We start from the raw sequence: 141,767 nt of genomic DNA, 5'->3' as shown, positions 1-141,767 counted from the left end.
GAATTAAGACAATGAAGAAAATGGTGTTTCAAATCAGTGAGGGAAACTCAGTACATGGTGTTGGAAAAATTGACTAGCCACTTGAACTATAAATCTGGATCCTCTACCTCACTCCTGACATCAAGATAAATTCAGATGATTCAAAACTTATCATAGAAAAAAGAACCCGTAAAAGCACTATCAGAAAACAAGGGTGGGGGCGCCTGGGTGGCACAGCGGTTAAGCGTCTGCCTTCGGCTCAGGGCGTGATCCCGGTGTTCCGGGATCGAGCCCCACATCGGGCTCTTCCGCTATGAGCCTGCTTCTTCCTCTCCCACTCCCCCTGCTTGTGTTCCCTCTCTCGCTGGCTGTCTCTATCTCTGTCGAATAAATAAATAAAATCTTTAAAAAAAAAAAAAAGGAAAACAAGGGTGGATATTTTTACACTATAGAGTAGATCAAGCTTCTCCAATCATGACATGAAACCCAGCATCCATGAAGGAAAAGACTGATGAAATTGCCCATATAAAATATAGCAACTTGCATACAGGAAAACACACCATGAAAGTCAAAAGATAAATGACAAATTTTTTAAAAACTTTGGAACACATGACAGACAAAGGCTGATATACCTAATACCAATAAAGGTAGCACATTGTCTACAAAGAGAAAAGTACCAGAATTTCACAGCACCTACCAATAGGAGAATGGATAAATAAAGCGGTCTGTTAGTTCAAAGCAGAACTACACATCTGCATAAAGTCAGAGTCCTCAGCAATAAAGAGGAATGAACTACTGATAACAAGCTACGACGTGGATAAATTTCAAATGCGTTATGCTGAGAGAAAGAAGCCAGACACAGAGCATATGCACTGAATGATTCCATCTGTATAAAGCACTGAAGTTGGAGCACCTGGGTGGCTCAGTCAGTTAAGCGTCTGACTCCTAATCTCAGGGTCTTGAGATCGAGCCCCACGTCGGACTCTGAGCTGGGTGTGGAGTCTGCTTGAGATTCTCTCTCTCCCACTGCCCCTCCCCACCAAATAAGTAAATAAAAATTTCAAAAATAAAGTGCTAAAATGGACAAAAGTGATCTATGGTGAGAAAAAAATCAGAGCCAGGGGATCCTTGGGACAGCTATGGGGCTTGACTGAAAAAGGGCACAAGGGAACTTTCTGGGGTGATGGTAAATTCTTTTTTTTTTCCTTTGAGAGAGAGAGGGAGAGCTGGGGGAGGGGCAGAGAGAGAGGGAGAGAGAGAATCTTAAGCAGGTTCCACACTCAGCATGGGGCCCAGGCAGATGCACGGCTCAATCTCACAACCCTGAGATCATGACCTGAGCCGAAATCAGGAGTCAGATGCTTAACCCACTGGGCCACCCCGGCACCCTTGGTAAATTCTCTATCTTGGTAGTGATGTGGGTGACATGGGTGTACGCATTGCCAAAACTCAGAAAATGTTCCGTTTGAGATCTGGGCATGTCACTCTAAGTAAATTTTACCTAAAATAGAAAAATCTTACACAAATATTGAACTCTAATTAATGATCTGCTGGAGTGCTCAGGGCGAAGTGTACTCATGTCTGAAACTTACTTGGAAGCACAAAAAAAGATGATTGATGGGTGGATACAGGAGATGGGTAGAGAGATAGATATGGTAAAGCAAATAGAGTAACGTGTTAATTATAGAATCTAGGAGGCGGTCTATGAAGATTCAATGTACATCTCTTCAAACTTTTCTGATTACTTGAAAATTTCCATAATAGAACATCAGGAAAAATAGTTTCTTAAAGTACAGAGGTGCTTTTTAAGTATAAGTGTAGCAATTTGAGGTGGAAGAAAAAGGCCACAGAGACCCAAGTTTATGCCTGGGAGGGGGAAGGGGAATGGTGCCTGATTTTCCTACAGCCTCTTTTCCGGAAGCCAGTATAGCTTAATACAAAACCACAGGGAGCTCATAGCCACTCGCTACATGAAATGACTAGACAGATGGGTCTTATCTCACCCTATCCTGACAACATGTTGCAGAAACTGCTCCCTCAAACCATTGTTCGCCTGTTTTACTCACCTCAATTGTCTGTGTTCTCAGCGTTTTTGAAATTGTTCTTTGTAAGATTTTCCATTTTCATCTTTCTTAGTTATTTACCTTAATAAACACTTATTCCATTGTAGGTACTACATAAAACATAAAAACCGAGCTCTTTCAAATCAGTAAGGCAATGATTAAGTACCCAATGAAGAGGAAATGAGCGAAGGACGCGCAAATTGCCAGTCAGCACGGAGAGGGTGCTAGGGTTCTCTCGCAGTGACAGGAACAACGGGAACGTGGGCGGCGCTCTAGTCACGTCGTTCCGATCACCTGGGCCCCAGATGTAATGACTGGCAACAGCGGGTGTAGATGGAGCATGGCCACACAGGCCCTCTCTCTCCCTCACGGGTTGGAGGGCAATGCACACAACTGCAGTTTGGCGATTCTCGGGAGAGTTTCAACTTGGGCTGTAAGTCAGGACCACCTGGAGGTTTGGAATAAGAACATCTGCGTGGGCCCTGGCCTCAAAGAATAGCATTTAGAGGGGCTAGAGGAAAGCCCAGGAATCTGTATTTAAAGCTCCATGAGTGAGGATAACTGACTAGGCTTTCAACATGACGGGAATCTGTTACAGAGAACACTTGCACGAGCGTTCAAAGATGTGTGTGCAGAATCGCTGACGGCAGCATTGTTTGACCTAACAGAAATTAGAAATGACCCAAGTGTCCAAAATAGAGACTGGTTAAAGCCATTCAATGATGAGCTGTTGAAAAGCACGCAGGCAGGCTTCCTATTTATTGCAAGTCTGGATTCCACTGCCCAGACTAGGCTGGAATCCTTTCCAGGCCAACTTACACCAATTCGAGAGCCTCGAGCATCGCTTTCCCATTCAGACCCAATGATCCAACAGGCCCTTCAAGCTGTGACCGGACCTCGATGGAGACACCACAGAAGTTCAGCCCGATCTTGGATCTTGAGTTTTCCCAGATGCCTTCAAAAGAAAATTTCAATTTCTAGAAGATACAGCAGCTTCTTATCATTCCTCCTCAGAAATGCTGATAGAGAGCTCCAGTAACTTGCCCCTCAGCCCTGGTACCAACTACCCAGCCCCCACCCAAGGCTGGCTGCCCCAAGGGCAGGACAGTAAAGAAGAGATGCAACAGAAGAGGCCATCAGAACAGACATGGTTGCCTTGGATGTTGAAAAACGAATGAAATAGAGAGCTCTTGCTTAGCACTTAACCCTCACTCACCGTTTACTTTACCAGAGTCAATTGAGATTTGAATTTGAATTTCATGAATTAATTCTTCAAATATTACAGTAAGGAAAGCACCCTCTTATCTGTCCTCACGAATGCCAGGGAAGGGCCTCAGTAACTTGACCATCAGTCCCACTGCCACCTACCAGAAGAGCTGCTCCAGCAGTGGGACGGAGAAGAAAAGAGCCAACCAAACAGGCAGCAGAAATGGGACTTGGTGTTTCTCCACGATAGAGAAACTCCGAGGCATCTGAAATTCGCATTATTTTTTTCTTTCTTAAAAAATTTTTTATTTAAATTGAACTTAGTTAGCATACAGTGTATTATTAGTTTGAGGGGTAGAATTCAGTGATTCATCTGTTGCATATAACACCCAGTGCTCATTCCATCAAGTGCCCTCCTTAATGCTCATCCCCCAGTTACCCCATCCCCCCGCCCCCTCCTCTCCAGCAACCTTCAGTTTGTTCCCTGGAGTTAACATTCTCTCGTGGTTTGCCTCCCTCTCATTTTATCTAATTTTATTTTTCCTTCCCTTCCCCTATGTTCACCTGTTTTGTTTCTTAAATTCCACATATGAGCAAAAACATATGGTATTTATCTTTCTCTGACTGACTTATTTCATTTCGCATAATACCCTCTAGTTCCACCCACATCTTTGCAAATGGCAAGATTTCATTCTTTTTGGTGGCTGAGTAATATTCCAGGGTGTGTGTGTGTGTGTGTGTGTGTGTGTGTGTGTATGTGTGTGTACACATACTCCACATCTTCTTTATCCATTCATCTGTCGACGGACATCTGGGCTCTTTCCATAGTTTGGCTATTGTTGATAAAGCTGCTATAAACATTGGGGTGCATGTGTCCCTTCAAATCACTATGTTTGTATCCTTTGGATGAATACCTAGTAGTGTAATTGCTAGGTCATGGGGTAGCTCTACTTTTAACTTTTTGAGGAACCTCCATACCATTTTCCAGAGTGGCTGCACCAGTTTGCATTCCCACCAACAGTGTAGGAAGCTTCCTCTTTCTCCGCACCCTCACCAACATGGGTTGTTTCCTGACTTGTTGATTTTAGCCATTCTGACCAGTGTGAGGTAGTATCTCATTTTTTGGTCTTGATTTGTATTTCCCTGATGCCAAGTGATGTGGAGCATATTTTCATGTGTCTGTTGGCCATTTGTATGTCTTTTTTTGGAGAAATGTCTGTTCATGTCTTCTGCCCATTTCTTGACTGGATTTTTTGGTTTTGGGGTGTTTCATAAGTTCTTTATAGGTTTTGGATACTAGCCCTTTATCTGATATGTCATTTGCAAATATCTTCTCCCATTCTGTAGGTTGCCTTTCAGTTTCATTGATTGTTTCCTTTGCTATGCAAAAGCTTTTTATCCTGATGAAGCTTGTCTTTGCCTCTGTTTCCCTCACCTCTGGAGACGTGTCTAACCAGAAGTTGCTGTGGCCGAGGTCAAAGAGGTTGCTGCCTGTGTTCTCCTCTAGGATTTTGGTGGATTCCTGTCTCACATTTAGGTCTTTCATCCATTTTAAGTCTATTTTTGTGTATGGTGTAGGGAAATGGTCCATTTTCATTCTTCTGCATGTGTCTGTCCAGTGTTCCTAACACCATTTGTTGAAAAGACTGTCTTTTTTCCATTGGATATTCTTTTCTGCTTTGTCAAATATTAGTTGGCCATAGAGTTGTGGGTACATTTCTGGGCTCTCTATTCTGTTCCTTTGATCTATGTGTCTGTATTTGTGCCAGTACCATACTGTCTTGATGATCATGGCTTTGCAATACAACGAAGTCTGGAAGTCTCCAGCTCTGGTTTTCTTTTTCAACATTCCTTTGTCTATCCAGGGTCTTTTCTGGTTCCATACATATTTTAGGATTATTTGTTCCAGCTCTGTGAAAAAGGTTGATGGTATTTTGATAGGGATTGCATGGAATGTATAGATTGCTTTGGGTAGCACAGACATTTTAACAATATTTGTTCTTCCAATCCATCAGCATGGAATGTTTTTTCCATTTCTTTGTGTCTTCCTCAATTTCTTTCATAAGTGTTCTATAGCTTTTAGAGTACAGATCTTTTACCTCTTTGGTTAAGTTTATTCACATTTAAAGGCTTCTCTTGGTGCACCTGGGTGGCTTAGTTGGTTAAGTGTCTGACTCTTGGTTTCAGGTCATGAACTCAGGGTGGTGAGATTGAGCCCCTCATCAGTCTCCACACTGGGTATGGAGCCTGCTTAAGATTCTCTGTCTCCCTCTCCCTCAGTCCCTCCCCACCCTACCTACACACTCTTCTCTCCCACTCTCTCACTCTAAAAATAATAATAATAATAAAAATAGTAAAAAAAAATAAAAGCTTGTCTTGCACTTGGGATGGAGATCTGGTTGGATACAGGTGTGAATGTCCATGTTGCCTTGCAAAGAGGCTTTCTGGGAGTTGAAAACAAGGGGATATGGACAGGTAGCAACAAGATGCAGAATTATGCTAAAGACTCGTGATCATTAGCATAATCCAACATTTCTTTGGCACTTTGCATGTGCCTGTGTGTCTTTGGCTTCTAAGGTCGATGACAAGACGCAACCCAGTATTAAGGGTATGAAAGCAAAAGGTTCTTGGGGCAAAGAGATGTGGAAATAAACACTGGTGGTTTTACATTGTGTTTTTTTGGCAAAACACAATTGCAATAGGTAAGTATTTCTCTGTTCCATACCAATTTTCTCAATTTTCAGTGCCAAATAAATGTGTTTAAAAGACACTACCATTAAGGAGCGCCTGGGTGGCTCAGTCGTTAAGCATCTGCCTTTGGCTCAGGGCGTGATCCCAGCATTCTGGGATCGAGCCCCGCTTCAGGCTCCTCTGCTGGGAGCCTACTTCTTCCTCCCCCCCGCCCCCGCTTGTGTTCCCTCTCTCGCTGGCTGTCTCTCTCTCTGTCAAATAAATAAATAAAATCTTTAAATAAAAAAAAAAAGACACTACCATTAAAATTCGGGTTTTGCTTTAAAAAGGTGTGCAGGAGACCCCCCCCTCCCATGCCCGATGCCCAGGGCAGTACAAGATCTCTCCCCTGCACCTCTGCCCATTCTGCCCGCCCCCCACCTTGCACAGGCTCCTCAATTTGCTTTTCTCTTTCTCTCTCTTTTTTTTTTTAAGTAAACTCTACGCCCATCATGGGGCTCAATTTCATGACCCTAAGACCAAGACTCATGTGCTCCATGAAATGAGCCATCCAGGGCTCCATTGCTTTTCAAATGATGGGAAGGAAAGTGGGCTTCACAGGACCTGGCCTCTAGCCTCCCTGAAATGGGGGGTGCCTGAAAAAGCCAGGCCAGGATCCCTGCTTGAAATTGGGGGAAGGAGGATTGTAAGGAGAACACACACACACACACACACACACACACACACACACGCACATGCACTGTGATATTTTCAAGGGAGTTCTTGCCACCTGCCACAATCTGGTCTACCCATCAGGAGGAAGACACCCAAAGGTGTTACCAGAGGTTGTCCCCGGGGCAGGGAGAACAGAGAATCCTGCTTTTTGCTGCTGTGGCTTCTGATATGAGGGAGCTCTGCCCCTAGCAGGTTAAGTTTGTCCCTGAGTCACCTAGCCCACACTTGAAAGGGGTTCAGCCTGAGACAGCACCGGGGCTGGAGATCCAGGCGCAGGTCTTTCCAAATCCCAGATTGCAGAAGGCTTTTCCTCCGGTCTCTCTGCCTATTTGGGCTCTAGCCCCCAGACCACCTCCATGTGCACAGGCCAGCTCCGTTTCTTTCCTTCCAACTGGATTTTCCTCCTTCTCTTTCCAGCCCCCTCCCCCAGTGTGGCCACAGGTGGAGGCTACTCCTTTGGAAGATCTGGAGCCTCATCATGGCCACCAAAGCATCTGCTGGTTGTCCATAAACGGAATTCTTCTGGTCATTAAATATGCAAGGTGTGGGGCATGGAGCCTTCATGAAAACGCAGCATCCTCATTCCTGTTCTCTGGATCGCTTTGCCTTTGGATTTGATAAATCAATCTCCTTGCAGTCAATAACATGGCCCACAGTAGCAAAAATGAGGAAATGTGTGGGCCTTTCACAGCGCCGCCCAGAACCTGGCCTCCTTCTGAGTGGCCGTGGCTGCAAAGCTCCTCTGGGGACAAAGGGAACAGGCTCGGCCTGCGAGCTGAAGTGGGAGGACTTGGCAAGAGTGCACGCCGGCCACAGTCAGAGACCTGGCTGCCCCAGGGCCTCATGGGACTTGGACATGGTCTGTGAGCCAAGGGGCAGCAAAGGGCAGCCATCAGCACTGGAACTCTGGCACCAGGGCCCCTGGGCTCAAATCACGGCTCTACCACTTGTTAGTTGTGTGGCCTTGGGCAGTTCAGCAGACCACTTAGCCACTCTGTGCCTCAGTTTTCCCATCTGCCACATGAAGATAATAAAAGTACCTATACCCCCATAGGGCTGTTGTGCAGAGTAAAAGAACCAATAAGTCTCTCAAAGATTAAACATAGAGTTACCACGTGAGTGGTTGCCAGGGGCTGGTGTACATGGGGGATGATAGCTAAAGGTATGGGGTTTCTCTTCATGGTGATGAGAATACCCTGGAACTAACCGTGGAGATGGTGTGTGGATCTGTGACGAGACTAAAAGACTTTAAGTGAGTGAAATGTATGTTATATGAATTGTACCTCAACAAAACGTATTTTTAAGATTTTATTTATTTACTTGAGAGAGAGAGTATGAGCAGGGGGAGGGGCAGAGGGAGAGGGAGAGGGAGAAGCAGGCTCCCCGCTGAGCAGGGAGCCCAACACAGGGCTCTATCGCAGGACCCTGAGATCATGACCTGAGACGAAGGCAGACGCTTCACCGACTGAGCCACCCAGGCGTCCCTCAACAAAACTGTTTTTTAAAACACCAAAAATGTTACTTAAACTATTAATCAAAATAAAATAAACTGTCCTTTCCCACTGAATTATATTGAAAGATGTAGCATCAGCATCTGTGAAGCCTGGAGAACGGTGGTCAGGACCCCAGCTGCCCACCTCCCCACTGTCCTCGCTGCCTCCCAGGAGGGGCTTTGCATGCAGCCCAAGCACCTCACCACCCCCCACCCCCACCACTCCCAGGCACGGCCTGGCACTGGCTGGGCTGGGAGGATCAAGAGAGGAGAAGGTAGTGTGGGTCCAGGGTTGGGAAAACCTTTGGTACCTTTTCCAGAATCAAAAGCAAATTTACTGGGCACAGATCTACCTTGAACTCATTGCCTCTAGCAGCTAATAATATGAGCCCTGCTCCTAAGGCAATAGGCCCATCCTTTCTGGGTTCACCAAGTACCAAGCACTGCTGAAAATACCCCCTGCCTCCCATCTCCTCAGCTTCGGCCTTCCTGGTGCTTTTCCAACAGTCTGTGCCCACCATGCCCTGGGACAAGCCCCACCACCTGCCCTGTTCATGCTTTTTTCAAATGGAAGCTTGCTGGTTTCATTAGTTGCTTCTTTTTCTTCTCCAATGAGATGATCTGTGGCTGTAAAGACAAAATGTCCTTCCTTGGGCAAAATGTCACATAAAAAATTTATTCATGTGTTTTTCTCATTCACATTTCCTGTGGCTGATATTCTACCCACAATATTCCAATCACAGAAAGAACATGACAAGAAATATAACAAGAAAGATAGTTAGCTTTTGATATCCAAAATAGGATTTTTGTGCCCACGACTAGACAACGGTCTTGAAAGCCAGACTTTATCTACAAAGAAAAGATGTTTCTTCTAAATTCCTTTAGTTCCTCTGATGGTTGGTTTCCTCTGTCACCTTGGCTAAGCTGTAGTCCCCAGTTATTTCATCAAATGCTTATTTGGGTGTTGCTGTGAAGGTATTTGTTGCTGTAGTTAATACCTGCCATCAGTTGACTTGAAGTCAACGGGATTAGCCTCCATAACCAGGGTGGGCTTCAGCTGAAAGGCCTGAAGAGCCATGGCTAAGGGCTCCCTGAGGAAGCAGGAAGTCTGCCTCAAGGCTGCAGCAACAGCTATGGTTGACTTTCCAGCCTGCCAGCTTACCCTGCAAAGTTTGCACTTGCCTAGCCAGCCCCCCATCACATAAACCCATGCTTTATAATACACACACACAAACACACACACATCTTATATCCTATTGATTGTTTCTCTGGTTGGAGCCCCGACTAACGAGAGTGCCCATTATCATCATATCAAGAACCAAGCCCATATTATTACATGCTAGAGGGAGCAGAAACTCAGGCTGAGATGAAAAAGAGGTGAGAAGGGGCTTTGGGGGGCTCAGTCGGTTGGGCATCTGACTCTTGGTTTCTGCTCAGGTCATGATCTTGGGGTTGTGGGATCGAGCCCCGCGTTAAGCTCTGTGCTCAGCAAGGAGTCTGCTTGGGATTCTCTCTCTCCCTCTCCCTTTGCCTTTCCCCCCACCCCTGCTCTCTGCCTAAAATAAAAAAATAAATCTTGAAAAAAAGAAAGAAAGAAAGAAAAAAGAAGTGGAAAGTGCTCCCCTTACCCAGTCACTGCAGGCCAAAGGGATGGCAGGGAAACGAAAGCCAAGGGAGATGTAGGCATGCGGGTCTCATCTCTCTCCTCGGGACTAGCATACTACGAGGGTTTTATGTGCACTAGGAGCACGCTGGAAGGCGGCTCCTGGAAGCTGAAAGCAAAAGCCCAGCCCCACTCACTCTCTCTGAGAGCTTGGGAGGAGCCCACAGTAGTAAAGGTGCAAAAACCCAGAGGTAGTGAAGGTGGAGGGGGTGATACCTGGGCCTGCCTGAGATGCCATCTTGGAAAGCAGTGCAGAGAAGGGATACAGGATGCAGTTCCTGGGAAGGGCCCCCTCCCTGACCTGCAGATGGCCACCATCTTGCTGTGTCTTCATATGATGGAGAGAACTCTGGTGTCTCTTCCTCTCCTTATTAAGGCACCAGCCCTATCATATTAGGGTCCCACCCTTAAAACCTCATTTAACCTCTATCTATCTCTATCTCCATATACAGTCACATTGGGGGTTAGGGCTTCAACATATGAATTTGGGGGAACACAAACATTCAGTTCATAACAGCTCTTCCGTAATATCTGCCTACCATTGGGATAGTCCCAGCTTGTCAGCGTTCCTGTGGGAGGCTGCCCAGGTAGGACACAAAAACATGGTGTGGGGCCAGGGGGTGGGGGTGCCAAGTCCCAGCAGCCCAACTTGACCCGTTCTGTCAGATGCCTTTGCTCAAGGACACTGTTGTTGCACGGAAACAAAGCCTGTGTGCATGGCCAGGTTGATGTCTATTGGACTCGTGTTCTAACCCTAGCAGACAAATCCGACAGTGCCCCACACGCACGTACACGGTCACAATGCAGTGCGGGGAACACGCTCAGGAATGTCCGCCGAACACAAATGTCATCACCTCCCAAATCGTTCCTCAATGAAGCAAATCCTTCTTTCACCCGTGAAGTCAACCAGACCCCTCTGTGACACTTTCGGTGGCCAAATACTCCCATCCACCAAAAAGACTCATGTGCTAAGAAGCTATGACGAGGACAAGGGTCTGGGGCACTTGATGATGTGTTTCTGATTTGATTTCAAGGCCAACATTTTTTTTTTAAATGGAAGATCTCACCCAAAAATTCTGGGAGAGATTTTGTCTTTGGCCCAGAATACTTTTGCCTCTCAAGTTCCTTTTAATACCAAGCCTACTGGCTTGTTATGTTTTCTCGGTGAGTGTCTGGCAGCAGGCCGAGCATTTTTAATGGGTGCCTGGTGGGGCGGGACTAGAAAGCCTTGCCCCTCTGCCAGTGTCTTCAAGATCCTCAGAGCAGTTTGTTGTTGTTGTTGCTGCGGCGGCTGCTGTTCAATCATGGGAGGGTCCCAGTCCTGGCTCCTCTTAGTTCTGGGAAAGTGAGGGAAGGATCCCACAGAGCCTGACAAAGGCTGCCTCTCTTCAAACCTCTTGATGCACAGAGCTGAGCTGGAGTGAGCTAGGCTCCAGGTCCCAAGAGAGGGGCTCGTAGGTGCCAGGGACAAGCTGCCATGGGTTGGGGAGAGGAGAGAGGTAAAGCCTGGGAACCTGTCAGGGGCAGCTCACGGAACATTCCATAGTCTCTCAAACCCAGGCTGGAATAACCAGAAATGAGCAGGCGGCAAACTTCAGGGCCCCCCACCCCAATCATATGTTCCCAAACAATATCTTAACAGCAAAAGCGTTTTGGCTATTTCTTGATGTTTTGCATTTTTGTCAGGTGAACAGAGGCCACATCACACAGGAAGAAGGCTGGAGGCTCTGGGTTCGAACCACAGCTCCATCAGTTTTTGGCTGTGTGATCCTGGGCAACTTTAGTGACTCAAAGTTTCCCGGCTAAGAAGGGCCAATCCAAGAAACAAATGTTCAGAGTCAGTGCTCTTACCCATAACACTGCTTGTCAAGCAGTGATGTCTAGACATGCAATTATCTAAGTAGGCTTCACTGTAATAGTAACACTACATACCAGGCGAGCACACGGCACTGTCCAGTAACGTACTACATTCCCCGAGTACAGGTGTTTTTCTACTTCCCTAAACAACAATTTCACACTTTTTCCTCCCTCCCATCCGAAAGCAGAAACAATACCATACCTACCGAGGCCTCACATCTGTACCCACTCCCTGCCTCCCCTGATGTCAACACAGAAGGCATGGATGTCCCTGTGTCCTTCTGCATCTGTCCTGGCTCCCACAGCAGTCCCCTTTCACCGCCCTGGCATCCATGACTCCCTTCTCTGGAGCAACCTTTTTTTTTTTTTTTTTAAGATTTTTAAATGTATTTTAGGGAGAGAGAGAGCACAAGTGGGCGGAGGGGCAGAGGGAGAGAGAGAAAGAATCTTCAGCAGATGCCCCACTGAGCATGGAGCCTGACGTGAGGCTTGATCTCATGAACCCTGAAATTGTGACCTGAGCCAAAACCAAGAGTCAGACGCTTAACCGATTGGACCACTCAGGTACCCCATTCTCTGGATCATTCTTGAGGTATCCCCCAACCCCAACTCGTTATCTCCCTGGAGCTATCCACCTCACTTCTTCACTTCCTTTCACAGCAAAACTCTTGAAAGAGTTATCTACACAGGCTATTACCATGTTTTATTCCCATCGCTTCCCCAGTTCGTGCCGGTGGGGTTTTCATCCTCATCGTGCCTCTATAACAGTTCTCATAAAAGTCACCAATGACCTACATCCAGTCCTCATCTTCTTTGATCTGTCAACAGCATTTGACCCTTTGCTGACTCCTCACCAACTCACTCTTTAATCATTTGATGCACCGGGGCTCAGCCCTCAGACTTCTCTTTCCTGTCCGCATCCCCCCACTAGATAGCATCAGCCAGTCGCACGACTATCCAAACATATCAACTCCAAACTCTCAAAATTCAGCAACCAAAAAAGCAAACAGCCCTATTCAAAAATGGGCAAAGTACTTAAACAGACATTCCTCCAAAGATATTCAAATGACCACTAAACACATGAAAACATGTTCAACAGAACTGATCATCAGGGAAACACAAATCAAAACTGCAATGAGGGGCGCCTGGGTGGCACAGTCGTTAAGCGTCTGCCTTCGGCTCAGGGCGTGATCCCAGAGTCCTGGAATCGAGCCCCACATCAGGCTCCTCCGCTTGGGAGCCTGCTTCTTCCTCTCCCACTCCTCCTGCTTGTGTTCCCTCTCTCGCTGGCTGTCTGTCAAATAAATAAATAAAATCTTTAAAAAAAAACTGCAATGAAATACCACCTCACACCCATTCGAATGGCTACTATTTTTTTAATTTTTTTAAAAGATTTTATTTATTTATTCGACAGAGATAGAGACAGCCAGCGAGAGAGGGAACACAAGCAGGGGGAGTGGGAGAGGAAGAAGCAGGCTCCCAGTGGAGGAGCCTGATGTGGGGCTCGATCCCATAACGCCGGGATCACGCCCTGAGCCGAAGGCAGACGCTTAACCGCTGTGCCACCCAGGCGCTCCTACTATTTTTTTTTAAAAGACAGAAAATAACAAGTGTTGGTGAGGATGTGGAGAAATCAGGATCTTGGGCGCTGTTGAGAAGGTAAATTGGTGCAGCTGCTGTGGAAAACGGAGTGGAGGGACCTCAAATAATTAAAAATAGAATTATGATGACTCAGCAATTCAACTTCCATATATATATATATATCCCAAAGAATTGAAAGCGAAGTTCAAAAGACATTTGTATACACATGTTCAAAGCAGTATTCCTCACATTCGCTAAGACATGAAGGCAACCCAAGCGTCCATCCATGGCTGAAAGGACGAGCAACGGTCTTTCCAGATGATGCAATATGATGCAGCCTCAACAAGGAAGGAGATGCTGACACACGCCACCACACAGGTGGACCCTGAGGGCTTTCAGTGAAACAAGTCAATCATACAAAGACATGGTAGTGACGGTCGCACCACATTTTGAATGTATTTATGCCGCAGGACTCTACACTTACAAGTGGAGACGACGGTTCATTTTTTATCATATGTATTTTACCACAATAAAAAAAATTTTGGAAAAAATACCCATATCATCTCTACACTGACAACTCCTTAAATCTATGCATCCTCATCAAGGTCCCCTCCTGACTTTCATACCCGAATATCTGGCCATCACCTCAACCTCGCCTGCACGTCGAACAGGCACTTCAAAGCGAATCTGGCCAAACACATTGCCGATGGGCTGCTCCCAAGGCTTCGCCCCACCCCCAGTCTTCCTCAAGTCAATACCTGGCACTGCTCTTCTTCCCGTTACTCAAGGAGAAAATCCAGAGTCACCTAGGACGGCCCGGTAGTGTGGGGTGCCCACTAGAGATCTGTAGCGAGGAATCTCCTTCCTTTCCCTCATGCCCCACAATCCATTCATCAGCAAGTCCCTTATCAGTTCAATCTTTAAATCTCTCCCAAGCCTGTCCACCCCTGTCCGGCTCTGTGACTACCACCCTGGTCCAAACCACCATCACCTCCCCGGATTCTTGCAATAACCTTTGTAGGAGTTTCCTAGGGCTGCTATAAGAAATTACCACGAACTGGGCTTCCTGGGTGGCTCAGTCTGTTAAGTGTCTGCCTTGGGCTCAGGTCATGATCCCAGGGTCCTGGGATCGAGCCCTGTGTCGGGCTCCCTGCTCAGTGGAGAGCCTGCTTCCCCCTTTCCTCCAGTCTCACATATCTCTCGATATCTCTGTCTCTGTCTCTCTCAAATAAATAAATAAAATATTTTTTAAAAAAAGAAAAAAAGAAATTACCATAAACTGGGTAACTTGAAACAACGCAAATTTCTTCTCTCACAGTTTGAAGACCAAAAGTTCGAAATCAAGGTGTCTGCAGGGCTGCACTCCCTCTGAAGTCTCTAGGAGAGAATCCTTCTTTGCCTCTTCATACTTCTGGTGTCTCCAAAGTGTTCTTTGGCTTGTGGCCCCATGACTCCAGTCCCTGCCTCCCCCCACCCCATCTGCATGTGTCTTCTCAGCTTCTCTTGGCTCGTCAAGACACTTGTCTTCGGATTTAGGTCCACCAGGTAATCCAGGGTGGTCTTCATTTTAAGGGCCTCGGCTTAGTTACATCTGCAAGGATTCTTTTTTCCAATAAGGTCACATTCACAGGGACCGGGTGGACATATTGGGGGGGGGAATCACTACTTAACCCAGTACAACATCCAGACTGGTCTCCCTGCTTCGACTGCTGCCCACTTTCAGCCCCTTCTCCACAGTAATCGACGTGACCCTTCCTCGCCGCCGCACTGCCCCGTGTTCATCATGCTGCAGCCGTGTGGCCTTCCTGTCTGTTCCTCAACTCACCAAGCTCCTCTCCACACGGGGTCTTGCAGCTGCTGGTCCCTCTGCCTAGAACGCTTCTCTATAGCCTCCCGTGGCTAGAATGTTCTCAGCATTCGGAACTCAGTTCACGTGTCCCCTTGTCGAAGCCATTCCTGTCGCGATTTGCTTCTCTGCCGCATCACAGCAAGCCGGTTCTCCATTCGGGATCCTATTTCCCCCCCCAGTTTATCCTTGTCCCCCTACTAGCATGTAAACTCCATGAGGGTGGAGGTTTGTGTCTGTGTCGCTCACTGGTGCCTCCCTTGGCACATAGAACAGTGTCTGGCACATACTAGGCGTGTAACCAATATTTGAAGGGGTGAATATATGCGCAAGACCTTCATTCCTGAGTACGCCCAGCATTGACTTTCTGAGGTTGTCTCACTTTCGAAGAAACCGGGACACTTGAGGGCTGATTCACAAGATTTGGGACGGCTTAGAGTGCAGGCAGCTATGAGGGCAGTGGCCTCTCCTTTCCATCTCTGAGGGGCTCGCCTCATCCCCCCACTGTGGTGACTGGTGAAATCACACTAGCCTGTGTCTCCAACGTGCTCTGTGAACTTGGGCAGGTTCCTTTCCATCCCTGGGCATCAGTTTCCCCCCTACAGATGAAGAGGTTGAATCAAATCCTCGAATGCTTTCAAGGCCAACAGTCAGCTCAGCAGAGCGAATCTACTCTGGAGCCAGACCACATGGCTTCGAATCTAGCCACCGCCACTTACTAACTACGTTCTCTCAAAGCTGCTTCCTCTTCTGAGCCCTAGTGTACTTATCAGGAAAATGGACGTAATGAGAAGACCTGCCCTGGAGGGTGGCCGTGAGAAGTAGCTGGCCCGGTGCCTGACACGTGGTCGCTGCTCCCTGAGTATTCGCTACTAGCATCTTAGTATCACGAACCCCGGATTGTCCTTAAGTGCACAACGGGATCACTAAGAACACGGACAAACTTAAAACCTGCAGCCGCTGTGCTGGAGCGGCCGCCTCCCTCACCAAATCCTTCGAGAAGGGCCCGATCAGAATTGATTTCCTTTCTCCCCGCCAGGCCCGGGGACTGGCGAGCCCACCATGCACACCTGTCCTGAGGTCCAGGGGAATGTGGCTGCGAAGACAGGACTCTCCTTCTCAGCATCTGGGCACCTGGCAGGAGCCTGCATTCCCGGGGACGCTGTGCCTTGATACAGAATTGATTATTCTAATCATGGCACTTGGGTGTTCACACTGTGAGATGGAAACAGGTTTGAGCAGTGTGAAAGTGTGGCTGAAGGGCATTAAATAGGAGCGTGCTTTCCTGAGATGAGCGTAAACTTAATGTACGGCCAGCATGCAGAAATGGCAATCAGAGAAGCCCCGGGCTCCGGCTGACAGCCCGCGGCAAGCGAGGAGCCACTTTCCAGGGAAGGGCTCCACCTGGTCCCCCAAGTAATTGCTCTTCAAGATGCAATCTGGAGGCCTCCAGCAACCCCAGAAGCCTGGGCCGGAGCAACATCTCTCCCAGCCTAGAGAATGCTGGAAATTTCACGTAGGACGGGGAAAAGCGGTGAAGGTGCCGGTGGAAGACTAACTGGGAGCCACTAGGGACGGCCTGGGGCTCTGGGCCGTGGACCAATGGGAATCCTCCCTGCATGGGAACTCCCAGGCCTCCTGTCTGGAAGGAAGGCTGGAATACCAAGATTAGGAGTCCACAACAAATTGGGGGTTTAAATCGACCCTGGACTTGCTTGTGGTGGCAGTGGGCATGAGAAGCTTCCAGGCATCGGGAGACCAAGGCAGGCCCTGAGCCAAGATATCCTGGGAGGGCAGCACAAGGGTGATCACTCAAATCCCTCTCCTCATTTCCTCCGGAGGATGCCGAGAGAGACACTGCATCTCGTTCTCCTCAGCTGTTAGGGAGAATCGGGGGCAAAACGTGAGAAGCACCAGCATGTTGAGATAAAAGTTGGCCTTTGGCACCAGATGAACCTGAATTTCCATTTCACTTTTGTTACAGGTTGAATTCTGTCCCCCCCCCGAAATTTATATGTTGAAGTCCTGATCCCCAATTCCTCAGAATGTGACCTTACTTGGAAATGGGGCCGTCGTAAATGGAATTAGGTAAGCGAGGCTGAGGTCATCCTGGAGTGGGGTGGGCCCCTAATCCAATACGACCAGGTCCTTATAAGAAGGGGGCATTTGGACACAGACATGCACACGGGGAGAAAACCACGTGAAGACAAAGGTGCAGACGGAGGGATGCTTCTCTATAAGCCGAGGAATGCTGAAGATTGCCAGTGAAACACCAGACGTGGGGGCACCTGGAGGGCTCAGTCGGTGAAGCATCTGCCTTCAGCTCAGGTCATGATCCCAGGGTCCTGGGATGGGGCCCCACGTCAGGTTCCTTGCTCAGCGGGGAGCCTGCTTCTCCCTCTCCCTCTGCTGCTCCCCCTGCGCCTGCACTCTCACACTCTCTGTGTGAAATAAATAAATAAAATCATAAAAAACAAACAAACACCAGATGTTAGGGCAGAGCCATTGAACTGCCGTACTGACCCCTCGATTTCCGACTTCTAGTCTGCAGAACTATGAGACAGTACATTCCTGTTCTTTACATTTGTGATATTTTGTCACCTCCTTCCCTAGCCAGACATCATCAACGAGGAGACCACTGGGACCTTGAGCAGGTGATGCGAATACTTGGGGACTAGGAACCCAGGCCCTGCTCAGACCCCTGTGTGGCCCAGGAACTGATGATCTCCCCAGACGGAGACCCGGCAGTGGGCCAAGGGAGCAGAGTGAGCTGTCAGGCTGAGTCAGTCTACCCCTTGGGGTCAAGGAGAGGCCAGAGAAGCTGAGGTAGGTGCTTCTCCAAGGGCGGGGGCAGTGAATCAGCACTCGGTGTGCAAGCTAGAGCCTTCCCTGGCCCTCAAGCGCCTGTCTCCTCTCCTCCCCAAAGCCACAGAGGCCCCTGTCTTCTCATGTAGCTGGCAGGAAGATGGCAGAAATTGTGGGGCTGAGTTGCCCAGCCCAGTGCCTGACCGAACAGACCCAACAGAGGCTCAGGAACACCCATGCCCCCACCCACCAGCAAGAGCAGCCGGCACCTCCAATCCACCCCCATCTCAGCAGTCGTCGGGTTCATGGCCCTGGGGAAGGGGTCTGAGCAGGGCCTGCTTCCCCACCTTAGTCTCTGGTCCTCATGCCAATCTCTAAGGCAGGCGTCACCATCCCCAAATATTAGAATTGCCTGCTCAAGGTCCCAGCAATCTTATCAACAGGGAAGTTCAGCTATGGAGGGAAGTGGGATGGGAATTCAAGTCCATCTAATGCCAAAGACCACTGCTTCCCCACTCCCCAATATGTTGGGTTTCTTGAGTTTTCCCACTGGGTCTTCCTAACCACTAAAAGAAATGATATGCAGCCCCTGAGGGTGGTCTGGGGGCACAGCCCAGGTACCTTAATGTTATAGGTATCAAAAATCCATAGGAAGGTTGCATTCAAGGGCATACTACACCCATGTTTGTTTAAATATGATAAAATGATATTTACATTGCTTACCAGTTAAAGGCATTATTAGCCCCCAATTTGAGGGTAAAATGGACTGGAGGGATCCCAGCCCTCCTGGAGCTGGTACCTATTCCTCCAGCCAGTCCCCTGCTGCCCCTGACCAGCCCTGTGTATGCTCTCTGCCCCTGGGAGGGCTCAAGGCCTTGCATACCTCGGCCGGCAACAGCCCAGGTTCCTACGTGCCCCCAGTGCCTGGTGACAAGCTCTGCCTGCCACCACTTGAGATGCCGGGGTTGAGCCTAGGGGATCAGAGGCATTTGGTGGGATTTATATGGCTCATCTCTCCTGTCCTTGAAGATATTCTTGATAGAAGATTGCTAACTCACTCATCCTCGGGAGCATTCACTGTATGTCGGCTACTTGGCCAGGAGCTGGGGTGTAAGTGACAACAGGATATGGTCACAGGGCCTTGGGGGGAAAGGGCATGAGAGTACTGGATGGTAAGGATTTGGCCAAAGAAAGTTCAGGGGGCCAGTGAAACCGCAAGGGAGGAGGCCAAGCCTGGCCGGGGCAGGGGTGCAGGGGGAGACGTGACTCTTGGAGGAAGTGAGGCCTACGCCGAGGCATGAAAGACCCTGCCAGGAATCTGGGGAAGGAAGAGCATGCCAGGTGAAGCCGATGGCAGGTGCTCCCGCCGGGGCGCTGACCTTCTGACAATCAGAGAACCCACTGCCCTTTTCAGCCAAGGATCTCCAGTACCTCCGTGAGTGTTCTGGTGCTCCCAAGGCTGTCAGGCCTGGCGTCCTGGGATTAGCACCTGTGAGCACGTCAGCCCAGCTCTGCACCCATCCAGCTGCCCAGCTCGTCACAGCAGGGCCCCACTGGTCCGGGGGGGGGGATTCTGTGCGAAGAAGAGAGGGTGTGGCTGTCTCACTGGAGAGCAGTGTTCCCCCTAACTCCCCGCACCCATGCCCCTGGCAGGGGTAGGTGGCCATTATGGACCGACTGTTCCTGTCCTCCCCTGAAGGGTATGAGGAAGCAAGGCCTTTGGGAAGTGATTAGGATTAGGGGAGGTCATGAGGATGGAGCCTCATGAGTGGGATTAGTGCCCTTACAAGAGTCAGGAGAGAGCCCGCTTCCCCTCTGTCCTCCTCTGCGTAAGGATACCGTCTCCAGGCTGAAGAGGGTCCTCCCCAGAACTTGACCATGCTGCCACCCGGATCCTGGACTTACAGCTTCCAGAACTAAAAGAAATAAGTTTCTGGGGTTTATAAGCCACCCAGCCTGGGGTATTTGTTACAGCAGCCCAGAAAGTCACTTGAGGCTAGAGGACATACATACGTGGGATTTTGCAGATCACATGCTCTCTTCCCCTCAGCCACCGTGACTGTGATTCCAAAGGATTTTAGGTTCATACTGGAGGGAGGGCTTCTGTGGCTGCCTGAACCAAGCCCCAAAGGGTTTACCCAGAGTGGCCCCAAGAGGGCCTCCCGGGCTTAGGACTGTCCAGCACAAGTGCCCACTCCGTGACCACTTTGCTGAACGCACCAGCCTGGCAAAGGGGGGGCGGTGACAGGAGACAGGCCCCATTTGCCCTCTCCCAGCAGTATCAGAGGTACCCCTGCAGAAAGCCTGGGAGTCGTGGGGCTGGGCCCCAGTCCTCTGTTGCACAGGAGTCTGGGGAGATGGGAATGCATGTGTCCCATGGCCCTCGGGCGGGGCGCTTCCCTAATCCAGCTCTCCTGACTTTGAATGATTGCAACTGCTCCGTGAGGGCGGCCTTCAGAGCCCAGCTCGGTGCTCAGTACACAGTAGGCGCCCGACAGATATTTGTCACATGACTAAACGGATTGCTGGCTGCATGGGTGGGGGCAATCTGAGTGATAAAGAGTAGGTTGCACTCTGCCGCGCTCCTTGGGTGTAGGGAAGAGTACCTGGGCAGAGCACGGAGTGATCACCAGCTGCCAGACCGGGGCTGAGTACTTCCAGTGTGTGGGCTCATTCACTTTGCAGCAAATCGTGCAATGCTCGAAACAATCCTTTGAGACGAGGACTCTCCCTGCTCTCCCCCTCCTCGCTACAGACAAGACACTGGAGGCTTAGAGAGGCGACTCGCTCGGGGCACCAAGCTTCTGAGTGGCAGAGCTGAGATTTGAACCCAGGCTGGGTCTTGGAGTCTGCTGAGCAGGAGATGGGGAGCTGAGGAGGCAGGGCTCCTGCCCCCAATGCCCAGCCAGAGCGGTTCCATGATGATCCATCTTTCTACAGGGACCCTCCTGGGGTTTCCCTTGAGAGAGGCAGCCGCTGCGTTCGCCCCATACTGCACACCGACGCAGGCCTGGGCTAGCGAGCCTTCAGGCAGCACCCCAGGCCTGGAGCCATCTGGGGATCAGCGTGGTGATTCCTAGGTCACCGCGTGGCGGGTTGGAGATCAGTGCCTGGCGCTGAGAAACTGCAGGAATGGGCACAGTTAGTATGACCCTTGAATATTATTAATAAGCAGACAGAGGGCACCAGTGTGTGTGTCACATCCAGAGGGTGAGACAAGGACAGGCAGGAGAAAGAGGGGTGAAGTCAGTGGCTAGGAAAGGCCAGGGTGGGGGAGGCAGGATGGGCCAGACCTGGTGTTGGCCCAGCTACTTCAAGGAGCCGCAGACGGCCAGGCTCTGGTCAGCCAGGGCTCCCTGTGGCTGCAGCTCCTGGCTCCTGGGGGGAGGAGGGCGCTCAGCCTCGGGCACACCCTGCTTTGACTTCGGCCCACACGGTGGCACGTGCCCGTGGACAGCCTTCCCTCTCCTCTGCTCCAAGACTCCGAGTCCCACGCACGCCCCGCTCGGACACGGCCCACGTTCACTCACTCTTTCTCGTCTTCATTCAACAGATGGTGCAAAGCAGCGCCTGGGGCCACGGAGCACCCAAGACAAGCCTCTGCACCCCATCCTCCCAGAGCTGACGGTAAAAACACCTCAGTGACCACACAGTGACAGCAGTGCCGTGACAAAGGAGGCACAGGGCTGGGGTATCCCTGGATGGGGGGGGCGGCTGGTGACATGTGCCGCTCCACGGCTCAGGGTGACAGCGAAGAGAGGCAGAAAAAATTGGCATGCTTGATGATATCACGAGGCCTGTCCCACCTTTGCACTTCCTGTTATGAGTTAATAACTTTCCTTATTGTTTCAAAATTTTTAAGTGGGTGTAAGGACATTGTAAGCTGAGGGGATGGACGAAGGCCAGGAAGCTGTGGTTGGAAGGCTCCACAGGGCTGAGTTGTTAGCAGTGTGACAGGGCCTGGGTGGCAAAAGCCAGGAGGCATCTTGCAGTCCACCGGGGGCAGCTCAAGGCAGACCGGGAACACACCCGCTCTGGCTTCGGTGATCCAGCCCGTTGTCCTGGGCTCCAGGCTATGTTTCCGTGTGACCAGCAAGCTCTCCCAGAGGCCAAGTCCCTCCCCGGCTCCTCTGGACTCCAGCACCCCCGGCTCACTGGAGGCCCCTCCGGGTGCCCTCCACTCCAGGCGCGTCGGCTCTGTCTGGAGCACTATCAAGCTTGAGTCTGGAAAAGAGGAGTGGGGGAAGAGTGTCTGGCCAGTGGTAGGGGAAGGGGCTAGAGCCCAGATGAACCTGGGAATGACAGATGTTCCAAAATGCAGGCTAGGAAGCTTGCATTTGATCCAGAAGGCAATGGGGAGGCCCAGGAGAGTTTTAAGCAAGAGCTAAACTGTTCAGATCTGTACTTTACAAAGATCTCTCTGGCATCAGGAGGTATGATTGAAGGCTACGTTAATCAGTGTCTAAACTAGTCCCTTTGTGCTTCCAAACTAGATTCGCAGCAGTGTTCTAGATTCAGAGCAGACCTGGGCTGAGAGGGGCCGAACAGGTGGGCAGCTGCAACCCAGCCTTGGGACATCCCCGCTCGCGGCTGACCTGAAGACTGCGCTGGACTCTGGCTTCTAATGAAGGCGACCTTGTGAGGTCTGCAGCGGCCTGTATACCCTGGGACCTGCCCTGGGAAGGGAAGGCAGCTCCTGAAAGCCTTATTGTTCTTCCTGAGGCTTTCTACAGGCTCCCTGCGCTTTGGGAAGCATTAGGGAGAAGCAGGGCCTGGCACAGCAGCGGCGCTCCTCTGAATACTTGCCCACTAGTCAAGACCATGCTTCTAGATAATTCCGCATGCTGTGGGCCCGGAGCAGAGATTGTTCTCGAAGTGACTTTGTTCACCCCGTAGCAGAGGCTGCCTTTTGCTATTCTCTTCTGTCAAATTGAGCATGGGCCTTCCTACACCTTGTGTGCCACTCCCAGCAGTCCCTGGGGGTTACCCAGGTGTGAAAAGCCATAGGAGTCCCTAATCTCATATTTTCGGGACCCTGGCCCACAAGGGGTGCAAACAATACGAATTGATTTAGTTACCCTTCTCAAGAGTGAGAATATCAAGGGGAAGTTGGGGGAGCAGAACAGTGGGCTCACATGTGAAACTAAACCCTGAGGAGGACGTGCAGTCCTGAGACCTAAAGGGACATTAGGCAGAGAAGGCAGCTTTTTGTTTTTAAAAGAGAGGCGAAGTTTGCATGACACCAAATTAACCATTTAAGTGAACGATTCAGTGACATGGGGTACATTCAACAGTGCTGTACAACTAACATCTCTACCTATTTCCAGAACATTTCCACCACTCCAAAAGGAAACCCTCTACCCGTCAAGCCATTAGTGCCCCAACCCCTGGCAGCCTGTAATCTGCTTTCTGTCTCTGTGGGTTTGCCTATTCTTAATATTTCATATAAATGGAATCGTACAATACGTGGCTTTTGTATCTCATTCCTTTCACGTAGCATAATGCTTTCAAGGTTCATCGGCATTGGAGTACATATTAGTACTTCATTTTCTTTTTTATTTAGATACAACTGGCATATGGTGTCGTATTAGTTTTGGTCTACAATACAATGATTTGATACTTCATTCCTTTTTATAGTCGAATAATATCCCATTTTACAACAATGCCACATTCTATGCATCCATGCATTGATGGACATTTGGGTCGTTTCCCTCTTCTGGCTACTGTGAGAAATGGTGCTGTGAGCATTCAAACATCTGTTTTTAATTCTTTGGGGTAAAGACCCAGGAGTGGAATTGCTGGGTCACATGGTAACTCTGTGTGCTTAACGTTTGGAGAAACAGCTAGTGTTTTGCAAGGACTGCCTTTGGAAAAGCCCACTGAATGCCTATGCTTGTTGCTGTGCCCGGGAAGCAGAGCCTCCGCATCTGTGGGCAGTGTGGGACCAAGTGACCCAGGATCAGCTGCCTCTAGGCTCCAACTGTGCCCCCTCCTGGAGCATGGGAGAGTTGGGCCGGGCAAGTTAGAAGAAGCCCCAGCACCACCAGCCCCTCCTTTCTATGCCATCTCCCTCCCCCAGCAGGTAGTACGAGGAGCGCCCGCCCACCCCCGTGGTGGCTCCTGGAGGAGAGTTACCAGGAGCTGCATCTGAAGAGGTTCGGTCCCCAGGCCTTTAACCCAGAGCCTGGTCTCCAAATCCCAAAGGGACAGCATGAAATGGGGAAGCCAGACTGGAAGGAGCTTCCCAAGGGGCTGCGGTGGGAGGAACTACAAAGGGGAGTGGCAGAGGGGCTGTCGGTCTGTGAGCCAGCGCTCCTGGCGCATGCCTTGGCCTTGCTTGCTCACCTCCCTCTAAGTTCCCACCTGAAGCAAGCGTCCTTGTCGTAAGCTGAGACCCTGTTTTGTTAGTCTAGATCCTATGGGGGCAGGACTACTGCTCTGAGCCCCAACCATGTAGCTGGGGTCCTTCCCTTTGCATGGTCCTGAGAGCCTCTTGCCCTCAGGGGCCAGGCCACATCCCAGGGCCATTGGGTCAGGACATATAACACACAGCTACTCCAGATCTTCTCCGTGCCAGGCCCTGGGCTATGAGCCAAGGATGCAGCAAGGACAAATTCACTCATGCATTGACTCGACCTCCAAGTATTGAGAACCTACCATGTGCCAAGGGTAAGTGCTCGATATAGCTAAGAACAGGCCAGACATGATCCCCTGGCCTCCTGGAGCCCACATTCAGGAAGGAAGGACAAGAAGAAATAAAAACAAATACCACAATGAGATACCACTCCACACCCACCAGGATGGCTATAATCACGATGACAAATGATGACGATCATTGGGAAGGATGTGGAAAATAGCCCTTGCGCACTGCTGGTGGGAGCGTGAAAGGGTGTGGCCGCTATAGAAAATGGTCTGGCTATTTTTCAAAAAGGTAAACATAAGTCATTGTTTGATCCAGCAGTTGCCCTCCTAGGTATATAACCAAGAGAAATGAAAACATATGTTCACACAAAAACTTGAACATGCGTGTTTACAGCAGCATTATTCATAATAAAAAAAAAAGGAAAACAACCCCAAAGTCCATCACCCAACGAATGAACAAATAAAATGTGGTCTGGCCACACAATGGAATCTCGTTCAGCCACAGAAAATGTTGAAACACGGACACCGTGCCACCGCACTGAGGAACGTCGACAACACGATGTGGAGTACAAGAAGCCACACACAGAAGGCCACGGATTGTAGGATTCCATTTGTCATGTCCGAAAGAGGCAAATCCAGAGAGATGGAAAGCTGACTAGTGGGTGCCAGGGGTTCAGGGGGTAACTGCTAATGGCTATGGGGTTTCCTCTTGGGCTGACGATAATATTTAGGAACCAGACAGAGATGATGGTCGTACAGCATTGTGAATGTACTAAATGCCACTGCACTGTACACTTTGAATTTCATCTCAATGAAAAACAAAGACATGATATGATTTCTGCAGTGATTAGTGCTGTGTAGACATCAAAAGAGAATAACCCGGTGGGGGTGGGTGTTAGCCAGGGAGGTCAATAAAGGCCTCTCTGAGGAGGTGACATTTAAGCTGAGACTTGAAAGTAATGAGCCTGTCGCACAAGAGCTGGGAGAAGACCACTCCAGGTGACAAGATGAAAAGGACTCGGACTCCTTCTTCACAGCCCAGTGGGGAAGACAGAGGCCGAGAGAGTACCAGGCGCCGGGTGTCGTGGAACGCACAGGAGGGCACTGACCCTCTGTGTGAGCAGCCAAGGACGGGAGGAAAAGGTGGAAGCTATAAACACGGGAGCTATGATGCCACCCCACTTGGAAAGAGCATCACCTCCAGGTCCTCAATCACTGAGTGGCTGCTCGGCAGGTTGTCGATGGCGTCCATGGGGGGTCTTGGCCACTTGCTGGATCGCCGCAGGTCTGGGAGGGGAGAGCAGAGCAAGCCTTTTCAGGCCTGCCTTTTCCTCTGTTCTCCTGATGGCTGTGGGAGTGTCAGGTCCCGATGCAGAGGCCGGGCCTGAGTTTCATAACTTACAAGTATGGCACATGTATTTTTGTCAAGTAGCTAATCCGAACGCCCCATTCCTGCTCAGGCCTGGAGACGAAGAGCTCCATGCAGTAGTCCTTGGCCTGCACAGAAAGCGCTGTAAGCCCCTGACCTTCAGTGCATCCATACAGCCACCAGGCCCATGCCACGGAGAACAGGGAGCCCACATGTTGCCGGCCAAGCTTCGTAATTTGAATGTTGGTCAGCCTTTTGCTTTGAGGCAAAGAATATCCTCAGAAGTCTCTTTGCTTGCAACAAGCACACACATGAAAACAGTGAGTCAATTCATCCTTTTGGTGATCTCTATCAAAAGAGACTCACCGAGGAGCACCTGGCTGGCTCAGTCAGTAGAGCATGCCACTCTGGATCTCGGGTTCATGAGTTTGAGCCCGAAGTTGGGAGTAGAATTTATTTAATTAAAAAAAATATATATATAATATATTATGTTATTATATATATTATATTATATATTATTATATTAATGTATATTATATTATATTATTATATATATTATATATATATTTTTTAAAGAGAATCACTGGGAAAGATCTCAAGGATCACCTCATCTATCGCCTTCCCCCCTAATTTAATGAATGAGGAAACTAAGGCCTGGAGCAGGGATTGAGCAAGCTGGTGGGCACAAGGGTCACACAGCAGGACGAAAGGGATGCGTTTAGGCAAGGGATTCAGAGAGAAGAGAGGCTGAACCATGGCCTCACCGCTCACCTGCTGTATGACCCCACACAAATCGTTTTCTCTGTCTGGGCCTCAGTTTAGCCTTCTGTAAAGTGGGAATAACATGGCCTCGCAGAGTTGTAAGGATTCAAGGTTGTGTCATGTAAAGGGCCCAAGGCTTCAGAGGTGTTCGGGAAATTGAACAACCCTTCCTTTTTTATATGTGTTCCTTAGTCTACAGCTCAGACCACTCGATTAAGTGGCCTTTGTGCTTGGAGCTTCAGAAAAGCCCAGCAGAATAGGGACCTCTGGAGAGGCAAATGGCCACTGCACATCCCATCCCGAGTGTATGCCAAACGGGCCACAGGGGAGTGGGCACCAACCCCTGGAAGGAGCATTGCAGAGATAAATGAAAGGACCACTTGTCTACCAGTCAATATCCCTTTCAGAGTCCAGGCATGTTCCGGGTCAACATCAATAGAGCAAGGCAGAGAGCTGAAATTCACCGTTCTGTTTTCTTTTGAGTGACATGGAATGCTCTTTTTCTATGCAAAGAAAAACAGAACAACCCGTGCCATTGTTCTGACATCAATTCAAAGTGCCTTCGGTGGGAGCTGTCCCCTCCCACTCCAACCCCCCCCCCCCCCCAAGGCTGAGTCCCTTCTAAGCCCCAGCGGCTGGACAAACTCCAGCTAGGTTTGCCAGGGAAAATGCAGGGAGTCCAGTTACATGGGATTTTCAGATAAACAACAAATAATTTCCTAGTGTAAGTATGTCCTAAAGATTGTGCAGAACATACTTATACTACTACAAAACTATTTGTTGTTTATCTGACATTTAAGTTTAACTGGGCATCCTGTATTTTTATTTGCTAAAACTGGAAACCCTAGCGCCAGCCAAACCAGGCAAGAGTTTAGACCGGCGCCTGGCCACAAATCTAGGTCACTAGGCAAATTGCAGCAGGGGATGAAGCCTGCCTGAGCTCCAGCCCTGGCTGCCCAGACCTCCAGAAGCAGCCATCTTGTGGACGGCACTGAACTAGGGACACAGCCACACATGCTGGTTCCTGTCTGTGCCGGCTATGGAGGCCGCGGAAGGGAGTTCAGCTCCCAGGAAGGGAGTTCTCCGCACCCAGTTCAAAAAGCACTTGGTCTTAGAGGTGGGTACTTTTGGGGCCACTATGCCAGACTGGCCAGCCTCCCTCTCCCAGCCCCGGCAGCAGGATGCAAACTTGGCCCTGCCGGGTTTCGGAACCAGTCCTGGTCAGGCAAGGCATTGCGACAACAGATTTTCCTGGAGTGCCTACTCACACGAGGCTGTCTAGGAGGCTTCAGAGCTAGAGAGAGTGGGGAGCAAAGAGAATACAGTCCCTACCTCCAGGAGCCTGAAGACTGCCATATTCGGAGGACCACTTCGGCACTAGACACTTTATAGGAGACATTGCGTTCGGGCCCTGGAATAATCCTAGTGTTATTATGGTCATCCTATTTTATGGATACAGGTAAAGAGGCTCAAAGAAAAGCTAGGAAGTGGGGTGCCAGGATTTCGGCCCAGGTTTCTCAGACTCCAGGATACAGGACTGTGCCCAGAGGGTGGAACCACAATACAGTGTTCAGGGGACATCCTGGGGAGGGAGGGGTCCGTGGCCCCCCGTAGTAGAAGGCAGGGGGCTTCTAAATGAGGAGGCCCTTGATGCTGGCCTTGCAGAACTAGAGGACCTTGATGATGTGGCGGTCCATGGAAGTAGGGACCCAAGGCACACTCCCAGAGCAGAGAGTGTGAGGGCTCTGTGGGAAGACAGTGATGCTGGAAGGAGTGGACATTGAGATATGTTTTATCACGTTGCTCAGGCTTATGACGTCCTCCTAAAGTGATTATTTGGCTCAAGCTCACCCTCCCTTGGCAGGAGAGAACACAGCTTCCTCTTCCACCGCCCTGTTTTAAAAAGCCACACCGCACTGGAGAAAGGTCACAGGCCCTCAGATGGGGACCCCCAGGTGGGGAGGCATCCCCTGAGCGGCCAGTCCTCAGCCTCAGCAACCATGGCCAAGCTGCCTTCCCTCCTTCATCCTTCATTTGTTTCCTCAGCAACAAACACTGCCAAAGCACCCAGGAGGCGTGAGGTGTTCCGTGTGCGGTGAGAGGCGCAGCCCTCGCTGCGTTGGCAATGAACCACGGCGGGGCGCCCTCACTAACCGTCCTGTAGGGTTTGGGTACCTCTCCCTTGGGCCGTGCTTTCAGGGCCCCGCTAGGGGAGGCAGGTGAGGGGCCTGCAGCGGCTGCCCCCTGGCGCTCCCCCGATGGGCGGGGGCAGCAGGAGAGCAGGCCTGCTCCGCAGAGTCCCCCAGGCAGGCCGGCGTCTGAGGGGCCGCCTCCCGCCCCCGCCGCCCGGGGAGTGTCCTGTTCCCTCCGGCCTTGGCTCAAGGGGGAGTCCCCGCCGGCTTCCTGGCAGTCGCTACCGTGCCCGACCCACCCACGCAGCGGCGTCCCGGGCTGGGGCTCGTGCCAGGCGGGCAGGCCCGGGCGCTCGGCTGCGGCCCCCCACGCCCCTTCCCCGGCTCTGAGGGCTGGCAGCCGCCCCCGAGGCCCCGGGTCCCCGGGCCCCGCCGCCTCGCGATTGGCCCGGCGGGTCACGTGTTCGGCCGCCCCAGGGTCCCACCGCAGGCGCGGGGGCGCGAAGCCGCTTTTCACGCCCCGGCCCTCTCGGGGACGGGGACGGGTCGGTGCCCAGGGACGGGGCAGCTTCCCCAGCGCCGGGCCTTTCCCGCGGCACACGGCCCGGAACCCTCCCCCGAGCTCAGCCACTGCTCACTTCCCTCCTTTCCCCCAGCCGGCGCCCACAACCCTGCCGGGCTTCCTGCCGTGTGCACTCCTCTCCCTCTGAGCCCTTAGAAGCGGTCACTGGCACCCCAGCTCACTCCGTCCGTGGGAGACCAGGCCAGGCATCTGGGAAATGGTTGGGGAGGTGGGGCTCAGTCGCCGGGAACACAACTGCTGATTCAGGCAACAAGGGTTTAATGAGCACCTGCTGGGTGTTGGGCACCCATGCCAAGCCCTGAAGACAGAGTGGGGAGTGAAACAGGTAAGCTCTTGCCCTTAGGGACCAGCCGTTCTAGCGGATAAATCGAGACACACCAGGCCGTTTCTTGTCGAAAGTCTCCCGACGGTGATCAGAGGCATTTATCCAGGCGGGTGTTCCACCCTTAAGCCATTACTGACCTCACGCTGCCCTGAGGCCGGAATTCTGCTGGGCACCATAAGGAAGGGGAGAGAGTGGAGGAGCAAGAGCAAGATTAACCAGTCCTCAAGAAGCTCCAAGCCCAGGCGAGAATAACACGTGAAAACCCATAATTATACTGAAAGCCAGTAAGTGCTGTGCGGGAGGCCTGACTCTGTGCGCACAGAGGTCAAGGCAGTGGGAGCGGGCCAGCTTTCTGCAGAGAGCGAGAGCAGAGCCACTTACTGAGAAGGGTGGGAAAGCTCATACTTGCTCACTAATACCTGGGTCATCTCATTGCCCAGAGCAGGCCAGAGCCCGATTGGTGGCCCTGTGCTACCCCCATGGGGTGAGGGTCAGTGGGCTGCAGGGTGAGGGTAGGGGGATGGTAGGTTCAATAGGACGTCAGGTCACAGTTGAATTATGAGTAAGCAAACAAAATTATCATCTTTGGTATAAGTATGTTCCAAGGATTGCATGGGATATGCTTATTATACTCAAAATAATCATCGTGTACATGAAATTCAAATGTAACTAGGTGACCTGTATTTTTATTTTCTAAATCTGGGAACTTTGGGGAATGAGGTGTGGGATAGGCCCAAAGGGACCTTGTCTGGGAATGGGGGAGTTGATTAGAGTCCCCAGTCTGGTGCTCCCCTCAGTTGAATGTCTCCCCAGGGCCTTGGGGCACCGGAGCAAGTGTTGATGGGTGTCCAGCCTGTGGTTTGCTCCACCCTGCGTGATAAAGGAGAGGCAGCCTCCAGCAGGGGAAGGAAGGAATAGAGGAAGTAAGATGAGTACCACCCAAGGAATAAAGGCCTGAGGGTTAGATGCTTTCAGGACGAGTTCCAAAAGGGGCTCCAGACTCCCACGCCGGGCACCGTGCCCTGAGAACTCCAAGTGTGGAATTCATGATTCTCCCTGCGTGGGAAGGCACTGGCTGCCTGTCTGCTTCCCCCTGGGGGTGAATGATGAAGAAGGGAGGAAGCTGAAGGGTAGCGCTAGAGGGGGTAGGCTCTGGGTCCAGGGGGGAAGGAGACTGTGAACTGGTTTGAACTGGTTCTGCCCTGACAAGGAGCCGCAGCAGCATCTGAGGAAGCTGTCCCTCTTGACATCCTAAGCCCCTGCCCTTGGCTCATACTCTTGATTCCTGTGCCTCTTCTGGTCCCCTCTCCAAGGTTACCTTCGGAAGACCTGGCATGCTTCTCCTGGGAGCTCTCCCCTGGCCGGTTGCAGGGCAAACTAAACCCCTAAAAGACAGGTGCCAGGGCTTTTTCCCATATTGGGGCTCCTTGACTGAGGATCTACCAACTACATCTGATGAAGCATAGCTGTGACCACCACATACCCAGCCCGGCAGCTATCTAAGCCCAGAGAATCGCGGGAAATGGAGAAAGGGGATACGGGGTTAGTGGACACCGATGTTCTCTGGACACAGGTTATACAAGGCCCGACACACAAATATACATAGTCCACGTAATTTGGCCTAAAATAAAAATGCTAACCACAGTGCACAGGAAGAAATGGCAGACTAGCAGGGATTTTGTTTGCTTTTTCACAAATTCGAGGCATTCGGGGGGAAATTATTGGAAAGGTCCAGATCTCTCCTGAAGCAGGCACACCCCCAAGAATGGTTGAAGCAATCAGTGCCTTCTTTCTAGGTCCCATAAATTCACTACCGAAATTGGAGGCCTTGAGAAGCAGCCCATCAGTCTTAAAGGTGAACGTTAAAAAGACCAGGACCAGGGGCACCTGGGTGGCTCAGTCGGTTAAGCTCTGACTCTTGATTTCGGATCAGGTCATGATTTCAGGGCTCTGTGATCGACCCCAGGTAGGGCTCCCTGTTCGGTAGAGAGTCTACTTGTCTCCCTCTGCCCTTCCCTCTTCTCTCTCTCTCTCTTAAGTATTATTTATTTATTATCTTTTTTATAAAAGATTCTATTTATCTACCTGAGAGAGAGAGAGACAGAGAGGCAGGGAGAGAGAGAAAACACAAGCAGGGAGGAGGGGCAGAGGAGAGGGAGCAGACCCCCGCCCCAGCCGCTGAACAGGGAGCCTGACACACCCTGGGATCATGACCCAAGCTGAAGGCAGTCGCCCAACCGACCGAGCCACCCAGGTACCCCTTAAATAAATAAATCTTTTTTAAAAACCGTCAAGACCAAACAAGGCAGCCACTGAGTGCAGGTCGGTGGTGTGGCGGCTGCTGGAGCTTGTCCTCTGCAAAGCACATCTAGAAGTAAGATTGCAGCAGGGCAAAAGGTGGGTGCATGGGCGCCAGAGGTGATCAGCCCTGGGTTCAAATTGCTGTGTGCCCCTCATAGAGCCATGTGACCTTAGGAAGGTCCCCCAAACCTCTGTGAACTTCTGTTTCCTCATCTTTAAAATGGTTATAGTAATCATCCTAACCTTGCAGGGCAGTGGTGAAAATTTAGTATGATGACAGATGGGGAGATCGGTTCAGGGCTCAAGAAATGGACACTCTTGTCAGAATCAGAGCGAATAAATGACCCTCAGAGGGGAAGCAGTGGGAGTCGGGCTAGAGGCATTTTGCTCACACGGTTACCGCTCTTCACTCCTCGCACGTTGCTGAGGCAGATTTCTCAAAAGGAGTTTCCCAACAGTGGCTCCCCAGTTAGAACCACCCAGACCCATTTCCCATTGGCCTGTCGGCCGCCTTGAGGTAGAGGGTGCAGAAGGGATGGCGGGAATGGGGCTGCTTTGGCTCGTGTTCATCCACCAAGGTCGTGCTGGGCTGCTGGGCTGCTGGGCCGGGGTGTACAGAAGGCCGGAGATGCTGCTGAAATCACTGCGTGTGAGACATGTTTGCCTTGAGAGAGGAGGGGAGGGGGCAGAAACCATCCAGACTTGTCCCTCTACTCTTGTGGACACTTCTCCCCGTGGTGTTCTAGAGCTGCGGGACTCCAGCACTCGCGGCCAGCCCTTGCTGAGAAACCCAGGAAAAAGGACGAGGAAGTGAGAAAGCAGCCAGTTTCTCTGCTCAGGCAGGGCTGGTGCTAGAGTTTGTCCTGAGGTGTGTGGAAACTGCTGTGGTCTGTCCCTACTGTTCAGAGAGAAGGCTAAATAAAGGGTCTAGAAAGCCTTGATAGAAAGCCTTTCTAGAGCTGCCAGAAACTTCATGTCTCAATTCTAGAGGCTAGAAGTCCAAAATCAAAGTGATAGCAGGGTCATAGTGGCCCTGAGGGTTCCAGAGGAGGGTCCTCCCTCACCTCTTCTAGCTTCCAGTGGCCTCAGGCGCTCCCTGGCTTGTGGCCCCATCGCTCCGATCTCCGCCTCCATCTTCACATGGTCTTCCCTGTGTGTCTCTGGGTCCTCTCTGTTTCTTCTACAAATACCAGTCATTGTATGTAGGGCCCACCCTAAACCCAGGGGGATTGCATCTCAAGATCCTCAACTAATCACATCGGCCAAAACTCCATTTCCAAATAAGGTGACATTCTAAGCTTCTGGGTGGACGTGAATTTTGGGGAGACGTTATTCAACCCACTACACACTCCTAACTGAATTCTGCACCAATGTAGACATTTCAGAAATGATCTTTATTAGATATTATTTAGGAGGATGTTGTTCATTGAGCAAAATGTGCTTCAAAGTAGCTTCCAGGGGCGCCTGGGTGGCTCAGTCGGTTGAGCGTCTGCCTTCGGCTCAGGTCACGATCTTGGGGGTCCTGGGATCAAGCCCCACCTTGGGCTCCCTGCTCAGCGGGGAGTCTGCTTCTCCCTCTGCCTCTCCCTCTGCTCGTGCTCTCTTTCTCTCTCTCTCAAATGAGTAAATAAAATATATTTTTTTAAAGTAGCTTCCATTGTCACCAAATTCCCCTCTGAAGGGATCACCACAGAAACACACCCTGTTCGCTGCTCTTGCCAGTCTCCAGAAAAGTCCCAGGTACAGAGTAGGTGCTGAATAAATATTTGCTGGATGAATGAATAGAATGAAAGTCATTTAGTGGCCGAATGGACTTACCCTTTGGCTGAGAGAAGCTCGCTGTGGGCACAAAGTCGTAGGCTTTCCCAATTTCTTACAAAAAGAGTACGAAGCATTTTTCAGACAAATCTGACAAGTATAGAAACAGTCGGAGCTAAGACCCTCTGATCTGCCCTGCCCACCCTCCGCCAGTCCCCAGGGTACATCCTGGAGCAACAGGAGCCATGTGGAAACCCATATCGTAGGTCATAATCAGAGGCAAATGAAATTTTTCAGGGCCGGTGATACATCACACATAGCACCGAGGCATTGACAACCACCCCTAAAGTTCACTCCGGAAAATTAAACAGCTTTTTATTCCACCCCACAAGCATTTACTGAGAGTCAGCCTACACTGTGTGTTCTAATAGAGAGTGCAATTGTTGTCTTGCAAGCCGGGTGGTGAAAATGGTTTGAGAGTGAGGAAATACCCTTTCTATTAAAGGGACCCCATTGTTTTCGGGATGCATATTTTGTTTTCTTTGATTTCCAAAAGGGAAGTGCAATACTAAAAAAGGTATTTTTGTAACTGCAAGGAGGAAAAAAAAGAGCCCAAAAAGCATTGTCCATGTCTAATTGGACTAAATTGAAGGGCTGGGCTGCCAGGGTTACTGTTTTGAAACAGATCATGCTGCGTGCCAGCTTACCAACTGGTAGTAATTCCCCATGACCTTCAGGATAGTCTAGACCCTCTAACGTGGCATTCTTTGGCAGCTGTCACCATCTTCTGCCTCACTGTGTAGGGCTGAATTGTGGCCTTCCAAAAGATGCTGAGGTCCTAAACCCCTGTGAATGTAACCTTATTGGAAATAGGGTCTTTTGAGATGATCGAGTTAAGACGAGGTCATTAGGGTGGACCCTAATCCCATATGACTGGTGTCCTCATTAAAAAAGGGACATTTAAACGCAGAGACAGGAACATAGGGAGAACAGCATGTGAAGATCCCAGTTCTGCTGTCACAAGCGACGGAACTATCAGAAGCTAGTAGGGGGGCCCAGAACAGTTCACTCCCTAGGACCTTGAGAGGGAGCATGGGACTGCCAACAACCTGATCTCAGACTTCTGGTCTCCCAAACTGTGAGAGGAGAAATTTCTGTTGCTTAAGCAATTCAGCGTGTTGTACTTTGTAACGAGGAGCCCGGCAGCCAGAGGGAAGGAATGCACTCACCTTCCATCCTGATCCCTCCTGCCACCCCCATCCCACACTCCAATGGCTCTGTTCCCTAAATGCTCCCTGCACGCTGGGCGTCCTGTGCTTTGGCTAGGGGGAGTCCTGCGTCTGGCTTTACCAGGCACAGTCCAGCTTCTGCTTGCTGTCCCAGCGTAACAATGAATAGCGCCCCCTTTCACAGGTATCCTGGTGTGGACCGTGCATTCCGTGGTCACCCTAGCATCTGTCTGTGCTAACTCCAGCCTCGAGTGATCCTCCTCACCTTTTCTACCCGGTAAACTTCTACTTCTTGATCAAAGCCCAGCCCAAACATCCCTGCCTCTGTGAAACATACCCCACCTCCGCCAAGATTTCATCACTTCGTCCCCTGGGTTCCCAAGGGAGTTTATACATTTCCGGACCACAGTACTCGTTACTACATCATGGCAGCTCAGATGTGATCTTCTCAGGGATGCCTCCCCGACACCCTGACTGACCCAGTGCCCCAGTCACTGCTGTCGGTGTCCTGGACGCTCCTGCCTTCATGGCCTGTAGTCTGGATTGTGATGAGCTATTTGGGGGAGTTCATACCCATTACAGTAACCTATTACTTGCTCCTAACCTGTGACGCAGGAACCATGTCTGTGTCCTGGCACACAATTTGAATGAAAACACACGTTCCTTTAAGTGCTTGTCGTCTTGTAAAGCTATCAATTCTTGCCTCTCTCGACTGTATGCTCATCTTCTCTGTCGCCCCTTAGCACCTCACATTGTGTTTAGAACATCAGAGGTGCTCAATGCCTGTTTATTGAGAGAGTGTTTAATTTAATTTAGGAACATAACTCAGTGGCTGCACAATACTATGAGTCAAAAAAGTATTCTTGAATACTATTTGCTTCCCTCCTTGAAGGGATACCACATGATACTAGGGTCTTTCTGGACAACAAACGCAACTGGGATGACGACCCGTCTTAGAGTGACTGTTCCACTGGGAAAGAGAAATGATATTGCTACAGCATACTGTTCAGCATAGCTGCAATGTGACAGAAGATGTGGGAAATGGCCCATTTCAATCTCTGATCCAGATGATTTCAGGGGAGAGCTGTTGTAGAAATGCACAACAAATAAGTACTCACGTGTATTCAGTCATTGAGAATTTAGAAAAAGTTTTTCTTTATATGAGCTATACCAACACCTTTATGAACTAGCTAGGGCAGGGAAAGAAGCTCTGGAAGCTGCCTTTATTTAAAAGGGTCAAATAGCATGTCTTCAAAGTCACACCAGTGACTGTCCAGGAGGGAGCTCTGTAGTTGGAAACTGAGATTGTGTGTTCATCTCTGCCACCTACCAGTGCAGTGACCTTGAGCTCCCCACAGCCTCCCTGAGCCTCGGTTTTCTCATCTGTAAATGAGGGAGGATCACTTTATTCATTTGTCTTCAAAGGTCGTTATGTAGACCAGGTAACAACAGGAATGGTTGGAGAACTTGAAAGCACTGGATATACTAGGGGCCTTCCAAGATGGTCTTCCCAATAAACCCAGAGAAAAGAGAAAGAAAGAAGGATGGTACTAGCATTAAGATAGACATGTGAATCAATGGAATAGAATTGAAAGCCCAGAAATAAACACACACATATGGTCATTGGTTTTCAACAAGTGGGTGGGAAAAGAACAGTCCTTTCAACAAATAGTACTGCAACAACTGGATACCCGCAAGCAAAAGTATGAAGTTGAACCCCTATCTCACACCATACACAAAAATTACCTCAAAGTGGACTACAGACCTCCATGCAAGAGCTAAAACTATAAAACTCTTGGAAGAAAACAGTGGTAAATCTTCATGGCCTTGGATTTGACAACTGTTTCTTCAATATGGCACCAAGAGCACAAGTAACAAAAGAAAAAAATAGATAAATTAGATTTCATTAAAGTGAAAAACATTTGTGTTTCAACAGAAACCATCTGAAAAGTGAAAATACAATCCACAGAACGGGAGAAAATTTTTGCAAATCATATCTCTATAGTGGGCTCAAATCCAAAATACATAAAGAATTCTTACAACTCGTCAATAGAAAGACACATAACTCAGTTTTCAAAAATGAGCAAAAGATCCAAATAGACATTTCTCCAAAGACAATATGCAAATGGCCAGTGAGCTAATGAAAATATGGTCACTGGCATTAGTCATCAGGAAGTACAAATCAAAGCGATCAAATGAGGTACCACTTCGTAACCACTAGGATGGAGAGAATAAAAAGGACGATTAACAACTGTTGGTGAAGGTGTGGAGCCATTGGAAGCCTCACACACTGCTGGTGGGAACGTAAAATGGTGTGGCCACTTTGGGAAACGGTCTGGCAGTTCTTCCAAATGCCAAACATAGGGTTACCATATGATCCAGCAACTCTACTGGTATATAGCCAAGAAAAATGAAAACATGAGTCCACACAAAAACTTGTACATGAGTGGGGCACCTGGGTGGCACAGTGGTTAAGCATCTGCCTTCGGCTCAGGGCATGATCCTGGCGTTATGGGATCGAGCCCCACATCAGGCTCCTCCCCAGGAGCCTGCTTCTTCCTCTCCCACTCCTCCTGCTTGTGTTCCCTCTCTCGCTGGCTGTCTCTATCTCTGTCGAATAAATGAATAAAATCTTTAAAAAAAAAAAAACTTGTACACGAGTGTTCATAGAAACATTTTTCATTCATAAGAGCTCTCTTATGAGAAGGTCCAGGATTGGGGAGGAGGAGCTTAGCCTAAGCGGGCTTCCCCATGCAGCGCTGAGACCAGGGCTTTCCTGGAGCTCCATTAGCAGTCTGAAAAGCTGCCAACCCTGTCGCTCCCAGGCACTTCGGCTTTGTTCCCATGAGCCCCACGGAGGAGGAACGGCAGGTGAGGGGTCTGCAGCTGTCACTAGAAACACTGCCCCTAGAAACATCAAGTATTTTACTCCCTCGGGGCCTGACAGAGGCAGGGGTTAGGGGTTGGAGAAGTGGCTGAGGCTCCATCCGGAAGACTCAGAAGATGAACAGGCCTCTTTGGGTGGGTGTACACGCCTTCTATCGGAGGATGACTTCTTTGAAGTGATCCCTGGAAGCTATAACTGGAAAGGGAGCACCTTCCTTCGACTCTTCCTGGGGCACATTTGGAAAGAGCTCCCCCCAACTCCCCACCTCGGATGGATGTGATCCTTAGGAGGTGGTTCCTTTTTTTTTTTTAAAAGCTTTTTTATTTATTTATTTGAGAGAGAGCATGAGCAGGGGGGAGGAGCAGAAGGACAAGGAGAAGCAGACTCCCCACTGAGCAGGGAGCCTGACACGGGGCTCACTCCCAGGACCCCAAGATCATGACCTGAGCCAAAGGCAGATGCATTACCGACTGAACCCCCCACGTACCCCTAGGAGGCAGTTTCTGGGGCAATTCCATTGCATCCTGCTCCCCTGCACACCCCAGCCCTTTCCCTGATGTTTTCTTCTGAGTGGAGAGGAGGGGTTTGGGAAGGCACTCTGGGAAAGGGCCCTCCGCAACAACTCCCATGAGTTTTTGGCAGTGGTACAAAGAAGAGGTGGTAGTGGTTACCGTGGAAAGGACCCATGTTGCTTCCCTCATTTTTCTGGGACTTGGGCGATTGCTTACTTCTGGCTCCCTGGGGGAGGCTTTGTTTCCAGAGTGGGACACAAGACCTTCTGTCCTAGGTGGAGGCTGACTCCTTGCAGGGTACAATCACATCTGAGATGAAATATGGAGTCTAGGTTTTTGGTCCTCTTAATTTAGACTGTTGTAGAGGCTTAATTAATCTTTTTAAACAATTGTGATAAAATACACATAACCAAATTTACCATCTTAACCAGTTTTGAGTTCACTAGTGTTAAGTACATTGACATTGTTGTATGACTAATCTCCAAAATTCTTTTCATCTTGAAAAACTGAAACTCTGTCCCCATTAAACAAGTTCCCATCCCATTCCCTCCAGCCTGTGGCAACCACCATTCTTCTGTCTCCATGAATTTGACTAGTCTAGGTGCCTCGTATAAGTGGAATCATACAATACTTGTCCTTTTGTGGCTGGTTTCTTTCACTGAGCATAATGTCCTCCAGATTCACCCATGTGGTAGCATGTGTCAAAATTTCCTTCCTTTATAAGGCTGAATAACATTCCATTGTATGGATAGACCACACTTGGTTTAGCCATTCACCCATTGATCGACACTGGAGTAGCTTCCATCTTTTGGCTACTGTGAACGATGCTGCTATGAACACGTGTGTGCAAATACCTCTTTGCAACTCTGTTTTCAATTCCTTTGGGTACATACCCAGAAGTGGACTTGCTGGATCATATAGTCATTCTATGTTTATTTTTTGAGGAACCACCATACTGTTTTCCACAGTGGCTGTCTACTGTATTTATTTATTTATTTTAGAGAGAGAGTGAGCGGGAGGGGCAGAGGGAGAGGGAGAGAATCTCCAGCAGACTCCATGCTGAGCAAGGAGCCGGACGCAGGGCTCAATGCGGAGCTCAATCTTAGAGCCCTGAGATCACGACCCTTAGATCACAACCTGAGCAGAAACCGGGAGTGGAGCACTTAAACGAACTGTGCCACTGAGACGCCCCCTTTGGTAGTTTTTTAAATTGGGTTATTTGATTTTTTGTTACTGAGTTGTGGGAGTTCTTTATACATTCTGGATATTAATCCCTCATCAGATATGTGATTTGCAAATATTCTCTCCCATTCCACAGGTTGCCTTTTCACTTTGTTGGTTGTGTCCCTTGGTGCACGGAAGTTTTTAATTTGGATGTAGTCTAATTATCTCTTTTTACATTTGTTACCTGAGCTTTTGGTGTCATAACCAGTAAATCATTGCTAAATCTGATGTCAAGAAGCTTTTCCCCAGTGTTTTCCTAAGAGTTTCACAGTTTTGGGGCGCCTGGGTGGCACAGTGGTTAAGCATCTGCCTTCAGCTCAGGGCGTGATCCCGGCGATCTGGGATCGAGTCCCACATCAGGCTCCTCCGCTGGCTGGGAGCCTGCTTCTTCCTCTCCCGCTCCCCCTGCTTGTGTTCCCTCTCTCGCTGGCTGTCTCTGTCAAATAAATAAATAAAATCTTTAAAAAAAAAAAAAAGAGTTTCACAGTTTTAGCACTTACATTTAGGTCTTTACTCCATTTTGAGTTAATTGTTTGTATATGATGTCAGGTAAGCATCCACCTTTACCCCTTTGCATGCGGATATCCAGTTTTCCCAATACCATTTATTGAAAAGACTGTCCTATCTCTTTCTCTATTGAATGGTCTTGGTGTCCTTATCAAAAGTCATTTGACCATATATGTAAGGGTTTATTCCTGGGGTCTCTATTTTGAACCATTGACCTATATGTTCTCTTTATACCAGTACCACACAGTTTTGCTTACTATGGCTATGTAATATGTTTTGAAATCAGGAACTGTGACACCTCCAGCGTTTTTCTTCTTTTCAAGATTGTTTTAGCTATTTGAGGTCCCTAGAGATGCCATATACCTTTTAGGATGGATTTTTCTATTTCTGCAATACAAACACCATTGGGGTTTTGATAGAGATTGTAACAAATCTTTGGATCTCTTTGGGTAGTATTGATATTTTAACAATATTACATCTTTGAGTCAATGAACATGGGATGTCTTTCGATCTATTTGTGTCTTCAGTTGTTTTCAGCAATGTTTTGTAGTTTTCAGTGTACAAATCTTTCATCTCCTTGGTTAAGTTTAATCCTAAGTACTTTATTCTTTTTGATTAATTAATCTAAATAACAAAATGTCATTCATGCTCAACAAATATTTGCTGACATTCCGGTTTTTTCCTCTTTCATTTCACCCTTTCTCATATATTCTCTTTCAATTTTAATGTTGGGCCTTCAAATCGTTCAGAGTTTGCATAGTAGCATACTACTCACCTCAACATGAATCAGGCAGCCCCCTCAAAGTCAAAGATAAAGCTCTTTTTAAAAATCTATTTTGAGTAAAACACACTCGAACGTATCATGAAACAGTTCCTCATAGGGCTTCCTTCCTCAAAAATTTTTTTAGTGTAAGAAACTGAGATTTAAAAAAACCCCTCATAATTGGAGAGAGAGGGTGGGCATCTGGTGAGCTGGTCTCGCTTCTGAGTTGCTTTGGTTTGATTTGTGATATGACCGGAATCTGGGGCAATTTTCTCACCAGGCTGCTTGTAGAGTAGACCTCAAAGCCATCCCTAAACACCCTACATTTATCTAGTAATGAGGGAGACAAACAAGACTGGCCCTTGGAAACACTGTGATGTCATAACAATAATCTCCGCATGTCTGGTCCCTGTGTCCAAGAGGCCCTGGGACCAAAAACAAAACAAAACAAAACAAAAAAAACCCTGTGTTTCTCTCTGTGTGTGTTTTCATGTCCCGCTACTTGGCTGGAACTTCCCCCCCAGCACCTGGGAAAATAGACCCTGCTGACCAGCGGGACCTCTCCAAGGAGGCCCCAAACTCAACACGGAGCTCTATGAGAAAGTAGAAGGCAAACACCAGCAAGAAGCAATAGCGCTCTCATCTGCACGTGAACAGAGTCCGGCTTGACCCCTTGGTGTTCTGGAGCCCCTCCGTGTTTGTGCTCATAGGTCACTGGCAGTTCCCAGAGAGAAGATGGCGGAAACTTCTGGTTTCTAGAGTCTACAAGTGTCATGCTCCCTCTGTCCAGACTCGGCTCCCAGGTAAGCACTCCCTGTCTCACCCCCATGGGGCTTGGCCACCATCTTCTCCTGGTGGAGCTTTTCCCTAGCCCCAGCCTTGTAGCACACCCTTGGTATGTAGAGGGCAAGCTTCACCACCTTCTCCCCTTCAAAACCCTGGGCCTCTTAAAAACAACCAACCAGGGGCGCCTGGGTTTAAGCATCTGCCTTCGGCTCAGGTCATGATTCCAGGGTCCTGGGATCGAGCCCCACATCAGGCTCCCTGCTCAGTGGGAAGCCTGCTTCTCCCTCTCCCACTCCCCTGCTTGTGTTCCCTCTCTCGCTGTGTCTCTCTGTCAAATCAATAAAAAAATCTTAAAAGAAAAAAACCCAACCAACCAACCACACACAAACAAATTGACAATTCTGGGCAGTCTCCAGAAACTTACCTGAGGCTACTCACTCTCCTGCCCACACCCCTCTAAACCTCAGCTTTATCGAAGTATAACCTATCCACAGTGAAATTCACTCATTTCATGTTAAGAATTTAATGAGTTTGAGCAGTTGTATACAGTCACGTAATCACCATCACAAAGTATAGAACATTCCCCTCACCCCTAACACTTCCCTCTTGCCCCTTTGCGGTCAATCCCCTTCCCACATCTCTGGTTCTAGCCAACCACAAATCTGCTTTCTATCACTATAGTTTTGCCTTTTTCCAAATGTAATATAAATGGAATCATAGGGTATGTAGTATTTTGTGTATTTTTATTTCATTCAACATAAGATTTTAGGGGTTTATTCATGTTGTAGCATGTATCAATAGTTCTTCCTTTGTATTGCTCAGTAGTATTCCATTGTATGCACCTATCATTGTTTAACTGTTCATCAGTTGATGGGAATTTGAATTGTTTATCTTTTTTACTACTATTTTAAAATGCTGCTATCAATATTTGCATACAAGTCTTTTCATGAACATATGTTGCCATGACTCTTGGATAAATAGCTAGGCATGGTATTTCTGGGTCTTGTGTACTTTTAACTTTATAAGTCACTGCCAAACTGTTTTCCAAAGTGGCTGCATCACTCTGCTCAGGCTACTTTTTAAATAAAGAGTGGGGGAAGAAGAGGGAAAGAAAGAAAGAAAGAAAGAAAGAAAGAAAGAAAGAAAGAAAGAAAGAAAGAAAGAAAGAAAAAGAGAAAGAGAAAGAAAAAGAAAAAGAAAAAGAAAAAGAAAAAGAAAAAAAAGAAAAAGAGTGGGGATGAGGAGGAGGGAGGTGGAACCACCTACAATAATCTTATAAAGTAAATACTAATATCCCCATTTCCCAGATAAGGAAATTGAGGTTTAGAGAGATGTACTTTCCCAAAGTCACACACCTAACAAGCAAATAGAAGAGCAGGGATGCCCAGGGGTTAGCTCTGCCCTCTCCCACGTCTCTTCCCATCAGCCAACCTGGCAGGTGAGGAACACTGTTGCCTTGACATTCTAGACACCACCTTCACCTCGGTCCTTACTATGCTAGGACACAGCGACTGTGAGAAGTGGCATTTGACTTCTTTTTTCAGAGGCAGCAGCTAATGATTAGCAGTAACTTTCCCAAGGCCAACAGCATCCTCCTTATAAGGATGTCCCTTCCCCTCCTCCACCCTGGGCTCAGTGTAATGAACCTGGTAGAACAAGGTGGTTGCAGTCCCCAGCCTGCAACAGGAGTGGGGACTGGGAGGGTAGAGCACCAGCACTGGGCCCATGTGTGAGGACGCTAAGGGAGAGAAGCAGGAAACAGAACTTTGCCTTTCTCAGGCCTGCTTCTCACCCAGGAGGCTGGGAGGGGGGGCAAGGGTACACCTGGCCAGGCCATGGATGTAGATCCCTTCTGGTCCTGCCTGCTCCACTTGCCCGAACTTGGGAGAACAGGATGGAGCCCCAGGGGACAGGAGGCACCTCCAGCCTGTGCCTTAGTCAAAGCTGGAGGACCTTGGGGGAGGGAAATGGGTGCAGAATGTCCCACCCAGAAAGGTTATCGAAGAGGCAGCATTATGTCACAGCTATTGCTGCTCCCTCCCTATTGTCCTGGAGCCAGCCATCTCCCCACAGGTCCCCTTGCATCTGGTGTGTGTGTGTGTACGTGCCCGTGTGTGTGTGCATGCCCGTGTGTGTGTGTGTGTGTGTGTGTAAAATGCAGGGAAGCCTGAAGAACCCCCCAACACACATACACAGACACTCACACACGTACTTGGAACTATGAGATGCAGCTCCACCCTGAGAGAGGGCAGGACTTGGTGCAGAATACAGCTAGCTGAGCGGTGCAGTCGGTCAAGATGGGTAGTAAGGAGGGCACGTATTGCATGGTGCACTGGGTGTTATATGCAACTAACGAATCATCGAACTTTACATCGGAAACCGGGGATGTACTGTATGGTGACTAACATAATATAATAAAAAAACATCTAAAAAAAAAGTGGCTGAATCTTGATTTCAGCTCAGGTCACGAGGATCTCAGGGTCCTAGGATCAGTCCTCGCATTGGGCTGTGCACTCAGTGCAGAGTCTGCTGGAGATTCTCTTTCCCTCTCCCTCTGCCTCTCCTGCTTGTGTTCTCTCTCTCAAATAAATAAATATTTTTTTCAAAAGTGGGGATAAGCGCCTGGGTGGCTCAGTCAGTTAAGCGTCCAACTCTTGATTTCAACTCAGGTCATGGTCTCAGGGTTGTGGGATTGAGCCCCACTTCGGGTTCTGCGCTCTGCAGGGAGTATGCTTGAGAGTCTCTCTCTCCCCCTGCCCCTCCCCCTGCTTGCATGTGCACACGCTCCTTCTCTCTAAAAAAAAAAAAACAGCAACCTCACGCACGGCAAGGTGGTCACTCCCTCATAGTGCTCAATGTTTACGGTTTTCAAAGTGCTTTCAGCTCTTCCTTCATTTGATTCTTGCGCCTACACTGTGAGGCAGGGGTCACTGCCTGCGTTCCACAGGCCAGAGACTGGTCTTCTCTACCAGGCCTTTCTGCCTGAGCTGTGCCCTTCAGAGCTGGACCTGGGCTAACCTCCTTGGGATGAGGAGTGTCCCTGCTCTGTAACCCCCATCCCCTGGTTGAGCAGAGAGCTTCAGCCTCATCCTTGAATACAGTGCCTACTGTATGCAAGGTCTCCCCCACAAATTGCTACCCTCTCTCAGTCCACACTTTCCCCTCTCCTTCTGCTTCAAGAGTCACAGGTTATTCAGTAGCCCACCAGGGAGCCGCTCTGGCACGCAATGCATGCAATCAAGAAGCATTTACTGAGCACTTTCTGCAATTCAGTACAAATGCGAATGTAATTCAAAGGAGTTCAGTCTGGGGAGGGGAGTTGGCAGGCTGACATGTAAGCAAATGACAACATCAGTGCGATGAGATGGGCTCTGCGAGGGCTAATTCTTCCTGGCCCAGGAACAAGTTCTATTCTGCTGCCCTTCCAGGAGTTTGGCCAATCCAGGAGAAAGAAACAGCGAGTGCAAAAGGCTGGAAAGAACATGGTGCATCCAGAGAATAGAAAGAAGTTCTCTGTGATTAGACCAGAATTTGGGGCGAGGAGAGAGAAGAGGTATATTGGGAGAGTAGGTGGGTTGGAGTCTGAAGGGCCTTGTTACTCATCTAAGAAGTCTGGACTCTGCAGTAGGTTTAGTGTGTGTGTGTATGTGTGTGTGTAGTGTGTATACATATAGTGATATATGATTGTGTATAAATACATATGAATACACACACTGATATCAGGTAAAACAATGGTTTTTAGATGCTGGAGTACTAACAAATATAAGAGAAAAAAAGATGTTAAAGTGCTCCTATTTACCATCACTTACTTGAACTGCTTATATATATATTTTACATATATATATATATAATTATTAGGCAGCACAAGGAATATTACACCTATTCTTCTATGTGTCACATTAAGCTTGTTTTATTTGATTACACATGGAATTCTCTTCCTGAAGTTGTCTTCCTTGTGTTTTTTTTTTTTCCTTTTCCTTTCTTTTTACTGTTAATGGTTGCCTGTCCCAAACCTCAAAAAAGCAGAAGGAACTTCGTCCTGAAATGTTTCCTTTCACTGAGTCTCAAGAGAGTTCTTGGAAAGATGCTGGCACAGCATGAAGTACACCTCAGCTCTTCATTCGGTTTGTGAATTGTAGATTCTGTGCCAGAGTCAGTGAAATTTCCTTTTTTTCTCCCTTATAGTATCTCAACTTCGCGCAGCCCGCTCTATGTACGCAATAACAGCTCCATTTAGTGACATCCGGTAAAATTTTATCTAGAGAAGTTTTCCCTCTGGATTTCCCCTTTATTGGAGAAAAACAGTGGGACACCGAGGAGTCCTGGGACTACGCTTCCCAGCGGCCTCTGTCCGGCTCCTACTCCAACTTCCCTCACAGGGGCGGCTCCTAGCATCTGGGCCCTGCCCACTGGCATCGTAATTTAGAACTACAACTTCCAGATGCCTCCACGCGCCGGACCTTTCAAAGAGGGCTTCCCAGCAGCCTCCCGGGTGAGGAACCCCGCCCCTCGGGGCGGCAGCCGAGGCTTTCCCGGCGCCTTCCGCCCGCCTCACCCATGTCACGTGACGCACTCTCGCCAATCGGCGCGCGGAGGAGGGCGGCAGGCGGTGGCCAGAGGCGGGGAGCCCGCAGGGGGCGGGTCCTGGAGGGGGCGGAGCGGGGCCCGGGAGCCGAGCAGCCTGGCAACGGCGGTGGCGCCGGGAGCCCGAGGTGGGTGAGAGCTCGCCGCTGGCCTGGCTCTGAGCCGGGCGCTGTGGGGATCTGTGGTGGGGGGGCCGGGAGGAGGAAGTTGGGACTCCCCGGGCCGACGGGTCTGGCGGGTCCTCGCAGCACCCGCGGGTGTAGTGGGGGGGGGGGGGTTCGCCCGAGCGCCTCGCTGTCCCTGCCGGCCAGGGCTGAGTGAGGCCGGGGAGCCGCAGGCAGGTGCCTCCGGCTTCCTCATGTTCTCCCCGCCCAAGATCCCGGGCCGGCGACGGGCGAAGGTCGGGACGGGGATCGGGGCCGAGGGGGCAACTCTGGGGGCGTCGCGGCCGCTTCCCGGACTTTGCTTCCCAGTCCTGGGGCGGCGGGCAGGCTGGGCAGCCGTCCTGCCTCCCCGGCGACGCGCCGCGGCTGGTCCTCGTCTTGGCCCTCCACTTGGGGTGGGTGCCCACCGCATCCCCTGTGGGTCCTGCGGAGCGGCCGCAGCCTGGCTCTGGCCAGGAAGCCCCATGGGGTCTCTCTAACAGAGTTTCGGTGTCACGCACGGGAGGTTTATCTGCTTTTGCAACAGTTGAGAGGAGATCTGAGAGGGAACGGTTAGTTCCCTGATACGCAGTCGGAAGTGTGCACAGGCACGAGCAAGCGCCCTTTGCCGGGTTGCCTCCCTTAACTGTCTTTTGCTGCGCTCAGGAAGTGAAAACTAATTTTAGTTTTTGCCTAAGCAAATATGAGATGAATCTGCTGCAAAGATTATATTATGGGCTTTATAGACACATACTAAGTATAAGGTGGAATGAATTATGACTGGTTTTTAAATAGACATAAAGACATTCACGATGAAATAATGGCATATTAGAATTGACTGGGACCTTGAAGTTCATAGTAGTTCGTTTCCAGGATGGGGAAACTGAGGCCCAGAGAGTGTAACACTGTATAATATAATAATATGACCCAGGACTTGGGGCAACCTAATGGCAAAGCTAATCATCACAACTCTGGTCTCTCGGGGAGTATCTTGGCCTCTGTCTAACTCGGGTACTTTTTTTTTTTTTTTTTATCACAGCTTAGTTTTGTTCCTTGTAAAGTATCCACCATAAAGCCTTGAGATTGAGCCAGTGATTTTGCTATAGTTCAAACCATTTTGAATTTCCTTCAAAACCAGTTTACCAGCCAAATAAGACAATTAGGCGTGTTAATTTTTAGACACATTTTGCTTTCATCCAACAAATAATTTGGGCATGATCACTTATTACTTCCCATATTTGACTCAATGACTTTTTGTTGTTTCACAAAACCAAATCTATCCTTGAGAGATTCTACACCACGGAGTAGATTCAAACCAGTGAAAGTAGAGAAGATCCACTGGGGCTTTTAGATTCTAGTTATTAAGCGCTGTTAAACAATTGGGTCTCCTTACCTTAAAGTTCTGAATTATATTTATCAAGTTGTCAGTGGCTTCTTTTACCCATTAAACCCAGAATAGGGTGTGTGCGATGTCCCAAGCACCGAGAAGACAACAGACGGCATCACAGACTAAGTCCCTGCCTTACAGAACTTATGTGTGGGGAAGCAGACAAAAAAATAAGCAATGATATATTTTCTAGTGGAGATGAGTACTATGTAGAAAAATAGAGCTCTGAAATTCTATGATGTCAGTAAAACAGGCTGGCATGTTTGAGAGTGACTTGGGAATTAACATTGAATTGTTAGTTTTAGAGTGTCAGCTGCTGCTCCATTAAAGCAAATAACAAAATCCAAAAGTAAATCTGTCTAAATCAAAGAGATTCTATGGAGCTGTCATTTCTCTGGCGATTGCCTCTTGGATCATAAATTCATCCCAGCCTCATTATTACTTGCATTTTTTTCTCTTACATGCAAACAGTAAGTGCTTTCAAACACCTAGGGAGGTGGTCTTCCAGCCGCTCCCTGTCTCAGTAGTTCCCTTGCTCTAGCTACAGAAGGCTCTGCTGAGGTCAGTATTCCTTGTTGATTTCATGCCAGTGTCTGCCTGCCTCAGGCTACCTTACACAGGGATTTCTCTTCCTGGACTCTGGTTTGTACTGAGAACCTACCATCTGAAACCATCATCAATCTTTGGGTTGTGTGGTTTGTAAAGAAACGAGTTCATTTTGATGTTAGCTGTAGCTTAAAGAAGCATTCAACTTCTTAAAAACTAAAGTGCTAGTAAAATCGTATGCATGATGGCTTACTATACAAGTTCATCTGTTTAGTACCTTTTCGGTTCTCTCATATTCTGTATGTTCAATGGCCTCAAAGCAAATTTTTTTCATTTTTACAGGTTCTGAAAAATGACTAAAGTTACTAAAAAAAACTCAAATATTCTTTGTTCCAAAATGAAAGGAGGATTAACAAAATGTAGTTACTTTAAAAACCACTGAAAGAACATGTGGTTCTTGCTCTTATTGAGGGCTCCAAAATCAAGAGAAAAGCAGAGGCTCTTCAAGGCTTAGTAGGCGACATTTTGAACTGGTCGCCAAAGGATTTCAAAGGCCAGAGTTTCTTGTTATTTCTAAAGTTTTTTTAATTTTATAGAAGAATAAGAGGTTGCTTTCATTATTCTTTAGTAATTTCCCTTCCCTGCATCTGACCTCTTTGAAGTTCTGCTTTCTTTATTTTCTAGTTTCTCAGTTCATTATTCTTTTTTGGCAGATGGGGGAGGGACAGGGGCTGCCATTTGCCTGTAAGGTATTGACTCTGGACTTGAATCCTGGCTCTAATATTACCTGTGTGACTTCGGGTGAGTTACTTACCCCTGTGCCTCAGTATCCTTACCTGTAAAATGAAAATAATAATACGAATAGTACCCACCTCAAAGGGTTGTTGGCCAGACTGAATGATAATCTATGTCAAGTGCTTGGAATAGTATCTTGCACATAGTAGGCACTCAAGAAAAGTTAGCTGTTACTGACTCGAACTACATGGAACTCCCTTGTTTGCTTTTAAAGATTATTTGAGAGAGAGCCACGCGAGCGTGCAAATGAGGGGAGGGGCAGAGGGAGAGAGGGAATCCTGGGCAGACTCCCTGCTGAGCATGGAGCCTGACAAGGGGCTGATCCCAGGACCCTGAAATCGTGACCTGAGCTAAAATCAAGAGTCTGACGCTTCGCCAACTGAGTCACCCGGGGGACCCCTTTGTTTGCTTTTAAAGAAAAAGAAATGATTCTAGACATGTCCTAATACACTTTTGGACATCTAGTAAGCGTGATTTTTTTCTAGCCATTTCTCTGCATTTCATGGCTGACTCAAGCTGTTTTAGTTTCAGGTGACATTGGCAGCAGTGTCCACAGTTCCTGCAGGGTTAAGTTCCCTTTACTATTTGGACTCAGAAATTATTTGAGGCCATATTTTGTTTTTTCTACAAACATGACTAGAGCAAAAAAGCCCTTCTTCCAGTTCCTTTGCTTTGAAAGCAGGAGGGTACCAGGAGACCCAGTCGGAGTTAGTCAAGTGAGATCCAGTTGCCATCCTGTAGTTGGAGGACAGTTTTTCATGTTAAATGTTTACAATGTGTTTTTCCACTTGAGCATCTAGACAATCTCGTCCTTTTCTTTTTAAGAATGCAGCGAACACCTCTTTAGAACACTGGCATCATGCACCAGCGCTTTCTTTCTGTTTCTATCTGAGGAACAAGGAATGGTAAAGGAGCCCTTTGTCTGTGTGAGGTGGCCAAAAGCTTCCTGAGTTTGGATTCCGGAAGCCAGGTTCAAGTCCTATTTCTGCCCCTTCTTAACTCTGTGACATTGGATAAGTCGTTTTACCTCACTGCTGCTGCCTCTTCCATTTCTAAGACAGAGCAGTGAGCCCCACCAAGCTCCCAGAGCTTTCCAGAGAATCAAATGTACATCAGTACCCTTTTGTAGGCTGTGCAGCATTATTATTATTGCATTCATGTATTATATAGGCTGTCGATATTTGGTGAACTGGTGTAAGAGAGCAGGGTCCTTCCTGTTCTTGGTCGCCCTCCCCCATAACTGTAGGTGCAGCCTCTCTGCCTTGCTTTCCCTCTTCTGCCACCATCGAAATATGCAAGTGTTTGATTGCCTCTCTTAAATGGACCTGAAGCCATTGGTACTTACGAGCTTCGATTTTATTGATTCCTAAAATGGTAGTGCTGTATGACCAACAGTCACAGGGCAATAGCAAGACAATCTCTGCACCAGGGAATATTGTCTGCCTTTTTCTGAAGTGTTTCAGAATGAAAATCTTTCCTTTTTCAAATCAACACCTTACGTTAGCTCCTCAGTGCAGCTTGAGGCGCTCTCACTTAGGGGCTTCGGATTGGGAGAAATGCAGGGCCTGATCGCTCTCCAGGTCTATGCTGCCTTTCGTGCTCCAACACAGCCGAGGCAGAGTGCTCTTTTCTTGTTATTTGAAGTTGTTTCTCAGTATCTTGAAATGACTCCATAAGTAGCTCTTGGAAATGTTGCGTACTCGTGTTTATCCAGTACTGCTGCGCTTCCTCTCTTTGTCTTGATATGGAATACCTGCATATTTCAGTATTACTTGTTTCATCTTCCAAGCTTGTGCAGAAGGGGGCTGAGGTTGGAGACGTTTTTTCCTGGGCAAGTGAAACCTAACATGGCCCTCCACACACAGTAGACATTTAGTAAATGCTCTTTGACTTGAACTAGACAAGGAGGGGATAGTTCAGAGTTGTTTGGTGTGTCCATTTCATCAAATTCGGTTGTATGTACAGAGACCATATCCCCAGACTGCAAGATGAAATGGAGCTCGTGCTCAGTCTTCCTTGTTGTGGTCAATTAGCAAATGAGTAAGAAAGTTCTTTGAGTCCAGTGATGGGAGATGTCTCACATGTTGCATTCCCAACCTCTGGATTTTTGGACTATTGTCATGAGCAGTTTTAGAATAGGTTCATTTTTGCTTTGCTTGTTGGTATGTTTGGGGGTGGGAAGGGGTAAGGGAAGTTGAAGGGTAATAATTGAAAGTAAAAATAAAAGTAACTTGTTTGTAACTCATTCTGTTCTTATTCCCTTGCCTACAGACCTTGACAACACAGTGATGTCCTCTCTTTAGCTTGTGACAATTGTTATATGTTGCTATCATGTCCTTGGGGTTTCCGTGAGAAGGAAGCATTGTTTCCCAGAGCCTCTTAAAATGGAGCAGGCTGCTATGTTACGGCGCCATGCTTTCCCCTTCAAGGGAGCTCTTGAGGCAGAGGTGATCATAAAGGCTATTCATGGCATCAGATGGTGGCGCTGGAAATGCCCTCGTCTGACCCTTAGATTCCTTTACAGCCCTGAGATGACTTATGTGGGGACTCAGGAGAACAGGGACTGTGCTGTCAGGGTTTGTTTCAGCAGTCCTGGAATTGACTCGAGCTGTTTTGCTAAAAGGAGAAATGTACCTGCTGGCCAGTGACCCCCCAGCCATGGCTTGTCAGTAGTACTGGTGGGTCACAGTGAGAAGGAAGATCCGCACTTGGTTTCAGGGAGACCCGAGGAGGACACTGCCCTCGGTGCTAGTCACGTGGCGGGCAGGATATGCGAAACCTCAGTGGACGTTCCGTTTTGAGCTTTCTGGTTCTGAAGTGTTCCTTGCCCACCCTGATGGTTCCACATCTGAGAAAGAAGGGGAGTCCCTAGATGGAGGGCAATTGGAGCTGGCCCTCACCTCTTTGAAGTTCTTGACGTGAGGCAGAACAAACTGAGTTTTTAAAGTTGAGGCTGAGTGCGACCCCGCTGGCCGTTTCCTTTCTTTGCTGTTATCAACTCTGACATGAGATGATCATTTCTCCAGAGGTCCCCATCACTTCTACGCCACAGAACAGTTTTTCCTTGTTGCTAATTGTCCTGATGCTCCTGTTCTTCCTCAACTCCTGGGAGCTTAGGAGAAATGCAGAATTTGAGGCCCCTCAGATCTACCCAGCCAAGACTCTGCATTTTAATGACACCCCTAGGTGATCTGTATGTAAATTAAGGTTTGAAAAGACTGGTTAAATAGTAGTTCACATCCTGGCTTCCCCAGGATCCTTTGAGACCTTGTGGTCCATTAGAAAGATAATTCGAGCCACATGTATAATTCATGTTCCTAGTAGCCGGGTTAAAAAAGAAACAGATGAAGCCAATTTTTATAATATATTTAACCTAGTATATTCAAAATATTATCATTTCAACATTCAATCAGTATAATTATTAGTGAGAGGTATCCCCTCCCCTTTTTTGTATGAAGTTGTCAACATCTGGCACGTACTTCACATTTACAGCGTCCCTCAAGTTGGACCAGCTGTATTTCAGGTGTTCAGGGGCTACGTGGACTAGCGGCCCCTGTGTTGGACAGTGCAGCTTTGAGAGATACATCCTGGCCTTGACTTGCTGATGATGTCATCAGATTTGCTGTCAGTGCCTGAAGAGCAGCTAGAGCCGGGTTCGCCTCAGTAATAACTTGCATTAACGATCTGTGTAACCTGTGGCAAACCCTTTGCCCGTTGTAATTATGTACATTCCATTTGAATCCTCACAACATCCCCACTTTATTGAAGACCGTTCTTTCCTCCGTTCTAGTTTGGTAAGCAGTATGAAGAATTCCCCAGTGGCATATGTGTGAAATGCAGGCTTTTTTCTTGGGGATATCTTCAAAGAACTCAAGGATCGCGCCCTTCTTCTCTGGCTCACCCAAGAGCGTGCGGAGCCCCTAAATAGAAGTTTCCATGTGCAGGAAAACTGCAGCTCAGTGGTTTGACACGCTGGCTGCTCTTTAGAATCACCTGGGAGCTTTAAAGACCTGCTGCCCAGGCCCCACCCACTGACGTTCAGATGTACTTAATCCTGGGGGAGATCAAACATGTGCATTTTGTGCGGTGCTCCGCCTGCCGCTCAGCTCCAGAGCAGCTGCTTATAGGAGCGTGTCTCCAGCCTGGGTGTGCTGAGAACCACGCGCGCTTTGGGTCCAAATGCAGATTCTGACTCAGTGGGTCTGGCTTCAGTTACAGCGAGCTCCCAGGTGATGCCGATGCTGCACCTGCGTGGCTCTGTTGCTGGCACCTTGACTTTGGGTAGCCAGCCGCCTCAGGATCACCTGGGGGCGTTTCCCAAATGACAGGTTCCCTGGTGGCAAGCCTGGAGTTTCTGATTGGGGGTTTGGGGTGGGGCCCCGGAGCTGTAGTTGAGAAAGCAGCATGTTTTCCGTATTACACCACGAAGTACTAGGTTTACTTTAGGTTTTGTGTAGGCACACTTCTAGTGCATATTTGTTTTGGTCTGAGTGGATGTTGAATGATATCAAACCCCTTTTTTGCCTTTACGGAGCTCTGTTTTTTCCCCTCTTGGAACCTGTTAAGCTGATGGCGTATTGTAAGGGATTTTCTAATATGACGTTGTAGCATTAACCAGGTTTGCCTGCTGGCATGAAACCAGCGTGTTTCTTACCGCTGGACTTGGTTGGTAGTATTTTCTTCAGGGTTTTTACATCTGTATTTGAGAGTGAGATTTGGCTTTCCTGTGCTGTCTTCGCCTAGTATCGGTTTGCTAGCCTTGTAAAGTGAGTGAGAGTATTCCCTTTTTCTGGTCTCTGAAAGTTCCTATACGATTGGAATTACCTCAATTCTTGAATGTTTGGTGGGACTTGCCCCTAGAGCCACCTGGGCCTGGTGTATTTGGTGTGGGAAGATTTTCAACTACCAGTTAATATCTGCCATTTCTGAGGTTACGACTGTCTTTTCATTCTTTTTATTTTTTTAAGATTTATTTATTTCGGGGGGTGGGGAGAGGGAAGGAGAGAAGGGGAGAAGGAGCGGGAGGGGCAGAGGGAGAGAGTTCCCCAAGTGGACTCTGGTGAGCCAGACACAGGGCTCAATCCTGCCACCCCAAAGTCAGGACCCAAGCCGAAACCAAGAGTCGGACGCTTAACTGACTGTGCCACCCAGGTGCCCCTGTCTTTTCATTTTTAAATCTTCGTATTGTTTGTGCCTTTCTTTTTTCCTTAGTCTTACCAGAGGTTTGTCAGTTGTGTTTACGAAGTATGATGCTTGTCAGTATGTGGAAATGAATGAACATAATTATATTCTCCAGTTTCTTTTTGATTAATTTTTAATGAGTAAAAGCTTTATATAATTTTAAAGTCAAATTTACATCAGGGTGTATTTCGAAAAGCCTTACTTGCATCCCTGCCTCTTACTAGGCATTCTATGCCCGCCCCCCCATCCCCGTCCCAGGTAATCAACATTATTAGGTTTTAGTTTCTCCTTCTTCTTCCTTTTTAATATGGACCGCTTCACAAATCCATGTGTCATCCTTGCGCAGGGGCCATGCTAATCTTCTCTGTATCGTTCCAATTTTAGTATATGTGCTGCCAAAGCAAGCTGTCTTCTGTTTCTTCTGTGCGTGTGTGCATGCGCACGCACACACACACACACACACACACATTTGCATTTCCCCCCTTACACCAAAAAAGAATATTACATACACTATTGAGCCTCTTTTTTTTTTCCACTTAAAATATATCCTGGAAATCACTCTTCATTTTCTTCTCTCTTTGGATTTATTTTGTGGTTTGGATCTTTCAAAACATTAGAATTATTATTATTTAGTCTCAGTATAGTCTCATTTCTATTGTGATTATTTCATTCACCTGTGGGTTTAGAAGTATATTTTTAAATTTACAAATACATTTTCTAGGTATTTTTAGAACTGATTTCTAACTTCACTGCATTATGGTTAGAGACTGTGGTCTGAATACCAGTAGTTCTTTGAGATGTGTTGAGGGTAGGTTTTATAGTGTTTTGTGGCTGGCTTCTTTCACTTAGCATGATGCTTTTCAAATTCATCCATGTCGTCTCACAGATCCACAGTTGGTGACCTTCTGTTGTTGAGTAGTGTTCCATAGTGATTTGTTTATTCACTAGTTCATGAACATTTGAGTTGACTGAGTTTTTGGCCATGGTGAATAAAGCTGCTATGAATATTTGCTTACTGGTCTTTGTGTGAACTTGTGTTTTCATTTGTGTAAATACTTAGGCGCGGCATCACTGGGCAGTATGCTTAGTGTATGTTTAACTTCACAAGAAACGGTCAAACTGTTTTCCAAAGTACTTGTACCAATTTGCATTCCCACTGGCAAAATAAAGTATGAGAGTTCTGCTTGGGCCCATATCCTCAGCAACTCTTGTTATTGTCTGTCTGGTGAAATTGTAGCCATTCTAGTGGGTGTGTAATGGTAGCTCACTGTGACTTTAATCTGCATGTTCCTAATGACTAGTGATGGGCAGTGAGTATGTCTTCTTGGGCTTATTGGCCATTTGTATATCTTCTTTGGTGAAGCATCTGCTCAAATCTTTTGCCTGTTTCTTATTGGACTGCCTGTCTTATTAAATTATGAGTTCTTTGTATATTTTGATTATAAGACCTTTATGAGATCTATGATTGGCGAGTACTTTCTCCCAAGCTACAGCTTACCCTTTCATTTTCTTAATTGTGCCTTTGAAGGAGCAAGGTTTTTAATTTTGATGAAGTCAGGTTTATCATTTTTTTCCTCTTAAGGTATATGCTTTTTGTGTTCTAAGAAATCTTTGCCTAACCTAAGTTCACAAAGATTTTCCCCTGTGTCTCCCTCTAGGACTTTTGTAGTTTTAGCACTTACGTTTAGATCTCTTATGTCCCCCCCACCCCAGGTTCAGACCCTGTAAAATCCCCTTCACTTGAGTTTACAGCCTTGTGAGACCTTGAGGAGTGGATCCAGCTAAGCTGTGCTAACTCCTGACCCCTGACCCATGGAAACTGCATGATAATTAATGTGTGTTGTTTACAACTACTAAGCTTGTTATACAGCAATATAAAACTAATATTTTTTTTAAAAAATTTATTTATTTGAGAGACAGAGAGCAAGCACATGCAAACAGTGCGGGGGGGAGGTGCAGAAGGAGATGGAGGGAGAGAATCCCACGTAAACTGCACGCTGTGTGGAGTCTGACATGGGGCTCAGTCTCTCAACTCTGAGATCATGACCTGAACAAAAATTGAGAGTCAGATGCTTAACCGACTGAGCCACCCGGGTGCCCCAAAACTAATACTTCTATACTTCATTTCAACTTGATTTTGTATATTGTGTGAAGTAAGGGTCAATATTCACATATTTTTCTGTATGGTAATCAAATTGTTCCAGCATCATTGGTGGAAGACTATCCTTTCCCACTGAATTACCTTGGTACCTTTGTTGGAAATCAATTGACTGTTGCTAGGACCTCCAAAAGATGGGTCTAATCCTGAAGCTAATCTTTGGCAATTCCTTTGGACACTTTTCTAACTATTATGGCAAGCTGCCTGTTGGGCAGACTAACTAGTTCTGCCAGTATCGCACTGTCTTGACTATTGAGGCATTTTTAGTTAAGTCTGGAAATTGGATAGTGGAAGTACTCCAGCTTTTTTTTTTCCCCTTCAAGGTTGTTTTGGCTATTCTTGTTCCTTTGCCCTTCCATATAAATTTTGGGATCGTCTTGTCAATTTCTGCAACAAAGCCCATTGGGATTTGATAGGGATGGCATCGAATCTCCAGATCAATATTGACATCATACCAATATTGAGTCTTCTGATCCTTGAGCGGGATATATATTTCCATGTATTTAGGTCTTCAGTTTCTCTCAGCAGTGTTTTATATTTGTCCATGCATGGTTCTAGTACACATTTTGTTAAATGTATCCCTAAAGATTTCATCTTTTTTTAAAGATTTTATTTATTTGACAGAGAGTGAGACAGCCAGCTAGAGAGGGAACACAAGCAGGGGGAGTGGGAGAGGAGGAAGTAGGCTCCCATCAGAGGAGCCTGATGTGGGGCTTGATCCCAGAATGCTGGGATCACACCCTGAGCCGAAGGCAGACACTTGACGACTGAGCCACCCAGGCGCCCCAATAAAGATTTCATTTTTTATATTATGTAGATGATTTTTTACACTATCATGTGCATTTTTTCATTGCTAGCAATGCAAATATCATTTGTTTTTATGTTGACCTGCATATTCTGCAACCTTCTTAAATTTACTTACCAGTTCTGGTAGTTCTTATACAGTATTCTTGGGATTTTTTGCATACGTGATCATGTTGTCTGCAGATATGATTTTACTTCTTCCCAGTATGTTATGGCTTTTATTCCTTACCTTATTAAGCTTGCTAGGATCTCTAAGAGCCATGGAATGAAAGCACTAAGAATAACCACCCTTGCCTTGTTCCCACACTTAATGGGAAAGCATTCCATCTTTCATCATTAAGTATGATGTTAGCTATAGGTTTTTCATAGGTACTCTTGACTATTCCTAGCTTGCTGAGGTTTTTTTTTTTTTATCATGATTAGATGTTGAATTATGTTTGTAGAAGCCATGTCTCAGTTACAAGGAAGATAGTATACGTCATGAATAGCCTTGTCAACTACTCACCACATTACTGTCCATTACCAACCACCACTGTCCAGCTTTTCCTCCTGGTGTTGACAACAGAATTGCCATCTGGAGCATAGGAATTTTTTAAAATTCTTCTGTGGAGCAGCATATATTGCTCCTTCAAAAGCCATGGAAATTCTCTGTCAGATACATATATGTCATTGTTACAGTACTGGCATTTCTTCATCTTCTCTTTGCTATCCTTCTGACACTCGATTTGGTTCCTCTTCATCTCCTTGACTTTTTTATTTCTGCCTTTTTCCTTAGATTATTTTCTCACATCTATGAAAACCTTCTCCCTGCTAATAGTGCCAACTTTTAGCAGTGTGTGTGTTAATGTGTTCGGTCCTTCACCTTCCTGTATAGCTTGGGTAGTTGACCACTGTATTTATGACTGACTGCCCTACTCTGGATCACTGCATGTCATTCTGTTTCTGAATCTACAAGGTGTCTAATGAAGCCCATCTTTGGAGACTCCTTTGGACACTTCTCTTAACTATTATGGCAAATTGCCTGTTGGGCAGGCTAGCTAGTCCTCCTGCTGATCTCTGCTAACCCTCAAGGTCAGCCTGCTCTTGTAAATTAGGACTAATAAAGATGTATCATGCTCAGCATTTGCAACAGTTGGCCACATTCAAAAATTTCACTTGCTGCTTTTTCCTTCTGGCCCATGTAGAGAAGGGACAGGAAACTCCAAAACTATCCAGCCCATTTCTGGAACTCTTTGGAATTGCCTTCAGGCACCTTTTAAAAAATATCCTCAGTGGTATTAAATCTTTGAGTGAGGACTGGGCATTTGGTTTGAGGCCAAAATAATTTTGAGGCTCATCTGTTAAATGGAGTGGGCACCCATGCTGTGGGAAGCATTATTTTTCACTGAAAAACTGAGATATGGTAAATTCATGAGATGATGTCTTATGTAGCTCTAAACTCTAAAGGCAGTTTCAAGAGAAGAACTGGAAGAATACTTGGAATAGTAATGGGGCGTCTAGGTGGCTCATTTGGTCAATCATCTGCTTTGGCTCAGGTTATGATCTCAGGATCCTGGGATCGAGTCCTATGTCGAGTCCCGAGTCGGGCTCGCTGTTCAGCCGGGAGCCTGCTTCTCCCTCTTCCTCTGCCCCTCCCCCCACTCACGCTCTTTTGCACATGTTCTCCCAAATAAATAAAATCTTTTAAAAAATACTCTGAATGGTAGCAGTGTTACTGGAATTAGCGCATACAAACAAAAGAGACTGCTTTGAAGAGCTCCAGCTACGTATGCTCTGCTAGGCGTTTTAACAAAGGTGTCCTTACATCACAGTTGTACCTCATGGGGTCTTTATTTGATTTTTGTCCACTAATAATGAAGGTTTTCCATCTTTTTGATATACTTTGAAACACTCTTACATGACACAAAGTAAGATCGCAGTGGGCAAACAAGAAGGAATGTACTGGTTCAGTGCCTCCCAGACATGGACGTGGGGAGAAGAGGCACTATTTGTTAACTTGTCTGTAAAATGGAGGCTAGAGTTCCTGTTTGTGACCAGCCGATTTTATCACATAGAGATGGAATTCCAAAAAAACCTTTTGTATTCAGCTGTGTAAGCATAAGACATTCGTCATGTCTCATTTGATCATGTACTAGAGAACCAGAGCCACAAATACCTGTTAGTGGGCAAGAGGGTCAGACTGACTGGGTTTGAATTCTCACTTGGACAGTTCTTGGTAGACATGTTCTTTAACCTTCCTGTTCCCTGGGGTTGTGTATTTTGATATGAAGATAGTAATAGTAGTTGCCTTAAAAGGTTGTTGGGGGGATCGAATGTGTTCATCTGTGCTTAGAACAATGCCTGGCACATAGTAGGGGGTCAGTAAATGGAAGCCATGATCATTATCCACGAGCCGATGTTCTGTTTTGCCTTTTAACTGTGTAGTATCACCTGTGTGATTGGCTTTATTACTGTTTAATTTCTACTTAGTCGTTGTCTTTATTGCTATTTCACTTATATTTATTCATCTCCCCAACTTAATTGCTAGCTCCTTGAAGATCTATCTCAGTTACTTTTTAGAACTTCCTACTGTGGTCCAGAGTAGTTGCCCAGTATATATTTCTTAACTAATTTTGGACCTCTTTGGAAATAATTACATATGCCGAGCAAGGAGTGTCTCAGAAATAGTTGGTCTGGTGTCATTTCATTATTTCTTCTCAGAAGCTATATTAATATTTTAGTGATGGTTAATTTAATAGGTATTTAGTGAATCCTTATAGATGGATTGACAGACTAAATTGTTCTGAATGTAACCATATGTTGACGTGACCGTTTTATAGATTGTCAATTTCTGTAGCTAATCTCTTGCCTGTTATCTGTTGGATTGCATCCCCCAAAAGATATGTTGCTAGGCCTAGCCCCGAGGATTTCATAATGGGACCTTACTTTGAAATAGGGTCGTTGTAGATACAACTAGTTGAGATCATACTGGAGTCGGGTGGACCCTTAATCCGATATGACTGATGTCCTTATAAGAGAGAAGACCATGTGAAGACACAGACATATGGGGACAACTCTATGTGACAGAGATCGGAGTGATGCAGCTATAAGCCAAGGAATGCCAAGGACTGCTGGTCACCACCAGGAGCTAGGAAGAAGCAAGGAAGGGCCCTCCCCTAGTGCCTTCAGAGGAGCCTAGCCTTGCAGATACCTTGATTTCAGGCTCATAGCCACCAGAACTTGAGAGAAGAAATTTCTCTTGTAAGCTTTCTGGTTTGTGGTGCTTTGTTCGAGTAGCCCCAGGAAACTCAGAGACTGCCATCCATTATTTTGCCTTTTCCCCCCTTGCTGCTCGAATTAGAGTGTTGATAACCCTGAGATTTCATCTCAAGTGGTTGGTTTGCCTGTATTTTCATCCATTGTCCATCTTCTCCATATAATTAAAAAATATATTTACAGCAGATCAGACAAAGGTGCTGGGAAATCTGACACAAAAATACCATTGCAGTTCTCCTGCAACTGTGCCAGAAGTGGGAGACATTTATAAGATGTTTGTAGCAGAACAGTTTGTAATACGATACCTGGAACCAGTTCGGAAGACATGGTGTGGAACAACAGACTTCTATGCAGCACTGAAAATGTTTGGAACACAGCTCTGCACGCCTATATACATGGCTCTCCCAACCGTGCCTTGTGAGCGAAGCAACAGGCAGAGGAATGTGGAATGATTCCATTTATGTGTAAAAGGCCAAAACCACACAAAAGGAACATTATTTAGGGATATTTACATTTATGAAAAATGACACAGATATGGAAAGGAGTTATAAATACAAAAATCAGCCCTAGGGAGGGAGGTTGGGGTACCTTTAATAGCTGAAGACCAACGTCTCCAAAGTCATGAAAGTTTGTGAGGGTGATCCTGTATTCATTGATTCATAGACTGAGCACCCAGGTTGCTGCACGCTGGTGCCACAAGGTGAAAAAGCCCTTGTCCTTAGGAAGCACAGATCGAACAGCACAAAGTGTCAGTGGATGAGGACAGTACAGCATGAGAAGTGAAATATTAGAAATCTGTACAATGTACGGAGAAGCAAGGTGCATGTGTGTGCGCGTGCGCGCATCCATGCACATGCGTGCCCATGGGGAAGTCAGGTAAAGCTTCCTATATCTTGAAGCAAGTAAATAAGGACCCAGTGCCAATAAAGCTCCTGCTCCTCCTCCAGTAAAAGTGCCTGGAGGAACTGGTCTGAGTGGAAGGGTATCATCTCCGGCCTTTCATTTTCTCCCTATTTTTCTAGAAACTGTACATCTGTTCTTCAGTTCCTTTCCATTCCTCCCCCTTCACCACTGATTCCAGTTGGAGGAATCTTTGTCAGGAACGCCAGTCTGAGAAGGTCCTTGGAGAGTAAGGAGATGTTCTGGACTGGCACCTTCATAACGACTATAGTTGAGACTGTTTCCATATGTTTACTCTTTCCTTCAACAACTACTATCTTAACTTTTGCTTAAGAAAGTACTTTTCACTTACAAATTTAAAATGGACCTTTTGCAGTAGTTTCTCACAGGGAAAAATAGTTCAGTAAACTGCAGTTTTATCATGGAGCACATTAGCTGGGTTCATGAGTTTTGAAATTGGCAGGTGGATGGGGAACTTGATCTTGTTCCTATTTTAAAACTTTGTTTACTGGCAGGTATTTGACAGTTACAAAATCCATTGGTGGATTTAATCATTTGTTTAAATGTATGTGATATTACTAGGTAGCCTTTGTACATTAAAAAAGTTAACTTGACGGTAGTTGACTTTTCTAAGAGTTTCTTTAGCATACCGATTTCAATTCAGGAAGCATTTCAAAAGTTACCTTGGTTCCATGGCCACCACTCAGGCTGTGGAAGCCAATCAGCTGTCTTGATGATGTGCCATTTGTCATGAGGGAAACCAAGTAATAGGGTGAGTGGATCAGTTCAAATCCATCACTAACCACTGGAAAAAATGATTCAAAAAACATTCTACACTGGATCTGAATTGTATTGCTTTTAGTCAGGGGTCTTTGCAACATTTAATGAAGTAGAAGTAAGTGTGTTGTGATCTTTAAAATGAATAGTAGGGGGCGCCTGGGTGGCTCAGTCAGTTAAATGGTTAAGTGTCTGACTCTTGGTTTCAGCTCAGGTCATGATCTCAGTATCGTGAGATCGGGCCCCATGGTGAGCCCTGTTTCAGGCTCGGTGCAGAGTCAGCTTGTCCTTCTTCCTGCCCCTCTGCCCCTTTCCCTGCTCATGCTCTATTGCTCCCTCTCTCTCTGTCTCAAATAAATAAAATCTTAAAAAAATGAATAGTAAATATCAAACTGATAGAAAAAGTGAGTTTCTAAGTGAAATACTGTTTAACATTTTATAATTTCCCAAGAAGAATCATCAAAATGAAGCCCCTTTAGCCCTGAGATTTGATGTGGCTGAGACAAATTGAGAAGCTGTGATGCCTATGTGTGGCATGTGTGTATTTGAACAATAAGCCACTCGCCTTGACAGGTGGGTACTGTTGTGGGATAAACACAGATTTACTCTGAGAAACCTCTAGCATATTTCTAGATCTTTGAGCCAAAACAGAAGGTAATGAGGTGAGGTCCTCATGTTAGGGATCCTGTGGAAAGTTTCCCTGGGCTAGGAGTTGAGTGTTCTGTTTTTCTTTTTTTTTAATGGAAGTTGGCATGCTTTAAGGATAAACTACTTTAAGGCTATTCAGAGCCTTGCCAAGATCAGGTGGATTATCTTAGAAAGTGTGTATGCAGAATGGTTAAGCAGTGTTAGACATCATATATTTTATGGAAAATCCAGCCAAGTGTATTAGTACCAGTTTGAGGAATGACTCAGAGTTCATCAAACATCCCTTGTAGAAGGAGGAGAGTTGGTATTTGAGTGCCTCTGTGTTATAGTATCATGCCCATTTCACAGACCAGGAACTGTAGTTTGTCCAGTGGTACATAACTGTTATTACTAATCAAGTGACAATGTTGGGATTTGAAACACAAACTGGTCTGAATACAAAATCCCTTTCTTTTTTCAACCATATCACACAGTTTTGCAGCTGGTCATAGTGCATTTTTATGAGGTATAAGCTACAAATTGGGGGATGGCTAATAGCTTATATTTTAGTTTAAAAGGACACGATTGTTACTTTGGGCAAAGAAAGTTCATTTGGAAATCATTTAATAGTTTAAGGCAGAGAGTGACAGCCTGTCTTTGTAAATAAAATCTTACTGGAATACAGGCACACCCCTTCATTTCCGTATTGCCTTTTACTGTTTATTTATTTTTTTGGTAAGCTCAACGCCCAACGTGGGTCTTGAACTCATGCCCTCGAGATCAAGAGTCGCATGCTCTACTGACTGAGCCAGTGAGGTGACTCTGCCTTTTGCTGTTTCAATGCTACAACACAGAGTTTAGGAGCTGTAACAAAGTCCATATGGCCCACAAAGCCTAAAATATTTACTATCTGTCCCTTTACAGAAAAAGTTTGCCAACCCCTGTGCAAAGGAAGATGTATAAAAATGAAATGAACTCCTAGTTTTACAGAGCATCGTTTGTTTTCATTATGGGTTGAGCACATACGGAACTTGAATTGATAGTGTACCTGGTCTCAAAATGGCTGGGATATGAACATTTCTCTTTTATGCAGAGTGGTTTCTCAAGGCATCCTTTTCATTTTCTTGCCTTCTGGGTGGTCTGTAGTCAAAGCAACTTTAATGCAAAAATCAGAATAAGTTAATTTAGTAAATTCTGTGTGTACAGGCCCTCCAGGTACCTAAGGGAACGCTCGAGTACTTCTCATTGGGGGGTGACACTCCCCCTAAAGGCCAAATTGGAAATGGGGGGATGTTTTGTTTTTAGTGTGATGTATTGAAAAATATATTATTTAAAAAAAATTTTTAGGGGTGCTTGGGTGGCTCAGTTGGTTGAGCTTCTGACTCTTGGTTTCGGCTCACGTCATGGTCTCAAGGTCCTGGGATCGAGCCCCAAGTCTGCTTGTATCCCTCTCTCTGCCATTCCCCCTGCTCACATGCACCCCCACTCTCTTTCTCTCTCTCAAATAAATAAATCTTTAAAAAAATAATTTTTTAAAAGAAAAATGCATTATTTTATTATAAATCACTGTCCTTTTGTTTCTCCTTTATACTGGAATTTAGGCACTATATTGATTATTTTTTGAAATTGTGTTTAGGTTGATAATATCTATGATTTTCATTTCAGGAGAGCAAAGGGGGCTTTCTGGGAATTTTGTCTAACGAAGGGAGCATTGGGTCTAGTGGTATTGAGTAGCACTGTCCTAAGTATTTGGCCTTTTTTCCCCCCAGTCTTCCAAGTAAAGAGAGCACCTTCAGAAAGATTTGTAATTCTGGACCTAGAGGCTGCTTACTTACGCACAACTTCTTGCTCACTGGCAGGCTTTAGAAGTGGGTTTTCTGACTGGGTAGAAAGGGAGCCTCCGGAGAAAGACTGTCTTTAAACTTCATTTACACGTCAACAGAGAGTAAGAAAGCACGCTGAGTAAAATCCAAACAGAAGGCCTGCATACCTTTTATCACTGTTTGTACAGGGAAAGTTTGCATAGACCACTAATTGAGGGCCATTGATCTCCAGTCAGGAGGCCATGGGAACTAGAGCTTCCCTTGGAGTTTAGATTTTGCTTACAAAGGCCCTATGAGGTGGAAGTCAAAACTCTTCTCTAATTCTACTGTTCTTAGATTTATATAAGGGTGAAAATGGCCCACATTTGTTTGAAAGTGTTTATGGTTCTGTCTGCTGCAGGTGTTTTGTGGAATTCCGTTTTTCATATACAACAGAGAGGGGAACAGCTTCTTAGTTTGGAAACACGGTATGGTGGCAGAGGTTTCTGTACCTGAATTTGGAAGGTCTGTTTCCCGGGAAAAGTCTATAGTGGGGGCCAGTAGCTCTCCAGTTCTTTGTGGTGCAAATTGCTTCAAAGCTGCCACTCCCCCGCCCAGAGCATCCTGCTTTGAGCATCTTGATTAGCCAAGGAATTGTTCTGCCATTTTCGCATGCAGGACTTTCTGGCTTAAACGAAATATTGGGTGAACAACGGTTCAGTTCTTTGGTCAACTTTTTATTGCCCGGTCCATTTATTCATTTAACCGATACTTACAAAGTACCTGCTGGGTGCCAGGCACTGTCACAGATGCCGGCTGTAACTGCAGCAGTCAGCACAACAGCCCAGAATCCCCATCTGCTGGGGGTTTGTATTCTGCTGGGGAGAGGCAGCCAGTAACAGCAGATTATCCGAAGGGTGGTAAGTGCTAGGGAGAAGAGACGGACAGAGGAATGCCGAGAAAGAAGGGTGGAGGGTGGGAGACAGAACAGGGAAGAGGTGAGGAGGCCAGCATAGGAAGGGCAAAGAGAGTGACACCATGAGACCTTTGAGTTTAGTTGTCTTGAATGTAAAGTGAGATCCAATTAAGGCCCTGTTGTGACTTTCACATTTGATTTATTATATAATGCCACCTTTATGTAGCTTTATTTGAAGGAGTTTGGGGCCCCCAGTGATTGTTTGCCTAGATGAGTCGAGTTTTCTTAACAACTTATTAGTCCAAAACTCCTTTTCTGCTGGGATTGGCACCAGTCACATCCAACCTGGTTTCTTCAAAATAGAGACACTTGGAAACACTTTTCCCTAGGGGGAAAGGACACTACGGTGTTAGTGCAGAGGCCTAAGCTAGAGCTGACCCTGCCATTGACTTGCACCAGGCCTTTTCACACATCCTCTAGGCTCTTCTGGTCATCTTCTCTGTCATAGAGAGAGGATTGGGCTGAAAGCATGACCAAAGTTTTTTTCAGGATCGAAGATGAGAGATACTTGCCTTTTGTTAGATTCCTGTAGAGCTTTTGTGTGTGTGTGTGTAGATAGATATAAATAGATACAGGAATTAAGTTTCAATTTCACTTTAAAGCTAGGGTAGCCCAAATTCGATGTTTTTTTAATAAAAAGGATGAAAATTCGATCTTTAGGGGTCCTGGGCAAAATATAACCTAAAGGGTATTTTCATGTACTTTTTACAGAGAAACTTTATAACTAGGTCACCGTTGGTCCTGGCATTACCCTCTGCTAGTTAACTTTCTAGCTAGTATTTATAGGGTCAGGACTAATTTGTAGAATAATTTGTTACGATGTCAGCATTCAATAAGTATCCTTTCATAATTGAAAAAAATGCCAATAATTTGTTAATGTATATACCAGAACCCTGTTCTGAGCCTGTCCTATGTATTAGTTTATTCATTTTGCCCATCTGTGCTGCAACAACGCAGAGATAGTAGCAGCCGAAGGCCTGAATAGGGGGAAGGTTGAATCACCCGCCCAAGGTCAAATAGTGAGTTGCAGAGTCAGGATTTGAATGGAGTTGGCTTTAACATCTGTGCTTTCCAACATCACACTGTTCCAGCTTCTGTGCATTTCAGGGATCAATTGAAACCATTCAACAGAGAGGTTCACCTATGACATTTTAAAGCGAGCCTCTTGGAACTGACCCATGTTACTTGGACCCTTGGATTTCTCAGATTTGTGCTTGATCCAACTTTTAATAATAGCAGTTTCTGGTGTAACTCTAAAAACTCAGGACTTTAGATCTGTTACAGTTGACCCTTGAACAAAGACTGCGTATTACAGTTGAGCCTTGAACAACATGGGGGTTAGGGGCATCAGCCCCCCACGCAGTTGAAAATACACATGTAAGTGTGAAAACATTTGATAAGCACATGTTTTGTATGTTGTCTATGTTACATACTGTATTCTTACAATAAAAGTGAGCTAGAGAAAAATGTTATTGAGGGGGTCATAAGAGAAAATACATTTACAGTACTCTATTACAAAAAAAAATTGTGTGTAAGTGTACCCACGCAGTTCAAGCCTGTGTTGTTTAAGGGTGAACTGTATATGATTCCTTATATAAAATGTCCAGAATGGGCAGATCTATAGAGATAGAAAGCAGATTTGTGGTCACTTAGGGGCAGCAGGAATGGGGAGTGATCTGTGACTAATGGGTACAGAGTTTCTCTCTGGGGTGCTGAGAACGTTCTAAAGCTGATGGTGGTGATGGCTGCACAACTCTGGGTACGCTAAAAACCATTAAATCGTACACTTGAAAAGGGTAACTTGTGTAGCTAGTTGTTATATCTTGTTAGGTAGTTAGAAATAAGGGGGACATGAAGGCTTTCCTGTGTTATATTTAGTTCATTTTCAATTGAAGTTTTTTATTTTATTGTAAAGGTTTTATTTATTTATTTGAGAGAGAGAGAGAGAGAGGAGAGGGAGAGGGACAAGCAGACTCCACACTCAGCGCGGAGCCCGACATAGGGCTGGATCTCACGACTCTGAGATCAAGACCTGAGCCGAAATCCAGAGTGGGATGCTCAACTGACTGAGCCACCCAAGGTGCCCCTAAATTGAAGTTTTTTAAAATGAGGATTGAAGAAAATAAGAAGACTCCTTTTTCTTTTATGACTTACAAACATGAACAGGAAAGTGAAGACTGAATGGACCATATAACCCAGCATCTTAAATTTCTTATATTGACTTGACAGTAGTAATTTAACATTATTTGAAAACATTGACTTATATTATGAAAATGTTTTAAATACTACAGTATCTGATTATTAAAAAGTAACTTTATATCTGTTACTGAAGAAAATCTCCCAAGTATATAATCTTGTTTAGTGCTTGGAATAATTTCAGGGCAGAAACATCTGACTTGCTCTCACTAGTCTGTCTCATCCATTCTGCTGTCTCCGAGAATAGTTAAGTTATTTTGCTTGAATTTGAACTTGAGGTTAGAGAGGTCTTTTGAAGCTATTTTTTCTAAGCTTTTATCTGAATTTCACTCATTTTCAAATTATTCATTAAGCTTTCCAAAAGGTTATTTCTAATTTTAGGTTGTGGTACCTCTTAATAGTTGCAGGTTTAAGTTTATAAAGAAGCATTTTATTTTGCCATAATTTTTAATTTTTAAGCCTCAGGGTTAGCACCCTAGGTCCCTTGTTTTAGGATTTGCTGAACCAGTGTACAAGCTCACCCCCTCATGAAGTTTCACAGTATTGTGCATCTTCTACATAATCATTCATTGACCAAATAGTTGTAAGTGCCAGGATGCAGCCATGACCCAGATGGGTGCCCAGCCTTGCCTTTGGTGAGCTCAACTCTGCTGGGGGAAGCCTGGCAGTCCTAATCTTGTAAGAATGTCCTCACGTAGCCACCCTTGCCTCATTACCCTGGTGGTTACCCTTACTGCATCCTTGTCACCTCTCTTGGGCCTTACTTATGGATGGTGACCGGCACTGTGCAGCTATCAGATCTCTAGGTTTTGTGCCAAGGTGTGTTAATATTCGCCATTCCAGATTTTGCGTGTTTGCTTTTTTTTAATGAGCCTGGCAAAAAGATCCCATAAGTATCCACAGTCACCTAGTTGATGTGGTTCACCTCGCAATGACTTCATATGGATCTCTTTGTGTCATTAAGTTTGAGAAATAAAATAACTAAAGCATCACTTAGTTTTCTGTTGTTGCAATAGTCTTCGCAAGTCTAAATCCCTGCCTTAAAATATTGTGTATGTTCTGAATACGATGCTTTCATTTATGCCCGAATTGTGATGAATATGCATTATTTAAATGAAGTATAAACTTTCCCTGGAAAATACTGATCAAATCAAATCTTGCTAATTTGATTTCCATCAAATCCATGCCACTTTAAATTGCCTCAATTTGGAGAAGACTGAATTCTTAAAGACGAAAAGAGTGTGAGTTCAATTGTCTATCCTTTTTACCAATCTGCTTGGCTGCTTCTAAATTATCTTTTAAAAATTAAGAAGTGTGGAAATTTGAGGCCTGGTGCACAATTACTAACAGTGTATTTTTGAGATGACAACTTGAATGCTGTGAATAACCATTCTGGGAGTATGTGTAGTGTCTCCCACTGAGCTCGCCCAACTACACTTAGCTGCCCTTTTCTGTTCTTGCCCAGTTCCCTGTACCTTTGCTGGAGCTCTTTCACGTGACCTGTGCTGTGTGCTGTGGTTAGTCCCTTGTGTGTCTCGTCCCACCGGAGACTACTACGGAAATGGGGCCTGTCAAGTGTAGTACTGTTTGTTCTCAGTTGCAATATTTAAATCTCAGATGCCACATTGTTGGAAATTGCATACAAATTCCGCCGATATTGAATGTTGTCTTTTTTTGCTAGAGTTTCCAGTATGGCTTCTGCACCAACTTCTAAATATAATTCACACTCCTTGGAGAATGAGTCTATTAAGAGGGTGAGTTTTCAGAATTAATTCTTTTCTCATATTTGCATATTAGGTGGTCATTTCAGGCTTATTGAATTATTAATTTCATTATTCACATAATGTACATTCCTCAATATATGTGCTTTTTTAAATTATCCTACCTTGTTCCAGAAAAGACAGAATGCCATATATGTGTTAAGTAAGTTTTGCATTTGTAAATCCTTTCACATAACTTCATTTTTGAGAACCTCTGTTTTGTGAACTGCTGCCGGACATTATATTTAAGATACTAGGCAATCTCTGGGCCTTGAAAGCTTTCTGAAGGAAATATTGGAAGGCCAAGGCCCACTGAGCAGGCTCTCACACCTTCCTAAATATTGGCCTTATTTTCTAGTTATGATGATAAAATAGTTGTATGAGCAAAATAAATACAGTGTTAAGAAAAAATTGTTCAAAGTATCGAGGAGAAAATTGTGTAATGAGAGGGCGATTTTGAAACATATATTGAAAGGAAGGGGTGAATTTAAAATAAGCTTTATTCATGGCCCTTTGAAGCCTTGGATACATTTAACAATTATCCACCAGAAAGGTTCATTTACACTCCCACCAGCAGTGTACAGGGATGCCTAAGCAATCAGAAGGGAGCCAACTAGTGTCTTTTAATTTGTAGCTCCCTGAGTACTAATGAGGGTGACCTTTTTAAAAAAAAATAGTGTTTGTTGTCCATTTGTATCTCTTTTTTGAAGTGGCTGTTCGCGTCCTTTACCTGTTTGCTTTTTGGGGTGTTTGATAGTTTTCTATTGATTCATAAATGTTCTTTACATATTATGATAATTAACTTTTTATAATATACATTACAGATCTTTTTCCTAGCTTATCATTGGCCTTTTAATTATATTTGTGGCATTTTGATTTTGAAACACAGGTTTAAATTTTTTATGTGATCACATCTATCAGTCTTTTATATTTCATATTTTCTGCTTCGGGTGTCATGTTTACAAGGACCTTTTTCATCCCGAAGGTTTTATAAGTTTTTATTGTATTTTGGTATCGTTGTGGTACAAGGATCAATTCTAAACGTTAGAGTTACTTCATGAAGCTAATTGTAAGTCCTTGTGGAATATGACTCTAATATAAAGTATATCCAGTGTTAATCCCATGTTATCCTGTGTTAGTCAACATCTGTTTCCCCAATTTTGTGGTTGAATTGTACTTTCTTCTCCTGACCTGGAGCTGTGGTCCTTAAAAGTACACTGAGTATTACATTTGCTCATTGTACTTGTTTCTAGTTAGTGAGGGCCAGCGTTAGAGGATGCTGATGGTTTCTTTCTAGTCTTATCATTTATGTAAGTTGTGTGGTTTTGCTTCCCATGGGGGGAAGACATTCCTGGCTGGCAACAGTTCATCTTGCCCTCCTAGTTAAAGTGCTGAGCTTGCAAGCACTAAAACATTGAAAATTGGCTAGAAATTTTCATTTTGTGCCTGAATAAAAATGAAACCGTTAAAAATCCAGCAGAGCACCCAACTTTGACAGCTTATATCTTACTTAAATACACAATTCGAGTTCTCTTATTGCATAATACTTTACATTTGTGTAGCCCTTGATAATTCACAAAAGTGTGCTTGTGCATTTTGTTTCACTTAATAATTTGCACAAAAACCCTCTGTGGGAAGTATATACTAACTTTACACATGAAATGATTGCCCTCCTAGTTAAAATGCTTGCCTGCCTTTCCTCTTATATAGTGACCTATGTGAGGAAGGATCTCAGTAAAATAAGAAACCTGATGTGTAAGAAGTAATTTTCTAACATTATAGGAAGATTCTGTAAGTACTGTTGTTCAGTTAAGGCCCCATTGAAATGAAGTTTTCATTTCTGCTCTTAACATAAGATGACTAAATATTTAATATGAAAAAAAGCTGCCAAAGTATGCGCGTGTCTATAGAATGTGCTTAATACTGACTTTTTATCACTTTCCTGAACACTGTTCACTGTAAAGTGCCTGGAAGGGGTATTTAAAAATTAATATTGAAAAGTGTGCTAATGTTATTTACAGACCAAAAGTTAACACAGCTAATGAATATTGATGCTAAGTTGTATTTTTTGGTCATTTGTGCCACTTTTCTGTAATGGTAAATATCACTCCAATTTTTTTCTTTTCAAAGTATGTATCTGGTTGGTTGTGTTCCAGGTTGCTTAAAAACCTGTGCAAATGTAATGTCATTCCTTCTGATGCCCCTGTTTTGTTTCTAGACTTCTAGGGATGGAGTTAATCGGGACCTCGGTGAGGCTGTTCCTCGACTTCCGGGAGAAACTCGCATCACTGGTAAGGGTCCTGTGAAGTTAGGATTTGCATAACTTGATGAGAGTCAGCAGGATCAGGTGGCTTCAATCCCTCTTTCTCTTTAGAACTCATATTTACATATATAGGCTAGCTTTGTTTAAAAGTGTTAACATAAGGAGAATTCTGCTTTAGATTCTTGATCAGAGTTCTTTGAGGAGTTTCATGCTGACCAGGATAGTGATATTTTTCCCTCTGTACCCAAGACTGAGAATTATTTTAGAAAAAAAAAAAAAAGTGGATTCTCTCTTGAACGACCCTTATTGGAGCTCTAAGCTCTCATGGTTTGAGGTTATAAGAACAAAATAATATGAAGGTTTTCCAGCCTAGGCTGTGTGCCTTAAAGTGATCAACCTAAAGACTCAACGTCTAAGTAGTCTTTTCCTTGAAATATAGGAGACAATATTGGTTTAAAATATCTTTCATTTGTCCGATAACTGGAGTTAGTAATATTGATGCAGTATTTTGATTGTTGACTTATCTTTTTTATGACAAATTCATATTAAGAGGAAGGGATCTACTTTGCAAGGACCAGATCATTCTGGCTAAAAATACAGAAGCATCTGACAGCTTCTAAGCCAAATGCGGATGTTGTAGACTTTCACATTTTATATTAGGGCCGACACCCTTGCCTCAGATTACCATGTATTTGGTGATGATAGAGTTAGCATTGTTTCAGGGAACCTTTTGGTTTGTTAACTAAGGTCTGGGTTCTTTAGCTTCAATGGCTAAAACATGGTGTAAGACACAGTGCCTTTGTGAATTAGTTAGCCATGCCCCATGAGAAACTCTTCCACATCCACGGACTTGCACATGATGCTGGTCTTGAAAACCGGTGGCATGCATCCGTCCCCATTTCTGAATAAGAGCGCAGAGGATAGCTTACTTCGGGTGGCGTTCACATACAAATTTTGGTGCTCTGCGTCAGCGTCAGAAGCTTTACTGAGGTAGTCCTGTATTGAATTAGTATGAAGTAGCCTTACTGGGTATTTTTCATTTAGCGCCCAAGGAGAAAGGGATTTCAAAATTGTTAAAAAGAATTAAAAGCCGTTAACACATTCAAGGACATCCTTGAAAGATAACAGAAAGATCTTTTTATGATAATAAATTAAGTCTCCTGATTTAGTCTCTCCTTATGTTTGAGTCTACTAAAGATGTACTATTCTCTTGGCCATCTGTTTTCTATCCCTTAAGTGATCGAAATGAATCTAGCTAAAAACTCTTCTCTGGACTATTAGAAAGAATAGACTAGGAATATTTCTACCACTGACGTTCGTTTATTTAAAACATCATGATATTTGCGTGATTAGAGGTTGGCAAACCTCAACCCTATCTGGCGGTTAGTCCATGAGACTGTCCTGCCTGAACGGCCATCCTCTGGTTGGAGTAGCTCTGTAGTTACCTTACAACCCCCTGGCGGTAGTGGCAGCAGTCCCCGCCTTCACTTCTGCTCTCCAGCTGTTACCACCTTGCCCCAGGTGGTGCCAGCATGTTGGTCAAGCTCAGGGAAGCATTGCCAGTGCCTGGAGGTGACCTGTGGCCCCACTTGACCTGGCACAGTAATGTAGAAACATGGCCAGTGCCCGCTTTTCGACCTTTCCGGGGATCTTTTTTTACTGTAGTTATTCTTAGCTACATAGTTGATATTAAATGAGTGCCATTTGTTGTGTATCTTGGTATATATTTCCATTATTTTAGGGTACTTTTTTTATCTTAATAGACAAAGAAGTTATTTACATATGTCCTTTCAATGGCCCCATTAAGGGAAGAGTTTACATCACAAATTATCGTCTTTATTTAAGAAGTTTGGAAACGGTAAGTAGAATCTAAGACCATAAAGATGACCCTAACTGTTAAAGATAATGCTAAACTGTCTCTTCTACCTGGCAACATTGCCTGTGGGTCAGATTAACATGGGGAATGTATTTGCTTCTTGGCTCTTAATTTTTGGCTTATGCAAAGCTCATTTACCACTAACACCTGCATATGTAGGAATAGTGTGGATTTAAAAAGTAAGAAGTTTTAGCCCTCAGAACATTGGGGAGGGGTTGGTAACTGGACCCATTTGCTAGTTTGGAAAAGCACAGATGAGAACCACTTGGGTGCTTAACAGACACCACAGACGCCCTAGATGACGGTGCCATAGTGTCCAGGCCTGCAGTCCACATACGGTTGTAGGGTTTAAGGCTTCACGGAGGAGGATGCTGATGCGAATCCCTTGTTAAGGCCATCACTCTAGAACTTCCAGGCGGTCAAATACAAAGTACTGGATAGTGGTTTAGCACTAGGATGCCTATGGTATGGCTTAGTGCCATTCTACCTTTTCATTCCATGGCCACGAAATGTGTGCCATAGAATTTCAGGGAATGTGCCACTGATGGAGCAATGAGATGGAGACGAGGTGTTCCAGACGTGAAGGGATGAGTGAAGAGCTGCCGTGGCTGTTGCTGAAGGACCTACAGTAGATACAGTAGGTCGCCGTTGTCCAGGCCAGCCTGAAAGGGCAACTGTATTTGAGGGATGGACCAAGGGGGGATGGATAGGTCCAGGGTACGTGGAAGAGTAGCCCAACAGCACTTTATATATAGGAGATGTTGAGACTGTTGGGGGAATCTAGCTTTTGTGTCATTGCTTTTACCCTGTAATTTCTTTAGGACTGTGTTACTGACACCTTGTCTTGATTTAATCAAGGCATATGACTAAGAGACATGGGCTGAACGGTGGCGGTACACCTAGATGGAATTATAGACTGTGGCTTAAAGCCTCGATGGCAACCAGGAAGGGTGGTCATGAATGTGTTGCTGTGCAGGGCCCCTCGTCTGCAGTGTTTCTAATGCAATGCAGTTGAACCCGCAGGAAACATGCATGTCCAGTATGTGAAAGACCGCAAAGAAGTCAGTGTGCTAGACTACACAGTTGCGATTTGAAACTATCTTAATGGACTAGGATATTGGAGTGAAACTAATGATACAACATTTCATGTAGATAACATTTACTTTATACAAACCTGTTGTACCAACAAAGGGTGGAGGAGGTCTGTCTTAATAGGGGCTCAAGCTTATTTGATCCAGTAATTGGGCATGACTGATGACAAAGTTAATAAACCTGTAGGCTAAACTAACAAAAGTATAATATAATGGCTAACAAAATGAGACTGTAGTCCCATCTGAAGTGTCGTGTTCAAATCCAGGTGCCACATTTTAAGAGGGACATTGGCAAATTAGCGAGGGTTCAGACAGAGGGAACCAGGCTTGTGAAGGGGCTGCAGTATGAGCGATGATTGAAACAAGTGTTGATGTTTCATCTGAGGAAAAGAAGACGGAAGGGAGGCATGACAGAGCTACCTTCTGTGGAGCAGGGATCAGACTCATTCAGTATGGCTCCCAGGGGTCAGATTGGGACAGATTGAGAGATTTTATGCTAATATATGCAAGAGTCGTCAAAAATGAGAATTAAAGCAAGTGTTACAGTGCCTTTCCCCTCTGAGACTCTTGGCTTGTTGGCCGGCCATGCATGCCCGGTTCCATTTTATACTGTCACTGATGATGAGCTGGGGAAATGTTGAAAACTATGGTGCCATGACAAGATTGTACGAGCTCAACTACATAAAGCAAGCAAAAACTGTCTGTAGAAAAGAGGCCGGAAGGAAATAACAGCGAGCGTGTTAGTACTTGGGAGAGCTGGAGAGTGGACTTGTGCTCTGTTTTCTCCCCTCCACTTGGAATGAGCACGTGGGACTTTTGCAATTAATTGGGGGAGCACTTGGCAAGATTTAGCTGGTTTTTATATGGCATTGTAGAAGGTGGGGATTAGCACCGAATGGGTGTCCAAAAGGCCCATTTGACACCGACTACTAACTTGTTTCTTCTTCCACTGTTTTACATAAACATTTTGACCAATCGGCTATAACATTTAGTCCAAGTATAAAAGCAAGAAGCTAATGGCAGAAAACATCCTATAAAGCAAGCTATGTAAGTGGTTATGCAGAAGCCTCAAAACATAGTCACCATAGTGTTTCTTAAAGTCCTAAATAAGAACATCAGTTGTGGATTCCACTGCAAACTGTGTGTTTGACAAAGAGCTGTCCTCTCACTGGCATTTTGAAGTGGACGCCTGTTTGTTTCAGGTAGGTAAACACTGCAGTGGGAGCACGGTCTTACTCGGGAGTCTGCAGTCCCACTTCGTTGAGGTGTCAAGGGCAAGGTTTCCTACCCGCCCCATTCCTCAGGACAGTGGAAGCACAGTGGTTGTTTCCTTAGATTGTCACTGTGGCCCTCCTTCGTGGTCATCCCCCCTCTACTCTGCCCTGCATGCTGCCTCCAGAGTGATCCTCCTTAGAACTAGGCCGGCCAGCTTACTTCTCCAGTCTAAAACTCTGATTGGCTCCCTGTGGCCCACAGAGTAAAATCCACTCTCATTGACGTGGCATAAAAATTCTTGTGATTCTCTTGCTTTGACTCAGGCCACTACTGCCCATGCTGTTGTAAGACCACCTTCCCTTCTCCCAACATGCGAGGCCCCTCCATTCCTCCACATGGATGCATTGCACGTGCTGTTCTCACTGTACCTGGATGCTCCCTTCAGAAGCGGCTGTTTGTCTTTCAGAACCCACCTCAACAATCCTGCCCTCTTCGGAGCCTCCTCCAGCTTCCTGTAAAGGAGCCCCTCCCTCTTCACGTCCCCATAGCCTTTTCCCATGCCTCTCTGTTAGCGTTTACTGCTCATGAGCCCCCCCACACACTGGCCAACACGCCATTTCCTTTCTATGCTTGTTTGTTACTCCTGAGCACTTGCCTCCGCCTCCTATTTTATATATTTCACTGCTTCGTCTTGTTCCTTGGCTGTCTGTCCCTCCCTCGCCCCTGTGTCCCCTCAGTGCTGAGGGCAGAGCCTAGCACATTAAAGATGTTCGGTCGGGCTGTGCTGAACGAAGGAACTCAGGTCTTATTTATTTGCTGCTATATGTCTGTGGCCTTTACTAATGCCGAGTCCTTTTGGTCCTCTGTGCCTAGCTAGCACAGTGTCCCGTAGACAGTAGGCACTCAGTAAAAACATATTCTGTGAGTGAACTTGGGAGGGAACAAGCTTCATCGCTGTGGTTTGACTGCAGCGTGGATCTCACTAAATCATGGCATCTCAAATACCAACGTTGCTTCTGGAGTTTGGAAAGCTCATAGCCCCCTTTTGACCTTGAGGGTGCTCAGGAATTTGGCTTGGGGTCCATCTTGTGACCACAGCCGGGGCACTTTAGGCATGTAGTACTCTGTAGTCTGTAGACTGCCGGGGGAAGACTGCTTCAGCTTCCTTTCCAAAACACTTTGGGTTCAGCTGCTATAGTGGGTGAGAAAGGCAAAGTAACCCTTTGTTCATTCATGTGCTCATAAGTTTATTCTGGAACCTTCAGCAAGCAGCACAGTGAATAACACCGAGCTTGGTGAATGACACAGAGGCGAGTAATTGGGGTGTAATATGACGAAGCCTGCAGTGGTTGCATAACGCTGTGAGGTTACGAGGGAGACGGTGATTAACTGAGTGATGAGTCATAGCGTGCTTTGTAGAGGAGGTGATATTTGAACCGAGTCTTGAAGAATGGTAACAATTTCCTGGACAGGAGGGAAGAGAGGGAGGAGCGTATCAGGTAGAGAGTTTCCCTCTCACTTGTGTGATGATACGGAGAAGACTACATACTGTGGAAACATCTGAGTGGTCTGTTGGAGCTGGAGCACAGGCTGGAGGGGGAGTGGGGTGGCAGGAGATGAAGCTGGAAGAAGAGTCCGCCCCAAGAGTCTCGCAAGTCACAGGTCAGCAGCACACACCTTACGGGGAGAATCACGTGGAGGATGTGGGTTTCAGGAAGGGACGTCCAGTTGCAGTGTGTCTGATGGATTAGGAAGGGAGACTGGAAGCAGGGAGAGCGATGGAAAAGTTAGTTGTCCAGGTGGGCAGCCAGGGCCTCACACAGTTGTCGTTGCACCAGGAGGAGAGAAGAGCGCAGAAGGTTTAGGAGCATGGGGTGGCCGTTTGGAGGCGGGAGTTGGAGGAAGGACTCAAGTCGAGAATGATGGCTGTGACCCTTTGCCTTTGAAATGGACCTCACGGGAGAAGGAACACGTCGGAGATGAGCCCCCGGGGATTCTCGGAACATGTGGACTTAATAACCATACAGCCACTGAGTGGAGATGTCTCTGAAGCATTTGGAAACGTGACTCTGAAGCTCGTGAAGTGGTTAGCACGTCAGAGTTAGTGAAAGCCGCATACATCCGCACGATTACCTGAGAAGAAGATGTGACAAGGAGATGTGCGCTGAGGGGCACGAACATTCTCCTGGGGCGGGGGTTGGGGGGGAGGCCCAGTGCCAGCTGAGAAGAGAAAGCAGGGGCGGTCAGAGCAATAGAAAATCTGAGCAAAGGCTTTGGTGGAAGTCGGTAGAAGAGAAAAGACTCAGAAAAGAAGGGGGCAGACCACGGGCAGAATGCTGCAAGGCTCAGCAGGATAAAGAATGAGCAGAGGCCACAGAGGGTGGTCATTAGGTCACTGGGAGCTCCAGTGGGAACCCATTCTGTGGAGACGTCAGTGTCAGTCTGATTGGTCTCTCGCTCCTCCTTCCACCTCCCAGGCGCCTGCACGCTTCTCTCTAGTCCTGCTCCTCCCAGGGCTTCCTCTGCTCCCCGGCTGCAGTCCCTTCTGACAGGATAATGCTGCATGCTGGCTGCGCTCCTTCCCACACGCTCTCGCCCCTCTGGCCACAACTGACAGGCAGAGCCATCCCCTAGTCACTCCTGGACTTTCTTTGGTTTTGAGGGCTGCCTTTCTTCTGGCCCCTTTCTCATTTTTTAAAAAAGATTTATTTATTTTTGAGAGAGAGAGCGAGAGAGAGAGAGAGAGAGAGAAAGAGGAAGGGTGGGAGGGAGGGAGAGAAGGGGCAGAAAGAGAGAATCCCCAGACTCTGCACATGGCATGGAGCCCGATGCAGGACTCGATCCCACGACCCATGAGATCACGACCTGAGCTGAGTGAGACCAAGAGTCCGACACCCAACCCACTGAGCCACCCAGGTGCCTTCCCCTTTTCTCATTTCTTACTGCCTGCTCAAGACCCCTGGGCTTTTTGCCTCCCATCCCAGATGCGTGGGCCAAAGTGGGAGTCTTCAGCTCTTTCTCCCTCCCCAGTCCCTTCCTCTGGTTTTCTTGCTTCTCGGGTGGTGCTGCTTGTCTTCCAGCAGCCCTGGGATCCCTGCCTCTGTCCTCCCTTCTCCACAGTGTTCACGTGTGCCCCACCCTAGTCCGAGTTCTTGTCCTGGGCCATCACAGGAGCCACACATTGGCCTCCATGCCTGCAGCCTCTCACCACTCCCTTCTCTCTGGCTCCTGAAGCCCTCTTAATAGTTGTGCCATCTCCATGCTCAGAAACTCTCCGTGGCTCCTTTCCTCCCTCATTTCCTTTGCCTTAGCCAGGGAGTTCGGGGCATGGCACCTTCCCACCTCTTTCCTGTGTGCCCACTCCATGCTCCGGCTCAGGTGCCCTACTCACTGACCCCTAATGAAGCCCTGTGCTTTCTCCTCCGGACCTTCCTTCAGGCCGTTATTTTTCACCTAGAGCATACATCCGTCCCCACCCCATTTGAAAAATTATTTTGAAATATATAAGATAGGAAGTTTATAAAAAATAACCTAAACATCTGTGGATCCCCCACCCAGCTGAAGAAACGCCATCTCCCCTTCGACCCAGAGGTAATCCCGTGTGAAAGTTGGTATTTCTCGCTTCTGGTCACTCCACACAGCCCTGAGCTGGAATGGACTGTGACAGGTGTGTGGTAGCTAGAGGAATGGAGGCATTTAGGCCTTCCGACTGAGTGATGCTGATGAGATGAGAAACGTGTTGTGCACGCACCTTTCATTTTCTGACAGTCAGAAACAGTATGTTCTTCCTGGATTCAATTCAAGGAGATCTCTCTCTAAAACATAGGAATATAATGATTCCCTTGTTCAAGCAGAATATTACCCAAAGATGCTTTTTTTTAAAAGAATTTTTATTTATTTATTTGATGGAGAGAGAGACAGGCAGCGAGAGAGGGAACACAAGCAGGGGGAGTGGGAGAGGAAGAAGCAGGCTCTCAGCAGAGGAGCCTGATGTGGGGCTTGATCCCGGAACGCCAGGATCACGCCCTGAGCCACCCAGGTGCCCCCCCAAAGATGCTTTAATGCCATTTAAGACCCTCTGTAAAGATGGAACACACATTCATCTGTAGTTGGTAAAGGTATTTCTTTGAGGGACTAGAAAAATGAGGTCTGTTTACTTAGCCTTTCAATGGCTTACCAGTGTACAGACAGGGCTTGGAGAATTGAGATGGGTGGATGGCTTGTGTGTCAGTCAGACTCTGTCTCTCAAATACTCGGTTCTGAAATGAGCTTTGAGCAGATGCCAGGTGTTATGCCACCTAGCAGCTGGGCATCTAACAAGTGTGGCAGTGCTTAGCTTCCATGATCTCTGTCATTGGCAACTGGAGCTGTAAGCTTTGAACACCGCCCTCTCCCATTATGGACATCCAGAGCCAGACCTGTGTTCTTTCCCAGAGGGAAGGCCCACCAAGTTCATTACAAGGATGACCGACAAGGATTCCTGTAGTATTTTTCTTTTCGTGAAAATACAATGGAGACTTTTTGAGATTGTCCTTCTTTAGGTTCTTCAGTCTAGCAGATTTAGCACCTCTTTTCACTTCAAGGGAGCCGAAATAATGCTGAGAAGACTATAGTAAAACATCCTTATGTGTCTAAGTGGAACTTCAGTGGGAACATAGGATCCGTACTATAGGTATTCTGTTAAACTTCAGTCTTGAATCATCTCCTTATATTGCGGCTGCAAAATGAGTGCTGTTTTCAGGTGAAAACAATGTCCGCTGACACCTTCCTTTGCCCCCTATTGCCATGTTGTTCCCAATTTGTCAACCCCCAAACTTGAGAGTCTGTGGGCAACTGGGCCTGCTGTGCAAGTCACATAGATTTAATCCATTAGTTCCCTTACAAGTGCAGGCTTTCAGACCTCAGGGTCTACTCCTGCTTGGGCAATTCTTTTTAATCTTCTCCTTCCATCCCCCACTGCATCACTGGCCAATCCTCCATGTTCCTCAGCCGACTTCCTGTCTTGCTCTGCTGACCAGTTAAAAGCCTTCCTCCCTGAGCTCTCAAAAACCACCCCCCTCACTACCTTCTGCTGTCTGTTTTCACCCATGCTCTCCTCCTCCTCTCATCTGAGAGGAAGGGAATGGTTGCCTTTTTTCCAAAACAAAATTCCTCTACTTGAGCCTTTTCTCCTTTCCTCTTTTACTTCCTTTAGAGCCTTCATGCCCTTTTGGCCATTCTGTGTCTTCCATCTGTGTTTTCCATTGGCCCACAGACCTGCTCAAGTCTCTGTGTCTTAGATCCCTGCTACCCGACCCCCCCTGCCGATAGTACCATCCTCTTTCTTCCCTTTCTTCCCCCAGACTTCTTCATTTCATTCTTTATCCATTGACCATTTGAGAGGCTGTTTTGTGTCAAGCAGTGTGCCAGGCATTCAGGTCTAATGGTGTGCACAGCAGACACAGTCTCTCCCTCATGAAGCTTTCGTTCTGATGGGACCTCCAGACATCGATCAGATAATCACACCGGGTATACAACAGCAAGTTGTGCCGAGCGCGAGTAGCCCAGGAGCGAGTAGTACAGGAGTGCAGCTGTTTGAGGAGCCTGGGAAATTGTCCTGAGAAAATGATGTTTGACCCCTGGTCTGAAGAATGAATAGGAATTACCTAGATGCTTGGCAGGGCCTTGGTGGGGAGAATCAGCTGAGAGAATGGCAAGAGGCACTGAGACCAAGGGGAACATGAAAGGACTCGCCGTGGCTAGGTTGGGGGCAGGGAGAACAGTGAGGAATGGGCAGGAGGGTGGGGGTGGGGCCAGATGACCAAGGCCTTGTAGACCCTGTTAAGGATGGAGGTGTTTGGAGTTGAGCAGCGAGAAGCTTTGGACATGATTTAAGCAAAGGAATGACAGCATCAGATTGATTTTTGTTAGTGATCACCTATGCTGCGGTGTGGAGGGCAGACTCGGAGGGGAGCAGCAGTCCATGTTCCAGTGGTCCAGAAAAGTTGGAGAGGGGTTGACAGGTTCAAGGTTGATTTAAGAGGTAAATGTGGGAGATTGGATGAGGGATAACAGAGAAGCGGATGTCAAGGATGACTCCTAGGTTTCCAGCTTTTGTAACTGGGCAGATGGAGCACCAGCCACTGAGACAGGAAGATGAAATTTGGAGAGAGAAACATCATGTGGTTAGTTCTGGACATTTTGAGTTTGATTGGCCTTTGGAATCTCTCCCAGTTCTGTAATTCCAGCTGCCTCCTGGTTATCTGGACTTGATTAATTTATCATAGCCTCCAAGCTGGTATATCTCAAAGTGACAATGTTAATCATTCTCCAAAACCCCTTTCTGTGTTCTTCACATCTCTTGGTGGGATCCCATCTCTTGTCTGGGCCTAAGCCTGAGTCATTGCCAGTGCTTCCCCTATGGTCATTGTCTCCTTCTTTTGCTTCCCACCTAGCTCACTCCACTCTCGGGTTCTCCTACCTTCTCAACTTGCCCTAAATCATTAGCTTCCGGGTTCCAAGGAATGGGTGTAGTCCCTTCCTTGCTACTGCACAGCACTCAGTACTGCCAAAGGAGTCGTCAAAGAGCACCGGTCTGTCTTTATGCTCCTCTTCTCGAAACACATTCCATAGATCCCAGTCACCCTGATCCAAGCCCTGGGGTGATCCCTGGGGAATTTCTTTGCCACCCTCTCGTAAACCTGATCCCCACTTGTTTTTTGTTTTGTTTAGTTTTTTATAAAGTCCTCATACTTCCCCACACGTGTAGCTGATGTCACTGTTGGCTTGTTTTGGGGAAGGTAAATCTGCAACTGCTATTACCCCATCCTGTAAGGATCATCTTTAACACTGCCATTGCCACAGAACCTTCATGAGACCCAGTCAATAGGAATTATTCTGCCCTCCTCTGACCTCTCATCCCATTAGTCTGGACATGGGTTTTGTTTTGTTTTGATGGCTCTTGGTCCTTGCAACCTGGCATCGTGGCTCATTGGGTACATGTGTCCTATCACCCATCAGTGCAGCACTTGCATCTTATTTATGTCTGTGGTTCCTAGCATCCAGGACGGGTTTTGCTGCTCAGTATACACTCAAGAGAGAGATGGTAAATGAATGCGTCTTTTTTAGATTGTTCTGTTTACTTCTCAAGTATTTTAAATCCTTAGAGGTACAGAATTTTGAGTTAGAATGGACCTTTGAGAATTCTTAAATATTTAATGCTATTTAGATAGTAACAACTCAGGTTTCTACAGAGTTAAGCTAATTTTCCTATTTCTGGATCTTCCAGTTTGGCCTGCTGGGTCATCTGATCTTGAACCTGTCGTTCAGGGAGAACATGGAAGTATCCTCATTAAACTGGGCGCCTATGGTCAGGAACTGGCTGGTTCTCAGTTGTCCCATTTTCTGTTTTATGTTGGGTCAGGGTAATCAAAGCTATAGAATTTCCTCTATACAAGGACAAAGAACAGTAAGAGCTCATCTTTTCTGATTACATTCTTGCTACCATGTTGATCTTAGAGTATCAGACTTTTAGTGTCCAATCTATGTGTTTTTAGGTGTAAGTTTGACATTTAGGAATACACTTGGACACTCCTAAATCTCAGTCCAGACAGAACAGGTTGCCTGATGGTATGTTTTTAATAACTAGATTGTGCTGAGAAGTAAATACATTATAATATTCAGCTGTGTATGTACACAGTTACAGAGTAGTGTCTTTTTTTTCTCTAGACATTTGGATTGCAGTCACGTGGTGACGTGTCTCACCCCATGGCAACAACTAAAAAATGCCTCCTCATGGGTACAAAGAAAAAGACCTGTAGCTGCTTTTGCAAGAGTGTGCTGATCCAGTACATTTGTAGAGCACAGTTATGTCTTCCAAACACTAAGATAGTCTCTGGGATAGTAATAATGAGTTCCATTGTTTTCTAGCTACCATGTGACAGGCACCATGCCAGGTGCTTAAGTCCATGATCTTTAATCATCCCCACTTTACAGGTAAATGTGGCTGAGAGGTACAGTAACTTGCAAAAGTTATCTGGCTAATAAATGTCAAAACTCCATTTGAACCAATTTTGTCCGGCGTAATAGCTTGCACTCTTTTCTCTATACCGTGGTAACTGAGCTCTTACGCTTTCTTTAACTTTTTATTTTGAAATAATTATGAATGATCAAGAACTTGGAAAAGAGTGCACTACCTGGGGCGCCTGGGTGGCTCAGTCGTTAAGCGTCTGCCTTCGGCTCAGGGCGTGATCCCGGCGTTCTGGGATCGAGCCCCACATTGGGCTCCCTGCACCACTGGGAGCCTGCTTCTTCCTCTCCCACTCCCCCTGCCTGTGTTCCCTCTCTCGCTGGCTGTCTCTGTCTCTGTCAAATAAATAAATAAAATCTTTAAAAAAAAAGACCCCAAAAAACTCACAAAAAGGAGAAACTCATTTTGAGTTTGATTGGCCTTTGGAATCTTGTTCCCTCTCTCACTGGCTGTCTCTCTGTCAAATAAATAAATAAAACCTTTAAAAAAAAGTGCATTACCTAGCTTCTCTAGTAACTATTCGGCTTGATCATCAAAACCAGGAAATTTATGGCACCGTACAGTTAACTAAGACTCTGACTGTACTTCAACTTTGCCACTGTTTCATGCACTCATTTTTTCGTAGGTTTCTGCATATAATTCTATGATGTTTGATCCCATGTACAAAGTCATGGAATCACACACTAGCAATCAAATCTGCAACTGTTGCTGCCCCTTTATAATCACACCCTCCTTCCCTGGACCCCCTGGCAACCATTTCTCTCTTCTCCATCTCTATAATTTTGTCACTTCAAAAAAATGTCATACATGAACTCATACAGTACGTGATCTTTTGAAATTGGCCTTATCTACTACTCAGCATGATGTCTTTAAGAGCCTTCCACATCGTGGTGTGCATCTGTAGTTCGTTGGGTGTTTTTTTTTTTTTTGTAGCTGAGCAGTATTCCATGGCATGAATGTAGCCCATTCTTACACTTTTTGACTTTCTAGAATACCCATGAGCTGTGTTTCTAGTATAAAGAAATGCTTAGTTTTTGTATTGTACAAAGGAGATGGATTTCAAGTAAAACTTAAACTTTATTTGTATCCCCTAAATGGAACATCTTCTAAAGAACAAAACTTCAATAAGCACCTTTAAAATATTTTCTTTATTATCAAACTAATCACAGCACTTAAGAAAATATTGGATTTGACAAATTTCTGTAGGCCTCCCTATCTTTGTCGACGTGAATATATATCTTACATTACTGTAGTCAGTGTATTTTGTATGCTGCTTTTTTCCACTTCAGCTTATTTTTCCATGTACTGTAATTATTGTCGGAGCTGCATGCTTAGTCCTTCAAGTTGACTAACGGTCATTTTCTCCACCCTGATGTCCCCCTCTGGCTCCATTGAGCATCTTCACATAACTGTTCATCCTGTTGTGCAGTAGCTGTAAGATAAGCTCTTAAGAGTGCAGTTATGGAGTCAAAGGGGTAGGACCATGTGTCTGACTCTTTTGATGTGTGCTCCCAGACCTCGGCCCAAATCTCAACCCTGCCCCATATTTACTAAGCAAGTTACCGAAGCTTTCAAAAGCCTTGATTGCCACGTCAGGAAATGGGAATACTACACCAATATCCGGAATGGTTGGGAGGATAAAATTGGAAAAATGAGGTGTGCAGAGCCCCCGTTGCAGCAGCTGGCACAGACAACTTACTCCATGTGTGGTAGCTGCCGGCAGCTGGTGGTGACTGTGGTGTGATACCACGAATGTGATTCTGGCTTGCCAGCACTTGTACAGACCCCTTGCACCCAGCATTGGATAAGGAATGATGGAGAGGGATCGCTCTACATCCAGGCCCTTCTCCTGTGGGAGATGAACCCAGGCCTCAGCTAGGTGCTACTTTCAGATGTTGGGTTTCTGCTGTCGGGACTCTAGACCTGTGCATTTCTGGCAGACGGGTTAAAGCAAGCGATGCAGCCCAGTGTGAATCGAGTGTTGTAGAACTGCAGAGGAGGGAGTGGTCAGTTCTGTTCTGTCTAATTAGGAAGTGGAGCTTTGTTAGAGGCGATGTTTGCTGAGCCAGGGCTTACATGGGGTGTATTTTGTATGCTGCTTTTGGGGAAACATCTGGTAGGTGGGGAAACCTAGATCATCCTGGGCAAAGGGAACACCATGGACAAAGCACAGAGGTCTGATTGTAGACAGTGCTTGAGGAATGGTGAAGGCTTTCACTTAGTTCGGAGTGCAGAACAGTGTGGGAGAAAAGCCTGCAGACACCAGCTGCAAGTGACACCACGGGGCCCTCGAATTGTGTCCCTAGGAGTTTAGTCTTCATTCTGTAGGCACCGCAGAATGGCAAATGTTTGGAGATGCATTTTGGTTGCATAACTGGCTATTGTAATGCTTGCTCTTTTATGTGTGGTCTGTATCATATTTTTGTTCATAGAAAGTGACAAAAAGGGCCAACGTAAAAATGCCCTAAAGCATATGGTTTTTTAAAAATGTTTTTGGTGTTTTAATGACACTGACAGAAATATTGACTTCTGCATTTTTGTCCATTACAGGATTCTGCTCTAATACTTGATGTTCCTCTGGGCGTGATCTCCAGAATTGAAAAAATGGGAGGCGCGACAAGTAGAGGAGAAAATTCCTATGGTCTAGATATTACTTGTAAAGTAAGAGATTCAGTACTTTCTTATGTGAAAAAAGATACATTAGTGTTGAATGATGAGTAACAATTAATGGGGGGGTTAAAAAAAAAGAATTGAACACCCTGGTTCATCTAAGGCCCGAAAATGGTTCTTCCCTCATGATCAGGCTTCCAAAACCTCCTGGGGACATAGTTCCTCTTACAGAGACCTGCGAGGATTCAGACCTGTCCTTCTGTCAGCTTGACCGGATAGGAAGAAAACTTATGGATAGAATTTTCACACTTTTTAGATTTTGCCTGAGTCTGCTCCTGGTGTCCCTTTATGTCATGTGTTACCAGCTAGACATCTTCACACAGTGAAAGGAAAGAGAAATTTAAGAGATTTTACCCTCTGTGAACCTTTCTAACTTTTGCTTAGTTTTCAGAGGTCACACTTGGCTTTGGCCTGGTGGGGGGGCAGAGATTTAACGATAATAACATTTGTACTCAGCTGTAATAGTAACTGTTTGTTGAGCACCTGTGTCGGAGCAGACACATGCTAGGCGCTTTGTGTTCAGTCCTCAGGGTAACCCTCTGAGATGGACGGTCATGTCTCCATTTTATCATTACGAAGCCTTAAGCCTAAGAAGAGTTAGGTCACTGAGCTAAGATTGTCCAACGAATGGCAAAGTTGGGATCCAAATACAGTGAGATGATCATTTTGCAGACAACAGGATAAACCTTCTGGCAAGAAAACTTCCTTTCTAGGTATTAAGTGTCAGACAGTTATAATCCAAACAGAATAATAATAGAATAGAATAACATCCAATCCCAGAAAGAGCTCGAAGGGGTTTGAAGGTCATCTGTTCCAGTGGTTCCCATGGCTAGATCTGGGAGATGTGACCTTTGGTCAGGCACTGTGATTTCTTAAAGCTAGTCTCCTATAATTTTGTTTTGATTATGAATATGGTATGTTTGTTTTATTGCCTCTAGTTTACAAAAGATGAAGACTAACTAGTACGTTCTATCACAGACCAAGGGATTGTGTGGTCGTTAGGCCTGAACTGAAATTCTCCATCACTGCCCACCTTGGCTTCTTCTGATTTTTGTTTTAATCCAAGCTACCTTAAATGCCCTATTTATGATCCCAGCTACTGTCTTCACTCTGGGGCCCAGAAATACAGGGATTTACTTTTAAGGAAGTGTTTTTGCATTTTGCATAAAAGGATCCATGGGAGTAGAGCGTTATATTGCAGTACTCAAGGGAAAATGGGGGTGCTAATATTGACGACTTTGAAAGCGACTTTCATTCTAATAGAATTTTTTAAAAGTCCTATTTGTCACCTTGTCAATAGGAAGAATTTGTATTTAAATATTAGTCCCCCCAAAGTTAATAAGATAAAGCACATTCTTACCTTTTGACTGTTTATTATAAAAACAAGGGGCTTTGGGACAACTCACCAGGCATCACTCGCAAATGTTACACATACCTTTATTTCTTGGAATTAGTGTTGAGCACCAAGACGACGGCCTAGAACAGTGTTGTAGCTCAGCCTGTTCATTCCGTTATCTCCCTGGGAACTGCAGTGTCACGAGAATCAAGTCCCATGTTCTCAGGAACAGACCTGAAGGTGCTAGAAAGGGAACTGCTGTGGCGGGGTGGAGGTGGACTCTGCCGGCTCGCAGAGGTCGGCCGCAGCTGGAGTCAAGAGCCCTAATACAGCTGTTGCTCTAGGGAGACGGGTCGTTCTCAGCCCTACAGCTTTGGTCCTGCCAGCTGTGCACACGGGGATTTCTGCTTGCTGGCAGCATCTTTCGCCTGGGGGAATGTCAGTCCCGGAGGACGTTGTCTAGCAGCAGAGGAGAAGGTAGCTCTGAATATGTGAATTTTTACCGCCAGGCACCCCACCAGCCCTTGCTGACAACTTGGAGCCTTAAAAAAAAAAAAAGACGAAGCCAAACCTTAACCACCTCGAAACCTGCTCTTCCATGTCTAACCCCTGTTTACTCGCTTTAAGGACTGTGGTATTTTGAGGTCGGCAGCGATGGGTGTTGTTTCTCTAGAGATGCGTTATAGAAATGATGTTTCCATATATCAGCCCTTTGGTACTGTTGCAACGGGGGTGTGTTTACTCGGACTCGTTTCTTATAGCGAGGCTGGGTGCATTGTCATGTGACCCACTTGTCAGACAGGCCGAGGGGGGCTGTGAGGCTCTTCTGCCACAAGGCTTTTCTCAGGGACCCTGCCCTGACGAGTCAGCCCCTAAGGAGACCAGGTGGAACTTACCACTTCGGATATGCTCGTATTTCTGTTGCAGATTTGGTGAGCTGCCGCCTGTGAGTCATTTGCCTTTTCCATTTCAATTTTCTTGTTGGCAAGATGAGGTAGTAATTCTTTCTGTCCTTTAATTACATCTGAATCAGATGGCAATAAGAAGTTGCTTGAATCCCTTGTGCTTTGGCACATAGAAAGTAGTTGTTGGAATCACTGATGGATCAGAATAAATGGTTATCTAGAAATGGTCTAAATTCTGGCCAAGTGGTTAAGAACAATGATGTTACGAAGTTATCAGCTGACACCAGGCTGTTAGGAGGAAAATTCTGCACAGGTCTTTGAGCCCCACAGATCCTCGGCTATCCAACACTGTGCTCGTGGCTCAGTTGTAAACCCTTTTGAGGCATGTCATCTCATTGAAATTATTATTCCCTTTGATTTGACTACTGCTTTGCATCATGAGCCAACAACTAATATCCCAGTTTCCCTGGAATATGTTGTGAATTGGTTTTTGGATTTTATTCAGTTCTGTGCTTTTAAAAATGAAAGCACAGAATTCTAGAGCTGGCAAGGCCCAGTAGATACCATCTGTACAGAGAGTGAGCAGTCCTGGGTCACTCCGTAGAGGCCTTTGGGTCTAGTTCTTTATACCGCCTCTGCTGCCAGTGGCATTCTGGGATGTCCCGTATACAGCAAGGCCTTTGCTAGTCCTCCATGCCAAAGACTTAGGAAGCTTTAAATGCGCTCCTGAGATACCAAATGAAAAGCAGTTTGAAAAAATGTAAAGATCATGACATCCAAGAGGCCAGGGACCAGCTTAGCTCTCTCCTTCCTGAAGTCTCCCACGGGGCTCGTTTTTCTGAATTGAATTGGTGTTTTGAGTGCTCAGCCACTCGGTCACAGCACCGTGATTGATTTAGGAGACAACCTAAACAGCTCTAGCTTTGAAAGTAAGACAGAATGTTATATGTTTGATAGGTAATACAACTTGATATTTCAGGGAGATTTTTTGGTGGTCTATGTAGAATACTGTGCAAGTCAACTTGATGGGAAGAATATGTTCCTTTACTTGTATGAGAGCTTAAAGTGCCAATCATTTCCTGATTTGTTAGAATGAGACTTGAAAGTAGCATGAGGGAGAGGGAGGGGGCTTCTGTATTTTCATGACATGTTTGACAATTTTGAGCTCACATGTGATAGTAGGTACACATTTGAGAAGTTCTGTGAATAAAATACTCTTTTATAGGGAAAGCAGCGCACACACCAGTTGAAGTAGAGAGACACCGTGGATGGTGTGCGAGGCAAGGGTTGGTTTTTCCGGCTATAAAACGATGTTAGCTCTGTCCTCTCTTTAACACTAGTTGCTTTGTCTTTACGTTCGTGACTACGATGGGAATATTTTGAGGTGTTCTTAAACTGGATATCTCAAAATGTCACACAAAACAGTGATTTTCTTAATAATCTAGATTAACTGCCCTTTCAGGTAAGTGAATCTTCCACTCCTTTAGTTGAAGAGATTTTTTGCTAAGGAATGTCACTTTATTTGAAGACTGAACTGTCAAATTTCTCTGCTCCCCCCCCCACCAGGACATGAGAAACCTGAGGTTCGCGCTGAAACAGGAAGGCCACAGCAGAAGGGATATGTTTGAGATCCTCACAAGATACGCCTTTCCCTTGGCCCACAGTCTGGTAAATTCCAGGGTTCTTCCCAGCGCCGGGAGGTTCTCCGGTGTCTCCCCTTTCATTTACTCTCTGCACCAGCTTCCCGGTGTGCCGTGTGTGCCAGGGTGTTTATTAAAGGGGATTGAAGCATTCCCAGGAGGAGCAGGCCTCTCCTCTGCCGGTCTGTGTGGGATGGCCCGCGCCCGGTGACTGAAGCATCACCCAGCGTAGTCTGTGCTCTCCCTCCCCCAGTGTGCCCCTGGCCTTGGCTCATCCTCTTTAAAGGCATGAGGCAGTGAGGCGGACTGTGGCACCTTCCTTTTGCCACCAGGCCTTGCTGGCATCCTCTCTCCCCTCTCCCTCTGCTCTGCTCAGCTCTAAACAGACTTAGAGGCAAGCACATGCTAAAGGGAGAGCAAGGAAATAATTCTTTAAAATATATATATATATATATGCCTTTACTTTGAGTCTAGGACGAGTGTGGCACTGTGTGGACAGAAGGGGATGAAAGAGAACATTTGTAATGTAGCCCTTCTCCCTGAGGCTGTCTTTTAGGTTTTTTGGCAATAAGGGCCTGAGATTTTTTTTTCTGGTGAGACAAGGTTTCTCTCTTCCCACATTTCATCAAGAGTTGTTCCGGGCAAAGGAAATTCATGGTTGATGGAAGGGACAATTATACAAAGACTGGAGGTCTAGAAAGATTTATGAAGTACTCCTCATGAGTCATATGTTGATTACAGATGCAGATGTAATGCTTAAAACGAATGTAATGATAGAGAGTTGAACACATTTTCAGCCTTTTCTCAGTTTTTGATTAAATGTGTGATGTAAAACCTATTTCAGTACTAAACAATTTCTTTAACGATTAGGGCAAAGAGAGTTTTATGAGAACACATCTTTGGAATATTTATGAAAGTGAGAATGTAAGTCTAATCCACGAAAATTCAGTTAGGGAACGTGTTCTATCTTGGGCTTTGTGTATCTGGCCCCGGATTATCAGAAATTTGAAGAATGGCTCACACAACAGGTTTGAGGGAGCAGAGGCCCCAGTCCATCTCCTGTAAGATCCCCTTTCTCTGACATCTTTTCTCTCTATTAGGGTTTACACCCCTAAAAAGTCAAGTATTAGTCCAGCTTTCTCCTAAACTACTGGCCCATTTCTCGCCTCCATCCAAACTTCTGGAAAGAACATTCTAGTCTGGTCTCGTCTCCAGTTTATTCATTCCTCCAACCCTTTTCAGTATCTGGCTTTACTGTAGGTACCTTCTGGAACTGAGGCTCTCTTACTGGGCAAATCTAGTGGCTCACTTCAGTCTTCATTCTGTTTGCTCTTCCTCCAGCATTCAACGGTTTGGAGTACCCCATGCTAGTAAGTCCTGGTTTCTGTGTTATTCTGGCACCTTGACTGTCCTTCCCTGTCTCCACTGCCCCTGTCTTTTCCTTCATGGACCATGTCTGTTGGTGGTCCCCTTTCAGCCACCTTCTCATGTTACTCACTTTGCCTTGATGGTTTCATTTCATCCCATTGCATAATCTGTCATTACCATATGGGTGATTTCGAAATCTAGCCCTGACACTGGCATCCAGTGAATGTAAGCAGCCTAACACTCAAACATCTTCCTCTGGGAGCCCTTGAGCATCACAGGCTTGCTGTCTCCTCCAACCTCTTCGCAGCTCACCAGTCCTGCTCTGCAGCCTACATGCCCCTCAATGAGGAAGATCCCCAGTTGCTCAGGTTTGAGAACTTGAAGTCAAGTATCTCATTCTCCCCATGCCTTGCCTCCCAGAGCTACATATTTTTTAATAATATTTTTTTATTATATTATGTTAGTCACCATACAGTACATCCCCAGCTCTTGATGTGAAGTTCCATGATTCACCACTTGCATATAACACCCAGTGCACCATGCAATCAATACGTGCCCTCCACCGGTCTATCCCATTCCCCCACCCCCTGAAGCCCTCAGTATAGTCTCTCATGGTTCATTCCCCCTTCTGATTACCCCCCCTTCATTCTTCCCTTTCTTCTCCTACTGATCTTCCTACTTCTTATGTTCCATAAATGAGTGAAACCATATGATAATTGTCTTTCTCTGCTTGACTTATTTCACTTAGCATTATCTCCTCCAGTCCCGTCCATGTTGCAGCAAATGTTGAGAAATCGTTCTTTTTGATGGCTGAGTAATAGCTACACCGGTTCCAAATCCTGTAGGTTCTACTTACTGGTGACTCTCACATATTTCTTCCCGTTTCTACTTGTGCTTCCTATCTTAAGCCATGCTTCCCAACTGGTTTTTCTTCTTTCAGTTTCTCTCCTTCCAATTTATTCTACACAGTGCTGCCAGTGGTTTTTTAATTGAACTACAATCATGTCACTGTGTCCCACTCTCCACAAAAACAAAAACAAACACAAACTCAAGGGCTTCCCATGGCTTATACCCTACATTCCAAGCACATAGAACTGTCCTGTGCTCCTCCGATATACATAGAACTTTCAGAGCAGATTCTTTGGTTTTTCTATCCCCTTTACTTGCAGGCTTCTTGTCTCTTTAAAGCCCATCCGCCACCTTGCTCAGCCCTAGGTCCTTTTATATACCATCTGTGTTCCCCTCCCTGGCCCCCTGTAGGGTTTGTCTTGCCTCTCACTTGTTAGACTTTGCAGGTCCCTCTATTAGAGCACTTACCTCAGTCTGCCTTATGTAATAATTATGTAGGAATTGCCTGCCTCCTGCTATACTATGGGCTTATCAAGGCGGGGAGCCGCCATTATTTCTCTCTCTCACCTCACCGTAATGACTTCTGCTTGGGAGTTGTATAACGATGGCTTTTTTATTGAACTCAGGTTTAGTAGAAAGTGAAGGAAAAATCCATTTTATGGAAACATATGGGAAGAATTTCTGGATGTTGTGCATTTAGCACCAGAGCCTAGGATTCTGGGTTGCTGTCATTGGAGTAGTCCACAGAGGAGTTGCTTTCTTGTCTGTGGTACTTGGCCTTAGTTTTTGTACCTGCGCTAGAAATCCCTACTCTTTCTTGGGAAGTCAGTAAAGTGACAAACTTTAGAAAAAGTGTCAGCCGGATTGCTTATGCAAAGTTTTGGAAAATTATATTCCCTAAGTTTTAACTACTGAAGTCATCTTTAAAAAAAAAAAAGTTAAACTAGTCACTGAAACAATACAAGATACAGATAAAAAGAGATCAGCTTTTGCCATGGCTTTTGGAATATCTGTTCCTGCTATTCCAGTCAACATGTACAACTGTCTTGTAAATCAAATTCATTTCGGGGTACCAGGTTGGGTGGTGTTGGGGAGCTGGGAGGGCAGATGGGGAGGAATACGGGATGAAGGAATGATACCTAGTCCCATTTGGGGATGTGACAGAAGTGATAGGATACATGTGTCTGGCCCCGAAATGGACCAGTTACCTTCAGTGCTGTAAGAGAAATGCAGAGGAAATCCACTGGGGATTCACAGGAAGAAGAGAACACATCCAACCTACATGGAAAAGCCTGCATGAAATTTGATAGTCGTTTGGGTTGAACCTCGAAGGATGGTGATCATTTCCGGTGGAAGAAGTGGAGTTTCAGGCAGAGGCAAGACTCTGACCCTTGACACAGCAGAAGGAAAGCTGGAAGCATTGCAAAGTGTTTACGAGGGTAGCCGGGTGCTGTTTGGTTGAAGCGTGGGGAAGAGGAGCTGGGCTCATGTGGTGGAAGGCTTTGCTAGGGAAGGAGCTAATACCTGGGGAAGTAGTGGAGACCTACGGAAGGTTTCGAAATAAGTGACAGAACTGAATACAAGGTTATGAAGACTAGACAGGAGCAGAGAGCTCCTGGAGCCTGGAGCCTGGGAGGGGGAGTCAGAGGGCCAGGTGAAAGGTCCACAGCATCTGAACTAGGACCCGGCAGTGCAGGTGGCCAGGCGGGGTGGGGGATGACAAGCTTGGGCAGCAGTTTGGTGAGAGAGGACAGCGAGGAAGGCTGAATCATCTTCCCTCTGGGGTTTGCGGCTTGAGTGATGACGAGGGTGGGACACCGTTGACAGAGCAGGAAAGTCAGAAAAGGGTTTTCTTTGAGGAAACAGGTGGAAGACAGGGCAAGGAGGGAGGGATAGGGAGTTCTGTTTTGTTCGTGTGGCTGTTAGCATTGTTTTGGCTTTTTGGCTGAATTGACAGCAGCGATTTCAGGTCTGCTCCTCAGAAAAGGGTCTAGAGATGTAGGTTTGAAATCATGGTTCTTAATCTGTTTGGAGCTATGGATTCCTTTGTTGATATGATACAAATTATAGTTTCTCATCCCCGGAAGAGTGCACTTACATGCAAAACTTTACATAACATTTTAGGGTTTCAGTCCCTCTGAAGCTTATCTATGGGTCCCAGGTTGGTTAAGTAACCCTGGTGTATAATAGAGAAGTCTAAACAAAACCAGTTCGCTTGGAAGCTGAGAAAGGTGAATGAATGTATTTGTGGGAGGTGAGAGGAGCCTTGCTTGTGGGAGGTGAGAGGGGAGAAAGGATCTTTCTGAAGCAGGATTCTGGGGAAGGCAGAGGGGGATGGGGTTAAGCCCAGTTTGTAGGGCAGTTTTGGAAAGGAGAAGGGACAATTATTCCTCTGAGACAGGAGGGAAAGAAAAGTTTTCAAACTGCCACAGTGGGGAACGCAAGAGTGTGCCAGAAAGGGATTTCCTGGAAGCCTAATCTAAGCCTGATTGCGCTGAACAATACAAAGGGCCCTGCTTGAGAAATATCACTTTGTTAGTATTATTGAAACTGTTAAACCAGCTGCAGATTATCTCAGTGATTTTTTTTTTTAATTGTAAGCATTTGAGGTCAGAAGTAAGCTTGCTGTTGTATCCATGAAATGGTATCTGAAGGCCAGGAGAGCTGGGTTCTAACTCCAGCCGTAGGGTGAATGGTGTACAAGTTGGCTTTTTGCTCTCAGACCACCCCTTTGGCTCTGTCTGGCCTCCTTCCCCATTAGCATTTTCACCACTCAGTGTCTTCAAGTCGGGACTCAAGCTTTGAATTGAACTTGAGCAGTTTAGCTACAGAGTCAGCCCCACCTGTTCATTTGATTGTTTCCATATTATGTCAGTCCAGTCAGGCTTAGACATTGTTCCCTTAACATTTTCTACTTCAGCCTAAGTGTTTATTTTCTTGCTGTATTTTGTTTTGCCTTATAAACACTAGAAACTGTACCAATTTCACCAGCTACCTTATGACTCAACGCTACTTCAAGGTAAATGATACATCTTTATAAGAGATGTGACAACGTTGGGGCGCCTGGGTGACTCATCAGTGGGTTAAGCATCTGATTCTTGGTTTTGGCTCAGGTCCTGATGTCAGGGTCCTGGGATTGAGTCCCACATCGGGCTCTGCACTCAGTGGGGAGTCTGCTAGAGATTCTCTCTCTGCCTTTCCCTCTGCCCCACCCTGCCCCCGCCTCAGAAAAAAATAAATCTTGAAAAAAGAAATGTGACAATGCTTCTGACATAATTTTTTAAATGCAAGAACAAAAATTGTGTAAATCTGAACAGAGCCTGATAGTGCTACCGAAGTGAGTAATTAATTGTTGGGGTGGTTCGTTCAATGCCAGAGGTCTTCTTTCATTGATTTCCTTTATTGTTGGCTCATTTTTCACTCAGCTGGGATAACCAGAGAGAATATAAATTTTAGATGAGTGTTTCACTGTTAATCCCACCGTATTATTGAGTCATGAAATCCATTTACTAGGTCACAATGAGCATTTTTAAATGGACTAGAAGAGAGAATATTAAGAGCATAATACATACCACGGGTACGTATGGTTTTGTTAGATATTTGTTTCAGAGGTGTGTATGCGTGCGCGCGCACGTGTGTGTGTGTGTACAGGATGGTGGTCATGGTGCAAAGTGTATGGCTTTCTGTTAATCATAATCTAGAAAGTTTGAAAAACAATCGTTCAGATAATGGTAGAATATGTAGGATAAAATGGGCTTTGTGTCGATTTAGGCATCAGTAAAGGCACTGACATCTGTCTTTACAGCTATAGGCATGCATGGACTTTCCTGAAGGGTGTTTAAGTGAAGGGCTAGAGTTTTGACAAAAGTCATGGAGTGGAGCCTCACACAGGGAAGTGGAGAGCTGGAAGGAGTGGAGACCGGGGTGCAGTTGCCAGGCTCATGGCAGCCATGGATGAGGGAGAGCCAGAGAGACGACTTATTTCCAGAGCCTTGCTGGTGTGTGCTCACGAGCACATGCTAGGCAGTCCAGCGGCCTGTGTCTGAATCTGGCTCAGTCGCTTACCTGCTTGGTTACTTTGGCAGCCACATAATATTTATGTGCTTCAGTGTTCTCATCTGTAATGGGGATAATAACCATCTCTGCCCCATAGAGTTTTTGTGAGGATTAAACGTAAACTGTTTACAAGTGCCTGGCACACAGTAAGTGCCCGTTGAATGTCAGCTGTGCAGTCGTGCACCATTTTCCCAGCAGGTGCAAAGAAGAAGGATGATTGCCCCAACACACTTCCCCCCCCCGAATATTAATTAAGTAATTGTGATAATATGTGAGACACTTTAAGCCCCTTAAAAGAAAGACGCTATGTGGATAAGGTTGCTATCCTTATTAACAACCCATTGGTTGTACTTGGATAGAGGATTAGTTGAAAGTCTTAAATTTCAGTCCAGAAAGCATCTGAACTAGAAATGTGAAATAGGGGCAGCAGTGATCGTCTTCAGAAAAGGTTTTCCCATTGTTTTTTCTGTCCACGCAGGCCTCCCGCTTCCAGGGTAGTGTGGCTCATTCGGGTGTGTGTGTCTCTGCGCTCTGTACTTTCCTGTGCCATTCTGGGTTAAGCTCTTGGGCGTTGCAGTGTGTTCTGCCTCTTGTTACTCTGTGACCGTGTTAGCACTCATGTAGTTGCAAAGGTTTTTGGTGTGTTGTTTGCTTTGGTAAACTTGACCTCCGTGTGGATGGTAGGAATAGGCACAGGAGAGAAGACTGCTGGCTGTGCTTTTGAGAGAGTGAAACAGCTGGGCTTCAGGGCCTTTTCTGTGGAGACCAACAGCCTTCCACGGACTGAAGGCGTGACGCTTCCTACCGTGGGCAGCCCAGGGCAGCGAGGTGTTAGAAACGGCCGCACCTTTCAGGAGAGGGCCCGGCTGCCTTTGCTTCTCAGAGTCTTTGCCGCTTGCTTCTTTTTGCCTAGCTTTGGTGAACCACATCAAACCGTGTCCATACAGCTTAAGCACTGTGTCATTTCTACCTTGTGTCCACTCTGGCTCAAGTCCAATTGTACTTGCTTGTAAAAATGATTGCATAAAAATTACCAAAGCGGGTGATGGGGGCGCACATCTTTTTCAATTGCTCAAATGAGAGGTGTAAATGATCCTGTGAATAGGCAATTAACAACAAGGGTACTTTTCCCTGGGCCTTCATTTTTCAGTCCAGAATTGGGGAAATTTTTATAAATTGCTTTGAGGTTTTAAAAATCTCAGACTGAAATTTAGTGGACTCTTACTTCCTAGGCTGACCACAGAATAGATAAAAGCAGACAGCTCATTTTCAGAAGCAAACTGAGGGCTTCAGAGGGGAGGGGGGTGGGGGAATGGGGTAGGCTGGTGATGGGTAGTAAGGAGAGCACGTATTGCATGGTGCACTGGGTGTTACACGCAACTAATGAATCATCGAACTTTACATAAAAAACCAGGGATGTACTGTATGGTGACTAACATAATATAATAAAAAATATTATTATTAAAAAATTTAATTTAATTTAAAAAATAAAAAAAGAAGGCAGTTGAAATGAGAAGCAGTACTGTGCATACACGCACACGTGTAACACGCACACACAGCGCACACACAGACACACACCTGCTTTTCAGCCTAGATGTGGCTTTAGGACTGAAGCAGGTCTCAGTTCTCTGTCTTCTCTTTGGCTAGGACTCTTTTTTCCTTGGATAAGCAGTAAATGTGACCAACTGAGGGTCTCATCACGCTTCCTGCCGCCTCTAGGACTTGGCCTTTGGTCTCTTTCACTCTCTGTCTTCTCCCTGCTGCCCATCTCCTGGAACCGTGCTCCCTGCAGGACTTGCCCCGCGTGGCCATCCGTGTTCAGAATCCCAGTGTTCACTGCCTGCCGGCACGTGCTCAGCAGCCGCTCCCTTCAGAGCTCATCCCACTTCTCGCCCTCCCACGCCAGGGGAGCTATTCTTTTGAATGTGATTCAAGACACTGCGAGTGCTCAAGCCACCTCTCCTTAAATGTTTTTAAACTACTGAGTAGCCAGCCACGAGAGGATGTTTGTAAACCACATGTGAAGCATGAGGAAGTCTGATACCTGGAGCGCCCCTCTGGCTCCCGGGGTGTCGTGCTTTGACTTCCACCACGGCGCTCTCCATCCGGGCCTGCTCTGCTGAGTTCTTCCTTGCCGGCTCGTGGTGCCTCATTTCCCAGGATGTTTTTGATTCCTACTTCTGAACTGTTCCTCGGAGCTTTATGGGAATACTCGGAGGCAGTTTGACGTTTCCTTCTGCCTGGCATCTTAGGGCACTCTCGGTGTGGGTCATTGACAAATTAGATTCCCTGTTTGATGTTTTCTGGACCATCCAAGTTTTATGAGTTTGGGCTACACGTTGTTTCAGAGCTGCCTTGTGGCTACAAATTCCTGGTGGGGGACAGCACTAGAGACTTTTTTTTCTCCCTCGATCAACACCGATAATCTGGACAGGTAACCTCCTTGGAGTCTTGGGGGGTTACTTCCTGTTTATCCTTACCCTGAGGTTGTAGCACTTGGGAGGCCAACCTCTACTGAAGGCGGTTTCCAGTCTGATACCCGTCGTGGCATCTTGGGTGGGCCTGGGCCTTTATGTCCTCTGTTTCCTGTACCCCAAAAGGCCGTGAAAATCAATTCTGTGAGGGCCCTGAGGTAAAAGCCAGCACTTTCCTCTTGCTCTCTGCATTCCCATTTGTGGTTAGTGTTTAGCTTCTGAGTTTTTATTCCTCCCTAGCTAGCTCAGTAGAGCATTTTGAAAGAGGTGTCTGTTTTGTCCAGCATTTGTCGATTTTCAGCAGAAGGCTCAGTTAGGGCATCTATACCAGACGCCTCGCCCTGTAGCTTCTGAGATCTGAAGCGCCTGGTCCTCCACCTCTCTAGCTTCTTTTCAGGTTCCTCTGCTTCCTTCTGCTGTCTAAGTGTGGGTCCTCTAGAAAAGTCCATTCTTCCCCTCCTTCTTGTTCTGTACCATCCCCTCAGCAGCCTCTCTCCCTCTCCTGTCTTCCGGCGTTGCCTGTCTGACCTGACTTCCAGATCCAAAGCTTCCTGTTTCCCTTTAGCTGCACTGTAACTTCAGCTGACACCTGAATGTTCCTTTAAAATAATCTCTCCTCTTTCCCTTAAACCTGCTCCTCTGTGCTCCCAGTTTCTTGTGGTATCTTCTTTTCCTCCAAAATCAAGGCCACCATTGGAAGATTTCCCTTTTCCTGAACATTTACTGAATCCAGGGTTTTCCTCTCTTCTTTTCTGAAGTGGTGGAATAGTACTTAGACTGGTTTTCCTGCTTCCTTTCTGTCTCCTGCCCAGTCCACCCCTGCACGTCTTCTCCCTGGGACTCAGCTCTCATTCCCCCACCCCCGAAATGTCAGCAGTTCCTCCCTCTCTGTCAGCAGAAATGCAGACTCCAGTCTCCCCCACTTTTGTGGCCTCACCTCTCAGCTGTCTCCACTTTTTTCGACCCCCTCCTGCACTCTGTCCGTGTTTGCTGATGGCCTCGTATTCGCTGAGTTTGGCTACCATTTGTGCCTTTTTGTCGTCATAGTTATTATCATGTCCAAGGTCGTCTTATCCTTCCAGGCCCATCTCTCTAGAAGTAACCTAGGCATTCTCTGGAGCCCCAAGTGCTTTATCTGTGCTCTCCTCTTTACGTGATCAATAGTTGTGCCCTCTTTGTCGCTGTCCTTTGGAGAATTTCTGACCCCTTAAAGACAGTGCCTGTGTCTTACTCATCTTTTTCTCTACTTAATACCTTGTTCATGGTAGGCCCTTGGTAAATGTTTGTTGAATTAGTATATTAGGGTCAGTAGAGTGAATGAATTAAGAACAAGCATCAACCAAGTCATCAGTAAGAATATTCTGTTTAGGAAGGGCATTTATTCTACAAGCACTACTTTAAATTTTGAAAATAGCTAATATATGTCCATAATTGAAAATTCGGAAAGTATAGAAGGTACTGTTACGGACCCAATGTTTGTGTCCTCCCAGAATCCTATGCTGAAGCTCGAACCCCCCAGTGTGATGGTATTTGGAGATGGGGCTTTTGAGAGGTGATTAGATTAATTTTTTATAATAATTTTTTTATTATATTATGTTAGTCACCATACAGTACATCCCTGGTTTTTGATGTAAAGTTCAATGATTCATTAGTTGCGTATAACACCCAGTGCACCATGCAATACGTGCCCTCCTTACTACCCATCACCAGCCTATCCCATTCCCCCACCCCCCTCCCCTCTGAAGCCCTCAGTTTGTTTCTCAGAGTCCATAGTCTCTCGTGTTAAGAGGGTGGAGTCCCAGGATGGGATTACTGGCCTTAGAGGTAAAGAAAGGGACCCAAATTTATGCTTTCTACCACGTGACGTACAGCAAGCAGGCTGCCCTCTGTAAACCAGGAAGTGGGTCTCACCGGAACCTGGCCATGCTGGCTCCTTGACCTTAGACTTTGCAGCCTCCAGAATTGTGAGAAGTAAATGTTCATTGTGGTGACTTGTTATACTGTCTGGAACTAATTAAGACAGGTATGTTGTAAAAATATCCTGCTCCAAGCACCCTTCGCCAATCCCATTCCCTTCCTTACAGACAACCCGTGTTTTCAGTCTGTTACTGTCCACCCAGTGATAGTTTAAGCCTGTTCATCAGCGTGTTAGTCGTATATGCCTCCTTTGACCCTAGCGGGAGTAAGCCGTATGTGCTCTTCCATACCTTACTTTTACATTTACCACTAGATATCGCCTGATGAGTGGGCTTCTTTACCCTATTTATGACCGTGCAGTACTCTGTTGACCGTACCATGCTTTCTTCAATCCTCTATTGATAGATACTGAGATCATTTCCAGTCATTTGCTGTTACATAAACTGCAGTGGATAGCCTTGTACATACATCATTTTGTGGGTGCTCGTGTATGTTGTAGGATAATTTCTTAGAAGTAGAATTATTGCTATTAACAGATATCCCTAAAAGAAGATGTACTGGCTTTCACTCCAATATGCAGTGTGTCAGAGTGCCTGTTTCCAGACATCCGCTCCAACTCTGTTTCCTATGGCTGCTGTGACACATGACCACAAACTTGGTGGCAAAACAGGAGTCTGTCATCTTACAGCTCTGGAGATCAAAAGTCCAAAATGGGTCTCACTGGACTAACGTCAGGGGGTGTGTGGTGCTGCGTGTCCTCTGGGGGATCTAGGGGAGAGTCCATCCCTTGCATTTTCCATCTTCTAGAGGCACCCACATTCCTTGGCTCACAGCCTCTTCCTCCATCTGCAGAGCCAAAGCGGTGGTTGAGTCCTTTGAATTACTCTGACTTTATCCCATCGTCACTCTCCTTCTCTGATTCCGATTCTTCTGCTTCCTTCCACATCTCAGGACCCTTATGATGACATTGGCACTCCTGGGAAGTCCAGGGTACTCTTCTTGTCTTAAAGTCAGGTGATTAGAAATCTTAATTCCATTGGCAACCTAATTCCTTTTTCTCACGTTTGGTAATATGACACAGGTCACAGGGAGTAGGACGTTGACATCTTTGGGTGACTGTTCTGCCAACTGCACCAATCCAGGATGCTTTCTGATTTTTTGATCTTCACTAATCTAATAGGTGAAAATGTAGCTTTATATTTTTATCTTGTATTTATCCTATTTGACTGGAATTAAATATCTTTTGGTTTGAGCTGTTTGTATTTCTATTGATTCTCTGTGGCTTCTGCCTCTATTTCCTTTGGGATTTTGGTCTTTTTCTTGTTAATTGTAGGAGTTCTTTATGTAATAGCTACACTCGTAATATGAGTTGCAAATACTTTCCCCATATGTCTTTTGACTATAGTGGCTTTTGCCATGGGAATTTTTTAAAATCTTTGTATTTATCAATTTTTTGGCGATGCGGGTCCCTAAGTTCAATAATTCATTAGGAGAATTCAGAAGACTTAACATATAGTCGTCCTCACAAGTGTGATTTATTATAGCAAAAAGTACAGAGGAAAAGCAGCAAAAGGAAAAGGTCTGTGGGATAAAGTCTGGGGGGAAACCAGACACAAACTTGCAGAGTTTTCTCCCAGTGGAGTCACACAGGAGACACCTAATTCCTATAGCAACAAGTTGAGACAACACATGGAAAATGCTACCAACCAGGGAAGCTCAGCACCCAGAGTTTTAATTGGAGGCTGGTTGTGAGGCACCCTCTGCCTAGCATGTACCCAAATCACCACCTCTCAGAAGGAAAGCAGGAGTTAAGCATAAACCACATTTATACAGTTGAGGCACCGTAAACTCCTCTTATCAGTTAGGGAGCAATGGGAACTCTCCCGAGAACCCAGGTTCCCAGAATCCAGCTGAGGGCCAACCTCACAAGCAGACCTCTCTAAGGAGAGCAGCCAGGCCTGCTAGGTTAAACTCTTGTCTGCAGAGTTTTCTTTTATAGCTTCTGGGTTTTATATCCCTGTTAGGGATGTCTTCCCTACTCAGAGTTATAGAAGAATTGTCCCTAGGATATTCCTTTAAAACTTCAGTTTCTTTTTTTAAATGTAAATATTTCATCAATTTGGAATTTATTCAGAGTTACCATGTAAGATATGGATCCAAATCTTTCTTCCACTGTTGTTGCAACACCCACCATTTGTTGACTAATCCACTCATTTGAAATACCACCTTTATCACGCACTTAGTTCTTCTTCTTCGTGTTTGAATTCTGAATGTTTCTTTCCTTGCATTAATCACTCTTCAGGTACCACTAATGTTCTTTTAACCATTGAGGCTTTATAAAATGAAAGGTCTGCTAGGGCAGGCCTCTCCTCCTTCCTCCTGTTTTTCATCCCTTTCCTCCCTGTTTTTGCTCTCCAGGCAATGCCTGCCTGCCTTATGACTAGACGTGGGGAGCTGGGGCTCTTGCCCACTTGTCTGGGAGGACAGACAAATGCATACAATACAGATGCATGTGTACAGGATATCAGGGGAGCAGGAAGTAAGGGGCTTGGTGTCAAGGACATTGTCTTACAGGAGGTGAATCCTGGAAGATGAGTAGGAGTGGTAACCAGGCAGAAATGGCCATGGCCAAGTGCAGGAATGGTATGTGCAAATGTGAAGGGGCTGGACGCGGGCTGGACCCACACATGAGTTGGTGTACATGTGGGGGTAGTGGTGAGAGATGGTGCTGGAGGGGAAGGCTGGGCCCCAAAGCTCGCAGAGCCTATTGTGCCCCACCAAGAAATTCCACTTTATACCTGAACGGGAGGGGAGCCATTCAAGGGATTGAAGCAGGAAAGCGACATTAGATTTTGATTTCAAAAAGATTGCTTGGGCTGCAACATGCGGACTGGATGGAGCAGGGCAGGAGTTTATTTCTGGGAATGTTTGTTACTCACCCAGGTGCATAATGATGAGTGCTTAAATTGGGGCAATGGAGAGGATAGGAGAGAATGGGTTTAAGGAAGATCTAGAAGATCAATAGAATCTCTCAATTGTGTGAGTGTAGTTATGATGGGAGATGGCATGATAGGGAAGAACCCAGGCTGGATAAGCTGGTGGACAGTGGCACCAGTGGTCGAGATGGGGAGTATAGGAGGGGAGTTAAGAAGAGGCAGCGACTTCCATCTCAGAGCTGCAGAGCTGCAAGTGTCTGTAGGACAACCAGACATAGACCTCTATGAGGCAGGCGGCCGCATAGACCTAGAGCTCTGGCCCGGGGAGAGGTTTATTTGATGGGCCCAGATGTGATCATTGGCATTTTCATTGATGCACCCAAAATTGCCAGGAGAGACAGTTACAGTGAGAGGAGGTGTGGTACATTAACCCTGAGAAATGTCACCTTAAATGATTATGAATTTGAACAAGTAAGAAAGAAGGCACTTTTTCCAAATGGTTTCAGCTGACATTTCAAATGTACTTTTGGGGTTTTCTCCTCCTGAACAAGTGAATATGTACATTTATATATGAAAGTGATGGCAACCCAAAAATATGAAGCCACGTGGTGGAAAGAGGACTAGGAGAATTGTTTAAGCCAACGGAAGTATAAATGGTTATAATTTATGTGCTAGCCACTTTTGACCTATGAGGCTTTTGTCAAACTTTTGGATTAAATTACTTTTGGTGCAATTTCATGAAAGATGTTACTTTGAACTATAAGCTTTGCCAAGTTTCAGTACCTCCTGTGGTTCTTTCTCAAAATTTTTGGTTTTTTTCCCCCCAACTTCAATGAAAGCATTTTTCCCCCTTATCCTGAAAGGTCTTGTTTCTTAGGTGTAACCTAAAAGATGAAAATGAGGTGATTTTACATTGCCACACCCTTAAACGGTAGATGGAAGCTTTTAAAAAGGCAGGTGTCTTCAACTTCAGAAGTCAAATAGAAAAAAATGCCCACTTAAATTCCTGTTCAAACACTGCAAAATTCCATCAGGAAAGAAGGAGCGAGTGAACAGTCCCCCAGATGTTTAGTGCTAGGTATTCAGAGTTAGTTTGTTTACTTCCTAAAAAGTGTCTGCCCTTCCTGAACTTGGGTGCACGCATGGCGGCAGCATCATTGGAAAGCACCATTAAATCTACGTAGCTTATCAGTTCATTCCCCTGGATACTATGAAAATAGTTTTCTTCTGTAACTGCCTCCCTTTTGAATGATATTTAATTTTTACAAATCTGACTCTCCAACATCCAGTTCTGAGACACAACATGACAAGTTTTTGAGGGAAGAGGCTGTCCGTGAGGGGCTTCATGAAATCTAGAAACTTTAATTCATGGACAGACAGCTCTCCCACCTCAAAGAAGGAAACTGATGAGTTGCTCAACATTTCTAGAGCCTATTAAAGAGCAGTGAATGCAATCGAGGTGTTTCAAGCGAGTTGCTGTGTCTTCACATAGGTGCCATTTAAAATAATGGCTAATTAAATAAAATCTGAAACCTGTTGTCCTTTCAGATTTTTTGTAGGAAAATTTAAATGACAAGTTACATTCTTTGTCAGAGCTGTTTTTATCCCTAGTGTGAAATCAGAGATTTTCATCTCAACTTTGTCCTTTAACATTTTTCAAATGTTACATTGTGCTATTTTTAATCCTGGAAAAAATGCACGATTGCTTTTTTTTTTTTTAAGCCTCCGTGCATGGTATCTCTTGACTAGTAGGAATCTGAATTGGTGAAATGCCCAAATACTAATATAGAGCCAAATAAAGGAAGACCTGCTCACTTGAAGCCAGGGTGAGCATGTAAGAGTGTCCTTTCATGGTGTTGATACCGTACTGTAGCTATGCAAGGTGCTCACACTGGGGAGGCCGAGTGAAGGGTGCATGAGACTTCCCTGTACATTTTTGTAACTTCTTGTGAATCTCTAAGTATTTCAAAATTACTTTTTTAAAAAGTGAAGCAGCCCCCCAGATGGTCGGCACACACAGAAGCCTTGGGCTCTATTCCTGAGCGTGGTCGTGTACGGCACGTGGCCCTTCAGGATCAGGGCGACCATCCCCCCATCCCCACCCCACCCCACCCCCGGAAGCTCTGGCTCCACGGGGGCTGAGGTGGGGCCCAGGCACCCACTGGCACCCCCGGAGAGCACCCCGGGCACCCGCCCCCTCCGCCCCACCCCGACCCTGAGGCAGAGCCCGGCCGAGGGACCAGAGGCCTCAGCAGGAAGAGAGCCGTGGAGGGCCTCCCGAAGCCCCCATCGGGCACAACCCCTCTGGGCTCGGAGGCTCTGTGGAGCCGGGGCTCCGGGCGGACGCACTCCTGACGCGTGGTCCCCAGGCCGTGAAGTCCAGTCACTGCCGGGACCCGGGCATGTAACCAACTCGATTATTACCCAGCTCACTTGCCCGACTCCCCGCTCCATCCTCAGAAAGGAAAGTTCTCTCCGTGGCACTTTGGTTTCCCAAAGAGAGGCTCCCAAGCGACCCAAAGAGAGTTAGGAATCAGTGGAAATGTCAACCCGCTAATGAAGTCCTAAAAGACTCAAAGCCTTAAAAAATGTATTGTCTGTAAGAGAAAATAAATGACAGCTAAAAATCTCAAGGCATGTAACCTGTTAACTTTAGGTTTTAACAGCTTTCACACAGAAGATTTTTAATAGTTTTCAGACAGGAACTTAAGACTTGTCACAAGTCACCACTTGTAGGGAATTTTGTACTTTGTAATAATGAGGTACAGATGAAGGGTTTTGTTGCCTTGCTTTAATGCTTAGTAAGTTTTTTTGTAATAATCCACCTTTATGTTACCCTGTTGAGAGCTTGTATTTTAAAACTCTTGCTTCATTATCTTACCTGAATCTTTAAGAGGAAAAAAAAAAGTAAAAATTAAAATATCTGGGATATAAGTCCAGGTACATCCAACTTTAGAAAACATCCGCGTCGGTTCCAGTGGAGCCAAGTATCAACAACTTCATGGTCGCGTTGTCTTTTTCTTTAAAAACTAAGAAGTAGGGGCGCCTGGGTGGCACAGCGGTTAAGCGTCTGCCTTCGGCTCAGGGCGTGATCCCGGCGTTATGGGATCGAGCCCCACATCAGGCTCTTCTGCTGTGAGCCTGCTTCTTCCTCTCCCACTCCCCCTACTTGTGTTCCCTCTCTCGCTGGCTGTCTCTATCTCTGTCAAATAAAAACAAATAAAATCTTAAAAAAAAAAAAAAAACTAAGAAGTAATGCTTTTTAAAAAGTATTTTTTTCTTGGGGCGCCTGGGTGGCACGGTCGATTAAGCATCCGACTCTTGGTTTCGGCTCAGGTCATGATCTCAGGGTTGTGGATCGAGCCCCGTGTTGGGCTCCGTGCTCAGTGCAGAGTCTGCTTAAGACTCTCTTTTCCTCTCCTTCTCCCCTCCCTTGCTCATTCTCTCCCTCTCCCTCTCTCTCAAGTACATAAATAAAATATTAAATATATATACATATATATTTTTCTTGTAATTGTAAGCTAATTTATTTGGATGGTTAAAATATTGGTTTAAACACCTGGTCTTTTTTACCTTAAGCTCCAATTCAGTATTAGGTATGCTCCTGTGTATTTCGTGACCAGGACTATCTGGCTGTTGGGTGATTCATAAACTTTTCTGAAATATCTGAGCTCCAAGTCCAGCTCTTAACCCAGATGCTGTTTCCATCATAGATTTCTCAGAGGCATGTTTCAGAGGTAAAGGATGCCAGTTCATGACTCATCCTGTATATCTGGATGTCACTTAGAATGTGCAGTGATGTTTCTGAATGATTTCGTGAGAAAGGCCACCTGAGATGTTGCCACCATGAGGACATTGTCCCCATTCTCCTATTAATGACAATTTTTTATATTACCGGTATTCAGAGTTCCCTTAAAGCAAACATATTAAAGAAATTATGGAGATAATTTTGTTTTGGGCTATATAACTTTCATCTTGTGATAATAATTTTGTAAACTTACACTTATCAGTAATTTTAATATAAGATACAAGAGAATATTTGGAGCAAGAAAGGAGTTGCTTTATTATTCGTGACTAAGAAATAGTTACATTAAAAATGCTGCTGGCAAGTCAAAGGACACTGATAGCATTAACACACATGACGATTTTTCTGGAGAGAAAGCTTTATCTGGACTTTGAGTTAGTAATTTTATTCTTTGTTTTTCAAAGTCCACCGTATTCACTTGAGCTCCATGGGAAAGGTGCAGATAACTAAAAACAAAGAAACAAAACGAATGAAAACAAAAACAAAATGTGGAGGTGAGGAACTAATTTCAAGAAAGCAGCTTATAGGTCTTCTAAAGGGAATGACAGGCCTATGTCTGAGACCACCTGCCATCTACACGTATGTCAGCAGCCTAGTGTCCAGCAGAATTGAGTATTTACCTGTGCCAGCTACTGGTCAGTATAATAGCCAGGACTCAGATGTCACCAAGAGATGCTTTGACATGTGCTACAGACTCTGTTTAGGGGTAAAGAAGTACACCGTACATTTTAGTGTTGTTTCCATCAACAGTTCCCCCTGTCTTTGAGTTAAACCTCAGTTAACAGAAATCATTTGTCTCCCCCAGGAATGTACAGGAATAATTAAGTATTGCTGTGGATTCCATGTCAGTCCAAAGCCTCAACAAATTGCTTAGCTAGATCAGTATCATGTGGTCAGTGTGCTACCCGCTGTAGAATACACAGCATTTGGGCCTACCGCTGCCCGAACTGAGACCTGCTGAGGGTGCCCTGTGCTTTAGAAAGTTCAAGAAGGCAGTCCGGGGAGCAGTCTCTTGATCAGTTTTTACCTTAAACCTCTTGCTTTTTGAGTACATAAAACTGATGCTGTCAAGCAAGGCTTTTCTGGAAATGGTCTGTAGTATAGGGGAGGGGAGCTGGCATGCACAGTCGGAGGACAACAATAGAGGAAAACGGGGGATGGGGAAGATACCTAAAGGAAAAAGTGCCCAAACCTGGTGCTTCCAGGGAACGTGGGTGTACAGGGGCTGTATAGGCTTGACATTTTCACTGGGGCAACAAGTATGTATTCTGCCTACTATGGACCAGATACTGTTCCAGTTATGGGGGATACAGGATGTGACCAAAGCAGGTGTCTGTCTTTATGGAGCCCATTTTCTAGGGGAGGGAACAGTAGGAGTCCAATAGTAAACAAACAAGTAAACATATAATCTGTCAGATGGTCATAAGTAATAGGGGGAAATAAAATGGAAAGGAGAATGGGGGTGCTGTTCTGGGGTGGGGAGCATGTAGTTTTTCTATAGGGTGTCAGAATAAGTCTCACTGATTAAGGTTCCATTTGGGCAGAGATGTGAAAGAAGTAAAGGGGAAAGCCATGAAGAAAAAGGATTCCAGACAGCTGGACGGCAGGTGGAAAGGCCCCTGATGTTGGTATGTTCTTGGTGCTTTGGGGAAACAGCACTGGAGGCCAGTGTGGCTGGAGTGGAGTGAGCAGTGGGAGAGCAGAGGCCTGGTAGGGGCTATGGCTAGAGGGTGGACAGCTGCATGTAGGCCACGGACAGACTTCCTCTTTGACTCCATGTGAGATGGAAAGCTACAGGAGGATTTGGGCCAGGGGAATGAGTTGAGCTGACTTAGGTTGTGACACTTAGAGGTAAAGAGGACAGTAGGGGAGGGGCACCTGGGTGGCTCAGCCGTTAAGTGTCTGCCTTTGGCTCAGGTCATGGTCCCAGGGTCCTGGGATCGAGTCCCGCATCGGGCTCCCTGCTCGGCGGGAAGCCTCCTTCTCCCTCTCACACTCCCCTTGCTTGTGTTCCCTCTCTCGCTGTCTCTGTCTGTGAAATAAATAAAATCTTTTTTTTTTAAAGAGGAAAGTAGGGGACCAGTTGGGAGGTTATAATAATGTTGCAAGTGGGAGATGGTTGAGCCTTAGACCAGGGTGGTGACAGTGAGTTGATGAGGATAACACCAAGGTTTTGGGCTCGTCTAGAAGGATGAAGCTGCCGTCTACAAAAATGGGGAGGCTATGGGGAGCAGGGTGGGAGGCGTTCAAGGGTTTGGCTTTGGATGTGTTAACTTCGGAGTCCTCCAGATGCTTCTGGAGGCAGGCTGGAGTTGTGGATCAGTCACTTGGACAGCCAAGTGTGCAGATCCAAGTCGGGGCTGGAGAGCCCTAGATACTTAGGAGTCACTAGAGTACAGATGGTATTTGAAGCTGTGAAATTCATCAGTATCACCTCCAGAGTGAGCACAGAGAGAGAAGAAAGGTCTGGGTCCTGTCATTTCACAGAGATAAGGGCATTGATTCAGAATTCACAGAGAACAGTTAATTAAGAGTTTTCCTGATGTCCTGTCCCTTTTTAAATAGATAAACATGTCATTGTTCCCCTTTGAGACAGTCGTCTGTTTAATAGTTATTCCTGAATTTCCTTTTTTTTTTAAAGTGGCTTTTACCTGATCAGTTGCTAATACTGTTCAAAATGGATGGGTGTGTTTTGGTCTGGAAATCTAATGTTCGTGGAACATCATTTAAAGAAGAACAAATTAAAAGAAATGTTTGTAACCGTAGAAAATTGAGGTCTCAGAAGTAATGATTACTTAAGCTAGAAGGTAGCAATAAGTCTAGTCTGCTTTTTCCACTCTTACTCCTTTTTGAAAGTCTCTCTTCGGTTTGTGATTTTGTGGTAGACAAACCTGGTGGGTGAAAACGTGGAGGACGTAGTATTAGTAGACTATTAGTTCTGTCACGCGGAGCTTTAAATTCTTTTTTTCCCTTTTGCCTTTTCTAGCCCATATTTGCATTTCTAAATGAAGAAAAGTTTAACGTGGATGGGTGGATGGTTTATAATCCAGTCGAAGAATACAGAAGGCAGGTAAGTCATGCGATGAATTGCAAACATGCCAGGTGACAATATTTTGTTGGTCATGCTCTTAGAGCATCAGTGAAATCCTTCCTAAGTCTCACCTAAATGGCAGTTATAGCTTATTTTATCTATTACTCTGTAATTTATGAGCTCATTCCATAGCCATATGATATGTTGTTCATGAAACGAATCAAATATTTGGAGTCTAGAAGAGTTAAACTTCTGTACCATACTATTTAGGAGTTCATGTCACTATATATTCATGTGTCTGGGAGCTTAACTCTCACTGACAGCTAGATTCAGGTTATATTTATTTTGGCTTGCAGATTGAAATGAATTAGAACGGTTTCCCTGTAATGATGACTTTTCCAAGAAAGCTTTGATGAATGTATATCAGCATTGCTTGTACTGCTCTCTTCTGTAAACTTCACCCACGTGCACGTTTATGTGCTGTAATGAAGGCAAGAGGCTTGGTACAGTGTTGCTGTTCAGGAACAAAGGTCTCTTGTGGCATTTTGTGAAGAAAAGCCTGTGCGTTTTATGTACAAGAGCCACAATCAGACCTCTGGTTTAACCAAATCTGTAGGCCAGCTAGGAGTTATGTGATGGAGTTTTTCATAGTTCTCATCCTACACAGCTCTTAAAATAATTGGGAACTTTTGTCGAGTGATCTTTGAGAATCAGATCAAGCCCGATTGCCTTATATGAAAAGGCAGTGAATGTAAAGTAAAATCTTAGAACCCTAGACTTGAGAAGAACCTTCTAGCCACCACCTCCACTACCAAGCACCCACACTGATTTTTTTTTTGTCTTGACCAGTGGTGTGCATATTTGTAAGCAGATTTGATGCTCAGGGGTGTGGGTGCAGGAGTTTAAATCACATGTATGAGGTAGTATGTCCTATGCTTCTGGAAGTTAGCTTTAGACTGTGGAGTTTTCAAAGGCTATATATACCTCTCATTTTAATGGCCTCTGTTCTGGGTCAGTTATGGAGGCAGAAGAAAGAGCATTAAAACATTTTGCATGTTTTGGAGACCTCTGTAACGTTATGTATTTAAATACCTGTACCTTAGTTTTGGAGTGTTACTGACAATATTAAGACTTATTTTTTAGATCGGTGTTTCTAGCTTGAAACAAGACAGTTCCTGTTTAATATTGCATGCATATATGAACTGTTGAAAGGTATCTTGTTCTAGACTGCCGTTATATTTCATCTTTTCTTCTTATAACTTTCTCATGGGACTTATAACTCTAATTGGATTCAGCATCAGACTCACCTGTTTGGTCCGTGGTCTATAGGACCAGGCCTAAGGAAAAGGTACAATGTCTGTCCCCAAAGCAAGCACCCACATAGCTCACCTTTGTGTGTGTATTTGTGTATTTGTGAGTATGGGGAGAGAATATTCCACCACCTCTGAATCTTGTCCATACTAGATATGGTTTGTGGGTAGATGACAGGATGGGAGGTGTACTCCATGTCTCCCTGTCACATTAGCAGTGTGCTTAGAATGCAGATGACTGTATTTCTCATACAACCTATAGAGCGATCGCCAATCCCAAACCACTTGATTGAAAAAAACTTTTAGGAGGTGGCGAAATGAACCTCCCCAGAGGGGTTTTTCTCTATTTCCCCTCTGTGACTTTCTTCATAAACTTAACCTCTTTCTACTTTGGAGCAGACTGAAGCATTCACTCTGTTTTGAGTAGGGAGAGGAAGTTGCCCGATCTCTTTTCTACCCTCAGTTAGACACAGGGTGAAATTACATGATGAACTTTTCTTTGGGGTGGGGGTGGGGCACACAGGTGGGGGATGAACTTGGGTTTATCTTTATTGTACATGTAGTAAGAAATAATTTGACGTGAAATAAAGGAAGCTCTCAAATTCAAGAGAATTTGTATTCACCAATGATATTTTAAAATTATGGGAACCTCCAGTGTTTTGTCTTGTGTTCTTATGTTGTCTGGATTACGGATTTGGCTCCCTTTAGTATAAATTGGTAGACCGCCACTACCCTGTGGTCAAAGAGGCATGTGCAGATTCTGCTAGAAAGAAGAAAGGAGACCCAAGGCCAAATCCAGAGATGATGTCGTGCAATACTGACTTGGACTTCCTTTTCTCCTGCAGGGCTTGCCCAATCACCACTGGAGAATAACTTTTATCAATAAGTGCTATGAACTCTGTGACACTTACCCTGCTCTCTTGGTGGTTCCATATCGTGCTTCAGATGACGATCTCAGGAGAGTTGCAACTTTTAGATCCAGAAATCGAATTCCAGTGAGTACTACAGTTAATGTTTTCCTCATAGATTGCCTTTTATCCCATAAAATAGTAGTCAAGTCAGAGAAACACTCTTGGAATTTCAATCCACCATGTAATTTTTAATCCACCATGTCATCTGCATGCAAAGTACTATGCCAAACTGGGAAAAGAAGTAAGACAGCACCCGTCTTCCAGAGCTCACAGTCAAGGTCAGAAAATGAGCGTAAACTAATTCTCATACGAGAGAGGGTCTAAGTAATGCATATGTCAACCAAGTGCTCGCTGGAAGGAAAGAAGGCAAGACAGGGGTTTTATGGTTTTTACCTTTGTAGTACCATACCTGACATGTGACAGGCCCTCCGTGAGCGTCGGCTGAATCATACTGGAAACGACACGCTGCCTGTCTTCTGTTATAGAGCACATGAGTGCCGGCTTTAGTTGGTCTAGCTCATCCTCATCATATTCGCAAGCTGCCTGAATACAGTTGGCAAACTGGAGCCAAGTGCAGATTATTCCAGACACTATAGTTACGGTATCATTGGACCTAGTTCACAAAGTTCTGTTTGGCTCTTAAATATTTATGTATGAGTCATACCGTCTACTTTGTGTGCATAAATTTTATTGACTAAAAATTTAGAGAATTTTTTCCCCTCTTAATTTTCAGGGCATGTCATAATAAGTACATTGTTTTGTTTTGGTTTTTCTAAATAACAGATTTTGGAAAAACAGGATTGAAGAAATTAAGATTTAATGTCACCTTGCCTTTAACTCCAAGTCTAGACATTTTTTGTCCTTAAAAGGACATTTGTGTGAAACTTTTGTATAATGTCAACATAATAGGAATCACAACTTTTAAAATTCTCTCGCTCCTCTAATTGTGTCTGTTCATATGTTAATGATCTATATCGTACTTGAACATATGTTCTTTAGCTCATTTTGCTAGAATACAGTGCCAACGAGGCTAGAGTTACAAGTGTACTTACTCCTCTTCTGCTCCGTTGTGACATACTTTTCTGTGCCATAGCCACAGACTCCACCCCTGCCTTGGCCAGCTGTCTCGAGCACAGGAGAACTAGGCTAGGGTAGTGTGATCGATTGTGTTTACGCCTTCGCTCAGTTGAACATCTACCATGTCAAGCGTGTGTGTGTGAGTGTGTGTATGTGAATTTCTTGGGATTTGGGGCAGGAGAGGAGATGAAACAACTGTGCCCAGTCCATTGTGCTCAGCTGCCATTTGGACCTACTAGTCTCCACTATCCTGAGTGGACGAGAGTCTGCCATAGAGCCAATAGAATGCTTAACTTCTTACTTATTTAGCCATTTTATTGATCCTTCTTTCTTCATAATGGCCCCCAATCTGCCTTTATTTTTCCTAATAAAATGAAGGCTAAGCTCTCCATCATGTCTGTATCTTTATAGATTACCATGCTTAAGAATATTTAATAGTAGATAATGTTCTCTTTCTGATATACCTTCTAACCACCTGACTCTTGACTATACCCCAGAAAATGTATTTGCTTTTAATGTGAAATCATTAATATTTGATATTCAGTTCTTTTTTAAAAGCCCATATAAAAATACAAAAAGAATTGATGCAAAAGCACTCTCGTTATTGTGTGCATAAATAGGACATGAACAATTATAAGATATCATTGAATAACGAAATGATCCACATGCATCAGTGTTCCCAGTAACGCATACATGTGTTCTCATATACATTCCTGTGTTCTCAGACAGGTTTGTCTTAAAGTTATAGAAGTCCTTAACATGTAAGTAATACATAGTTATTTTAGACATTTTACAAAATGCTGGTAAGCAAAAAGGAGTCTGCCACCTAGTGAGAACCACAGGTAACATTTTGGTCTATGTCCTTCCAGACTTCCTTCTATGCAAACATATTTTTATTTGAAAAAAATGAAATTATTCTGTAATTTGTGCCTCAGTACACTTTCTCTGCATAGTATCCTCTTGGAAAGAACTTTACACGCTGGGGAGTGTGCGCACCATAGTGTATCATATCCGTTTTCTGTTGTGAGACATCTGGGTTCCTTTTCATCTTTCACTGTTATAAACAGTGCTGCAATCAACATCTTTTGGCGGCTAAATATGTGCATATGTCCTTAACTGTCTATGGCTTCTAGAAACTAACCTTAATTGGAACAACCTAATATAGTACCATATACTTTGAAAGCATTCATGGTAGTTGGTATTGTGGAGTGACCATTCTTTATACCTGTGAGCCAAACAGCAACATCCTTTTAAAGAAGGTGGTCGAGATCCCAAAAGAAAAAGAAAGGAAGAAGCAAAACAGCTTACAAGAGTAGCATTTCTTAATGGCGTGGTGATTCCAGCCTTAAATCTCCCAGGCAGAGAAAAGAGGGGTGCAGGGAGGGAGGGCACTGGTAGTGGCACACGGCAGTTTCTTGCCTAGGACCTGATTTAAATTTAAAGTTGGTGCAGGTGTTTATCAAATAATGAGCCTCTTGTATGTGTAGAAGTCTGCTCTTTTAAAAGTGATCTTATATCAAATCAACATGTTGTACAGCTTAAACTTACACAGTGTTGTAGATCATTTATATCTCAATGAACCTGAGAAATTAAAAATATATACATACGTGCATTAAAAGGGATCTCCAGTCTCTTATCTGTCTTGAAGCAAGGGCCATAGGAGGCAGGTGGGGCTGGTGTCACCTCCACGTTGTTGGTTAGAAAATGGAGGTCCAGGAGAGCCAGTGCTTGTCCCAGGGCTTCCCAGGTCTGAGCCTTTGGATTCTTAGGGGCCACGGTGTTGTTTTATGTGTCTCTGGCATGGCGCAAAGACTCAGTGAATGAGTATTGATTCACGCCATCGTATAATCTTTTCTCACTAACCTGTTGTCACTATTATGCACATAAGTTTTTATGAACATCAGTGCTTATCATTTATCATCATGGAGGGGGTGACTTCAGAGATGACAGTGCATTTGGCCTTGTACTAAGTGAGCTTCTTCGGTTCTTGTATCTGCTTTTCACAGTTTTCCATATCTGACTTCACAGGCCACCTGGCCTGTCCCTGGAATGTACTTTACATGTGTTCTTCGATCACCCTCCCAGCGGGGCCATGGAGTCATATTCCCCCCCATTTGATGAAGGAGGAGAGGGGAGGGACAGAGGCTGTGAGCTCCGTGCCCAGATTACAGCCACGGCAGAGATGTTCCTCCCCCAGAGCCCACACTATTGCCCACCACGCTCACCTCCTGGCTCCCCCTTTTTTTTTTTAACAGCTTTGAGAGCTAATTTGCCTACCAAACAATTCACCCACTTAAAGTGGATAGTTCTACAGTTTTTATTGTATTACAGGTGTTGTTTCTCCTGCACCGTGAGCTTGGAAACCAGGTAGCCCCCGTGCTAGGCTTGTGTGCAAAGCGCAGCTCTCCAAGCTTCATTGTGGGAACTCTGGCAGCTCTGCAGTCATCCTGAGAGCTTTTTTTTCCCCTTGCTTCCCTTGGGTTTTTCTCCCCACTGTGTGATATTCTAGAATTAAGACTGTTGGGGAGATGATCTTTAGAAGTGAGTTGGTATAGAAACACATTGTAACAGCGGTGATTTCTTTTACGTCTCACTTCTTGCTAAAGCTCGTTTCTGTCTGAGAAATCCGGGGCAGGCTACAGAACTGAAGTAGTATCAGAAGCTTTTTATTTCCTTTAAGTGATAGAGCTTTTTTTTTTTTAGGTAAGCATTTAACCTCTACGAGATGTGGTCCTAATTAAAAAAAGACTAGTAAAACAATTGGTTATTCTAGTTGTCTCTGAATAGTCATCATTAAATGTGTGTTGCTAGGCACACACCGTGAAATCACAGGTGAGCAAGTATTCCATTTTAGCCAAATCAGACTCACTTCATCATGAGTGTTAGTGCTTTATTTTTTTTATATTTCTAATGGTCTTGAGATTTGTTTTTTTCTCGATAGCTTAAAGTTTCTGAACTCATCATAGGTGCTGTCATGGATTCATCCAGAAAATAAGACGGTCATCGTGCGTTGCAGTCAGCCCCTTGTTGGTATGAGTGGTAAACGGAATAAAGATGATGAGAAGTATCTCGATGTTATCAGGGAGACCAACAGACAAATTTCTAAACTCACAATCTATGATGCAAGACCCAATGTAAATGCAGTGGCCAACAAGGTGAGTATATTTAGTGACACTTGTCTTGACACTTGGCTTGTCTTATGTGTGGCGTGCCATGCTTCACGTAAATGTTTTTGCATGGTGTGTCAACACACGGGCTTACATTAATAGTTCAACTTAGTTGAAGTGGGAAAAAACTTGTTTGCTGAGGTAGGAAGTCGTTTTAATCACAAAATTGGTCTTGAAAGTAATGAGAATAACCTTTAGGTGAATTAGGTGAGTATAGAACTGTAATGAACTTCAATTTTGGCGGAAGCTGGAGTCTCTTTGCAGCCCTTTAAGCTATTCTTGAACCCTCTTGATGTACACAGTGCTGAAGCATCTACGAGGAGTTCGTTGTGCGGCACCAGAATTGTTAAAATCCTCAATCTGTAGCTTTATCCAGATGGTCTCTTCACTCTCCTTATGAGTGGGTCTTCTAATTTATAGAAGATTATTCAATAAGTGAGTAGATCTCTGTACATGGATTTTAGAGTCACGCGCACACCATGTTATTGTTTTCAAAGAAAATCCGTCTCCGTTGTCTTCCTGGCCTTCTTAAGCAGAGTATGCCGAGTGCCCCCAAGTGGATCGGGGTCATCACTGTGAACATCGGTGACTGGATAGCGTTGCTTTCAGAAGCTTCCATGGTATAAGGTCGTTTGCCTGTACACTGGACAGCCCCGGATTATTATGCTTTTTACATTCGACTTCTCCTTTTTGTTTCGTTTCTTGCTCTCCCATTACTGCCAGCTGCCACTTGCAAGTGCTCGCAGTGGGCCTGCCCTGAGGTGCTCACCACTGTTCAGCCTTTCAGATTTCCTGTTTCTCATCAGCTGTAGGCTTCAATTTCATCATCGTGAATACTTTGCTTATCCCGAGGTCACTTTTCTGGCATCTTCAATTATTCATAGCACAAGACAAGAACCTGAAAGCCCAACAAGTCCTCAAGTAGCACAGAGAGATGCAGCAGCTTCCTAAATGGAAGAGTGTGTAAAAACGGCGTCGTTTCCGGCTCTGCTCACAATTATTTGCACACGGATCATGCGTCTTACACATTCACATCTGTGGAGTCCGCTCTGCTCCCCGTGTGCTCTTGGGCCAGCTCTCTGTCATTGCAGTTGATTTTTGTTTCAGTAATGGAGATGATTTGAAATTATACGTAAAACAATCAGGAAGTGTTGTCGATGAGTAAATTAGGAAGTAGAAGTAAAGCATTTAGGAAATTAAGTCTAAAGATGAATATCTTCTTGCATTATTTGTAATGTTAGATATTTCTGTTCCATCCCTCATATATATATTTTAGAGTTGAAAACGTGTATAAAACACAATATTTGCATGTATATATTTAGCCTGAAATAGATAAGATGTAACATTAAAATGAGGTATTTAGAAAGATTATTTTAAAATACGAAAATGTATAAAATGATTACCTTCATCATATAACTTTAAAGCTTATTGTGAGAGCAGTAGAATCTTTTTTTTTCCCTCCAGCTTCCCAGCCATAGATTTATTGAATGCCTTTTTAACACTCAGGAAATATGCCTGTGTTACTAGTGCTCTTAGGAATGAAGGGAAGGAAAAAATTAAGGGAAAAAACCTAGGCTTTAAAGATCTCTGCAGCATTCTTTAAAAACCAAGCTCCCGTTCCCTCCTCCCTCAGCTGTCTCTCCCCTAGTCATCTATATCCATAGCAACAGGCCCTTGAACCTTTATGTCGTTGTACTAGATAATCAGGGTTGTTCCTTTTTGTTGAAGAGAAGGAAACTGAAAAGACTTCAAAACTAAGCAGAGATGGAGAATTTGAACTTTTGGGAACTTAATCTATGCTTGGCTAATTGATTTTTACCCTTCTGACTTGTGTTCTCTTTAGACTTGATCGTTCCTCCCTTGCGGATATTTAGAAATTTACACCCCCCCCCCAGGTAATAAGCAACATTACACCATTGTAGAGTAAACAGACAAAACCCAGGCATAGATAAGCCCTAGCACCAGGCGACTTCAATTTTGCAGCAGTCCACTGTTATGAGTTAAAGTGGAGCTGCATTAATGTCTGTCTTTGCTTTGGCAAGGAGCAATAAGTATGTTTTGCTTTTTATTTTTCTGCATACTATCTTCAATTATTTACGAAAGAAACTCCAGCATTGAGAATGTCTTTGAAATCACTGTAACTATTTAAAACCCACACCGGGTAAAGAAGCAGGTCATCCATGGGAGGGTGACTTGTCATTGCATCGGAGGCTTTCAGCTCTGGCAAAACTTAGGCTTGCTATTTGCTCCCAGGCCTTGTGCCTGGAGTTTATGGAAGTGACTGCCAGGTGGACAAGAACACCTCTGTCGGCCTCTGATCAGAGCCACCAGGTGTTTATACCCTGAGGCACGGATAACCAAGAAGAGGGAAATAGGGCTTATCTGTTTATTCATTAGCTAATAACTTTTTACAAAACAGCAAGGTTGAATGTGTATTGTCTACTTAATGCTGTTTGTGACAAGCTTTAAAAATATATTTTTAAATAAAACCTATTTTCTTACCTAGAGTCTGTGAAGACCAAGACCTTTGGCTTGTACATAGGTCTTTAGGTTTGAAATTCAGGTGGTTACGTTACTTCTATCTCGCAGGAAACCTGTGTGACTAACCCTGGAAAAAAACCATAGGATGCATTGGCCCTTCTGTTCTGAGTTACAGGTTAGGTATTCTTTCTATTATAATAAATAAGAAAAGAGGCAAAATGTAGCAACAGCACATTTGTCCAATGTCTTCCCCTTCCATTTCAGCTTGGAGAAGTTGCTTTCTTGGCAAGTCTCTGAATTACTTAACTTTTTCTTAAAGGGCCAGAGGCCACATGTTCCATGGCATTTTAAAACATGAAGCAGAATGCCACCAGGTTCCTTCCATTCCATTTCTTTTGCTTTACATGGAAAATGGGTATCTTCACCCTGCCGGGAAGGGGAACTAATGCCTACCCTGGCAAGTTGCTCCTCGCCTTGTTAGATGATGACCAGCTTGTCTCCGCTTGAAACCTTTTGCTCTTTGAGGGCCTTCTCGGCACAGTGCAGCTCTTCATCCCTGGTGTTTGCATGGCATACAGGTGGTCATGGTACACTAGAAAAGGTCTGGGCCTTGAACTCAGGCACTTGGACTTCTGATGACTGTGTGACTTCGGGGAAAGTTAAATAGCATCTCTCCTAATTGACAAAATGGGGATAGGAATACCTATCTGGTGGCATTGCCGTAAAAATTAGATAAAATGATGTAAAGCAAGACATCACGGGGGCTCGCTAAGTGGCAGCTGGTGTTAGTATGACTCCTTTTAATCCTGTTTAGCCTACCCAGTGCTATCTCCTGTTCTGTAGGAGGGAACACTGAGGCTCAGAGAGGTTGAGTGCCTTGCCTCAAATCACAGAGCAAAGAGGGGCTGAAGCTGAGCGCTGTTAGAGTCAGTGCCGCTCCCCCCGCCCCTGCTGCCGAAGAGTGCTGCTACAAAATCGATAGAGGAAAAGGACCCTTGAGAACCGCTCTTGCCTTTCCAGACCCAGAAGAAGAGCTAGTAATTATGGAACATTTTGAAGTGATTTTTTTCTTGCAAATACAGATCCCCAGGAAATTACCAGCCGGCTGGTTTCTTTCGAGCTCAGAGTGACTGATGTTTTCGAAGCTCAGTGTTGGATGGGAAGTCAGGTCACGTCAATCAATGCATCCAAGCTGGAAGGTTTTAGGTTGAGGACCAATAACTTGAAATATTTGTGAGTTACTGATGAAATAGAAAACCCAACTGACTGTTTGCATGTCTTGCTGTTTCTCAGGCAACAGGAGGAGGATATGAAAGTGATGACGCATATCATAACGCCGAACTTTTCTTCTTAGACATCCATAACATTCATGTTATGCGGGAATCTTTAAAAAAAGTCAAAGACATTGTTTATCCTAATGTGGAAGAATCTCACTGGTTGTCCAGTTTGGAGTCTACTCATTGGTTAGAACATATCAAGGCAAGTATATTTTGAAAAAAAGATGTACGCATCTAAACAAGGAAGTCCTTTTTTAGTGGAACAGGAATCTTTTTTCATTCCTTCAATTTTAAAATTGAGCAGTGAGAGATGCGATATTTGTCATATAGAGTTCTACATTTGACAGTTTTGTACCTCTTCATAATAGCTTCCCCTAGGTTAAAGATTTCACAGCATCACTCCAGAGCAGTTTGAGAGTTTGTAGAGATGTCACTTTCCATCTTGTCAGTAGTAAGTAAGTTCGGTCTTTCATGCGGGTTTGTTTAGAAACAGCCAATTTATTATCCACTGTTACTGGGTATGACCCTCAAGGACCTAGGGACAGATTGTTTATATTGAAACTAATCTCAAATTGACTTACTTTCAAGAATGAACTTTGTGCTTCGATTATGTTCAATCCTTCATCTTGATGTTCAGTCCTTCATCTTGATAAAAGCATCAAAAACCTCCAGTCTTTAAAGTACTTGAAGCTATCTGAGGGAAGTAACACCTTTAGAAAGTACCGTTTTGTTGTGTAAACAAACAAAAAGCCTACTTTAAATAAGTGGAATAATAATATAAAGTGTTTTCTAGTCAAATTTTACTTTTAAATTTGATAGGAATCATATTTTTATTTGGCCTGTCTAACTTTCATTTTTTTCTTAATTTGTCACTCTCAAAAATGAATGGCAAAACCAATTAATTGTAACAGCTAAGGTAATGTGGGGTCCTGGATGGGATCCTGGATTAGAAAAAGGACACTGGGTAAAAACTAAGGAGACCTGAATAAAGTATGGACTCTATTAAAAATAAGTTAGTAAGTTTATTAATAATTTAATAACATGTCAGTATTGGTTCACAGGTTGTGGCAAATTCACCATATACCATCATGGGGTGTCTGTGATAGGAGAAACTGGGTCAAGTATATGCAGACTTTCTCTAGTACCTTTATAACTTTTCTCTAAATCTAAAACTACCCTAAAATAAAATGTTTATTTTTAGAAAGTATCGCACTCTTATAAGGCAAAGCATCGTGCTAGACCCTATGAATGGAAAAAGGTATGAGACGTACTTCCTGCCTTTAAGGAGGTTCGTACGGTTGAAGAGGTGACATGCACGTGTGACGAGAAAGCTAATGCTCCACGGTGCAGTGTGTGAAGTGCCAGCAAGACTTCATGGCAAGGGCAGTGGGAGGAACAGGGCCTTTGGGACTTGGTGGGGCTTGAAAGCAGAAGGCATGAGGGGACCCATTCTAGAGAATGAAGCAGTCTGGACAAAAGCCCAGGAACATGCCTGGGTGAGGCCTACTTGGGAAGCGTAGACTCCTACTCTGAGCTAGATAGGAGAGAGACTGGTCAGAAGTAGGTCTTCTTCAATGGCTCAGATATCTGAGGAAATTAGTCAAGGCCATCTGCGTGAGATGCAGTATGGAAGTTAGGACCTACAGAATATGGAAAATGCTATAAAAGGCCCCTGTAAATTTTTATAGGTTTGTCCAAAGAGAGGTAGATACAAAAGAAATGAAGGAAACTGTCAGTGTTCTCTGAGGAGGCCAGGTGTAACTGGGGAGCCCAGATGGATACGTTAACGACCTCTGACTCAGGGCTTCTCGGGCATAAGTCACATCGTGGTAGAAGACGGGAGTGGAGATATGGGTAGCCTTGAGCTGGACCTTGAAAATCGGGTGGGAATTGGAGGTGGGGGGCACATTTGGGCTGTGCTCCTTCTGGAAGCTCTAGGGGAGAATCTGTTCCTTGCCTTTTCCAGCTTCAGGTGGCTGCTAGCATTCCTGGGCTATGGCCACATCGCTTCAGTCTCTGCTTCTGTGATCCCATTGCCTTCTGTCTTTGAAGTCTCCCTCTGCTCCTTCTTACCAGAATACATGGGATGTAATTTAGGGCCCACTTGCGTAATCCAGGATAACACCTCCAACCCAAAGTCATTATCTTGATACTACCTGCAAAGTCTGTTACCATACAAGGCAGTATTCACAGATTTACAAGGGCTAGGACCTGAACATCTTTGGTTGACCCGTTATTCAGCCTCGCACACTCTTTTGCAGCCCCAAGACTGCTGATAGACACATGGCATGGCCACCACTAATCTGCGAAATGGTCCCACCACTCTGTGCAAAACAGGGCAAGCTTTGCAAGCGAGGAGACCACCACTGCCTTGGCATATGTCCCGTATCCTCATTCTAGTCCATCAGCAGAGCCCCAACAGGGTAGAATGTCTCTGTGGTTTCTGGAGCTTACGTTTTCTTTCTGTCCTTTTCAGCACTCTGCCCTATAGCCCTTCCTGTTTGAAAGGGATCTGTTATTTTGTTTTTCTTAGAAGGCGGCTAGCCGGCAGCCAGCATTCGTTGAACCCATGCCCCGTGTCATCACTTTATGGGGATTCTTTCTTTTTGGCCAAGACAAGCTGTGGTGGGGATACCTTTTCTCCCCTTGCTTCAAAGAGAAAGGAACCACGGTTCTGTGACTGGCTCAGTGTGTGACATGTCAAAAGTGGTGGTAGGAGGTTTCAAACCCAGGCCTCAGGCCCTTGAGCCAGCGTGCCACATACTGCTCCCCCCGCCGCCAGTCACAAGTCCATCTGATTATTTAACAGTTTCCTGTGATGATTTTGAAAATCTGATTTCATTTCATTAGATAACTAGCAGCATTCCTGTCGAGAAGCAATGGTGGGATTCATACTTTATTGGAAAACATCTAGTATTTTGAAAGATAACAGGCTGAGACTGCAACCCTTTTTCGTGATAAGGGAAGTGTCTGGAGTGAAGTCGCCCTCTGTGCGACCAGCAGCTCGGCTTCCTGAAGTTGAATCCGTGTGATCTGCTGCGTTACCGTTGCTGCTCAACAGCCCTTTCTTCAGAAGTGCCTCAAATTAAAATTGTAAACAGAGTTTGAGGAGATACTTAAAATGCTTAAGGAGCGGAAGCTGCTCTAGTCAGTTTAAAAGCAACGACTTCTGTACGAATAATTGTAGTGGCGTCAGGCCCCCTCACCTGTCCTTCTCGGCACTACTTTGTCCACTTATCTGCAGTTACTGTTTATGTCAAAATAACGAAAGTACGTATCTTCAGAGGCGCCTGGCTGGCTCAGTCGGTGGAGTGTGTGACTCTTGATAGTGGGGTCATGAGTTCAAGCCCCACATTGGGCGTAGAGCTTACTTACAAAAAATAAGTAAATCAAGTTTCAAAACCTAACCAAAAGTACGTGTCTTTAAACTTCTCTATACCAGATCTTTCACTTAGTCTGACTTTGCCTCCAGTCCGTGAAAACAAGCATAATACGTGACTGTTGCAGAGCTGTTGGGATTTGGGGAGCTCCAGAAATGGCTTCACGTACGTGAATGGCCGATGAGCACATGAAGAGATGGAGTCCTCATACACTGACAGTGGCAATGTGAAATGGTCCAACTACTTTTGGAAACAACTGAGCAGTTTCCTAAAAAGTTTAATAAACATACATTTACTGAATGATCCAACCATTTCACTCTTTGGTATTTACCCAAGAGAAATGAAAACTTAAGTCCCTACAAATCTTTGTGTGCAAAAGTTCACAGCAGCGTCATTCATGGTAACCAAATGCTAGAAATAACCAGTGTCGATCAGCGAAGGGGTGGATAATTAAATGGGACCTGTCCATACCATGGAATACGTCTTGGCTGTAAAAAGGAAGGACGTACCGATGCAGGCTACAACGTGCGTGCACCTTACAAGCGTGATGCTAAGTGAAAGAAGACCACCTATCAAATGATACCATTTAGAGGGCATTTCTGGAAAATGCAGAACTGTGGAGACAGAAAACAAATCAGTGGCTGCTGGGGCCTGAGGGTGGGAGCCGGGGTTGACCTCAGATGGCACACGAGACTTTTCGTGGGTGATGGAAGCGCTCTGCAGCTGGCTTGTGATGATGCCTGTGCGGCTGTATGTGTTTATGCAGTCTTATCAAACTGCACACTCCTGCTGGGTAAAGTCTCTGCGTCATAAGGGATAACTCCATAAATACCTAAATCATCCAAAAAGGACATCCTAGCAATAACTCTTTGTATACATACATTTAGTAGTATTTCTAAGTCTCAAAGGTTTACTAGAAGGCCATCAATTTATCTTGACCTGAGTATTCTATTTATGAGCCATAGAAGAGTTCATATTTTGTCAATTTAAAGGCTAGAATGCTAAGTGAAATAAGTCAAGCAGAGAAAGACAATTATCATATGGTTTCACTCATTTACGGAACATAAGAAGTAGGAAGATCGGTAGGAGAAGAAAGGGAAGAAGAAAGGGGGGGGGTAAACAGAAGGGGGAATGAACCATGAGAGACTATGGACTCTGGGAAACAAACTGAGGGCTTCAGGGGGGAGGGGGTTGGGGAAATGGGATAGGCTGGTGATGGGTAGTAAGGAGGGCACGTATTGCATGGTGCGCTGGGTGTTATACGCAAGTAACGAATCATGGAACTTTACATCAGAAACCAGGGATGTACTGTATGGTGACTAACATAATATAATAAAAAATATTATAAAAAAAAGAGTTGTCTTAAACTTAGAGTGAGTCTGGATATATGAATTTGCCTGTTCATACTGAAATGACTGTATCTCACCAGTGAGGTGGATTTTATCTCACTCGTAAAATTCAAAGAGCCACTTCACAATTCCCAGTATGTGAACATCTTTACTATGTTCAATGGCAAAAGGAGATTACAGTAACAAAATATTGGACTGTCATAACTGATAAATAATAAAGTGCTTGTAAAATATGTATTGATATGCCTATTATATGGAATGTACTCAATAAAGAGTAGTTGGTAAAAAAAATAATAAAGGCTAGAAGGTGATTTCCATTATATCAGGCCTTTAAGATCTAGACTGGATCTTTTGGGCCAGTGATTTTTCTAAAATGATCACTGCTATGGGTTGAATTGAATTCCCTCCCCCCAAATTTCATATACTGAAACCCTTACCCCCCCAGTACCTCAGAGTGTGACCTTTTTAGAACTAAGGACTCTGAGAAACAAACTGAGGGCTTCAGAGGGGAGGGGGGCGGGGGAATGGGATAGGCCAGTGATGGGTAGTAAGGAGGGCATGTGTTGCATGGTGTACTGGGTGTTATACGCAACTAATGAATCATGGAACTTTACATCAAAAACCAGGGATGTACTGTATGGTGACTAATATAATATAATAAAAAATATTATTATAGGGGCGCCTGGGTGGCACAGCGGTTAAGCGTCTGCCTTCGGCTCAGGGCGTGATCCCGGCGTTCTGGGATCGAGCCCCACATCAGGCTCCTCTGCTATGAGCCTGCTTCTTCCTCTCCCACTCCCCCTGCTTGTGTTCCCTCTCTCGCTGGCTGTCTCTATCTCTGTCGAATAAATAAATAAAATCTTTAAAAAAAATATTATTATAATTAAGAAAAAAAGAACTAAGGTCCTTGCAGATGCGATGAGTTAAGATGAGGTCATACTGGAGTAGGGTGGGCCCCTAATCCAGTAAGACTGGTGTCCTTATGCAAAGGGGAAATTTGGACACAGAGACACAGGCACAGAGAAAACACCACGTGAAGACTGGAATTTTGCTGCCACAAGTCAGGGAACTTTACCAGAAGCTATGAGAATTTCTGGAACAGGTCCTTCCCTAGAGCCTTCAGAGGGAGCCTGGCCCTGCCCCCACGTTGGTCTTGGACTTTTAGCAAGACAATACATTCCTGTTGGTAAAGCCACAGGCTGTGGTAGTTGGCTATGACAGCCCGCAGTACCTTAACGTAATCACATGCACGAAAATGAATTTGAAATGCAGTTCGGCTTTGTGTGCATTGTTGTTTTTTTTTTTTTAAATAACTATTCTCACTGGAACGGCATTGCCCCAGAGGAAGACCAGCAGGCCCCACAGCTCCTGCTGTTCCATTTGCAGAAGTCTTTCTGTTACAGACAGTAGCAGTTTTTGAAAACATGACCTTTTCTGGGGTTAAAAACGATCCTTGCAAATTTCAGCTGTATTTTCCAGCTACCTACTAATCAATCGCACATTTTTCTTTGCCAGCTTGTTTTGACGGGAGCCATTCAAGTAGCAGACAAAGTTTCTTCAGGGAAGAGCTCGGTGCTCGTGCACTGCAGCGACGGGTGGGACAGGACCGCCCAGCTGACGTCCCTGGCCATGCTGATGCTGGACAGTTACTATCGGAGCATCGAGGGGTTTGAAATATTGGTTCAAAAAGAATGGATAAGTTTTGGACACAAATTTGCATCCGTAAGTGAACAATAAAGCCTACTTCTTAAATGTCACATCACTGCCATTTGAAATTGAAAGACTAGTTGTTAAGCTATATATTTGCTTTTGAAAAGAAAATCTGAGGAGTCAGATGAAAAGTGTGTGCAATTCCTTGGGGGTAGTGAAAGTTGTTCTAGGAGACAGGTTTATCCATCTGCACTATTTACAGTTTGACTTGAAAGTCCTACCAGGAGCCTGCGTAGAAATGTTTAAATTGAAATTGTGTGAAAGAAGGAAGATAGGATGACCATTCTTTCTCAGCTGCTATTATAGCCATTAGAGCCAGATACACTTCACAGAGGTGCTAGACTCTTAGTCGGGCCTTTATGATGATGATGATGATGATGATGATTCTCTGAGGCACATTTTGAAAATTAAGAGAACCTATTAAAATTTATATTTCCAGGTCTTGTTTCCAGATATCCTTTGAAAAAGCCTTAAAAAAAAAGATTGATTATTTATTTGAGAGAGAGAACACACACAAGCACAAGCAGGGGGAGGGCCAGAGGGAGGAAAGCATAACATTTCCAAGCAGAAAGAATCATTGTTAATAAAAATAAATGGTGAGGCTTTTGTCTTATTTGTCAGAGAGAAGGAACTTCACTTACTAATAACCAAACCGTTTTGGATATGATTTCAAGGCTTCGGACTTGAGGGTTGGTCCCTTAGCTAACCTAACTACAGGCCGAGCTGACCCGGTCTACCTGCAGCTGCTGGTAGAAATAGCTGTGAATGCGATGATGCTTTGCCGCTTGGATTGGGATGTTATAGATGCTTATACTTGATTTCCATTATTTCAGAACCTTTGCACATTTCTATATTGCCAAGGAAAAACATACACCATTTACTATCTGAGAAACTTGGCATTTGGAAAGCGGATTGATAGGTTGTATTGTCACATTTTGTAGGTTATATGTGCTTTCTCAGTTTTGTACCCATAAATGAAAACAAATCGTCTTCATCCATTCATTTCAGAGAATAGGTCATGGTGATAAAAACCATGCCGACGCTGACCGATCTCCTATTTTTCTCCAGTTTATTGATTGTGTGTGGCAGATGTCAAAACAGGTAAGGGATATGTACAAGATAAAACTACATTTGACTTCACGTTTAAGTATATTGATCTAATGCGCGGGATTTGCCTCATAGTATACAGGGCAGAGATAGAGACGAAACGAGTCTGGCCCTATGTAAGTCATTGTTGGAGCTGGGCGATGGGTACATGGGGCTTACAGTTTTATTCTCGCTACTATTTATGCGTGCGATTTTTAAAAATGCAATATTTAACTGTATCCTCTCTCCTCATGGAATTGACATTTCCAAGTTGTCTTCTCCGTTCCCTCTGTGTACATAAAGGCATGTGTACATAAGACACCGTCAGTGATGAAACTACCCTGTACCCTGCTCAGGAGAACCCAGAAAATCAGCTTGTTTTCCTTTGATTCCTTTGCCTGACACTCCTTCAAACTCCTCTGTCCTGTGCTGAGCACCAGGAAATGAGCTGTAGGGCGTGAGCAGATGGCAGCCTCTGCTGGCCTTCCTGAAAGCCTACAAGGTGGCCTCATGTATGCACCTCTTTTCAGTCTATAAAAGATCAGTCCCAAGTTTTCGTGCTTTGTTGGCGTGTTTGTTTTTGTCTAGTTCCCTACAGCTTTTGAATTCAACGAACGATTTTTGATTACAATTTTGGATCATCTGTATAGTTGCCGGTTTGGTACTTTCTTATACAACTGTGAATCTGTTCGAGAAAAACAGGTGAGTGGAAATGCTAATCTTTTTAGTTAAATGTGACTAGTCTTCCCATGAAATAAAAAAATATATATATAGCTTGGTTTATGGGAAATGCAGAGGGTTTATTGAGTGTCTGCTATTTACTGCAGGGGTAAGACATTGACTTTGCCTTCAGAGAGTAGGAATGACTTTAAAGGTATATAAGGTCTCCTTCCCAAAACACCGTAAAAATGTCAGGAAAGGGCATTGTTTTAAAGGCATAAACCTACGAGAACAGGGAAGATGAGAAAGGAGACATAGCAACCAAATTTTGGAAGCTGAAAACTTTGTAGATAACTTAGCTTGAGAGACAGAATCTCAGACCAGCAGCAAGGAAGCCAAGAAGCAGCGCACTTGGCATCACATAGAGCCCCAGATGACTCGGGTTCTGGGGTGAAGGGGGAAAGATAAGACAACCTGAAGTTCTGTTTGGAATAAGCAGTTAGCTCCCCAGACCCTGTCCCCTCTTCTCTGGAGCTGAGGACTCTGACAGAGGTTTCTTCTCAAGAGAACACAAGAGTGGCTCTCCGGACTGGGGACCTGAGTATCATCAGAAGGTGAGGTGAATGGACAGGAGCTGGCTGTGAGGGCCCCAGCTCACTTTCCCTACTGACTCCCAGCGTTCTGGCAGCAGGTCCTTATGTTCTGCGTGGGAGCACAGAGGAACCTTCTCTGTTGGTGAGGTTTGGGGGAGAAGACGGAGCCCTTATACGCTGCTGGCGGGGATGTAGAGTGGCGTGGCTGCTGTGGAAAACTGTCTGGCGGTTCCTCACAAAGCTAAGCAGAGAGTTGTCCGATGACCCAGCAGTTCCACTCCTAGGCACATACCCAAGGAAAATGAAAACAGGAGTTAAAACAAAAACTCACACACAGGTGTTCAAAGAGCTAGAAGGTGGCAACAACCCCGGGTCCATCTGCTAATGGCAGAATAAACAGAATGCAGCCCAGCCATATGCTGGACTATTATTCAGCCGTAAAAAGGAAGGAAGTTGGGACCCATGCTACAGCGTGGACAAACCTTGAAAACATGCTCAGCGAGGGGAGCCAGACACAAAAGCTCACAGATGGCATGATTCCAGTTCTAGGAAATGTCCAGAATAACAAGGCCATTAGGACAGAAAGCAGAGGAGTGTTAGCCGGGGGCTGGAGGGAGGGGAGAATGCAGAATGCCTGCTTAGTGGGTATGAGGTTTCCATTTGGGGTGCCGAAGATCTCTCGTAACTTGAGAGAGGTGGTGGTGGCAGAACTGAATTGTAGACTTTTTAAAATGATGAATTTTATGGTACGTGAACCCCACCTCAATTTAAAAAAATCATCCCTGGGGAAACTGACTAGCCTAAGAGGAAGGACCAAAAGATACCAACACCCAGGGTTCCCCTCACGGTGACGAGCCTCATGGTCCCAGAGCTTCCAGTCGGCTCTTCAGTGCTCCACTCTGGAGGAAGAAAAGCAGCTTGGAGAAAATGGTTACCAGGTAGGGAGGGGAGAGACACAGACAGGCAGCTAGCATCAAATATCCCAAGAAAGATAAGAAAATGTTGGTACCGTGAAATAATAACAGGATATTGCTTGGAAAGAATATGTAGAGATCAGGAAACAGCTTGAAATGAAAAGAAGTTAAAAACTCAGAAGAAGAGTTGGAAGATGAAGTGGAAATCTCCCAGAAAGAGTGCTAAAGACAGGTAGACGATGGAAAGAAGATCAGAAAACTAGAAGACCACTCCCAGAATCCAGTATCCACATAATAGGGCTTCTTGAAAGAGAAAATGGGGAGACCCTAGAGCAGGAAATCACTGAAATAATTTGAGAATATTTCTTAGAATTGAAGTACATAAGTTTCCACACTGAAAGGCCTGCCAAGTGCTCAAGCATGGTGGACAAAAATACGCCCATCTTTGTGGAGTTTCAGAACACCAGGGACAAAGAAAAGATCCTTCAAGCTTTCAGAGAGAAAAGGAATGGGTCATTTGCAAAGAAACAGAACAAGAAGGCAAAATTCTTCAATAGCAGTATCGGAAGTTGGAAGTCAGTAGAGCATTGCCTTCAGAATTTTAAAGGAAAATGGTTTCAACCTGGAATTCTCTAGCCACCAAACTGTCAACCAGATGTTTAGGTAAACCAAAGATATTCTCAGATATGCATGGCCTCAAGAGTTCCCTCCCACACCAAACCCTTTCTCTGGAAGCTATTGGAGGTTTGGCTCCATGCAAACAAGAAAGAAGACTGGAATTCAGGAAGCAGCAGCTGCAGCTCAGAGAGAGACAACAGGGATGCTCGGGTGAAACAGAAAGGAGATCAGAGATGCGGGCCGGGCACGAGGTGCAGGGGCAAGCAGTGTGGCTTGCTTTCCTCTGAGGAGGAACTGGGAGTGCTGGAGGTGCTGAGTGTCTTGACACAAGTTTGAGATGTTGGAGGAAGAGTTGGGGGTTGAATTAATGATAAATGCCAAGAAAAGTTAGCACACAGAATAAACAGTTGTTAAATCAAGGGAAGACAACAAAATTCATGTGGAAGAAGAAATCACTGAAAGGGACTGCAGGACCTGCCTGAGAGTAGCATTTGTTTCATCATAGGGATCCAAACAGTAAATGTCAGTCTCATGAAAGCTCTGCTTCGTGCTGGGAGTACGAGGCAGGAGAGAGAGAGAGAGAGAGAGAGTGCCCATAGCTGCAGAGCCCCCTGAGTAGTAAAGAAAGCATATTATTCAGAGACGTGGAGGTTAAGTACCAGATAGTCAAATAAATCAGTTTAAAATATCAAACACAGTTGCTTGTGGGGAGGTGAGAGAGAGCTGTTGTTTTTTTCATTTCAAACCTGGTCAGGTTATTTGACTTTTTAAACTATGTGCATGTATAAAAATAAAAGCAAGCCTGCAAATGAACACAACACAGTGTAGCTTGTGGCATCGGAAAGGTACAAATGAATGAAGTTTTAAGTGGATTCCAAGGAAGACAAATTTATGCTGCCATATTTCTTGTTCACATTAGTGAAATATTATGTTAGAGACGTTTCTTCAGTCACTCATTTCAAGCTGTTCTTTTTAGCTTCCAGTTTTAGCTTATTGGTCCTTTCTTATTGAAATCATTACTGGGAGGTATTTCAAAGTCTGCCTTTGGTAATTTTCATAATTGTACCTTTTATTTCCCAAGCTTTGGGGTTTTTTCTAGTTTATGCCCAAAATTGTTTTAAAAAAAACTTCTCTAATAAACAATGAAAATGTGAATATCTGTATGAGATGATGGACACCAAATGAGAAAGTAAAGATACAGTGAAGTCACTTATTCAGGTGTTTTCAAATATCTGCACGTTAGTATGATAGAGATTGAACATCTGGATGGTTGGCTAAAAAACTTTATATCTAGATACTACTGTCAAGCAGGCACAGGTTAAGATTTTACAGTTCTAACAAATACAAAAATGAAGAAAGCTGACGGGATCTTATGATAATTTTTCTTTCTGCTGAATTACAAAGAGCATGCTGCCCGTCTGTTCATCGGTGTTTTACCTAGCCAGGAATAGTCATCCTAGGTCAGTGAATTGCATTTAATGGTGCAGCGTCCTGCACCTCTGTCTTCTGGCAGAAGTAGCGGCTCTCGAGCTAGGCCATTACCCATGCAAATATCAGTAAGTGGCAGCTGAGCACTCACTGGCCCATGAGGCTTTTTGAGCTATTATGGGGATAATGTAAATGTGTGATTCAAGTTGAGGCTCAACTGTATTGCTATGGGCTGAAAAATGATTTGTGTACTTGTGTGTTTTTACTTAGGCTTTCTACTTTCTCTTTCTCCATAGAAAGTTACAGAACGAACGGTATCTTTATGGTCACTGATAAACAGTAATAAGGACAAATTCAAAAATCCCTTCTATACTAAAGAAATCAATCGAGTTTTATATCCAGTTGCCAGTATGCGTCACTTGGAACTTTGGGTGAATTACTACATTAGATGGAACCCCAGAATCAAGCAACAAGTAAGTGAAGTGACATTGTTAAAAGGCAGTGATGCCTATTGATTATGACTTCTGGATTTAGATAATGTTACTCGGTAGTGGGTTTTTTTTTTTAATATTATGAGGGGGGAAATGGACTAAAAAAAATCAAACTTGCTTTCAAATGCAACTTAAATTAAAAATGTCTTTAATTACTAAGCCACTTATTTTGATTGGTGTTAAGCTTATATTCTTATAAATAATGTAATTTTTTTTTACTAAAATGTAAACTGATTGGAAGCTCTGGAAAATTTTTGAGTTTTGATTGCCAAGGATTTCCTTCAATTAGTGGACATTGTTACACATAATAAGAAAATTCTTTCCAGTGACTTAGACTTAGATGATCCTTTAAGGAAACAAAACATTTTCTTCTGTCTGCTTCAGGTGTATGTACGGGGTGAGCTAACATCAGGGTGCATTTCACTGAGGATCTTTACTTCTAAAATAAAGATAATTGATCTGTCAGTGGATAGTACATTCAGTTGGCCATTTATCAGTCAAAAAGGGAAACAATGATTTTTGAAGCAAAAGAGTCCACATTTTGTTGAAGTCACACTTGGGCTTTCCATTCTCCCACCCCCCACTCCATCCAAAATCAGAAGAGAAACGCAGCCTGTGTGTAAGGGCTCAGAAGTGCCTGCAGTTTGGGATTTAAGCACTATAAATATTCATTGCTCTTTTGTAAAGATTTGCGCATTTTCCTGTGGTTTGGACGGTGGACTACCTGCTCTCACAGGCAGGCCAGTCTTGCGTAAGTGCCAGCTTCAATCCTGCTAGAAATCGCGGGGCAACAGCAGGTCCCGGGCGCCGCAGTCTGTCTCTTAGATTGTTTACCCCACTCAGGCAGCTGGCTGCACGCCAGGCTGTGCCCTCTCTTCCCGTTGGGGAATGCCCGCTTCAAGCTGGCACTCTCGTTTCAAGGTCTCTGCTGCTCACATGAAAGACTTCTGCAATTCAGTAATGGTGGAAATTTGTAATCTCTCGGAAAGTGACAGATCCCAGGGCTTGAGAGCACTCCCTTGTTTACTTTGGGATTTAGGAAGCACAGTGAGGGAATTTATTTAGCAGTAGTTCTAGCCTTTGGAATATCAAGTAAAGAAGAAATGGGAATTTTGCCAGGGTTCCAACTGCTGTTACAGAGGACATGTTCCTTTTCTAATTAAAAAAAAAATTATATAGATGTGCAGTGTCTGCTATAAATTGATCCTTTTCTGTATTTATTGTGACTTTTTTTCTAAAAAACATTTGTAATTAGAAAGTATCGCCAATTTCTGTACAGATTCTCTAATCTCCCCTCACCCATTTATACTTGAAAAAAATTCTTAAAATTCAAGGAATTTAGAGCAATTCATTTCTGAACGTATAAAGGTAATAACTGTGTGACAAGTCAAGTAGGAAGAAACATCATTAGAATAACTTACTACAGTGTATCTACCCCCTTATTTTTATAGAACTTAGCAAAAATGGAACTAGGCCAGATAGGAACACACATTTTTTTGATAGAGGTTTCTATTTTGAGACAGTAATTGGTCTGTATTATGATCTGTGAAATTTACTCAAAAAAGAAAGTAACTTACCCTTTCTCTATAGATTTTCTGAATGTGGAGGGTACTACACATGTCTTTGTATTTTCTAGGCTGTGGGGGTGGGGGGGCAGAGATTAAGAAGAGGTCATCTCTGGCCCCTGAAGCTCCCAGGCTAACAGGGGTGTCTAGGACCATAAGCTGGTGATGATAGTACTTGGGGAGAAATATCATAATGGAAGTGTGAATTAAATGCATTACATTTCCTTAAAGAACTCCTGTAGAACATTATTTCATACACAAATAGATTTAAATCTGATCACATAGGACTTTTTACATTAAAATGTAAACCTCAAGGGATATACTTAACCACTTAAAAGTTAAATTGTTCAATTGTGTGGCCCAGTTGGTATACAAACGATTACTGGGTCCCTGTCGCATTCACAGCACTGCAATATACTAGCAGCACTGAAAGATACAAAAGCAGATACAGCCTGTCCCTCTAATGAGCTCTGGCCTAGAAGGAGGAAGGGTTAGTGTGCTTTTTAAAAGCAAAACCCACCAACCGTTGCTGCGACATAAAAACTCAGCGGAGTTGATGGAAAGAGCAGTGCTTATTACATTTAAAGAGCTGTTGGGAAGCCAATTTGGTGCACGTATTAATATGAAGGAATTGCTCACGCCCAAAGTAGTCAGTGAGTCCTGTTACAAGGCTGAATGAGGCCTTGGGCGGTCAGGGAGCCACCACACTCCTGTAGCTGTTAAACAGGCTCGCACTGGCTAGCTCCCATCTTTGCACAGCGCTCGCCAAAGAATGAGGACAGGGACAGTCAGATAGGAACGGACTGACCTGTGTGGTGCTTAAGTCATCTCTGAGGGGAACTCCAAAAGGAATGTGACTCAAAACCGTTTGAAGGCCAAGGTACTTCCATAGCTAGCTCTGGCCCGAGTTGTGTGCTGTGCTGAGCACGCGCTCGACTTCACATTCGGTCCCAAGGGAGAGGCTGGGCTGTAGCGTTTGCAGCCACTTGACTTTAAACTTCATTTCCTGTGATTTTGCCTTTTGGACTCTTTCCTTGTATCCTCTAAATGGTTTGTGTTTGTCTATAGGCTAATGGCTTCTAGATATTTTGTACCCATCACTAGACTGAATTCTCTTTATTTTGAATCATTTTTCAGTCTACTCTCTTGAGATTTCTAATTATACAGCCTTGTCATCTACAAAAATGGTTTTTACCTCTGATTCCTTTTTCTTGTCTAATTGTCCTTGCTGGTACAATAACAAGCTGATTCTAATAGTCATCTGAAAAAAGGGAAATTTTAAAAATAGCCAGGACAATTTCGGAGGAGAACATCAAGGAAGAACTTGCCCCACTCTTTGCAAGGGTCAAGCCCAGAAGCAGACAGCTCATGCGGGGGTGGGGGGAGCCCCGGTAGGTGATGCATAGGGCAGAGGATGGACCGACAATGGTAAGCCATCCTCGCACAGCACATCAAAGTGGACATGTCTAAAATGGCCCCCAGAACCTGTTCCTCCTGCCCTCTTTCCCATTTTCGTTCTTGGCAACTCCATCGTAGTCACTCTGGCCAAAATCCGGGGAGCCCTCTTGACTCCCTATGCAGTCTGTCGGCAGAGCCTGCTGGACTCAGCCTTCAAAACCCACATGAGCCCAGATCCTTCATACCAGTCGTCCCGCTGCTGGCCTGGTACGGGCCATGTGGTGCTGCCTAGCCTTCTAGCCAGACTCCTGACTTCCACCCTTCCTTCCTTCCTTCTGGTCTGTTCTCAACATGGTAGGCAGAGCGGTCCTTGTAAAGCACATCCCAGGTCCCACCGCCCCTCCGCTCAAAACTGTCCAGGTAGCCGCTCACCTCACCCGGCACCAAAGCCCAGGTCCCTGCAGTAGTTTCCAAGGCCTGATGCAGCGTCCCGCCAGTCCTACCCAGCTTACCCTGCTCTGTTTTCTTTCCAGAGTGTTCCTCACCTTTGAACACCCCCTGTAACTCAGACTTGTGGTATTCTTCGTTTGTCTGTCTCCCTCTGCTGGAAGGGAAATGCCATAAAAATGGGGATACAGGCCTCCTTTGTTCACTGACATTAGCAGGTTGTGCATAGCACCTACTGGGTGTCACGCACTCTACCAAGCGTTCCTGTTCTGTTTTTTCTTTTTTTAGATTTTATTTACTTGAGAGTACGAGAGAGAGAGAGAGAGAGAGCAAGCGTACAAGCAGGGAGGGCAGAAGGAGAAGGAGAAGCAGACTCCCCACTGAGCAGGGAGCCCAATGCGATGCGGGGCTTGATCCCAGGAAACCCTTAACCGACTGAGCCAGCCAGGTGCCCCCGAGCTTTCCTGTTCTAATGCTACATGTGCCTTTCTGAAAAACTTCACATTCTGCAGTCACAGTAAAGAAACAAGGCTTACAGGAAGAATAGGATTAGGAGGAAGGAGGAGACCTCTTTTGACCTGTGGACGTTTGTAACCAGAGCTCTAAAGAAAACACCGGCGTGAGCCCCGGGCCGGCTCAGTCAGTAGAGCATGCAACTCTTGGTCTCAGGGTTGTGAGTTCGAGCCCCACATTGGATGTAGAGGTGACTTAAAAATAAAATCTTAAAGAAAGAAAGAAAAAGAAACACCAGTGCCACTAGAAACATGGGCACTGTCACATGTCTGTGGCATTTTTACCCGGTGTCTGTCAACTACTCCTTGGCAGCCTGTGGTGGGTCGAATTGTGTCCCCCCAAAAGACATGTCCACTCTGAGCCCGGGAATGGGACCTTATTTGGGCAAGGGGCCTTTAGAGATGTTAGTAAGTTAAGGATCTGAAGATGCCATCCTCCTGGATTTGGAGTGGGCCCTACATTGCGTGACAGGTGTCCTTATAAGAGAAAATGAGAAAATGGAAGGAGATTTGAGCCACAGACACTTGTGGGGAGAAGGCCCTGTGAACACAGAGGAGGTGGGAGGGATGCCGCCACAGGCCAAGGAAGCCTGGAGCCCCCTGAGGCTGGAAGAGGCAAGGAGGGAGCCTCCCCTGGAGCTTCCAGAGAGAGCACAGCACTGCTGACGGCCTGATTTCAGGCTTCTGCCCTGCAGAGCTGTGAGAAAATACACTTCTGTTGTGTTAAGCACCCCCCCCCCCCCCGTTTTGTGTTCATTTGTTACCGCAGCCCCAGGAAGCTCATACATGCTCTTAACCCCCAGGGCTCCTGCGTGCTCCTCGAGGCTCTGACAGCCCGCTGTCCTCCGCATTACGGATCCAGGACAGGGTGCGGCCTGCTTCCTCAGCGCATGGTCTCCTCAGCTTCCATGTTGGGGCTCCTGGTCTAACGTGGTGGAAAGCAGGATGGTTCCAGAAGCCACTAGCGCCGAAGGAATGCACTTCTGTAGACTTTTGGCCTTTTTCTTAATGTCTTCATACGCTTCTCAAGCTTTCTAGGAGCTTGCCTTTGATCACCTCAAAACACACTGATGAGGGAGTCTTCTGGGGGCTGTCCTATCGTGTGCCTTGGCCTGGGTGGGTGATTACATTAGTGTACATCTATGTAAAGGCTCACCGAGCTGAACATTTTGAGATTTGTACACATTCCTGTCTGTAATTTGTACATGAGTACAAAAGTTGAAAAAGTTCACATGCTGGGGAGAATCACATTCTGTTCTAGCATGACTCCTAACCTTTGTACTGCCCCGAGACCCCACGCAGCAATGAAGGCAATGGCAGTATAGCAGAACTGACTGCATTGGCGGACTTCACTCTCGCAACAACCCCGTGAGGTCCACCCTGGTTTTATTCCCACTGCGCTGGTAGGGAAATGGAGGCAGTCAGGTTAAGTCCTGGAGCTGGTGGGGAGCAGACCCGAGATTCCCCCCGAGGCTAGCGGGCCTCGGCGCTGTGGCTCGCGGCTATGAGTTAGCATGCGCAATAGCACATGAAAAGGGTTGCCAGAGCAGAACAGCGCAAACTAAAGCTGCCATGAGATGCCACCTTATAGTCACCAGATAGGCCAAAAAAAAAATTACTCTTGTATCCCAAGCGCTGCTGAGGACGTGGAGCGACACGCATCGCTAGTGGGAATATAACATCATACCGCCCCTCAGAGAACAACTTGGCGGCATGTGATAAAGCTAAAGAGACCATACTGTCCTCCCCAGCAGCCCCCATCCCCACCCCCACCCCCAGGAAACTGCCTTCCAGAACCATGGGCATATGTGCACGAGGAGATGTGTCCCAGGACAGTGCAGCATGGCGCGTAGTGGCAGGAAGCACTGGACGTGCTCGGGTATCCGTCAGTGCGGGAGTGGAGAGATCAACTGTGCTTTAGTCATTCACTGGGATTCAACTGGGATGGAATTCAGAAACAGGGGTCAAAATGCCAGTCGATAAATACAGACTACCACCATTAATGTCCGCTTTCACAAGACAGACAATAGTAGTGTATTTTGTTTCCAGATACGTATAGGAAAAGTTATCATAAATCTGCACAGGAAAGGAGGCCACATGCCAGCTTGAGAAGAGTTGTTGCCTCTGGGAATGAAAGACGACAGTGGACCTGGGGCCGGGGGACACAGGAGACCAGAGCCGTGTGTGAGTTGATTAACCTTAAAAAGATGGAGAGGCATATGCGAGGCCAATGTGAGGCAGTGTGTACATGAGCTTATTTCTTGGTGGCGAAGAGCTGGGTGTTTTACCCTTTGTACTTTTCAGTCTTTTTGACGTCCGTGCACTAAAGGTCAGTACAAGGGTTTCCTGGGAAAGCCGTAACGCCCATTTGTGCTTCCTTCCAGCAGCCCAATCCAGTGGAGCAGCGGTACGTGGAGCTCTTGGCCTTGCGTGACGAATACATACAGCGGCTCGAGGAACTGCAGCTCGCCAGCTCAGCCAAGCTCTCCGATCCCTCACCTTCACCTTCCAGTCCTTCACAGATGATGCCCCACGTGCACACTCACTTCTGAGAGGGAAGCCCGGTGCCGCGTTAGAGCTCTGGATAAAGGAGATAGTTGACTTTCATTTGGGGCCTCTGTACAAAGTAGATTAAAATATTTGCCTCCGTGTAGAACTTGAACTAACATAATCTTAAACTCTTGAATATGTGCCTTCTAGAATACATATTACAAGAAAACTAGTGTCTACAGGGCAATCAGAAGAACGAGCCAAGATGGGGTTTTGGAAAATCCGGACACCTTTCAAGAACAGTTTTTGAAAGATAAAATTTAAATTGAATTTACCTCTTTCGAAATACTGTGTATACAATATGTATTTTGTGGGCTTAATTGGGATGACATTATTTTAAAGTTAAGTGAAAAAATATGTTTGTGAACTGGATTTTCTTTAGGCTGCTTCTGATAGTTGCTTTGGAGTAAAACGAGCCCAAGTGTGAAAGATGTTATTGCCAAAACCAAATTGAGCTCATCTTCTGAGGCATCATCCAAAAGCAAGGTGTTTAAATAATTGCCAAACTTTATGCCATCGTAAGGGGTGACTTAAAGAAAAATAGCTTGTGTAGATGAGTTTTTCATTATTTTGAAATTTTGCAATCTGAAGTGTTTTCCCCTAATTTTCAAGAGGAGCGTATTTTTATATTATACTGATGGGGCCCAAATAGGATTTGATTTTTTTTTTAACTTTTGGCCAGTTCTATTTTCTGAGTTCCTCCATGAGCTTGCCCAAAATTCTGACCCGTTTTCAGGTTGCGGAAAACCCCTTACATAGCACTGTGTGAGGACGTCGGGGGCGTTATGCTGCTTCGGTGAATGTTTTTGCAAACGTCGCTCTAGTCAGACCAGCTTCTCTGCCGAAGTGTAGGGTTCACCATCCTGGATGTATGAGCTGTTGCTAGAGCGTCGTTCTTTGAAATAAAAGCCGCAGATGTACATTTGTTGACCGTATTCTTGAAAGTATTGTATTTCAATTTACATGGTGTTGGATGCCCCTCCCCCCAATCGTGCATTAAACTGGTTCTACAAATTTTTACTTGAAATGTACCCGGCAGTTTGCTTTTTTCAGGTTTTTGGGGAGGGTTTTTTTTTTTCATTTTTTTGTTTTGTATTTGTAGTAGTACTAGTGGTAAATGAAGTTTCAAGTGCAGTTCTATTTGACATCTGAACTAATTCACTTAGTTAAGTATATTTGTAAAAGTTAAGGCTAGAGTTAAAACAATTAATGTTTTACGGTGATTTGTAAAGGACTATTTATAGCTAATATGGTTTTGTTTTCAATGAATTAAGAGAGATTAAATATATCTTTGTAAATTATTTTATGTCATAGCTTAATTGGTCTACCACATAAGACATCTTGAATACAGTAGTATCATGTATAAATTTTTTATGTATAAGAAATTTTATTAGACATTCTCTTGCTTTTTGTAAACTCTGTAAATATTTCATAAATTAACAAAGTGTCACTCCTTAAAAAGAAAAATGCTAATACTAATAGCTTAAAGGATTTTGTGAAATGTCGTGAAAAAGTTTTCATGACAATAATGACTAAAGACCTGCTGTAATAAATGTATTCACTAAAATAGCACTCTGTTTTCAGGGATGTACCTGTGTGTTGGGGGGGTAGGGGTATCTCTACTTCACATGCGCTTTGTCTCCCTAGCACCCTTGCAGGACTCTCCCAAAACTGCAACAATGTGGGACAGTTAAGTGTATTAATGGTGCCGATTTTAAGCCACAGCTGTCTTTCTTCCACGAAAGAGCCAGGGTACGTAGATGTGAGGCTTCAGACTGGGTGCGGAACACAGCGGCTGACGTTAAGGGAGGGTGAGACGTTGGCAGAAGTAAGCC

At 45.3% G+C, this 141,767-nt stretch overlaps 1 protein-coding gene and 1 non-coding gene across 7 annotated transcripts; one reads left to right on the top strand and one right to left on the bottom strand.

Moving 5' to 3' along the window:
* The first annotated feature begins 46,313 nt into the window (after positions 1-46,313).
* MTM1 (myotubularin 1) lies at positions 46,314-141,504 on the top strand. 6 transcript variants are annotated; one of them, XM_057314613.1, is made up of 17 exons: positions 46,375-46,389; positions 69,024-69,049; positions 69,490-69,562; positions 71,787-71,859; positions 73,595-73,689; positions 86,572-86,682; positions 90,499-90,600; positions 109,522-109,605; positions 110,964-111,047; positions 113,164-113,313; positions 117,273-117,461; positions 121,248-121,433; positions 127,476-127,682; positions 128,679-128,771; positions 129,345-129,458; positions 133,266-133,442; positions 139,767-141,504. In XM_057314613.1, the coding sequence occupies exons 3-17, from the start codon at positions 69,500-69,502 to the stop codon at positions 139,932-139,934; spliced, it is 1,896 nt and encodes a 631-aa protein (XP_057170596.1). In that variant the 5' UTR covers positions 46,375-46,389; positions 69,024-69,049; positions 69,490-69,499; the 3' UTR covers positions 139,935-141,504. The 6 variants fall into 6 exon arrangements, with proteins under 6 accessions (XP_026343285.1, XP_044235796.1, XP_057170598.1 ...); XM_057314615.1 differs by lacking the exon at positions 69,024-69,049 and having other exon boundaries at positions 46,333-46,389; XM_057314619.1 differs by lacking the exon at positions 69,024-69,049 and having other exon boundaries at positions 46,335-46,389; positions 139,770-141,504.
* On the bottom strand, positions 54,615-54,717 carry LOC113246831 (U6 spliceosomal RNA). Its single transcript, XR_003313077.1, has one exon. It is a non-coding gene; the product is annotated as a U6 spliceosomal RNA (small nuclear RNA).
* Positions 141,505-141,767: the final 263 nt, after the last annotated feature.

Source organism: Ursus arctos, chromosome X, assembly GCF_023065955.2.
Source record: "Ursus arctos isolate Adak ecotype North America chromosome X, UrsArc2.0, whole genome shotgun sequence".
Lineage (NCBI taxonomy): Eukaryota > Metazoa > Chordata > Mammalia > Carnivora > Ursidae > Ursus > Ursus arctos.
Note: the sequence above shows the minus strand (reverse complement) of the source record. Positions and strands in the feature narration are given on the sequence as shown.

Bases quoted from the DNA above. Each gene is read 5' to 3' on its own strand.
- MTM1 (XM_057314615.1), top strand. From the start codon at position 69,500: ATGGCTTCTGCACCAACTTCTAAATATAATTCACACTCCTTGGAGAAT. The intron at 86,683-90,498 runs GTAAGAGATTCA...CCCCCCCACCAG, and splicing joins GTCTAGATATTACTTGTAAA to GACATGAGAAACCTGAGGTT. The intron at 113,314-117,272 runs GTGAGTACTACA...AACTCATCATAG, and splicing joins GATCCAGAAATCGAATTCCA to GTGCTGTCATGGATTCATCC.